This window comes from Osmerus mordax, chromosome 8, assembly GCF_038355195.1.
Source record: "Osmerus mordax isolate fOsmMor3 chromosome 8, fOsmMor3.pri, whole genome shotgun sequence".
Classification (NCBI taxonomy): domain Eukaryota; kingdom Metazoa; phylum Chordata; class Actinopteri; order Osmeriformes; family Osmeridae; genus Osmerus; species Osmerus mordax.
In genome coordinates this window covers 2,788,224-2,930,063 of record NC_090057.1, presented here as the reverse complement: position 1 = coordinate 2,930,063, position 141,840 = coordinate 2,788,224, and the positions used below count along the sequence as shown (strand labels likewise).

Sequence of the window (141,840 nt, the reverse complement as noted above, 5' to 3'; positions counted from 1 at the left end):
GCGAGAGAGAGAGAGAGAGAGAGAGAGAGAGAGAGAGCAAGAAGAGAGAGGGAGGGGGGGTAAAGAAGGAGTCCGATCTTCAGTGGACCATCAGTCATCAGGAGATTCTCTGTTGTAACTTTCTGGCAGTGTTCAGACATGGCTGCCCTCAGCTCTGAACGAGGATAAAATGTTTTAAATGATATCTTACATTGAGGAGACATTTCTCTACAATGGATGGTTAGGAATGTTTGAAAGGGAACATGATGCTTTAGTTTGGACATAACAGTATTGTCTACTTTTTGCCTGTTATGTAAAAGTTTCGCTCATGCCAAAGCTGTTAGGATGGATCTACTGATGAATTACAAATATACACTGAAGTTTTAAAGGTATGTTGATTGAGCAATATCAGTATAAATCACCACCTTCTCAATTACAATGGAGCTGAAAGTAGTGGTCATAATAAATACTGTCACACAAATCAATCCAGATAGGCTATTGAAGAAAAAGTCCAGGAGAAGAAATCTCCATTCACGATGTGAAGAATGAAGCTATTGTCCATGGAGGACTGCACGTCACAGTACAGTACAGTACGCAGTGTTAAAGAGAAAACTGGCCTTAGGCATGCAGGCAGGGAGCAAAGTGGGAGGCCACGATGGATACTGTACATTTCCCTTCTCTTTATCGCTCTCAGCTAAAACGCAGCAATTAAAAAGTCCCCACAGAAACACAGACAGAAACAGACCACGATCTGCCCTCAGCTGTAATTGAAACAGGGCTTAAAGTCTAACGGCAATATTCTCCGATTTATTTATCTTAAGTCCTTTAACATGTCTGAGATCGTTGTCTCGGAAACCTAATTGCTTCTTCCGACAGGAAGACTGTGAGTCAATGGGCAGTTTGTGTACAAAGAGATTTTAATCTTTATTTTTTCTGCCTCTGTTCCTCAATATAAAATATGGGGTGAATGAGAACCATCATCCCTGTTGTCCACGGTTACCATAAGACATTTTAGGATAATCTTCAACTTTTTCATGTGCTTGCTGAATACTTGTGTGTTTACTGGGCTAAGCTGTTGGTATTTGCTCAGAATGCAGGGCTCATTGTTTGTTTGTTTCCACACCATTACTGGGACAAAATTTGTTTAAAAGTTACTTAACGTTTCCAGTCTCAGAAAATCCTTGAAAATGAACAAAATCACAACATCTCTGTATTGTTTTATTTTTTTATTTTATTTTTTTGGGGGGGGGGGTCTGGCACACAGTGCATAATTGTGAAAACAGAAAAAGGAATGTGAAAGGAATTCAGAGTTGTTTTGAACATAATTACGTGGAGAATTATTTTTAAAATCCTATCTAGTTATCCTCACAGGCTCCTCCATTGAAAGAAAAACTGTGTAATGTTCCATGTTTTTTGTCATCGACCACACACTCTTTTAACTTAAGTGTCGAGGTCACTGATGGAGTAGAACTGACCTCACTCTGATTTCCCTAACCGTCTGCATTTCAAGACCTCCCCTGATCAGGCAAGTACCTCACTAGACCTCTGTCTGTGTCTGTTTGTGTGTGTGTGTGCGCGCGTGCGTGCGGTATAAATGTGTGTGTGTATAAAAGTGTGTGTGATAAACGCGTACGTGTGGTTTTTGCGAGTGTGTGTTTAAGCGGCCAGTTGCTCCTCACTACAACAAGTGCTGAACTAGCTGAAACCCAGGTGAGTGAAGAGGAAGCAACCAGAGACACGGTGACTTGCTCCCATCTGAGCACATCTGCAGTCCAGCTGTGTGTGTGTTTACACCTGACCCCAGCCAAGTCATTGTCTGGGTCGCTGCTTCTCTCTCTCCTTCTCTCTCTCCCTTACACACTCTCTCTCTCCTTCTCTCTCTCCCTAACACACTCTCTCTCTCTCCTTCTCTCTCTCCCTTACACACTCTCTCTCTCTCCCCCGAACATTCTCCATGTCCACCCCTCCCCCAACCCTTTCCTTCCTGCTGTCGAGGAAACCCTCCTATCCACCGTTAAAATTAGTTACTGCTGCACTGCACTGTGCTGGGGTGGGATCTTACCGCGGCCCTTACTGTGAAGGAATAACTGTGGAGAATCGTTTGGGGAAACTCTGAAGTTATTTGAAAAAAGGGAGAGCAATCAATACTTACATTGTATGTCATGTTTCACCTTAGGTTTGAGCATTTAGACATGTAGACAATTGGGTTTTAAGATGTATATTTATTTACAGAGGTATGTGGAAGCTTCTAGGCTGTGATCATGTTTCAGAGAGCTAGAAAGGACAAATCATGGTGGTCAGTGTGTTCAGTACGGTGGTCATGACTCCGCCTAAACTGATACAGCAATTATGTTCTTTCTTTTCCCCCATAAACCCACACTGCATTGCATCATAGGCTGTTGCCGTGGCAAACAACACTAAGACACTGTTGAACTGCCCCCTTACATCTCTGCATCCAATCGATGGCGTTCAGTAAGGAGGGGTGTTTACACTTTCAAGGATGAAGGGGAAGTCTAGCTCTGCCTGACTACTAAACAACACTAATCGCTACGATAAAAAAAGGAGCTTTAAAATCAGCATCCGATAAACAAGAATGAGAGCCACCAGAGGTAGTCTTTGATACAGTTTTTTCCGTTGTGTAGGTGGCCAACTTCTGGGACTGGTTTGCAGTTTAACGAGACTTGGGTTTAAAACAGACTCTGGGTACAAAGCTGTCATTTTGCTGAAACAAACAAATCTTAGTAATCAGAGTGCCTGTTTACAACGATCTGGATGTTCACTCCTCCTGTCCTCACTAAAGTTGAGGTGATGCTGGCAACTGCAGATCCACTGGGCCTTCACTTCGCCGCCCTCGTGTTCTGAAGCATGTCGAACGTGTTCTGAACACTCAGACCTAACGCAATAGGTCTGGTTTTCAAAGTGGCTTGATGAGAATCGGGATTACAGTTTATCTTTGTCAGGGGGTGGGTGGGGGGTGAGGGCCTGTGTGAGTCGACGTGGGCCACGGCGATGAGCGTGGCGGGGAGATCCAGACAGTCACGGATAGCTTGGTTTTAATTAGCGTCTTCTGCCTCACATGCGGTCTGTGTGGCGCTGAAGGCCCACCACAAGCGTATGGAAGATGTGACAGTTCCCCGTCGGGAGACGCAGCCCCGGGGACACGGCAGGCTCCGGTATAACTGCAGTGTCTCGACTCAACACAATGGCCAATGTGCACGCCAGACCGACGGCAATTAGCTTCTAAGGTTCCCCCCCGTACTCGCCTTCCTTGTTTCTTTTAATGTCGGAGCTTGGAAAGGCTCAATATAATCAAGTCAAGAAAAGTTTATTCTGTTTAGAATTCCATCTGGTTCCAGGGGGGCTCATTTGACTGGCGCGCATGCAGGAGCCGCTAGTGAGGCTGCATGTACCATCCTACTCAGAGCAGTGAGGTGAGGGGGGGGGGGAAGCACAGCGCAGACACCCAGGCTCCGAGGCAATAGACCGGCCGACTGGTGTTTCTAAACACCGCTGAGGCCGTTCCCCCATCACTCAGCAGAGCCTGTGTTCCAGGGAAATGTGTCCCTCTGGCACTTACCACAGAATCCCAGACGTTCGCTCCCCTCAACTCCCCCCCCCCCCACACTTAAACCCCCCTCCCCCTACCGTACCCCAGCCACTCCTCCCTTCCTCGTATCCCTTCCACGTGCGGTGTTGCAGGTCAATATCGATGACCGTGGTTGTATCGCGGCGGTTTGAGTGTCGTCTCAGTCAAGGACATCACGGTGAGCGTCTGTGGGTTAAAGCTGTGATGCTTCGTGATGACGGCTGATTGGATGTGGCACCTATAATCACCATGGCCTGACTCTGGAGTCATTAGGTATGCCTGCATCATGTACAGGCAAGACAGAACGGTGAAATTCAATTCACAGGAAAAATATCATTTTTGCTTCTCCACACGGTGATTACAGGATTGTGACAAAACATACAGTAACTTTACTCGTTTGAATCAAAGCTGGACTCTCTGGAAACTCTTTGTGTTTACTTTCTTTTAAGAAGTCTAGCTGTGCCGTCCAGGTATTTAACTGTATTATCACTGGAAGACTGCTTTTGTCCCCACCTGCACACACATGATCTGGCATACAGCTGCAACTGATTAAATAATCCTCATAATTTATTGGTTCTTGGATTGGTGGCAGAAACATGTGGCCCGTGCTTGTGCGAGTGGGCCTGGCTCGGTCCTGGAGCCCCGAGTCCAACCGTGCCCAAACCAGGAATAGGGACAGTGTTGTCCTCTGTTAAGGCTGTCTTGAGGTGGGAGGAAAACCTTTTCACGCCCTGCTGAGGAAACTTGAGAGAGCTTATATACGAGCTCTCTGGGACTTGGTGAGTCCAGTAGTGATTCAAAAGAGTGAAGAATAACACACACTCACCTACTAAGGACTGTTTGGGTTCATATTTGCTCTTTGGGAGAAAAAAAATACTGGTCAGAGCACTGGTTTGTTCTGGTCTCCCTTCTGCAGTTTGTCATTTTACATCGAGTGTCAACATTTTCCTTCTCATAACGATGCCAATCCCCGCTGACCATAAGTATATTGTTTATGGTTTCGCTAATTTTATTTAAAAAATATTTGACAGATTTTTTAAATATCACACGAATGAAATCATCAACCTCATTATCACAGCTTTACTGCTTTTACATGCTGGTAAATAACAGTTTCATAAGGCCAGTCCAGTCATGATTTAGAATTAGGAGTGATAATGATCCATGTTAACTTTATAAACTTTGTTTATATAGATTTTTAAATACACCCACATGGATAATCAGTAGACATTGTTTATCTATAGTAATTCACTTTCCAAGCCAAATAGCTGTAGATTTTCTAACCAAATGATTAAATCTGTAGTTAAACTGTCTTTGGAATGGTCAGTCCTTGCAAGTGACTTTCCTTTAATGAAAACTTTTGTCTGATAAAAAATAGTATTTTTTTCTACCATACAGTCCCCTCCTGTCCATTTTAATTAAACTGAAAGTAGGATTGGATTCTACTGAATTAAGCCTGTGAAGCATAGATCTTTCATCAGAAAACACTCGTATTAATCTCTGTCTGTGCTCTTAACAAATGATCACTACAATCATATGGAAACAATCTGCACTTTGCCCCGGCAAAGACAGAAAACAGAACCAAATGAAGAACATCCTTTCTCCTAAGACCTGTAATTTGTTTTTATTACCTATTAGGTGAAACACCTCATTTATCAATGTCAAGGTCCTCACAAAATGATAGCTGTCCACATGTAAATCAGCTAATGCGATGTATGGTTCAGAATTAAGTGGGTGCTTTCTTATGAAATGTTCAGTCTGTGGGCTCAGTGACCCAGTGAAGCCACCCACAGCCAGGCGTTTTTCTTTCACGGAGCTGTGCTGGAAAACCTAGCAGAGAACACTTAATAACAGCACTGATTAAGCACAGACCGAACTCTGTGTTTCTGTGCCACACACACGAGGCCGGCCCCGTGTGTGTGGATGTGTGCAGGACGGCCAACTGGGATTAACACTGAATAGCATTGAATACAAATGTACCTGGGAAAGGCTAAACAGCCTGCTTCTTCATTCAGTCGGCATCAGCCTATCTTCATCAGTTACTCCACACTTTTGTCTTTTTGTTTCAACAAGTTGATGAAAGAGACTTCTCTGCTGGCTCCTGGCCTGATGAAGAAGTCTCAATTCTGTGAGTGAAACAATCAACAATTCTCCCTGAAGATAACCTACAGACTCACAGATATGTCGTGCAGCTCCCAGTGATCAGACAATTCAACATTTCACACACAATCAATAAAAAATTATGATTCACTGTGCAGCTGCCCAATGTACTGTACATTATTTCACGTACAGAGATGAATAAATATTTTTTCTGTTCATGGTCATATCATATAATATACATGGCTGTCCATACCACGGCCCTGAGGTGAGCTGAGGTTTTTAAGCATACTTTCAGTGTATCTGGGAGTACTTTGAGATGAAATTTCCCCATAGTCCCCTGTCCGCCTTTATGAGTACTTATTCAGCTTATTGCACACCATGCCACCATAAGCAACTCGCACCACTACTTTCAGCTAGACAAAAGCAGGATGAATGACAGTTCTCGCCTTGTCACTGCCAAGTAATACAACCCAAACTACATGACACGGAACCCTCCGGTACTGTACTACTGCAGAGCATATCTGTCAGTCTGGCAGTCCTCTCCCAAACAGGGACCACACACTCTTTATTAGAGCCAGTAAAATGTCCCAAAAACGCATCAACTCTGTTTTCTGCCCAGCCACCAGGAACAATAGTAGGATTGTGTCGCCCCCCTCCTTCACTTTTAGGAGGCCTTTGGCTTTAATTTTTTTTCTTGCATTTGTTATTCTCTCTTAAACCATAGGCCGGCTCCACGAGTGGCCCACGACGAGTCAGAACCGGGCCTGCCCAGGCCAGGAAAAACCCGGCGGAGCCAGACGAATACAGAGCCAAAGCTTCGACGCCGCACGACTCCCAATCTGGTTCCTGTCAGGGGACATCAAGGGAACACCCGCAACGCAATCTCCCGACGTCTCCCCTCCCAACGCTTTTCCCTCCCTCCCTCCTTCCTACCCTCCCTATCCTCTTCTCTTCTCCACCCTTCAGCGATATGTCTCCCAGACAACTGAAACATCGCCAAAAACTCCCCAAAACGCTGCCTTTTCTGCCCTCACTATTTTCCACTCTCTCTCTCTCTCTTTTTGTCTCTCTCCCTCGCTCTCCACGTGTCTCTGTGCTTGGAGCCAGCCCACATGGATTGGGATCCATTTGGGATGAAAAGATAATTATTCTGTCAGTTTCAATCACCGTGTGATGAAGTGAGAAATCGGAAATTTAATAAACATAAAAAGAAACTCAAGCTTTTGATTGGAAGCGGAACTGTAGCAGAACCCGTCTCATTTGACAATTCCGTGCCATCTCCGCCCAGAGACAGTCATGCATTTATGCTTCCATTCAGACTGAAATACTGAATTACGCACATGGCACATTTAAGAAACTCAGCATTTAAAGCTGTGACTTTTAACGACTGATGTTTCAGGTATTGGTCACAAATATTGTGTTGGGAAATGAATAGGTTTGTAACCGTTTGTGCTACATGGAGAACTTGTGTGGCACAGTGGCACAATGCACTGCCATCTCACACCACGAAGGTCCTAGGTTCGATTCCCAGGGCACTGTTGGCACTGGGTACATGTTCTCCCCAGGCCTGTTGGTGCTGAGGTGGGCTACCTCCCCGTCCTTCCTGGATGGGAGTTTGCTTGTTCTCCCAATGTTAACTTAGGTTTCCTCTACAAAAAAAAACATGCCCTGTCCCTGATCAAGACACGGGCCTGAGCTTGTGGTTGGTCCCTGGGTGCTGCTGATAGGGCAGCCACCGCTCCTGGCTAGCCTTGGAGGAAGGACAGCAAGAATGGGAAAAATACAGATAACAACTTTGGACACTCCCGTGTATGTGTTCTCACACTCCTTGTAAGTGTCATACTGTAGTGTCATACAGTAGGCGAATAAAGATAAAAATTGTCTTTGTATCATCACAGCAGCACTTTCAACAGTCGTCCCCAATCGAAACAATAACATCTCACCAACTACAATCATCCCAGATCAAGGATAGTGTGGGCCAACGGTAGCAGGCTCGAACCCTGTCATGTAGCCTGTTCCAGGGCTGATGTATTGTCTGGGTCCTGGCGGGCCGAACCCCTGCGCAGCGCTGGCTGGGCTTGGTTAACCCAGCAGATCAACCTCCAGACAGGAGCATGTGTGCAGGTAATGGCTGCCAGATGAGGTGAGGCCGCTCTCAGAAACCCAGTAAAATCCAGGGTACAGAACCGAAGATGCTGGCAGACACACGGCGTACACAGAAATACATACGCAGATATCAAAGCCTGAATATTTTGGAAATTGAAAGCAGCTAATACATAATTTTGGGTTCACAGAAGTCGCTGGCACAGGTTCTTTTATTTTCAAGAAGGACCATGTATTTGAAACTGAGCTAGACTAATCCTAGGGTCTATTTGTAGTGATGATGCATGTCCACTATGGCCTCAGGCTGGATCTAGCTAGCGCCAGGCCTGCTGGGTAGCGGTTGCCAGATTCCTTTTGAACAGTAAAGCAGTCGGGTTGCCAGGTTTGCATCTGGACACTGGTTGGTTTGAGAGTCGCCAGTCAGTGTCTGGACACTGGTCTCCGGGGAGGGTCCCTGACCAACCACAGTCTAGCAGGATGAACGGCCTCCTGTAACGAGGCTACAAGAAAAGTGATCGGTCTTTCCCCTCTGTGTGTTCATCCTGAACGGCAAACGAACAAACATCAGAGATTAAACACTCTGGAAGCATCTTTGGCCCAGTCCGTGGCCACCCAGGAGGCCACAGCAACACAGTGACGAACTTACCCAGAACCGCTCAAATGAAAACAAACAAAACAACACTCATTTACCAAAGGTGCAAATAGTTAATTGGGCATCGGTTAGTTGGACTACACTACAACTAACATTCGCAATGAATGCAACTTTGCAAGGCACTGTCTGTGTATTTTGCCGTTTCTGAAATTGCAATTTCCGTGTTTGATTACACATTTTTCAGACAGTTTTACAGTGAGTCTTTCTGAGACTTACTGAAAGTAATTCTTTCCCTTAAACGTCATCAAGTTCTAAAATGGTCAATATGCCCATAAATTAATTTGTTCCCTCGCTGTAAAGAGAGCGCACTCCAGCAGTAAATTTCCAAGCATAAGCTCGGAAAGGATGAAGAGTTTTACCTTACTAGAAACCATTTCAGTGAGCAAGCGCCCATTGGGTCAAATAAAATAAATTTGTTTTAATGCAGGCGGCCTTTTCCATTCAGAGGGTGATTAAAGGTTGTTGTGAAACACAACCAAGGAAGGACAGAGAAAAGAGAGAGCAGCCAGGAGAGCCAGCGAGGGGAAAGAGTCACACCCCGGCTCATGAGCTCTGTTTTACAAGCTGGCTACTTGTAATTAAAAATGGACGGGTGTAGTTTATATTTCACTTGACCTTCTCAGAGCAGTCATTGAGCTAACAGGCAACAGGGAGCTTTCTACATCTCTTCCAGTCTAATTTACAGTGGTGACCCACCAGGCAGGATCTACAGGAGGACAAAGTAGACCCGGGGGTTTGATAAAGACTGTAGGCGATGAAAAGGCCTTCACTACGACCACCCGCCTGCCCGCCCGCTGAGGGGAGGGAGGGGGGGGGAGGGACTCCAGCCAACCTCTGCACCTGGCGCTGGATAGACCGCTAAGTCTGTTTCCTGTTCCTGCTTCCTGTTGTGACGTGTTTTCATTGCCGTGCGTTGCTGCGATTCATGTTGAAGCTGTTAAGTGGAGCAGACATGCAGGCCAGGGCCACCTGAGACAGCAGTCAGGAGCTGGGCTCAGCTTCAGGACGTGTTGCCCTGCTCTGGGACATGTCTGAGGATAATTACTCTGCCTCTCTTGATTAGTAATGGCTCTGTCTCCTGTTGAGAAGAAAATTATGGCAGACCTAGAAGTCACATTTTCACAGTCAAGAAACTTGCACTAATGATCGCAGAATAATAGTGCAAAATTAACAAGGGCTTGTTTGCTCTGTTTGTGTTAAGTCCATTTCCTTGACACAAATCTTATTTTTATTGGTAAAAATTATATCGCTCAGTAAAAATCTGACAAAAAGCAATGTTATTAAGATCAAATTACAGACATTAATAAACACAAATCAATAATATACTATTGCTATCAGTTAAATATTTAATATAAACTGAGTTGTTTTCACACATGAGCATCTTGAGATTACATACAGTGATTTGTATGCTTGCTTACTGTACTTTCCTGACAAGCATGTTCATGAACACTAGATGTCAGTGTGAGGAGCAGGACTAAAGGAGAACCAGACTGTGGACCAGAGACAGAGGCAGTATATACAATATCCTGTCTGACTGGTGGCCTACCGTACTGTAGGAGTCAAGCACATCCATCTGCATCAGCAGACCGGTGGGCAAGAGTGGGCGAAAGCTATAATATTTAGACGTGAAAAACTGAAGCCATGTTTCCCAACTGCAATGTGGCGCCGTACACAAAAAAATTCCCAAATGAAAACATAACAGGAGAAACACCCCAAAAGCGGAGTCACATTTCAGAAGCGAAGCACAACGTAATTACTCCGACCGCTCTCTTCCTTCTCTGTCTTCCTCCTTTCTGTCGCAAGAATAGATCCTGCGATTCCCAGGCCGGGTGTGGGGCCTCCTAGGCCCTCGCTCAGGATAATCCTTCACCACACTTTTCAGCAGACGTTCCTGCCCCTGCGTCATCCAGTGCTCCACATGCAGGTCTACAGCACATCAACACGCCGTTTATGACTGACGGACGCTACTATGGGAGTCAGGTGGCTGAGCGGTTAGGGAATCGGGCTAGTAATCTAAAGGTTGCCAGTTCGATTCCCGGCCGTGCCAAATGACGTTGTGTCCTTGGGCAAGGCACTTCACCCTACTTGCCTCGGGGGAATGCCCCTGTACTTACTGTAAGTCGCTCTGGATAAGAGCGTCTGCTAAATGACTAAATGTAAATGTACTAATTTCAACAGCCTTCTCTTGAGAACGATGTGTGACAGTCTATTAGGATTTGATTTTTAACACATTAACACAGACTTCCCCAAACCGAAGATTTCTGTACTTACAGTTGTCAAGGTTCTGTCCACAACCTGTCTCTACCTCTCCAACCCAATCACAACTGTCACTTTTGGAACCATACTGGTCTTTCCTCATGAATTTGGTACTGGAAGTGAAATTCTCTGTGCAGTAACAATTGTCACCTAAACAAAAAGCAACAAACAAGGATTAGTTGTGTTTACAAGGAATTATAGTCACCTAAGACCAATCAAGATGTTTCACTCTTTCAGTGTTATTAGCCGAACAAACAACAGCAAATTTCGTGTTCCTGTTATTTTCCATTAATCAAAATGTCAGAGTCCGAGAGTCACACTGTGGGTGTTATTGTGTGTAAGTGAGAGTGTGCATACGTGTGTGTATGCATGCGTGTGTGTTGAAAGTGGGGGTATTAGAAAGGCTGGTTGTTATTGAGAGGTTCTTTGTGGGCTTCCGAGGCAGAAGGACACCTATTAAGAAGTTAACAAAACACCATCAGCTAATACGACCTGTAATTAGGCCTGCAGCGAGGAAGCACGGCTAACCCGAGTATGGAAGCAATCTCAGAACGCAAACACAGCAACAGCCCCACTCACTGTGTGTGTGTGTGTGTCCAGCATGCGTGCGTGTATGGGAGCCCATGTGTGTGGATGTGTGTGACAGGAACTAGAAGTTATTTTGCCGATGTTGGGTGTGCACACTGTCAAATTGGAGTGTGTGTGTGTGGGGGGGGGGGTTCACATCTGGAGGGAATTTATTGTATAATTCAGTCTATTATTGCTGTGGTCTGTGCTTAAGGAGCACGCATACAATTACGGGCCACTCTGCAAGGCTACAAGTGGCCTCTGGCCTGAACTAATAAACTGTGGAGAAGGGTGTAGAGAGAAGAATTCATTTGAGGCGATCATCATCACACTTCTCACTGCTACCCATTACACAGCTACTTACAATTATTGTCAGGAAAACAATGACCATATCGAATCATTCTTATTAACAATCAACGAAAGATAGTTCACGACGTTCAAAAATTTTGAGCAAATTTGATGTAACGTCATGAAGAAGATGGCGTCCCTAACCGCTCAGATGGCTGAGCGGTTAGGGAATCGGGCTAGTAATCAGAAGTTTGCCGGTTCGATTCCCAGCCATTGAAAATGACGTTGTGTCCTTGGGCAAGGCATTTCACCCTACTTACCTCAGGGGAATTTCCCTGTACTTACTATAAGTTGCTCTGAATAAAAGCGTCTGCTAAATGACTAAATGTAATGTAAATGAAGGTCATGAAATATTTGAACAGTTATAATTGGCATTTAATATCACACCAGAGCTGTGTTAGTACATTATTTATTTTTATTGTTGACAGTGTAACACCATTGGCATGCAAAATATTATTTGAAATGGCTGTGATTGGACAGTTTGCTGACGACATTATGACTCCCAGACCAGAACAGAGATGACAATAAATCTTGCAAAATGTTAAACAATAAAACTGCAGATTACCTGGCTAAACTTTTTTTTCTTCGTGTTTATTATCCTAAAAGAACCCAGTATTTTCACCTCATGTTGAATGGGTGTGGTTAGGAAATACCAATTTAGCTTCTTGATGATCGTCTGTGGATGTTTCAGTTTTGTACGCAGTTAGCTAGCTTGCTAGCCCATTTTCCAAGTTGGAGTAATAATCTTGCATGCAGCAGAAGTATTGTAGGTGGTGGTTTATGAGGTGATGTTCCTTCATATAAGTTCATTTCAAAATGTTCTGTATAAATAAAATCCCTTACTTAGTTTCCATGCTAACAGCCTCTAGGAATAGACTGGTGAAGGCGTACTTTACCAGGGGAAAAATTTGGTCAGCACAGTATCTGGCCTGCCAGCCCTGAATGACCCAGTGTGTGTGTGTGTGTGTGTGTGTGATTTAGGACCTTCTAACAGCAATAGCGAGCAGCTCGTAACACAGAACAATAAAGTTTCTCCTCTGATCCTCCCAGCTGTGACCTCCACTACAAGTGAAAGGTTCAATAAGCTCCACGTGTCAGGAGGTGACCTCTGACCTCTCTCTCTCTCTCTCTTTCTCTCTCTGCAAGTCTCTGCATCTTTCTCACTTCTGTTCTCTCTCTGCATCTCTCTCTCTCTTTCCGCAATGGCAATCTAAGAACACTGTCTGTGTCCGCAAAGATAAGTGCAACAATTAAATACTATTTTCCTTTTTATCCTATCAACAGGCATGTCAACATGCCGATGTAAGCATATGCAGTCATATTTATCTCGTTTTCAAGGTGGTTAAAATTGAGTTCTGGATCCTGCACCACCCACACAGAAGCCCGTCTGACAGACAGCCTTCAAGCGTCAGACTGAGTCCTGCGGCCTGTGTTTGTTTTGACTGAAGTCCTCAGCAATGCTGTGGGAAAGCGGTGCGTATCGTTGCGTCTGTGTGTTTTACGTAACATCGGTCATGACTGTGGTGAGTTGTGTCGTGAGCTGAACTCCAGGGAGGTCTCTCCCAACATTGTTAGGACGTTTCTAATGAAACTGGGATGCGCTTAATCTCCTTCATAATTTACAAACCTCTTCTTTCTTGTTTTGCAAAATAGTCAATTATGTTCACATTGCTTTCACCCACAATGCAAATGCAAAGCACTTGTCTCAGTTGAGAAAATCGTGTCAAACTAAATTAAAACATTTTGTCACAGCTGATATAAATTACGTGTACGAATGTGGACCTCTAATGAATGCCTGCAAAACTTTGAAGTTTGCAAAATGATTTAATCAGAATTACTGTCCTGATTATGCATGATAGGTATATCTTGTAATGCGCCATGCAAGGAGATAATTTACTTTCTGCATTGCAGTCAAAAAAACATCCACTGTGATACTGATGAAAACGTGTGGATTGACGGACACAAAATTGCTTGTTTTTGCGGTTTAGCTTAGGGGTATTTTATCTGTATTGGTTCATATTTGGACAACTAGAAAGGGTACAATTGTGAAGTGTGCTTTAGTCGGTTGCAGGTGGGTCAGAAAAAAATATTAATATCACCTCCAAACTTATTGTTTAAACTAATATCAAACATCCAAACAACACCCAATGAACACAGTCTATGTTGTGATAAGTATATACTTGCTTTTTATTGTACATAATATAACTATAGTATCAACAAATGGTACACGTATTTTACTTTAGGGTGTAGATTTATTTTGACATTATGTAATGATTGATAAACCTTTCATTAGAGGTGTAATAGAGGTAAGTGGTTGATTTTCCATCTTGCAGTTTTTTCATTAGAGAGCCTGTGTTTCTGTTTGGGGTGGCGTGTTACTGTAATTGTTCGAGCAATCAAGAAGCACTTGCAAAGTGCCGCGGTTTTCAGCCCGCCAAGGGCTATCTTATGTTGTTCATTTTATCAGGGTGGAAAGTATAAACATAGGATCTTCTAGTTCTTCACCTGGCACATCCAGTACTACCAGAATTAATCTCTGGCTATTCATGTAAAGATTGATCTGTCTGCAGAGTTCTGCACAGGCTGCTGCCTGTAGACACTGCTGCCAGATAATGTACTCACTTTCAAAACGCTTCTGCTGAAGTGACTGTTGGATCAGGAATGTGGCAGATCTCCACCCTTGATAGTGAGTCAGTTTTGTTTTCCTTGAAGTGGTGATTCTTGACTTGTTTATGTCTCTTAATACTTTATCTCCAATTATCTGTGTGTGTGTGTGTGTGTGTGTGTGTGTGTGTGTGTGTGTGTGTGTGTAAGTATGTGTGCTTGTCATTAACCTTGTTTCAGCTGTCTGTGTTTGGGGTTGTGATCGTAACAAACACGGAGAAATGACATTTACGGTAAGACCACATGGTCCGAAGGAGTCTTGGAGCCACGTCCTGTGAGTAGTCTCAGGGCCATGTCACGTACCCTGTTCTTTAAAAGCAATTTGTGGTCGTTGACACCAACTGTGGTTCAAGACAGTTTCACGTTCTTGTTACTGTTTCACTTGGTCAGAATTGCCATTGACGTCTATGGCCTTTACACCACTCATTGGTCCCCCATGCCACTTAACCATACAGTGGCACACAGTGTTGGGTCATGTGTATCCTCCCTCTCCCCCGCCTGTGTAGCTGCACAGGTGAGGTCAGGAACTCAAGAGGACTGGTGGCATAGCGTAGCTGGAGACATATATTGGTGAATTTTTCATATGAAATCAATGTACGTATTATATCATCATTTCACTCTACAGCCCACAGCGTGAACAGGGCTCTGCTCTTTTGTCTGTCTCAAAGTATATATGACCCAGCCTGTGGCTCCGATGGAGACCACACGACGAAGGGGAGAGAGACCACACGACGAAGGGGAGAGAGACCACACGACGAGTGGCAAAAGGACAAGAAATATGTGCTGAAATCTGTGATGAAGGGGTGTTAGAGAGCCTCTGATGTCATCCGCACGCTGCCACTGAACATGAGATGAGCCTGGCAGCCTCTGCATTAAAGATAATCATTCCTCTTAACCCACAACATTTACTGCCACCGTCAGAAACATGTTTTCAAAAAACAAAATTGTGGGGGGGGCAGTTTTTTCCTCAATGTAAGCATCCTGTAAGCCTACTTTCATGTCACTGGACTGGAGGAATAAGCACGAGCCCACATGAGAGGAGGACACAAACAGAAGCACAATTAGGAGACGGTGGAAAAAAGAAAACGACAAGAAAACAAATGTCACACAACAACCGCGGTCCCTTCTAGTGCGACTTTTAACGGGCTTTCCAACCGGGCAGGGAAAAGACGCTTTACATATCTAGACTAACTGCAACAGGATGTGGAGAAGCCGCCACACATTCCTTCTTTATATGTGTTTCTGTTTTTATTTTCGTTCTTTTGTCACTTAAAAGGATCTGCTGGTCTTTGTTCTATGGGTTGCGTGGTTGGATGTAATTGACTTTTTTTGATGGGGGAGTGAATCAGTGGGCCAGCACAGAGGAGCAGTTTGCACCTGCTCCTACTCAGGCACTTACAAAGCCCTGCCAAGAGCCTTGTAAAATACTGACACTTCAGAGTGCACATTGGCAATAATGAAAATAAAAAAATCATTTGTGTGCGTTTCCATGTGTCTTTGTGTTTGTGTATGCTTGCTGTGAGTGTGCAGAGTGTGTGTGTGTGTGTCTGTGTTTGTGTGTGCGACAGTTTTTTGATGTGTGTGTGTGTGTGTGTGAGTTCGAGCAGGCTTTGTTAGCGTCGCCAGAATGAAGCAAACATGTATGATCAGGATGCTTCTGTCTACTACAACACAGCCTCGCCCCTGTTGTGCGAGTGGTCAGTTGGACGATGGGAGCGTCTGCAAACAGCAGCTGCTGTCACATTTCAAAGGCTGTGTGTGGCAGAACAGCCCTCCACACTCAATCACCCACAATCCAACACTGACAGAACCTGTAAACAGTGGCTCCACAATTATGACCAATTACAGAGTAAACGTCCATCTACTGTTACCAAATGATTTTCGGTGTGTTTCTGCACAACCTCGTACAGTGAATGAATGGCTGTAAACTGTATTTATTTTTTCATTGGATCCCCAATCTTCTAATCCTGGGGCACTTCAAAGTATTTACAGGAACAAGCCATCACAGGATCAGCCTCTGAACAACCAAGGAGATCAAAGCTGGGGCCGCCGACGTAAATAAGGAAATATTATGACTCATCAGGAGCGCTTTGGTGGGGCCACGACAGTATGGTACTGTTTAGGACGAGCTGATAGGCTGAAATAACATGGGCTCATTTCTAGATTTGCTACCTGCCTAATAAACACAGGGTGGTTCAGTGGCAAGGCTGGGGAAGGAGTGTGTTTCAAAGACATGAACACATGAACTGAACTTCCCAACCAGGTGCACACCAAGACTTTAGTATGTCAGGGGTGCGCATATCCTTCCATTGGGTTATATGTGTGTCTGCCTGTGTAGTTGTGTGTTTGTGTCTGTGTGTGGGTGTGGAGCTGTAGAATTAAAGAGGCCCAGGGGTAAATATGTAGAGCAGATGTAGCAACCAAACTGCAAGTCTGATGCCCGGGGCCTGTTTGACACTGTAGTCCATAACTGGACGGAAACGGTGTCAGCCAGACACTAAGATCTTCAAACCCATGTCAATCTATTCACAAGTATAAAGATTTGACCCTTGAAGAGCATGAGCTCCTATTTAACTGAATAATAGGGCTCATTGCCAGAAGTCTGAGAGAGAGAGAGAGAGAGAGAGAGAGAGAGAGAGAGAGAGAGAGAGAGAGAGAGAGAGAGAGAGAGAGAGAGAGAGAGAGAGAGCACTTTTATGACTTCCCCATTTAATTTCTGTTCCTAACATAAAGGCATTTGTAATATAATAAATGCCAGCAACTTCTAGAAGGAAAAACTATAATTCACTCCAGTTGTGTAATTTATTCCATTTGTTTAGTCACAAAGGGCTTTAGTCCGGATCATGAAACTTCAGAGACAACTGTCTTTCGAAAGCGTACAGACTGGACAGTGATCAATCACTTTTCCCGGAGCGAAAAGGAGGAAAGCGTTTCTCTGTAGTCTCAACAACGCCTTCAAACTCACGGGCCGTTTCTGCAGCCGAGGGAAACTGTGTGTCAGTGTCTCATCGCAGGACTTCCTCCTACCCCCCCTCCCTCTCTCACACACTCTTTCTCTCCCATTACACTCAGCCCCCCCCCCCCTCTCCCCATCACTCTTTCTCTCTCATTCTCATACCACCCCCCAGCCTCTCCGCCAATTAAACACACAAAATTATCTCTTTCTCTGAACACACACATACGAAAAGAGCCATTAGGATCCAGATGAACACTCCTTCAACACCACAACATACTGCTAACCATTGCAGAGAGGCATTGGTTGTGGAAACGGGAGTAGTCCCAAAACAGTCTAGCGAGAGACTTGCTGATTAAACTGTGAACTGATTAACAGCAGTTCAGATGCTGATTGACTAACGGGCTTGTGCTGGAACACAGACAATGACTAAGAAACAGCTCAGTAGACATAGTATGTGTTTAGCGAAAAATATCTAGTCATCAAATCTTGCCATAACGCACATACTTTATCGAAATCCTGTTGGGAGATTTGACCAAAAAAATTGTTTAAACTTTCTGGTTTGCATCTCTGCCGGCCTGCAGGACCAGACGCCATTTTTGATTCAGGTCCCAGTCTTGAGTGATTGTGTTTATTTTTCTGGCAGCGGAGGCTCCAAGTGTTAGTGCAAGACCCTGAACAAAGGCTGGGTAAGTAGATTTGGTGTGGGTCGTGGTATATTTGGACATCCTCTGTTGTATACAGTAGAGCTCTTGGGGCGGATAGCCGTGTGTGTTTGTTTGCACCTGTCTGTCTCTCTCAATATAACCAAAGGCAGACACTGAGTTCCACATGTGAAGGAGTTGATGAGAGACGAAAATACATTTCTTCTGAGATGTAGTCCCAGAACAAAAGAATATGATATTCGATTGCCACATGTGATACACAATATGCAAACATTTTGAATGATTATGTTTAGAGGCCTTAGATTTGGAAATCCAATACAAGCAGGCCGAGTTGATTCAATGTATGATGAATAAATGTTTTCTGAAAGTCCACTTGCTTTGATCCAGAGTGGAGCGTGTTCACAGAGCTCATCCTTCTCTGTCAGACGCATGACACGAGTAAGTCTCTCGCTGCCGCCGTTATCGTCATTTTTACATCTTTCTGCGATTCATTGCGTGGGACTTCAGCTATCTATTAAAAACATATGTCTCGTATTAAACACTTCCCTCCTCTTCAAATAAATCAGCCATGCTCGACGTTCTAACTTTATTGCAGCTGTGGTAGTCAGCATCATCTCTTGCCCAAACTACTGAAGCTTAATATTTTATTTGTTACAGAAAGCATAGTTGGAAATCTTCCTACTATACATTGTACAAGCACAATAGAAAGTAAAATATATATTTATTTATTTTCATATGATATAGGCAGATGTGAAGTATTGTATTTCTTTACCACTTTCACATATTCGAAAATGTTTGATGTTGCATTCAATTCCAGTCTTTTCCCTCCAACTGCTGCCTTTCATGACAGAAGTTGAAATGATCAAATACAAAAAACGACTATTTTAAGCATCAATGTTTAGAAAGAAACTACCACAACCCCAACTCACCCCACCACTGCCTCAACCCACAGTGGGCCAGCCCTGTTTCACCCCACCCCCTTTCACCCCAACCCACACTCATCCTCTGCAACCCCCACAGAACCCCCCCACCCCCCTCTGCTCCTCCTCTCTAAGCTCTGGGATGAAGTCTCTGGGATGAGATGATGTCTGAGGTGAGGGTCAGGAGCAAAGGATGACACGCCTCTGACTCTCCTCATCCATCCAAGCCTTTCATTATCATTCCCCAGCCCTGGGTTACCTCTCAAGGGGGTGGGAGGGTAAGCCCTACCCAGTCTGATGTCCCAGGCCCAGCGTCTGCCCCAGCCCCTGCCCCAGCCCAGCGCCTGCCCCAGCCCCACTGCCTGCCCCAGCCCCTGCCCCTGCCCCACTACCTGCCCCAGCCCAGCGCCTGCCCCAGCGCCTGCCCCAGCCCCTGCCCCAGCGCCTGCCCCAGCCCCAGCACCAGTGCCTGCCCCAGCCCCAACCCCAGCCCCTGCCCCAGCCCCACTGCCTGCCCCTGCCCCAGCCCCAGCATTAACCTTTGCCGCACTCCCCACACTCATCTCCAGATAAGGCGGGCGGGCGGGCAGGCGGATAGGCCCTCAGAGAGCTGCCTTTGTGTGGCTGCTGTCCCCCATCCTGCCTCCCATTATTCTTCCATTCAACTCCAAATGAAAGACAGTTCACATATGAAATGGTTTTGGGGTTTTCTGCTAAACTCTACGATTATTACTACTACTGCCGCCGCTATAATTCCAATACTCTATATCACCACTCAATGCCAGGACCAAATACAATATTAGTACAAGGTAAAATAGTACTAATAATCATTGATACAAAAGTATTTTAACTTAGGTTTTAAATGGTCCTTTTGGCTCCTTTAAAAAACGTGTATTTATTTTCTTTATTCATTTTTTTATTTTTTATTGTGGGAACTAATTAAAGTATTTAGTTTTTTTATTGTATACCTAGTTTGACAAGTGTTCATTCAAAAGCAGTGTGAAAAGTCAGAAGGTTCGTAACTACAGAGCCCTTTGCAGCTTGCTCTTTATTTCATTTAGAGCTTGTGGAAATGAAATGACAGCTGTTCTGCGGTCCAACTCTCCTGTAGCGATGACGGACGCTTTTTGATGTTCATTTTGTTTTTGTGCCATTTCAATAAATATTTTTAAGTCTGTCAGTTAATTCTGAAATTCCATCGATGAGCTCTGTCCAGAAAAATAAACATGGTGGCAGCAGCCACTGAGACTGGAGAAGGAGAGAGGGAGTTGTTATTTTGTTCTGGGCACTGGCAGAGACTCGCTACAGAAATATGGCTTATTTTGCTACGTTTCAAATTCAAGCTTCTGACAGTTTATGTGAAAAACTGCAAACTGTATTGCAGTTAAAACATAACCACTCTACTCTATAATTACTGCCCCTGCTTTTACAGATGAATGGGAGAAACAGGCCATATTGCAGTACACTGCTTGTTAATGAAATGTGGATCATTATATAAATCATAAAAATACACACCCAGACAGTAGATGTGTACATGTGTCTGCGTTGGTGTACGTAACTAAAGATAACGGTAAGCTCATTTGTTCTGCTCATTTGTTCTGTTTTCTGACATCGACGTCCACTAAAAAGTTGATTACTGCCTCATGGAAATCTCAAAAAGAACAATATGTTGAATTTATTTGTACAAACGCGGTGGTAAGTTAGCGGCAAGTCAGCTACATCTGTCATGTTTTTCAGCAAAAGGATGCTGCACCGTATAAATGTTGACAGAGTCACCTCAAAAATGTACTTAGTCAAAGTGGTGGCCTTTTTCCGCGTGGTTTGAACCCCTTTCGTTTGTCTTTGTTGTGAAGTCATGGATAGGCCAAGGGCCGGACTGGCCCACAACCCAACAGTGAGTGGGCTCGCTCCGAAATAGAATGGTACATTCCAAACCAATATAACAGCGGCAGCGCACCCTCACAAGACCGCAGTAAATGGCAAAATTATTGTGCATACTTTCTGAGGCACGCCTAAAAAACCCATTTCATCCACAAGCACTACAGCTAACATCAGGTAGCAGTTAAGTGTCCTTCGCCCTAATGTATGACTAAACACGCTGCCCCTTCACCCAGCGGAGCGAGGGTGGGGGCCCAGCGGAGCGAGGGTGGGGGCCCAGCGGAGCGAGGGTGACGGCCCAGCGGAGCGAGGGTGAGGGCCCAGCGGAGCGAGGGTGGGGGCCCAGCGGAGCGAGGGTGAGGGCCCAGCGGAGCGAGGGCGAGGGCCCAGCGGAGGGAGGGCGGGGGCCCAGCGGAGCGAGGGTGGGGGCCCAGCGGAGCGAGGGTGAGGGCCCAGCGGAGCGAGGGTGGGGGCCCAGCCGAGGGAGGGTGGGGGCCCAGCGGAGCGAGGGCCCAGCGGAGCGAGGGTAGGGGCCCAGCAGAGCGAGGGTGGGGGCCCAGCGTCAGGGCCTAGCATCCCTGCCTCCTCACTCACGTTGCAATAAAGATACCAGGCACTTCAATAACAGGATATGGTCTGCACGTCTAAGTTTGAAAATGTGCACAAACAGGACTTTTAAAATAACACCGCTCCTGTTTGGGGGGAAAAAATACAAAAAGAAACCTGTTGCAGCCACCCTGCTCATGGGAATATTTGTTGTTCTGTTTTTCATGTTTTTCAAAACTGCCGTGCACCCCCACCCTCATCTTCTGGTATGTTCACTTTCCCTAATCGGGTCTTGTAAAAGCAGGAATGTGCCTGCCTTGACGAATCTTCATTCTCAAACAGGGAACAGAAGAAAATTAAGTTAATGTTAATATGGCCGTTAGATTACCACCCAGCAACAGGAAGACGGCAGACCTCAGCCATTCACGCTTTAACACTGTTAATCACTTTGCTCCAGTCTCAGCCTCCATCTGCTTCGTTCTGGTGGTGAGCAAGGGAGTGAGCAACAAAAGCAGAACCAGAAATCTGTCTGCCAAGTCGTCTGTCTCCTAACCACCCCGCGAAAGCTGCACAAGAACACACACACGATCCTCCAGGGTAGGCTTGACTGAGATATCCACTTTCCCTGTGGCAACACACACAGGTGAGCGTATAAAACCCAGCGAACACAGAGTGGTTCACAGACTGCCCAGGTGGGCTGCGTCAAGAATCCATCTTGAAATCTCGATAGAGGCAGCTGACAGCTGACAACTTTCATGGCGAATAAATCCCTTTCTGATTCTGATTCTGATTCAGACTCAGCAGGTGAAGCCTGAAGGCTTTTTCACAAGCCCTTTAGAGAGAGTATAGTAATCAAAGCAACAGTGCCCTGGTTTGAAATTGTCTTAACATTTTAATTTCCCTCATGAAAAAACGACTGTATACTGTGGTTTAATTACATACTGAAGTCAATGATCAGCTTTAGTGGAATATTATAGAAAAACAGCCTGAATCACTTTGTTATGCTGAAAAATCGATTGATGCCTGAATGTCAAACCTGTAATATTAAACAGGTCAAGTTTATTGACTTAAGTAACTCTATTTATTTTAAACTGTCTCTATGTCAATAAATAGAAAACAAAGGAAAACCCTCTACTGATCTGACACTTTTAGCTCTCCTCCTCTGTACCTCAGAGCCATGCATGACTCATCTGTTCTATATCAAAGATATCCAGGGTTTGATCTGACAATGGGAGTAGCATCAACATCAATGTGTTCCAGATACAGCAACCTGATAGCCTGCCTTTCTTCTCTCTGTAAACAGATCATCCATTCAAAGCCTCTACATCTTACTTAAGACCCAGCCAGGCTCGATGTCCGCTGACTGGTTCCACGTGTGTGTGGGTGAGCGTGTGTGCATGTGTGTGTGTGTGTGTGTAGGCAGGGGGTCATGAGTCATAGGGAGGGAGGCATGAGTGAGACTCTGAATCTTACTCTAATTACATGTGAGGTGTGGGTGATTGCCCCAGTGACAATCCTGAGCCCAGGCTGTCTTTTCAGTGTTCCTGGGAGGATACTGTCACAGAACCAAGGTCCCATAAGCTATCATCACACAGGCAGTGACGCTGTCTTCATACACCAAAACACACCTTGACTTGAGTGTTTAGTGCAGGCCTGAGAAAGCCATGACGACACAAACACGTTAACAGTGAGAACAGGCTTAGTTGTATGCCATTTGGCTCAGGTGAAAAAAAACACTAACAAATCTGGAGGCCATTTCAGGACGTAGACCAGGAGACTGGGGTGGGGGGTGGAGGTGGGGGTGGGAGTTGGGGGTGGGGGGTTCTTGTGGGCAAAAAGTGTATCATTATAAGCCAAAGAAATTGTGAAACTCAAACCACCCAACTTTTACTGCATCAAATTAAAACGCTCATCAAAAGTATGCTGCCGTAGAAAGAGGCTGATAAGGTGCACGGGGGGGGGGGGGCAGCGTGGTTCTGTACGCGGGGGAAAGACCCACACCGCCAACTGCACAGAAGCACAGCCTCTAGTCATTTCAAATGCCTGCAAAGACAATGGGGATACACAGCGGCTTAAGTAATGATCCTAAAATGAGTTCCAGAGAGGCAGGGTCTCATTTGAGCATGCCAGCGATGCAGGGAGACCAGAGCCACTGGAGTCAGGCTCTTCACGACGATCAAAGCTTCTGATTAGGCTGCTCTGTCCGTCCACCATTAAGGACAGATCAGCTGCCGATGGCGACCATATGCTGCATGGATTAGTCTTTCCATGACAATCACAGCCGAGGAGAAGGAGGAGGCGGAAAACAAGGGATGAGGGGGAAGGAGAGAGAAAAAAGAGCGGGTGAATAAATGAGGGGATAAAGTAGAGGCATGGAGAAAAATGAGGGAGAAAGGAAGGAGTGGGGGCGGAGGGATGGAGGAACATCAAATGCCATCCAGTGATGTGTGGCATAACATATGTGCCCAACATGCAGGAAGAACTTGGCAGATTTCCCTGACCTATGTGGCCCGGAAGTCAGGGAAATGGAGGCTGGAAGAAGTGTTTAAAACGGAGGCCTGCCAGATGTACGTTTGAAATACACAGAAACTCACTGAGAATGTGAGGGAATTGAGTTAATGAAATCCAGAATAGGGTACATGTTGTAGGAACACATCCTTATCTTTGGGTAATGCAGAAATGTGTCTCAAATGTAAAAAATCAACAGGTAAAGACTATATAAAACGCAATAAACCGAAAAATAAAAAGTGGATATCAGAGATCTCTCTCCCTACCTCAATCTTGCCCTCTCTCCCTTCCACTTCTCCCTCCCTGCCTGGGCCAGATTAGTCAGATGAGCCGATGAGTCGCAGGGTTTAATAGAGCCTCCACCCACTCATCAGCCAAGAGCCCCGTCTACGGAGTGGAAACCAACCGTGTGGAAACCAACCGTGTGGAAACCAACCATGTAGAAACCAACCGTGTGCCTGGAGCAGGAGCTGGGGCAGGAGGGATGTACCGGAGCACAGGGATCTCCTTCATCCAGCCCTGAAACAGATACAGCAGCACTAGGTGGCCAGTCATCACTTAGGCCTGAGCCTCGTCTGTCACGGTAGATACGTGGCTCAGCAATCGAAACGGTTCCTCCTCCATCTGTTGTCTGACAACACAAAGCAGTTACAGTTACTAAGGATGAGTCGTTGGACTTCTTTGCAGGCGGTTCGATTCACAATCTTGTGACTCACCGTACGGCATCTGCCACCATCCACAACTTCCACTCTCCTCTTCGTATGATTTGGACAGAATACAGTGAACCAACCGTAGACAAATGTTTCTGTGCCATAGAGCTACAAGGCCGAATGGTACCACTTCATTTCACAGATTATTATTCGATTATCATTCAATTTTTTTTAAATGAAAATCAAGGGTTCTTACCTGAAACCCCAAAACTGTGGAGCTTTGACGTGGAGGAGTTAGGACATGATCCAAGGACTGTTGTACTTGCGAAGCAGACCCCTTCATCCAGCAGTCCACCCTGATCATCTTAAACAGATTAAATATGAACGTCACGGCCCTTCATTTAATCCTCCCCATTAAAATCGAAACCACCATTAGGGAACACTGATGTAATGACTGCTATGAGCACAAGCAATTTTAAATGTCGAATGTCATTTATCATGACCACCCACGTTTGTCTGTGTTATGAGACCGTAAGGAAGTTTCTGTGAGGATTATCAGAAAACCTACATGAGTTCTGTTCTTGACCACACACCCGAGCCGAGATCGTAAAAAGGGGAAATATTAAAGGGAATAAAATAACACGTTTCCTTGAAAGGGTAGTAATAACAGTAGCGTGTTTGAAATGCACACTGTATCCGGACTCCCCAACACACTCCCAAGGTTTGCCCTCCAACTTCCAAACCAAGCAGTCCCAGAATATCAGCTGCCGCTCGAAGCTCTTGCTCCGACGGAGCAGCAGGAACGGCTACATCAGTTGTAAACAAGGTGTGAGAAACCGTGTATTCATATTAGTCAGTAGAAAGATGGTCTCGTTCTCTGTTGAGTGTTTAGTGCAAAGTTTCAGATGTGTAACTTTAGTCACCTAAAAAAATAAATTTAAAAAACCTACTGGGAAAATGAATGAGAAAGGAAAAATTGCCCTCAACAGTAGCACAACAGAATATCACATTTCTTTACTCCTCAATTGTAACACTGCAATTACAGTTTTACTGCTGTATGTTCTAGAAGAAAAAGTCCAATGAAGGGCACTTTTACCAAGTTTGGAATAGGAAAAACCAGGACTGTATTACATTTATTTTTAATAAAGTTTCTCTATAATGTTGAAACTTGATAGTTGGATTCAAACTTTACTGAAAAGTATGGAGTTGTTTCATACTAGACATAATATTCATTGAATTTTAGATTGTGATCAGTTACCATTATATAGATTAAACATAAAAGTTTAATATTTCCTTGCACCTCATATTGAGCAGGACATATTCCAGTGAAAACAGATATGTTTAAGTTTAGAATTTTTCCCTCAAATTATTTTCTGCGAAAGTCAATTTATTAGACATGCCTGAACTTGACTCACATTTTCTGGGTTTGACTTAATATTGAGACAAAGAACTTGTTGAGCTCTGAATAAAAACAGAGGTTTCAAAAAAGCAACTCATAAGTTTAATGTCATGTGAGTTAAGTCTTGAGTTCCTTCAACAGGATCAAAACGTTCTAACTGGGTTGAAGAGCAGTCAATAAATAGTATAGCAAATATATGTGTTGGCTGGCTGGTGGCAGCTCTGTTTTCCAAGTGGATGTTTCAATTAACTTCATTATACCGCCTTCCAATGAGGAGTGTCCTGTGTAAAGCACAGGGAGAGATCTATCAGAGCCACACGCTGCTGAAACGGCACGGACGCGATTCTGAGACGCTGTAAATCTATCATTTGTAAAGACTCTTAACAATTTAGCTTTCCTTTGAATAATCCCTTGATGAGCGCTAATTGCCGTGTCTCTCGTCTCTATCTTCGGCGCACTTTCATGTGCGCTCCGTGGGTCGTGAATCACGGCCGCTCGTGGTCTCCTAAACGACCCTGTGGTGTCAGATCCTCAAGAGAAGACCACCAGAACTGCAGATCTTTGGCACCTAAGTTGGTCCTCCAGTGTGCACATTAAATCATCTTCCCCTTACTCCTTTTCTCAATATAGCTGCGTATTTCTGAACAGGGTAAATATTTGACTAATACATACTGTAGGTGTAGCATTGGGCTTAGGCCAAGAGCACCACTAGCAGCTACCAAGTGAAAGGGGGGCATTGAGCGCCTGCTGATTATTACAGATGCAGCGTTGGCACATCTTTGTTGGATAAACTGTAATCCGTTTTTTGTTATGAGACATGACTACAGCTTAGATTAAGATAAAATACTTTACTGTCATCTGTGCAGCATTTAAATGTTAATACACAAACATAAAGTGTGCTCTTATCTTCAGAAATATTTACTTACTTTCTAAGAATACTTTGTGATTAACTCTGTCAAAACAGCATCCGATGTCAGAAAAGGTAAAAACTGTTAAAAGTTGGGATACAGTTTTGACATGTTTGCGCTATCTCCGTGAGATAAAGTTTTTTTTGATTTAAACTCCACTCTGAGAGACACTGCTGGCTTTCATTAAACACCAGGCCTTTTTTCTGCATTATATTGACCCGTGCTGCCAGAAAAGCTGTGCTTCTGAAAACAGGGCAGCGTTCTGCAAACCCCCCAGGCTACACAGGGAAGAGGCGGACTGCTGAACGGCAGCGCAGGGAGCATGGCCGCTCTCCAAGCCCGGCCACTCTGAAAATCGCCACACGCAAACTGAAGCATGCCTGCTTGTCAGTGGCGTGAGGGGGTCACCTCTAGGGCCTGGGGTGAGTAAACACACATGACCCAAGACAAACTTTCACAATTCTGCCAGGTGTGCAAACAGGAGTCCGCAAAAATACCCGGAAATCTAAAACCATGCAAAAGCAATATACTGTAAGTGCCTCCTGATGAACTCCCCCATCTGCAGGCAGAAAGTCAGAGAGTCGGGTTTGGGGCAGCCATTGTCAAAGGAGAGTTCAAGTTCGCAACGCGCCACGAGATTTGTCACACCCTATTAGAGCATTATGAGAAGCTGACGATGTGATTGGATTGGACGGGAGCACTCACCTGTTCGGTTTGGTCGCTGGCGTAAACCAGGCCACCCAGTAGGTTGAGAACAGAATCTCTAGAAGGGAGAGGCAATTACTGCAGATTAAAAGAGGGTGAAAGCCAGACAAGAGACATAGAAATAGTAACGAGTAAGGAGTTTGAAGAATATTTTACAGTGGTGCTGGTCTCTTTGGAGAAACCTTGAGATCTCTGGTCTTGTCGTCCTTCAGCCCGCCAGGCCACCCAGTCTACCCAGCTGCAAGGCCTCTTCTCCTGGGCTCCACCACTGGAGGAGCTGGGCTGTGTGCGGGGGGGAAGTCCTCCAAGCACGACATGTTGCTTTTGGTGCCTATCTGAAGTCTTCTGGCTCGCATAGAGGGCCAGTGGTAGAGAGACTGAAGGACACAGCAGTACGAGGCCGTAACCAGCTCCAGATGGAGCCTGTCTTGCGCTCATCCTCTGAGTTTGGTGTTAGACACTCCTCACGCTGGCAGAGGGAAACTCGTGCTATGCTCCTGGCAATTGTTTATCTGTAATTGGTACATAAATATGTGCGCTGCAGATGTCTTAATAGACGAGAAAACAAATTAAATTCACCAGTTATACACGTCACATATTTTGCTGGAGGAAAATAACAGATTGCAGTGGGTATTGGTCTAAACATGTAAAAACCAAGTCCATTTCTAAGACATCGTTTTTAACACGTTACCTCTGTTCACCTCAACAGACGTTGAGTAAGCATATATCAGCCAGCTGGTTATAACATTAGTGACACAGATGAGAGATGTCTGCACGACTGTAAAGTAGACCTGTAATTACCATGGCTGAGAGGCCCCTAGCCAAAGCCTGCAGCAGATTTATAGATTTATACTGTCTTAAATTAGCATCATTCTTTACATTCTAGCATTTCATCATGGTGGCTGCAGGAATGTTTGTGAAAATAGTGTTGTTGTACTTGAAAATGCCCCCTGGTTGTCCTGACTCACTGCCCCGGTGCCAAGGGAGCACAGCATGGGAGAACTTCATCAGGCCTTTCAGGTTAGTCAGGGGAGTCAGGTGGCTAAGCGGTTAGGGAATCGGGCTAGTAATCTGAAGGTTGCCAGTTCGATTCCTGGCCGTGCCAAATAACGTTGTGTCCTTGGGCAAGGCACTTCACCCTACTTGCCTTGGGGGGAATTTCCCTGTACTTACTGTAAGTCGCTCTGGATAAGAGCGTCTGCTAAATGACAAAATGTAATGTAATGTAGTCTTCGCATACAAGTTTGGTCTGGGTTCTCAGAAAATGGGTGGACAGTCGACAAATTCTCTTCCGCCTCTGGCACAGCTGATAGTCACGATTAATCCCATTTGGCAGGAATTAACCCTCGTGCTGCCTTCGGGTCACATGACCCAAAGGTTCATAACGAACCATCGTTGTGTTTACCCAATTTTACCCAATACAAAAAAAATATATTTTAACCATTCCAATGTGGGGGGTCTGAGACAGCCTGACAGTTATAAGAAAATGCTTCACTTTGTTTTTGTATGAGGTAAATTTGTCGCAATACGACGGTGGGTCACAATGACTGATGGGTCAGAATGACCCGAAGATAACACAAGGGTTAAGCTTTGTTGAGGCCTGGCTTCACTTCATCAGGCCTCAGTAGAGGAGAATCACCTGGCCTTGCAGTGGTGTAGCCGTAGCCTAGCTAGACTGTGGCTCCATACTGCTTCTTCAGTAGCTTGGCTCAAGCCTTAGCCAGGCTCCAGCGTGTGTTGATTCCATGAGTCTGTTTCCAGACGGACCGACACCGCCCTTTTAACCAGCTAGCCACTCTGCAAACAGGACAGACGAGTAAATATTATAGCAGATTATAAATACATGGATTCTACACAACAAATATATGGAGGTGAAGAAGGATGGTCTTTGTTGTCCTGGAAAGATACACGAGCAAAAATCTTTTTCTGCCTTTTAACGTGAATGAGATCATACTAAGACACATATTATTGTTATTTTATGAGGAATTATTATTAAAGGGATTTATTATTATCTGAGATTCCTCGTTTACTACAAGCTACACCGTGTACATTTTATCACTACTTCTCTATCCTAAATCTCCAAGGTGTCAACATACACTTGGCCACAAGATCTAATTCCAACCCGGTCTTTAACGTCTTCGTAGTTCTCCGTTTGAAGCCAAGTGTTATTTCCGTCAAGAGCAAATACATTCCTTGGCTGGCTTGTCCTGGTTTGATCTTTGCTGACTCAGAGAAATGGCTGCATACCTGCAGTGTCTGACAGACAATGCCTTGAGGATCCTTCTGTTCAGACTCATGTGCAAACTGCTGTGTGTGGGACGGTTGTTCACAGTTCAACCCGGTCCATGTTTGCATTTTGTTGCCACACTACGTTAATCTATTTTCGCATGTAAAAAGGCACAGCTGAGGGAATATCAGGAGACGGTGCCCTGTTCTAAGCAGTTCACAAGAACTTCAGTAGATTTACTTTTGGAAATCCTAATAAGAAAAAATCTATAAATCATTGGTTCCATGTTCTCACTCGTGTGAGTTAAATGATTTGTTTGATAAAGTAATACTCAAAGCCATGAACTGGAGAGGAACTGAGCTAGCAGTTTTAAATGATTATCCTCAGACAGTCCAAAGACAAAGCTCCGGGCTGTGTTGTGACTGGTTCATGTCACAGCCTTGCACTCTACACATCTTTCTAAAATTATATACCACAACGAAGAAAAGCGCCCACTTCTAAACAATGTCAAAAATTCAGATTTAGATCCTTTCCTCTTCATCGTGTTATTGTGTTACACTGGGACCGAGAAACGAGGCACGGCGTTATGAAATCATGTGAGGAGGCCAATTATCCATCACAATAGGCTCACAGAAAAACCCTTGCAGCTCGGCCAGACAACAGCTCCCTTTGTTTGTCCCAGTGTCGGTGACACAGCGCCGAACTCCTCTTCATAATGGCTTGTTTCTCCAGTGAGTTGTCTCCGTTTATCAGACACACTTTGTTCTTCGCAGCAAGTAAACTGAGTTCCTGAGACGCATAATGGACAGATTATGTGTAAGGCTCATTCAGGTCGAGGTTGACCCTCACTGTCTGACTCACAGCCAGCCTACAGTTCACATAGTCCTCCTCATGCTCCCTGAAGTATGACACTGTATTATTTCTGTTATTGACATTTGGTCCGGTGACGGCATCATGTGACTAAGACTGATCAGGTGACAACTGTCAGCCCAGCAAGCTTTATCATCATCAGTTCTAATTATAATGCTGAGTTAACAATTCATCCACTTGAACTCCCACGACCTCATCATGGTGAGTGTAGTAAATCTCACAGCTGTTGACAACTGACCACACAATGACAGAGCTTTCTGTACCCTGAGCTCTGCTTGGCCACAACTACGCAGTTCAGCACCAACCTCACTGGACACAGGACTGAGTGGCTGGTTCCTTCTCTGGCATGGAGAGACCAGCGCTAGCTAGACTGAACCACCAACCACAGGGCAGGAAGTGTTGAGTATGGTGTTGCCCGTTCAACCGGACTCCCCTGAGAAGCCTAGGGAGTCAGGTGGCCGAGTGGTTAGAGAAGCGGGATAGTAATCTGAAGGTTGCCAGTTCGATTCCCGGCCGTGCATAATGACGTTGTGTCCTTGGGCGAGGCACTTCACCCTACTTGCCTGGGAATGTCAGGGGAATGTCCCTGTACTTACTGTAAGTCACAGAGGCTTGACCTGTCTTCACCTTCATCAGGGCATGGTTGGGTTTGCGCAGGGCAGGGTGCAGTACTTGAGAAGGGCCCATACCAGACGGGGACTAAAGGGTATCATTAACTAAAGAGGGGAAGGTGGAGAAACGGCGGTATGGCGGTTTGCACACCAAGTAAAAAGATATAAATAAGTCGCCCCCCACTACTTAACACACAAATTAAAGCAACTTGTCAGTGAAAGTTTAGAAATCATCGCTTAAGTCTCTCCGGGGTTCGGCTGTTTAAACTGCAGTGTAGGTAGGGACTGTTTACCCTGGATCAGAACCTTGATTAAAATGAATGGAAGAAAAAAGACACGTCTTGGTTTCTCAGTGGTCAGCCACAGCCTCCACCGACGATCTGACTTACCCCTTTTGCAATTTTATGTAATCACAACTTTAAGAGCTATTTTTAATGTGTGTTTAGGTTGTGTGCAAGCCATTCAATATTAAACATTTCCCCTTATTACTTAAAGGTCGACTTTATTTTCCATCAAAGCTGTGACTCCAAAAACAGCTGTCCAGACACCACAAGAAAGGACCTGAAGTCACTGGAAGATGTAGACCCACTGTCGGATTCCAAAAGAATAATATCTACTTTTCATTAAGATTATACCATACCGTACCATAGCAAACAATTCTCATAGAACATCAACATCCTTTTGGCGACATAACGCAGCAGATTAAGTTTCCTCTCCCCAATGAGTCTTGGCCTGTGTTGAAGTAACTGCTCCACGAGTCTAAGAGTTCAGACTACGACTGTAGTGGCGTCACCTCTTTGGCTGAGCAGAGTTGATACAGATATTTACCTTCACACCAAGAAGCACAGCAGCCAACAGCAGCTGATTACAAGTGGTGTTTGTTTCCAATGAAAGCATGTTAATTCGGGCTCCGCCGCAGTGTAAACTACCTTGGCGTTTTACAGATGTAGCCTGTTAAAGTGAATCACTGTACCTGCCTGTTTGCCTGTTCAGATATCGCGCCAGAGAGAGCACACAGCACAAGCCAAAACTACTATTAATATGCCATTCCATTTCTAATACCAAAATACCTACACATGTGTAATGTCTGCTCGGTGCTAATTATGTTATGTAGTTTTTAGCCTCCGTAGAAAACGAATACTGACAGTGTTAAGTACACGTCTCCTAAACCTCAGGTAATTTTAGCCCATCTCAGGTATCATCACCCCTTAATGTGTTTTCCAGAAATACGAAATAAATATCTCTGCTTGGAACTCTGTACTGTATCTTAGCAGGATGAGATCGACTACTTTAGAACCGCGGCTGTTCGACTTTACATGACTAAATATCTTTATAATTGATATGTGTCTGATTTCAAGCATGTTCCATCTCACGATCCATCTATTATGTTTTCATGGAGCTTGTGACAACATAGTGGATTCATGTGAAGGTGTGTGGTCCTGAGTGGTAGGGCTGGTGTGTGTAGGGGGTGTGTGTGTGTGTGTGTGTTTGTGTGTGTGTGTGTGTGTCAGGCAGGGTGGGCTTCCACCACAGTCCTCAGGGCAGACATTGGCCAGAGCTCTGAACAAGGCCAAACTCACACACTGCAACACTACACACACACACTCAGACACACACACACACACACATATGCTGTGTAGACATATACATACACACATACATATGCATAACGTACACAAACACAATGACATACCCATAAAGTACACACACACAAACACACAAACGCTTCTTCACAATAAACAACACACTCACTTCAGTTGTCAAGTTCTCTAAGTGATGTCACACCATAGTCTCCCATTTTAGTCAATTGTCCCAACAAAGAAACCCTTCAATTATCCCCCACCTGACGGTCTCTAGTATAAGCCCATCCAAGCCTGCATGGCTATATAGGGTATTTTGTCAAATATGTATTTATACATTTATTTGTCATTCAGTTTTTGTCAATCTTTGTTTGTTTGTTTGTTTTTTTGGGTGCTTTTAGACTGCCCATAACAGTAAGTACTGAAAATACCTTCTCCCCAAGGATGATGCTACAAGGACAGGCAGGTCCAGAGGCATGATCTTGTTTTAGACAGCAAATATTTACTGACATCCACGCCAAGGAAAATGTTGAACTGCACGTAAATGGCCCAACAAAAAAGACAAAATTATGGAATTGTCAAACTTCTGAATCTACAGTTTTTTACAAAATATTTATATGGTTGTCTTGAGCTGAAAACAACTAATAACCAATACAGATGTGGTTAGTCATGAAATCAAATGCCATAAACCATATTATAGATTGAGAGAGAATCTGAATGGTTCAGTTTGTGATGTGGTTTGATTGTTTGTTCAGTGCAATGTGTAAGGTTGAAATGAGTTCATGCCCCTGGGTGCACAAGATATGGCTTGATATTTCTTAACAATTAAAATCATTATGCAGTATAATTCTCACACCACCTGGGACATTTAGTTAGGAGTTCATGTCAGTTTATAACTCCGGGAAACAGCACACCCATACTGAACCGCTGCCCTAGCCGAGCACTAACACACAAACATTTAAAAAAAAAGTTCCACACTTCTAATACTACAGCTGTGTCTGCATTTCATGAGTAAAAACAAATATCTGTGACTTGCGATGAAAGAGAGTGGGTGTGTGTGTTTTGTACTGAGTAATGAGTCATGTCAGCTGATTGCAGTGGAGATCAGAGATCCTGGAGACTCAACCAGTATTAGAGAGAGAGACACCGGGAGAGAGAGAAAGAGAGAGAGAGTGTGTCATTCTTAGTGTGAGAAGGCACCTCTTTCAGAAGAATGACAGGTGGCCATGATTTACGACCTCTTACGGGATTCACTCAGTTTGTCACTGCTGTGAGAGCACAGAGCAGGCGACTAATTCAGCACAGTGGACATGCAAACACACACACACACGTACATACACGTACACGTGTTTAGTCAAAGATTTGAAAGAAAAAGAAAAGAATAGAGGAAAGAGAGAGAGAAAACGTCCATACTGCAAACACGGGGCAAACCCAACGACTCTAAACTAGTTCTGCAGACACACTCTTCTGTAAATAACCAGAGTTTCACACCACCTCCGTTCCTCTCACATACCCACCCAGCACTCTGCTCCTCTCTCTCTCTCTCTCTCTCTCTCTGTCTCTCTCTCTCTCTTCCTCACACACAGACACACTCATACACACTCTGCCAGCTATCCTCATACGCTCACAAACTCACGTCTTACCCAACTCAGCTCTCCAAGCTCAGAGGCAGACAGGAGCCCTGCGCCAGACAGTTTGAGAAGAAGAGAGAGAGAGAGAGAGAGAGAGAGGGAGAGAGAGGGAGGGAAAGAGGGAGGGGATGAAAGAGTGAAGGGAGGTAGAAGCAGAGTGCTGCTCCCCATATGCTGGTGAGGCCGAGGCTGTCGAGCAGTCTGCCCCCTCTGAAGCCTCCAGACTCCAGGGAGTCAGACCCCCATCCCCCAGAGAGACTGGAAGAGCTGCCGCACCACGCGTGGAGGGAAGGAGGGATTCAGAGAGGAGGGGGAAGAAAAAGAGACCGGCAAAGAAAGCCGCAACGGTAGGCTGTCCTACTCAACTTTTTTGCTGTGATGACGTCAGAGCCATGTGACCCAGGCTCTCCAGTGACAGCACATGGAAGACAGGAAAGAGACAAGTTTTAAAGCTGGTGCTTGTTGGGTTGTGTGAGGGCTCTGCTCGCCTCCCAAACAACCACAGAACCACAGACGTGCGGCTCGGGGTTGTGTGTTTGAGAGCGACCTGGAGCGTAAATGGTTAATCGTCGCGCCTCAGCATCAGTCACAGGGACCGCGCTAAGCGAGTAAGTAAGCTTCAACCACACTCGCAGAGCAAGCTAGCCCAACACCATCCGATCCATCCGCAAAAACGATATTTGCCTCAACTTTTTTTTTTCTTCGTAAAACCAGACCTGGTCATTACTTGTGGTCATCTGAATAGTTGATACAAAAAAGCAGTTCTTGTGGAGGTTTTTTTTCTCCTTTTTTGCCATCTTCATGACATGGTGCGTGCTCTTGGTTTAGGACGTGTCAAGGGTCACAGAAACCACAGAGGAACAAAAGTGGGTCTCGCTGCGACCAGAGGCAGTTATGGCATCTAACAGCCTTTTCAGTACGGTGACACCATGTCAACAAAACTTCTTCTGGGGTGAGTACTCTGTGATTGACTGATTGACTATCTCAGGAAGTTAGTGTCTTTGTTGGGTTTGGGTTATGGGAAAGGGTCAGGTCTAGGAGCTTGGCTTAGGTTTGGGTATTGGGTCATGTCTAGAGGTTTGGGGATGGGTTCAGGTCCAGTGGTCGGGTCGAAGTTTGGGAATTGGTTCAAGACCGGAGGTTTGGGTTGAGGTTTTGGGATGGGTCAGGTTTAAAGGTTTGAGTCAGGGTTACAGGTTTGAGTCAGGGTTACAGGTTTAGGTCAGGTCTAGAAGTTTGGTTCAGGTGTTGGGATTGGGATTGGGTCAAGTCTATGGGTTTGGGTTAGGTGTTGGGATTGGGTCAGGTCTAGAGGTTTGGCTAGAGGTTAGGGGAAAGGGGTCAGGGTTTGATGAGGGCTTCATGCAACCCAAACACTCTTTAGCCTTGTGTGGCACACAAAGATGAGAAACCAAAAGCAGCACAATGTGTAACAATATCGACTCCACCTTTTTGTTGTACGAAAACGTGAGATGAAGAGGTGATGTTTACACTACTTGAATCTATCTTTTTGGAGCTGTGTCATTATATAACAAAAACACGCAATTTCTTTCAAACGTAAACAGTCGGAAGACAGTCTACGGTCTACAGTTGTGGATTAAAACAAGATGTGACGGGGAAAGAAAGAGTTTGTCCGAAAGAGTTAGTGTTGGTGTGTCTGTGTTGGTTCTAGGGATTTATGGTAGAGGTCTTGCCCTCTTCATAATGCAAATTGTCCACTCACTGACCATCTGAGATGGTGTTGCTCACTTGGCGTGATGACCATCTACAACTTTAACCTCTCACTAGTCTCTCTATCACATTCTGGATATCAGCCCTCACTGGACTGCAGTCTCTTGTGAATTAAATACTCTTATTTAGACTGATTACACTGCAATACATCAGTAAGGGAACACCAATCTCACCAGTCATTAAGAAAAAGGATAGTTCGGGAAAAAGGATTAGTCAGTCTGTATACAAAGCCTGCTTACCAATATCACACTCCACAGCAAGAAAACAGGATAAATTAATTGCAATTATTCCCCTGAGATATCTTCCATGGTTTAATTAAATTAAAGGAGAAAACATTTGTTCAGTGCAACAAGATAAATAAATGTTTGGATTTTATATATTTTGGAAAATGTCTCAAATCCGAACTATTTCAGGGCCTTACCATACACAAATAGTGTGTAATTGATGCAATTGTGGTGAACTGAAAGTTAACAGCCCACTGTGAACTTTATGATAGTAAATTTAAATTTTTGACGGCTTGCTGTTATTTTTAATAACAGACCTGGTATATTATAACAAATAAGTTCGTCCTACAATATAATTAGCTAATTATTGTACTCAGAGAGAAAAACAAATAATACTTTCCTTTCACCAGATGAATTTAAATTTAAACAGAAATATTTTCATTACAGAGTCGTACTGAGTGAGGTTCAACTTAAACAGATTCCTCTTTCGCTACACTCCATATCCTCCACCTCTCCATCCAAATCAAATGTTTAAAAGATGTTTTTAAGAAGTCAGTTGACTCCGTGGTCAGACACAGCTGTGCTCCTCGCCTCTTTGCCGGCTCACAGAAGCACGGTGGGTTAATATGCTCCGAAAGCCCAGGGAGAGAGAGCTACTTCCACCAATCACCACCACCTATTACCATGTTAACCTCTGACCCCTAGCTACTTCCACCAATCACCACCACCTATTACCATGTTAACCTCTGACCCCTGGGTGTGTCTCTGGGGTCGGACCCTGGGAGGATGCAGAGAGGAGCCGCGCTGCAGGAAATTGAAAGCATGCTGCGAGAGACAGGAGGCAGGGTGGCAGATGTTCAAGAGCGAGAATCTATCTGGGAGGAGAGATGATCAACGATCTGTCTATTTAACAAGAGCGAGATTGACATTGTTCCCTGGTCTGTTATTAGCAGTTCAAACACAGTATGTGAACTGGCATATTTAGCTATAATTACATTACATGATAAACAGTATAGAAGAATTGAAAACACTAATAATATGATCAACATCGTGTTCAAAAGGATTTATGGTCATGCCAGAAATTTTGGTAACAGACAAATGGGAAGGATCCACAAGTTAAGTGAACATACTGCTTCATGAATTAGTTATCGTCGTTCATAGAATTTATAACAAATCAAAAAGATTCAGTGTATCTAAAAGGTATCATTTAGTAATCTATAAGGCTGCACACTCTCAGCAATAAATCCTACAGTCTCAGTGGGCAAGTACTCCCATTGAATAAGGACCTCGTTAAAATTTGTCTTGGCATTTGGATCAAGTCATTTAGATTTAATTGCCTCGAATACATTTTTTATAACTTCTCATACTGGCAGAAAAGGGAGGGTGGGATCATGTTCAACATGTGTGGCACCCACTGAACCGCCTTGCTTCTCTAGGGAACACTTTGGTTCCTATTTTCTCTATTACAAACTTAATTAGATATAGACAATTACGTTGTGGGAGCAGTTATGATGCAGTAAGCTTGGCGCTTGAGAAATAAAAGGACCAAAATCAGAGAGATCAAAAAGATCCGAGACGACGTTGCTAGGATAGGAAGACTCCCGAGTGGAAAACTTTCCCCTGAGAAAATCTCCAATAATTTGCAGGGAAACCCTATATGCATTGAGAAAGGCAGCTTCTGTTGCATAAGCGCTCCCCTCAGATCTAACCACAGCCCTGCGTCGTAGAGACGCGAGGAGACATCTTAAAGGCGAACCAGACATCCTCCCTCCGGCCCTGCCAGGGAGACGTGAAGCCCACTCATCAATAGGTAATTTGAAAAAGCCAAAGGGAAAATCTCATCTCTTCAGTGGCGGCTACTGTGCAGCTAGGCTCTTCCCACAGCTTGGGCCTCAAAGGCACTCTATTTAGCGCTGCTTAATTGTACCTCTGAGGCAAACATGTTATTTAATCCCAGCAGGGTCGTGTTGATGGAGTAAAAAGGTACGTGTGTTAGGAGACCGAATGAAGTAACCACCTATTAGAGAGTATTAGGGCTGGAGGTTTACATTAATCTGAGGCTAATCAGGGACTGAGGTTTTTAACATATCAGTGTTTAATCACGGGGATATGAATTGGTCCAGTTTTGTAGTCTATGCTAACCAGTGAATGTTGTGGTTATGGAGTCACTCTGGTGACAGTCAGGGTTTAGCTTTGCGTCGCCACGGGCTACACTGCTGTGGTACACTGAAACAATCATGCTCTCACCAGGAATTCTTAATGAACTTAAAATGTCCTTAATGTACTTTAAGATGAACTTTACCTTTCATGACCTTGTGTGTGGCCTTGCGTGCATGTGTTTATGTAATAAACCTCTAAACCAACACTTTAATAGTTCTCTACATGCTCATTCTGAGGCAGCAGAATAGCGATCAGTCTGGGCTCCAAAAACAACGAAAAACAAAAAAGAGAAAATCCATAATAAATGATCACATAATTTTTTGGGGGGGGGCTGTGATTAAAATCATGCTCTGTGGTTTTCATAAGCTTTCCAAAATATTAAATTATTACTTGTATAACAAGCTCTCATGCAGCACAAACAACAATAGAGGCGTTGGATTCCAAAATGTGTTGAGCAAGAAAAACGATGCGAGTTGCTTTTGCCTCATAACGATTAAGCTTTGTTTTTCTATCTAGATCAGACAACCACTGACTCTGACAATCATTTCATAGTTAACCTCAGAGTCTAACACTGCCAAAACAAGCATATAGGAGAGAGAGAGGTCTCGCAACTAGAATGCATAGAGAAAGCATCAACAAACGCAGGCGGGAGAGTTAACATTAACTCAGTGCGAGTGTGTGTTCTCTTTTGTATTTTCTTTATCTTCAGTAGCTCTTACAAACATGCCCCAGGGCCAATTGCACTATTATGATAAGGATATCTGCCAATTGCCTCCACTTGCTGTAAGACGTCTTGTTGCGAGTGCTGGTAAATAGGCAGGTTTTACCCACAGAGATTGTAAGAACAGGGATCAACAATCACTCACTTAAAAAAATATATAATTATTATTGATTTATTTTTGCGGTTGCAATTAAAATTGATCATTGTTAAATCTGGTTCTGTAGAGACCAACAGCTGGGTGTTCAGTTAAGACTTGTGATGAAGAGAAGTTTAAATGGAGATAAACTGAAAGCTTTGAGCTCCCAAAACCACAAACATGTCATTATACCACAGATGAGTGCAGGCTCACACATACTGTTTAATGGATTACAACCCTGATATTGAATTTAACATAATTATTGAATGTTTGAACACTGCCTGCCGTGTGCTATTTTCACACTTAACAAGATCTGACATTCCTCCATCAGTTTAAACTGCATCCCACTACGAAGTAAAGTGATCTGATACAGGCCTTCTGGGAGGAAGTAACTACCTAGTACCAGGCTTACCTTGGAAACAATAGCCCCTAATGAAACATAAAACCTGAATTATATCCCCATCATTACATACTCCATTTGCCGCTGCTGTTTTTAACCTCTCATTTTGCGCTTGTTCCCCTTATGAATTGTAAACTTTATTGTTTTTAATTTATTCTTTCAAGGTGTTTATGGAGAGATGGTGTTTACAATACAAGGGTTCAGAACTGTGAAAATAAACAGCGGGCTACAGTGAAATCTTTAGCTGTGTCTCTGCTGGTTTTCCCCGCTCTGCTTCTCAGCGAGTGGGCCAGGGCTCTCAAGCCCTGGCGTCTTCCATATTTCGATGAGGGGAAATCTGGAGTGTGGAGGCTGTTTGGGTTGTCGCCGTGACGACGTGAGGGAGAGCACCACCGCGCCACCTACACAAGGCTCTACCTGTTCTGCAGGACTCGGCAGAAAGGCCAGGTTTTTCTCCTTGTTAGTTTAACCCTGCAGGAATGTGGGATCCCCTCTGACTGAGGCACAGCTCCTACATATATATCCGATCACATAGGGAATGCTAGGTGGGTTAGTGTGAGGGTGGGTTAAGGGCTAGGTGGGTTAGGAGCTAGGTGGGTTAGGGGCTAAGTGGGTTAGGGGCTAAGTGGGTTAGGAGCTAGGTGGGTTAGGGGCTAAGTGGGTTAGGGGCTAGGTGGGTTAGGGGCTGGGTGGGTTAGGAGCTAGGTGGGTTAGGAGCTAGGTGGGTTAGGGGCTGGGTGGGTTAGGGGCTGGGTGGGTTAGGAGCTAGGTGGGTTAGGAGCTAGGTGGGTTAGGAGCTAGGTGGGTTAGGAGCTAGGTGGGTTAGGGGCTAAGTGGGTTAGGGGCTAGGTGGGTTAGGGGCTGGGTGGGTTAGGGGCTTGGTGGGTTAGGGGCTTGGTGGGTTAGGGGCTAGGTGGGTTAGGGTGGGTTAGGGGCTAGGTGGGTTAGGGGCTAGGTGGGTTAGGGTGGGTTAGGGGCTAGGTGGGTTAGGGGCTAGGTGGGTTAGGGGCTTGGTGGGTTAGGGGCTTGGTGGGTTAGGGGCTAGGTGGGTTAGGGTGGGTTAGGGGCTAGGTGGGTTAGGGGCTAGGTGGGTTAGGGTGGGGGAGGGGCTTGGTGGATTAGTGCAAGGGTGAGTTTGGGTGCTCGTGTAAAGGTGAGGATGAGGATCAAGTTAAATTCAACAGGGTGAATCTTCTGTGATGATAGCACGGCATCAGATCACTGGAACTGGCACATCACGAGAACTGAGAATCCAAAGTGAACGTTTACTCCAATCATTATCATTCAACAGGACATTGAGAAACACAGTGAGAACGCGAAAAATATATTTAACTTGTTTCTTAAAATCCAATTTAGACAATGCAAGCGTTAAACCTGCACATGATGCTGAACACACTGTAAATAGGTATAGTGTACCTGCACGGTGTCGGGCGGTGAGTACAGTATGATGGCTGGCCTACAGTGTGGCGCTGGGTCTTTGATGTCAGGGAGGTGGGTGGTGTCAGGAAGGTGGGTGGTGTCAGGGTGGTGGGTGGTGTCAGGGAGGTGGGTGGTGGAGGGGGCCCAGGTGTCAGTGACAGGAGAAGCTGTCTGTTTGATTAATGCTCTCACTCATACTGGCACCTGGAACCAATCCCCTCCACCCCCTCCTCCTCCCCCCCCCCCCCCTCGCCTCGGCAAATGTACACGTGTGTGTTCATGCCACGTCAAAGTGTGTGTGAGTGTATGTGTTTGTACCACACCAGAAGTGTGTGTGTGTGTGTGTGTATCTGGTGTTAATGTACAGCCGGAAGGAGACAGAGATGTATGGGGGTGAGGAACAGGAGCTGGATAGTGTGTGGTGTCATTAATAGCACACAGGCCCATCTCCTAAATTGCTCAAATGACCGTCCCACACACTCATGCCGGCAGCATTGAGGTGTTGATGCAGCAGATCAGATACACACCTGAAAATCTGAGTTGCTTTCCCTCCCTTCAGTGCCCACCCAGGCCTTTTATGGTAATCTGACAGCACTGGCAACTGAGGATGAGGGAGGCCAGTGTGTGTGTGTGCTGTATGTATTTGTGTGTGTGTGTGTGTGTGCTGTCTGTGTGTGTGTGTGTCTTTGTAAGAGGGAATAGAGCCTCATATCAGATACAAAGAGAGGGATCAGTTTGCACTTGTGAGCCATAGCGTAGGAGCAACACAAGAGACTGTCTCTTTCAAACCACCTCCCATCTGCCATGGCGGGGGTGGTCATTTATTATGACACCTACCAACCCTCCCTCCCCCACTACTCCCTCCCTCCCCAACCCTCACTCCCTCCCCCACTACTCCCTCCCTCCCCCACTACTCCCTCCCTCCCCCACTACTCCCTCCCTCCCCCACTACTCACTCTCTCCCCAACCCTCACTCCCTCCCCCACTACTCACTCCCTCCCCAACCCTCACTCCCTCCCCCACTACTCACTCCCTCCCCAACCCTCACTCCCTCCCCCACTACTCACTCCCTCCCCAACCCTCACTCCCTCCCCCACTACTCCCTCCCTCCCCCACTACTCCCTGCCTCCCCCACTACTCACTCCCTCCCCAACCCTCACTCCCTCCCCCACTACTCACTCCCTCCCCAACCCTCACTCCCTCCCCCACTACTCCCTCCCTCCCCCACTACTCCCTGCCTCCCCCACTACTCCCTCCCTCCCCCACTACTCCCTCCCTCCCCCACTACTCCCTCCCTCCCCCACTACTCCCTCCTTCCCCCACTACTCCCTCCCTCCCCCCTTCCCCTCCCCCCTTCCCCTCCCCCCTTCCCCTCCCACACTTTCAGGAAAGGGGCAGTGACAAATGTGATAGGTGGGCGTCTCTTTGGTCACTGCACTAATCAGACCAGTCACCTCCTCACCACCTGTGACGCACACACACACACACACACGCATACACACACACACAGGGAGTGAAACTGTATACACCCCAGAGACACAAAAGCTATAGAAGAAGAGTGTGTAGTACACAGGTCTGGCTTTGAAGTGTACAGTAGTTTCTGTAGCTGATACTGACAGGTCTCCAGGGAGTACAGTGAAGCAAGGGACAGCAGCACTCATTTGGAAAGTGGCCTCCTGAGAGAGAGAGAGACAAAGACAGAGAGAGAGAGAGAGAGAGAGAGAGAGAGAGAGAGAGAGAGAGAGAGAGAGAGAGAGAGAGAGAGAGAGAGAGAGGGAGAGGGAGAGGGAGAAAAAAACTGGAATATCAGAGAGAAAATGAGAGAATAGGGGATTTCTCCTCTGCACCATCAGGGACAAAAGCACAATAGGGACCGAGACCAAACACCGAGACTCACACATGCTGTAATGTGTGTTGTTGCTATAGCTGCTATGACCAGACAAAGCCATGACACAACCGTGACAAAGAAGTGCCTAGCCATGACATGACCGTGACAGAAGTGCTACACACAAACTCTGGGAAAGTATTATCCCTGACTCTCTGTAACTTGTGTTGCCATAACTTCAGAAAGATCGGGGCTTGTCAGCTCGTCTCTCACTGACAGACATTGAAGTTGTTTGAGGAACTTGATGTGAGTATCTTACATTGTTAGTGACTCTCCAGTTTACAGGCACTTTACCCCTGTTTTCTTTGGGTGGGCCTCTTTCCCTCCTCTGTCTCCTGATCCACAACAACCATCTAATACATTTGCATCTCATCAAACAGCAGCCAGAACCTGCCAGAGACAGTCTGTCTGCGTGCTGCGTGTTTCTGTCACTCACTCACTCCACTCACTCACAACTATAGACAGAAGCCTTGGAGAAGATAGGGGAGCTTAGCCGAACTCCAATGTTTTGTTGTTCCGTCAACGCCTTCCATCGCTCGCTGTCATCTGTTGTTCACTGACTGTCTATTCCACCCCTGAGGAAATAGAACTCTCTCTCTCTCTGTTTCTCTCTCTCTCTCTCTCTGCCTGGAAAGAGTCCAATCTAAGGATTCATATCATCATCTCATGATCTTGATTGATCGACAGACATCCCAAAGGAGCAGAAATATTTTATCAGATATTCTCAATCTCCACACGCTTCCCAACTTCCTCTCTTGTCAGGATTTTTCAGGAGGACTCAACAATACTGTTTATGTGTGACTTTCTATGTGTATTAGTGTGTGTGTGTGTGTGTGTGTGTGTGTGTGTGTGTGTATGTGTGTGTGTGTGTGCATACATGAGGGTAAAAGAGAGTGAAAGAAAGAAAAATAAAAAAATCTCAGACTAAAGTCTACTCGCAGTTACAGCTAAATGACAGGCTTGGGGCCGTGCTCTTTTGATTTGTATTGTTTTCATTTTATTCCTTGTTTGGGAGGGAAACGCAATTGGGACAGAGAGAATGAAAGAAAATACTGTGCCGTTCTGTCTCGGGAGAATTGCTTTCTGCACAAACAAAAATAACAGTCATGTTTTTTTGCTGACAAATGCATTTCACGTGTGCCTTTCTGAAGCTGTGTTCTATTGTTGTCTTATTCATAAGCATGGTCCAATTCCAGCACACAAAAGAGAAATATATTTTAAGTTAAATTACAACGCTACAACTTTAAGACGGATGAGAAAAACAGCACACAGTGGTGTCACAATTTGTAAGCTCAGTAAATGTGCAAAAGAAGAAATCTTGGAAATATAGTTCCATGAGAATCAGATCTAAGCTATCTTACATCTGCTGAAGATAGCTCTGTGCTATTGTTTACTGGTTATGTCTGGTGGAAAAAGCTTGATGAGGATCAGTTAGACTTGTGACCTTCACTTCATACAGTACATTTTAGCACACAAACACACACATATGTACACACAAATACACGGCAACCCCCCAGTCCCTGCGAACGCAGCAGAAACAGTAGAGTCAAGCTCTCTGGTAAACAAACACTAAGAGGCTGTTGGGAGTCTCCAGTGGGCCTCCAAATTACAGTCTGGTTAACCAGAGTCTCTGAGCCAGCCCTTTACTGCTACACGCACACACACGCACCTACGCACACATACACACACAAGCATGCACGTTTACACCCACATACACAGATATAGGCACTCAAGCATAGGCAGGAACAGACACGTATATATGCACATACACACCAACGCACCCGCACAAGAGTACAACTACACACACAAAGGACCGAGAGGCTGGGGGCTTTTATAGCGACCAGAAGAACGGTAGCTGGCTAACAGCTGACAATCAGATAATTGAGTACATTATAAATTAATGTAGCTAAAATTGTTAACTAGCTAGCCTAGCTAGACAATGTTATTGCTCAAATCCGTTCGATAGCTAGCTAGTCTACTTTACTGTGAGTTAGATAAACCTTACCTTCGTTGTTGTCGATGTAGCTCGAAATGTACAATTTGAACCCCTTTTCCCTCTTGCTTGAAGGGCAGAAACATAGAACCTTATGTACATCATTAATTGTCATTTTGGGAAGATCACCGACGACCTACTCATAAAAAAAGCATTTAGTGTGAGAGAACTTACGTAACTGCTAGACTAGCTACCGGAAGTTGGTGACCTGCATTATGGGTCAAGATTTGCAAGTGTAAAACTGTACATAGACGCGGAATATACATTTGTATCTTGTATCCATGATTTTCAAAAGCGCAGAAAAGATTTGTATCTTTGAAAAGTGATTTTTAAAAGCGCATAAAAGATTTGTATCTTCGAAATCCGATTTTCAAAAATGGAAATGTCAGCATCAGCCAGGTCAACAGCTTCTGGTGGCTACAGTAGCAGTTAAGTTAGATCTCAGTCTCACAAAATGCTGTTTTTTACAAGGAGTTTGGATGATCTTCCCTAAATGACAAGTAACGATGTGCATAGGATTCTATGTCGCTGCCTTTCAAGCAAGAGAGAAAAGATGTTCAAATTGTATGTGTCCAGCTACATGGAAAATTATGAAGGTAAGGTTTATCTATCTCACACACAGTAAAAGTAGCTAGTTCTATCACAAGGTAGCTTAGCTATCTAGGGATTGAGCAATAACATTAGCTAGGCCAGCTAATTAGCTAAATCAGCCACTTTTAGCTAAATTATAATGTAATCAATGATCTGATTGTCAGCTTGCTTGCTAGTCGTTAATGTTAACAGATAAATAATTGGTCAGTTATGTGTTCCCTACGGATAATCTAACATGGCTTTCTCGGTTTCTAAGAAAAATCTAGAAATGGGAGAGATCTCCGTGAGGGCGAACTGTTATCGGTCCATGAAAAAAGTGAGAAGTTGCACAATGGACTGCAAATGGACTGCTTATATAACGCTTTTCTACCTTAGCGGTACTCAAAGCGCTTTACAATGTTTGCCTCTCATTCACCCATACATACTCACACATACCGATGGCAGCGAGCTACCATGCAAGGCGCTGGCCTGCCCATCGGGAGCAACTTGGGGTTCAGAGTCTTGCTCAAGGATACTTCGGCACGTGACCTAGGAGGAGTCGAGGATCGAACCGCCAACCTTGCGATTAATAGACAACCCTCTCTACCCCCTGAGCCACAGCCGCCCCACAAGCTGAGTGTAGGTTTAAGAAAGCAATATCTAAGGGTTAGCGTAACCTGTTCTGGTTATTAAAAGCCACGTCTGATTGGCTGCATTGAAACATGTAGCCAGGAAATTGAAAAAAAGGCGACCAAATACAGATTAAAACTAAAGTAACAAGCCTGGTTTGAATGTATGAAGTAGAAAGTACAGATATTTGTGTACACATTTTAAGGAGTGAAAGTAAAAAGTTGTCAGAAAAATCAATAGTGAAGTAAAGTACTGATACCTGAAAAATCTACTTAAATACTTCCAATCTCTGCTGATAATGAGCCCCCATACATAATGAGGGCTGAGATATCTTGTGTTATCGTCTTGAGTTGAGGATTGTAGCAGCATGGTGATTGTGCTTGGTGAGTGACATTACTGAACCCACCACACTGAGAAGCTCACCTTCACTTACGATCAGGGAACTTCCTGGTTCTCACCCTGTGGTGGGCCAAGCCTGAGTCTAGATGTATTGTAAAGTTTATTGACAGTTAGAGACGATTATTGAAACAACCCTGTTCTTTTTGAGTGTGTTGTGGTCCTGTTGGAGGGCTAAGCAAGGTTCAGGCCTGGCATTAGACGTCTGAAACGATGGATCTACTGGAGACATTTCTGTCTCCCAGGGCTGCCAGACTCCATCAAAATGATATATGGCACCATGAAATGAGGTTTTAAACATTTAACGTTATCAATTCTGGAAAGATGATTTAAATCTTTTGCTTCCACAGTGAGAGAGTACTCCAAGTGGACAATTTAATTGTCAGGCTGAGACCACATCCCAACAGTCTCAATGCCAAGGAGGCATTTTATGTGTAAGGCATTTAGATACTCTCCTATGTCATAACGCACACCACAAAATGGATCATTTTTTGAAGAACAACGTTTCACAATGAAATTGATGTTCCCTGTGGGACTCTCCCAGACTGAGACTCACTGCTCAGGACTGCTCAGTACATTTTAATAACAGAAAGCAGGCGTCATCTGAATCTCAGCTTGGGGCAGAGCACACACACCATAAGACGCCCTTCTACCCTGGAAGAAACAACAGTTTGTCTTGCTCGGAAAAACACAAGGTCATGGGTCGCATTATCAGACAATACTCATTCATGTCCTGTGAAATCATGTTTCCCCAGAGTGAGTCTTTTATGCCTTTCGTTTTTTTTTTGGGGGGGGGGGGGGGGAGGGATGGTGGTGGTTTGTCTGAGGACATCCTCAGGACTAACAGCCCCTCTACTCCCATCCATCCCTCCCCCCACTCCCAACCTCCTAACCACCTTAGCCCCTCTTTCTGAGTCATAGCTGACCAGTAGCTTAATAGCGTTGGTGTAATTACAGGCTGGAGTTTTGGGCTCAGGTCCAGCTCTTGGCTCTGACACGGCTGAACTTGCTACCCCACTGTCAGCTTCACTCATTATACCATCCAGCATGCTTGACTGGTTGGCTGGGCCAGGAACTCCAGGACCAGTACATGTTACATGTGAGGCCCTGACTCCAAGGCCAGTCAAGAGGATCACACATGGATCTCTGCCTGCTTTTAAATGTCTAAATGCTGAGGAATCTGATCCGCTGGATGGCTCCGGGTTGTAGAGTTCATAGTCGGTAGTTTGGACTGTGTCCATGGTGAATGAGAGCGAGCTGGATGTGTGTCAGGAGAGAGGGAGGGATCCAAACCCCAAAACAGAGTGCTGTGGCTGGGTCTGCTTCCCCCGGTGCTGTGGCCCTTTCTGTGACCACCACTCTCTTAGTTTCTCACTTTCATTTTTTTTCTCTCTCTCTCTCTCTCTCTCTCTCTCTCTCTCTCTCTCTCTCTCTCTCTCTCTCTCTCTCTCTCTCTCTCTCTCTCTCTCTCTCTCTCTCTCTCTCTCTCTCTCTCTCTCTCTCTCTGTGCTATCTGATTGGCTGCTCTCAGAGAGCTGGACGTACAGTGGCTTTTAGTTTTGAATCGATGTTGATGTTTACATGTTACACACTGAGACTTGTGCAGAGTGCAGGGCAGTCAAGCTGGGCCCGGGAAAGCAAGCTACATCTCTGGCTTCCAGCAGAGTCTCAGTTACAGCGGGTGAAAGCTGTGTCTGCTAAAACCCCCAGTATCCCCACCATGCGAGGGGAGCCAAGCTAAACAGACACGTTCTATGCATTATGACCGTCCAAAATAAAACATTAGCATACAGTGCCCTGCCAGGCATATCATTGTCGTTCTAGAAGGCTATGTTTATGTCTGTGTTCAATTGAGCATCCACTGAACACTATTTTCTTGCTTGGCCTTCTCCTTTCGACTTCCTTACATCGAAGTTTGACTTGGTGCACCTGGACATTCCTCCTCTCCTCTTACATCCATACATCCTCACCTCTTTTCCTTCCTTCCCTCCCTCCTTTTCTCCAGCTCTCCTGTCAGAGCGGTGGGAGGAGGAAGCATTGGAGACCCTGGGTGATAGCGGATAGCCACCCTGCGAATGCTAGTCTGGAGCGCTGCCTGTGTGCCTCTCTCCCCAGTCACTCTATCCATCTCTTCTGAAGCGCACACCTCACATAAATCATCCTCAATCTACTACAGGACAAGGGGAACCTAGTGAAATCCCCCTCTATAAATCTGGTATTAGTTTTACCTCACATAATGAATACAGCTAAACGGTCCTGGATACATGAGAACAGCATGTCTTGCAGATGTACTATAAATATTTTGAAACTAGCCGGGTAGTTTGCAAAGGGGAAGTAGACCAGTGAAATACACAGAGGAAAGAAAAAACTGTAAAGTGGAATGTTGGCCTAGCCCAAGTGTCTGTATTGTCTTTAGCACCTACAGAGGTTCTCCGTCCAAAATCAACGCGCTTTACAGGGTTCCGATTCCCAGCCATGGCTCTGTACCACTCCTGGACGTGTCAGGTCTCCTTCCAACCAATCCTTCAAGCCTGTCTCCCAGGGCCCAGCTCATTGTTTGATTAATAGTTGGATCACACCAGATTGAGTGATAGATGGTTTGAAGGGAAGGCCAGCGGGTCTAAGGTGGTGCTCAGAGACCAGGCCTGCGGGAAGAGGCCAGGGGAGGAGGCCAGGGGAGGAGGCCAGGGGAGGAGGCCAGGGGAGGAGGCCAGGGGGAGGAGGCCAGGGGAGGAGGCCAGGGGAGGAGGCCAGGGGGAGGAGGCCAGGGGTAGGAGGCCAGGGGCAGAGGCCAGGGGGAGGAGGCCAGGGGAGGAGGCCAGGGGAGGAGGCCAGGGGCAGAGGCCAGGGGAGGAGGCCAGGGGAGGAGGCCAGGGGAGGAGGCCAGGGGAGGAGGCCTGCGGGAAGAGGCCAGGGGTAGGAGGCCAGGGGTAGGAGGCCAGGGTAGGAGGCCAGGGGAGGAGGCCAGGGGGAGGAGGCCAGGGGAGGAGGCCAGGGGCAGAGGCCAGGGGAGGAGGCCAGGGGTAGGAGGCCAGGGGAGGAGGCCAGGGGAGGAGGCCAGGGGGAGGAGGCCAGGGGCGGAGGCCAGGGGAGGAGGCCAGGGGTAGGAGGCCAGGGGAGGAGGCCAGGGGGAGGAGGCCAGGGGAGGACGGCAGGGGGAGGAGGCCAGGGGAGGAGGCCAGGGGAGGACGGCAGGGGGAGGAGGCCAGGGGAGGACGGCAGGGGGAGGAGGCCAGGGGAGGAGGCCAGGGGAGGACGGCAGGGGGAGGAGGCCAGGGGAGGACGGCAGGGGGAGGAGGCCAGGGGAGGACGGCAGGGGGAGGAGGCCAGGGGAGGAGGCCAGGGGAGGACGGCAGGGGGAGGAGGCCAGGGGAGGACGGCAGGGGGAGGAGGCCAGGGGGAGGAGGCCAGGGGAGGACGGCAGGGGGAGGAGGCCAGGGGAGGAGGCCAGGGGAGGACGGCAGGGGGAGGAGGCCAGGGGAGGACGGCAGGGGGAGGAGGCCAGGGGGAGGAGGCCAGGGGAGGAGGCCAGGGAGGAGGTGATTAGTCACAGTGTCTTGATGAAGTGTCAGGACTCTTGATAATGCTGCTAACGACATAAAGAGAGTGCAGAATTTATAAATCCGAACTTGTGTGATGAAGTCTGAGAATGGATTTATTATTGAATGTGAGACAAACTATACCAAACACACCACACACACACACACACCCAAGAGTGCTGTGTATGCAGCCACATTATAGCAACTGTGAGATCCACCCCTTTTTCTGGATGTTGCCCCAGGCACTGTTACCATATCCTATCACAGTGCTACCCGAACCCCAATTACACACACTCTCCCTCACACACACACACACAAGGTGCTGTGACAGCAGGTGGTGTGTGACACGTCAACATCAGAGGGATCCTTGGTAGACGGCGGAGTCTGAAGGCCGTGCCTGACGCTGACTTGGGTCGTTAGGACTCTTTAATGGCACCCTTCATCACACATTACTGCTCTATTTTCTCCTCTCCCCGGCCACAGCAGTTCCTTTTTGTTCCTATTTTTAAGCACAAGTGATCTCAATTAGGGACCTCCATGAAGGCAACGGGCGGCAGACAGTCAGAGCAATAAGAGCGGAGAGGAAATTGTCTTGATACTCCCCCTCTCTCCCCCCACCACAAGCACCCCCCCTCCTCCTCCATCCCTGGCCCCCCTCCCCCTCTCCCCCCACCACAAGCACCCCCCTCCTCCATCCCTGGCCCCCCTCCCCCTCTCCCCCCACCTCAACCCCCCCCCCCTCCTCCATCCCTGCCCCCCCTCCCCTTCTCCCCCCACCACAAGCACCCCCCTCTTCCTCCATCCCTGCCCCCCCCCCCTCCTCCACCCACCAACCCCCCACCTCGCTTTCCATGCTACACTCTGCCATGTTGGGAGCAGAAAGCATGACTGAAATATCACACACACGCTGACAGGACACAGAATTCTCTCTCATACGGTCTCTCGTCGCTCTCTCTCTTTCCCTCCCTCCCTCTCTTTCCCCTCTCTCTCCGTCCAACAGTTTTTGGCAGCTGTCATTCTTCCTCTGTTTCAAGTCTTCTGCCACTTCTCTGCCATTCACATCAGTTGCCTGGCTGGAATGGTTAGCAAAACATTTTGAGACGAGTCATCTATGTCAATGACTTATACACACGCCCCCCCACACACACACATACTGTACACACACCCACACACACACACATACTGTACACACACCCACACACAAAGAGAAGCTTTCCTGATGGGTCGTAGTGATGTCACATTCTCAGTGACAAACAGTCATTATGAGCTTACTCTGATCTAGGATCTGTGGGTGGAAGGCTGAGAGTGACTGAGGTCCTGGTGAGGTATAGGAGTAGGATTTCTGAGCATCATCGTTTTCTGCCCCAGCGCAGCGCTGGCTGGCCTGCCAAGCATGGAAACATCCCGTTAGAGCAGAGAGGGCTCTGGGCCTCATCACAGCCCTCCTCTAGAAGCTATAATTAAGTGTCTTGAAAAATGCACCACTGTGAAATGGAGCCTTAATCCCAAGTTTTAAGTGGCTGTACTTTTCCTCTCCAGTGCGATGAAAGTACGCCGAAGAAGAGATGGGAGAGGAGGGAGGCAGACGGAGGGAGGGAAGGAGAGAGGGAAGAAGAGAGTGAAGGAGAGAGAGAGGGAGGGATTGACGGAGGCAGAGAAAAGTAGTTAGCGTAATCTGGCTTTACATAGGGAGGTTAGACATGAAACATGTTGATGTGTGTGTGCATGTCTGAAGGCTTCTGGTGCAGCCCTGCTCTCCTGTTTATTTACATTTGCCCTCAACATTGAGTTCTGTGTGACACATCCTCTTTTTAATGAAGTGTGGTTAATAGAGAAGGGTTAGGTGTATGTGTGTGTGTGTGTGTGTGTGTGTGTGTGTGTGTGTGTGTGTGTGTGTGTGTGTGTGTGTGTGTGTGTGTGTGTGTGTGTGTGTGTGTGTGTGTGTGTGTGTGTGTGTGTGTGTGTGTGTGTGTGTGTGTGTGTGTGTGTGTGTGTGTGGTATGTGCTTGAGCAGGCAGACAGTTGGTGGCCTGAGTGTGTGTCAGCGTGTCACATTAAACCTGGATGTGGAATTGGACAGATAAGCTATAACTGAAAACGCTGTCATCTCTTCCTTGTTCGGATTTTAACGACACACATGCAGTGTCTTTCTCCTCCAGTGTACCAAGAGTACTTCTGACAGACATATCTGATCAATCTGTGTTCAATCTTATTTTATTGATCATGCAGGGAAATCTGATTTAGTGTTGGGATGGAGCTCCCAGTTGCATTACAGCTTAGTTTTCCAGTTCCACATGTGGAGTAATTCAGTAGATGAACTGAAACAGAACTGGGCCAGAGTACTTCCAGCTGTGCTGTTGAACAAAAGAGAGAACCAGTCTTAGAATCAGACTATATTTATTACACTGTAATAAGAAAGCGTGAGTTTCTGACACTAGTAGCTATGGCTCGTATTCAGTCAGAGAACGAACATTGACCACTTCTGACTATTATTCTGTTTCCAAATGTGAAACTTAACAACCAGGAAACACTGAATTTAAATATGACTGAACTGCACTTTGTATAGTCTCCCCTTAGGGATTACACAGTAGACCCAGACTCAGAGGTTAGCCTAGCTCTGACACACACACACACACACACACACACACACACTGTACTCAACTACACACAAACATTCAGACCACATTTTGATCAAGAGAACAGACGGACAGACATGAGGATATCCAGAGAATTCCACTGTACCTCATACCTGTACTTGTTACAAATGGTAATTAACTTTGAACTTGAACTTGAAATTTGACTGACACAAAGACAGACAGACAGACAGACAGACAGATGAATATGGAGAAAGCCGGTGAGACAGAGCAGGCCGTTCTGCAGAGATCCAAAGCAGAGTCAGATGAGACAAGCACCCTTTGATGAGTTCAGCTTGTCAGAGTTTAACTCCCTTCACAGGGACATGTGGCAAGGAAGGAGCTGGGACATGGGTAGATCGAACTCTTATGGAACTATGCCACAGAGCAATTGTGTCACTATAACATTAGTAATATAATACATAACATATACTGCACGTACAGTGACGACTTCACATTAAGTTAATCACGTGTCCAAAGCTCAGTGGCACTGCAATATCTAAAAGCAATACAAATAAACAGTTCTGAAATGAACTTGCAGTATCATGCTGTGGATTTTTTCCGCATCACTGAAAATAAATTCAGTGGTGAAAGACAGATATTATCAGAAGGGAAATTCAACTCCCTTTCTGTTAAAAATAATACCCCCTGCATTTACAGTAAGACCATGTTTACTGCCCTAACAGATTTAATTACAACTGGTCAAATGTATCCATCCATAAATTGGGAGCTGATCTTGGAGAATGTTGGGTAATATCAACAATATAGCTCTTTGGGCACCATCTAACGGAAGTGTAACTCAATCACTCGTTTTACCATGTGACGAAGAGCCAAATGCATGTCAGAGCTTTCTTTGACTTTATACTATATCCCTTTATATGTCCCTCCCACATCCTCTCATTCACACACGCACCACAACCAACTCATTCAGCCCCCTACCCTGTCAAAATAGCCTCCGTTTGCACTGCCATCATTTTAAAACGGCTAAAAACGTATGACGTTGTTGCTGTGAGGATGTTACTGTGTACTTACAAACAATAATCTTGCCTGTAACAATCAGTTATCTCGGTTATGAGACCCAAATCAACCAACTGTACGTGACAAAAAAGGGTTCCATAAATAAAGAGAATAATTAATCTGACATCTGTGCTTTTTGTAGTCTGTTTCATGTAGAAATAGAGGCCGATATCAAAGGTCCCTGTAGTTAAGTCCCTTCAGTAAAGCTTGTTAAAGAGCACAGGGAACCAAGTGGCTCTATGTTGTGGTGTTGTGGACTCTGGTTTTGTGGACTCTGGTGTTGTGGACTCTGGTTTTGTGGACTCTGGTGTTGTGGACTCTGGTGTTGTGGACTCTGGTTTTGTGGACTCTGGTGTTGTGGCCTCTGGTGTTGTGATGCTGGTGATGTGTGATGTGGCGTTGCCTTGTCTGACTAGATGAGTGATGGCTTTGTACCAAGCCAGAGCAGTGAAGGGAGTGGTGCAGGTGGAGCCCAGAGGGTTCAGAGGGAAGAGGATGCCCTCTACAGTAGGGACGTGAGGGGCTGAATAACCACAGCTCTTTGGAAGGCCTGGGACATGCAGGTGGTTCAATTCTGTTTTGTTTCAGGCTTTAGGCCAATGAGATTTTTTTATGAAATGGGAGACATTAATTCCAACTGCCAAATTTGTTGTATAAATTGACAGTTGTTTTCTCAGCCTTATTCCTGTGTTTAAAACTAAAATGTAGAATACCTTTGAAGGACATTTGTCATTCAGGCCACAACTGAATCAATAAGCCATAATGCATACATGCAGTATGAAAATGCAATGCCGCATGCGGACTCAAACTGTATAATGGATTTGCGTAACGTCAATATAGACAACTGGAATTACGCTTAACCAAAAGTCTGTGACCAATCTTAGACGACTTGTATTTATATTCGTGCCAGGATATATTTCATCTCAAATTAACTCTAGTTGACTCTATATTATTATATATATATATAAATAATTATACTTATAAACCAATTCAGATCATTTAAATAATGCCTCTTATTAAATAGATAACGTAAATTCGATATGATATCACAATCAATTCTCTTTAATTGTTTAAATGGTCTTTAAAACCGTCTTTATCCCTAAATAATATAAGTATACCAGAGCATACTGGGCAGCACTCCCCTGCGAGCGAGTGTAACTCAACGCTCGGCTTCCCGCGTCTCCACCTGAGTCACAGCTCTCTGGTGACTCATTGACTCGAGGCTCGGTTTGGTCATACCTAGTTTCTGTTGCCTGAGACGAAGGCAAGCGGCTCTCTGTCAAACAGTGTATAAATACTACTACTAAAGTAGTTCGTTATAAGATCTCTTAGTTTGTTGTTTAACGTGGCCATGTGTGTCCAAGGCTCGCGGCATTCACGGGGTCAGGGAAAGGGGAGATTAACGGTCAAGCCTATTCGGAATGGTCTAAAGCGAATTCAGTCTAGTAGAATATGTTGAACATTGTAGGTGTGTGGATTATCCCTGGAACTCATAACATGTCGGTATGTTTTTGTTTTTTTTAGATGACATTTTGCTACCGGAATTGTTTTAAAGAATGTTGAAGTAGGCTATTTCTGAAGGGAAAAAAATTAAGATACTAGCCCTATTTCTAAAAATATCAACCATGTTTAGAATATTTCACAAATTCTGAGTAGCCTACATTGGCTGATGAACGTCCACTACAGTATTGATCACGATAGCTCCAATAGATGTGAATCAAGACACCACGTGCTCTAGTAGCATCAGCACAATCATTCCTGGGCGCTGTAGCTATATAAACCACAAAACTCACAGCACGGGAAAACCCGGCCTCCAAACATTAACCACATTTACGGCTACAAACCCGGCTGCGTTTTTCCGCTTCTTTCATCTAGCCGGCTTTTTTTCTTACATTTCAACAATATTTTTAACCCTTTAAGTTGAATTCATTGTTGGACTATACTTTATTAGCCTGCACATTATATGGCAGATAGCCTACATTCAATTGTGTCGACCGCTGGCTATAAACTGCTTTTCAATGTGTGGTTCAAAGCAATATTCGTACCTTACTCCTCTTGTCTTTGAAAACTTTTTTGTGTACATAGCCTGCAGGCTTTGAGAGCTAGCTTTTCAGCTTGGCACAAAGACTTCAATGACGCACCTGGAGCTACGCTTTAAGTTTTCACTGAAAGGAAAAAGAGACAAAAACGTCTTGAGTAGAAAACATCTGGATGGATTGTTCCAGTTTAGTTTCATTTAGTAAATTACAGTGCTTGGATTTTTATTTTGGGTTATTCATAACCATATTCACACATCAATCTGTTTTTGTCTTGGACATTTACATTGAAAAGTTGAACATCAGTTGAAGAGTCGTCAGAAACATCCTTATCATGCGTTCAAACATGGTGTTCTAGTAGGACAGTATTTTATTTCACTCGAAGTCGTCCGCTGAAGTTTGTAGTGGATAGGGTTTTGCAACTCTGCGCTCTGCGTGTCCCATTTTCCATTGGCAGCAGTGCTGAAGTTTCGCACCAACGGAGCACTCGGAGTTTCGCCCTCAGAGGAGTGAAGAACAGTTGTATTTGTTTTTTCCCTAGTCTCGGTGCCTTTTCGCTAATCTAGGCTGGTGTGATGCGAATTCCCGTAGATCCCAGTGCCAGTCGGAGGTTCAGTCCACCGTCGAGTAGCCTGCAGCCGGTCCCGGGAAAGATGAACGATGTGAGCACACCGACGGGTCAGCCGGACGCTGCAGTGCCAAGACTGCGTCCGCACGAAAACCGCAGCATGGCCGAAATCATCGCTGACCACCCGGCGGAGTTGGTACGGACTGACAGTCCCAATTTCCTCTGCTCAGTCCTGCCCTCTCACTGGCGCTGCAACAAAACCCTTCCCGTCGCCTTCAAGGTAAGACCAAGTCAAACTTCGATTTTTCTGTAATGAATTTCCCAGTGAGTAAAACTTCACGGTAGCTGGATTGTATCGTTTCGGATTTGGAAAACGAATACATTGTATGAAAAGATGTCGGATGCCGATCTCAAAGTGTGACAGTGTACATGTCAGTGGCAAATTGTTATAATTACGCATGCATCAACAAAGTTTTGACTACTTGGAATTGGTGTCATTTTTAAGTTTCAATTATCAGACGATTAGCTACAAACTACAAAACTAGAAAAGGTATGAGTAGTTGTCTCTAAATGTTTCTGATATCTCCGCGCTTCAATTCCTTCTTGACATAACGTAAAGAGAAGGCACTACTTTTATTAAAAACAACAAAATAAACGTTTTGCTTTTTTTGATGAGGTTTTGATAAATCATCCATTATAGACTCCACAACCGACCATAACCGCATTATTCTAATGTATTTAAAATATCATTTTATTGTTTATCTAAAGCGTTAGGCTCCCTGCAAATCTGTGAATTAATGTAAACTCTATGAAATATTTAGGAGAAACGATTGCTTTGATAATACATTAGGCTAGGCTATGAATACATATAGAAAATGTATCAACTATTTGAAATGCAATGTAATTAAATTGCTCAATTTAAAATGTCAAAGGCTGATTTAATTTAATAGGCCTAAAGATTGTATTCATATTTTTGTTCAATATTTTATCGTTAACGTTTTTTCACCATCACCTATCATTGCAGTATATCAGCAGGCTGTTGGTTCTGTAAAAAGGCCTGTGAATTAGAAAGCACCCTGACAGACACATGATTATTCTGCAATTTCATATCAATTGCTTTTCGTAGAACAAAGAAACAGTCTTGCAGAAAGTCCTTAGGCCTTGGCTCCAGATTTAAACCTAACACTTACCTAAAATTACACAATTATTAAACTGTTGTCTTCTGTATTTGCCCTTAAATTATGATACCGCTGTAATTATTGTTAATTTATCTGTATCCAATAAGTTTTTGTAAAATATTCACCTTCATCTATGTGGTAGCAACATTATTAATACAGTCATGAATACAATTTCCTCCTGTTCAAAAATGCATGTGCATGAAGTAGAAATAATGTCTGGTTTAAAAGAATAGACCAGAATCAACATGATACATGATTTGAATAAGTGAATCACCATCTGTATTTACTCAAGGGCTACGCCTCAAGCAATCGATGCCTTTAAATTCTCTTTACACTATCTTCATTGTAAAATGATCACAAGCAAAAACAAATGCATTTGTCCATTATGATATAGATTTTACGTAAGTTACTGATAATTATGTACATGAACAAAGTAACTTAACATCTATTAATTACATTGATAATCAACCCAACATAATGCACAAACTGCTAAATATGTTTCCATCTCAGTCTCCGATGCCATGGCAACCAACATCACAAGTTCTTCTTCTGGTCAGGTGGTGGCGTTGGGAGAGGTGTCTGATGGGACCGTTGTCACGGTGATGGCTGGGAACGACGAGAACTATTCCGCGGAGCTGCGGAACGCCTCTGGAGTGATGAAGAACCAGGTCGCCCGCTTCAACGACCTCCGCTTTGTGGGGCGCAGTGGGAGAGGTGAGAGGCCCGCCACAGGACGGTCGACCTGGCCTTTGTAGCTCCGTGGAGAGCCTGTTGATGCTCCTGCTCACCTGGTGTAACCCTGCTCTGCTGAGCCACACACACAAACACACAGGCATGCACACGCACACAGGCATGCACACACCATGGGTGGTGCTGGACGTCAGCCTGTCTCTCACTAGAGGAAGCTGGGAGCCGTGGAGGGAGTTGAGCACCAGTCACATTGGAACCAGTGACATTCCCAGAATATTTGGCATCACTCTCGTTACTCTGTGTGTGTCAATTACAAGTTGTGAAACCAAATCATTATATTTACGGTAAGAGGTTTGGCACAAAGAAGCTTTTTTCTCAGGATAAGCATGTTATTGTGCAGGAATGCAGTGCTGGTGATTTTGTCCTCCTTGGCACACTGTTTTGTTCCATCTGAGCCAGAACTTCTTTTACTCACGTTGGTTTCTCCACTGGCAAGTAGCTTCCATCCAGCCAGCTTTTATATCTGCTCTGAAATGGTTTTCTAAGATGAAGTCAATCCAATAGGAAGGGAGGATGGAGGAATTTGGGCATATGTAAACAGGCCTTTACTCGGTTGTGGAGGAGAGAGGATAGGATGGAGGAGGGGAGGGAGTGAGGTAAGAAGGCATGGCAGAGGACCCCTTTGCCATGGAAACCTTGTGCGTCTTTTGCTCTGTGACATGGAATCTTGCCACAGGAAGTGACATAGGAGACTTAAGGGGATCAGGACACAGGTGCCTGAAATGGATACCCTCTACACAGAGAGATAAGACCAGAACACAACCAGCAGGCAGGGTGAAGAGAACAGAGGACATGCGCATAAAGGCAGAGTAGGGCGAGAGGCTAACAGTCACAGGTATGGGACAAGCAAAGACCTGACGGTGTCCATGACTTAAACTTGATGTTATTTACTAACAAGGTTCCAGATAAATGTAGTGATTAGGTATGGGTCACTGTGCATAACTAAATGCTGCCTTCTGGCACAGGCCTGGGATCAGCTATCCGTCCTGGATTCCCTGCTTCCGGGAACTACCGGGAAAACACCAATCTGATCTCAGAACAGGGTCAATAGCTAATGTTAACTCATCCACTCAGCTTAAGGAATGTGAGTCATCTGAAGAGGTATCTTGTTGCTGTGAAGGCTTATCAATGGGATCACAGTGTTATGTTAACAGTGGACAAAACCATGATATGGATTATAGTGAGGGAAAGGCTGTAAAATCAAGGAAAGAGTGTAGACTAAGAAACCTGCCTCCTACTTCCTGTTTCCTGTGCTTAGTCATGGTGATGTGAGTTCTATGCATACCTCAGATGTTAGTGTTTGTGCTGAATAGGCGTCTTCAGTCGGAGTCACAGAATTCCTGCAACTCAAATCCTAGGAACGACACACACACACACACACTATTTATTTCACTCTCACACACACACAGTCAGCCCCAGGCAAAGCAGCAACTGCCAGGGATTAGCATAGGAGGAAGTGACTGTTAAGATTCTTCTCACCCCCGCAAACACAGACAGGGTTCGACAAGGAGAAGCTTATGATCACAAGAACTGTTTGACTGTCTGAATGCCTCATCTTCAGGTGTATTAAAGGTCCTGTGGGACGTTTATTTTCTTTACTTGACTACAGTTTGCGCTCTTAAAGACATGCTTTTATGGGCTTAGCTAGAATTGGGTCTTGAGGGTTGTGGTGTATGAATGCAGGGCATTGCCCTTGAGAATGACTGATGTGTTCTAATGTCCCTACAGGAAAGAGCTTCACCCTGACAATCACGGTGTTCTCCAACCCTCCACAAGTGGCCACTTACCACCGGGCCATTAAGGTCACAGTGGATGGACCACGGGAGCCTAGGAGTGAGTACACCACACACACACGCAGACACACACATACACCCACACACACGCAGACACACACACACACAGACGCACGCTCACACATCCACACACACACGCAGAAACGCTCACACACTCACACACAGACACACACACACACCCACATACCCACACACACCTACACACCCACATACCCACACACACCCATATACCCACACAAACACACGCACACACTCGCCCAGAGTGTGATAATGACTGGCTGAGGCTGTTTTTGTTAGACTTGCTGATTTGTGGGCGTGTCCTACGAACAGATAGCCAATCACAACAGTCAAGGACTAGTACTAAATAGTGGCGCCTGTCTAAAATGGAGATAGTAAAACAACAAGTACACTAACAAAGGATAGAGACATACTTTTTTCAAACCCCTTAACTGGAAAAAGTTCCGATTATTTTAAGTGGCAATCAACAGGTTTTTAATTAACTTGACTTCTCAGAAATAGCCTTGCTTCCCATGCGATGGTATAAGAGAGAGTGCAGCGCGAAGGGTACACTGGGTAGCAAAGTGCTAGCATCAGCTCATTTTAATGGGCCATATAAAAACAACTGAAGAGGAAAAAAAACTTTACTATGGCCATCAGTGCCAACTGGTCTGGCAGGCAGCTGTTTCCCCAGCCCTGCCTATTCATAAAAACATATTCCCATCTCTGGCGTCTTAGTGAAGACTAGCACATCACAAACAACCCTCCTCCCGTCCTAGAAACACACATGGCACTGGGACACAGAGACAGACGGAGAGACAGCGACAAATCTGGAGACACGGGGATTAGTAGGTCATCATTCTGGATGAAACCTGCCCCCTGGCGCCATAGACGCCCCTCATACACACACACACACACACACACACACACATACACACACACTCACACACATACACACACACACACTCACACACGAGAATGCGTGCTCACACAGTAACACATACGGATATGCGAAGAGCACTCGCTCTTCACTTTGATCGCAAGCATTTCCTGTGCATCTGCCGTCTCTGTCAGATGACTCCCAAACACCCACAGTCTGAGCCCGTTACTTAGAGACCGGCGGATGGGAGGCAGGAAGGAATTTGTTTACAAAGAACCGTTTTCTCTCTCGACAACAACAGTCCTAAAGTCCATTCGGCCCACAGACATATTCTGAAGTCTTAAGGACGTGATAAACCAGGTGTGAAATACACTGTAAATACAGAATGCTGAACTCCTCGCATCAAAGCCATTTTTCTTTCCGCCGGTATTCCACCAATAGCAATCCACTTCACGTGAGTTGTGAAGGGGATTAAATCATGGCTGTGCTGTCACCAGTTCACCAGGACCTGTGTTTCGGAACACGCTTCTCCCTCAGGGTCACTGAGCCTGGGTCACAGGGTGACGAACCCCACATGTGTGTCCCTGTTAGGACCCACCACCAGGCCTCACTGCCCCAGGCCTCACTGTCCCAGGCCTCACTGCCCCAGGCCTCTCTGTCCCAGGCCTCACTGCCCCAGGCCTCACTGCCCCAAGCCTCACTGCCCCAGGCCTCACTGTCCCAGGCCTCACTGCCCCAGGCCTCACTGCCCCAGGCCTCACTGCCCCAAGCCTCACTGCCCCAGGCCTCACTGCCCCAGGCCTCACTGCCCCAGGCCTCACTGCCCCAGGCTTCACTGCCCCAGGCCTCACTGCCCCAGGCCTCACTGCCCCAAGCCTCACTGCCCCAGGCCTCACTGCCCCAGGCCTCACTGCCCCAGGCCTCACTGCCCCAGGCCTCACTGCCCCAAGCCTCACTGCCCCAGGCCTCACTGCCCCAGGCCTCACTGCCCCAGGCCTCACTGCCCCAAGCCTCACTGCCCCAGGCCTCACTGCCCCAAGCCTCACTGCCCCAAGCCTCACTGCCCCAGGCCCGGTACTGACAGTCTCCCAGCTCAGAGCCAGCCACTGCTATCTTTGAACGCTTCATTTACACATGGGGGCCTCGTCTGCCATTCCACCTCTATTTGGTGTTAAATGAGTGGGTAATTAGGAGGCCACTAGTACGCCTTGGAGGGGCCCGACAGAGAGGAGAACACTGGGCTGTCTTAGCTCATAGCACACACACACACACACATTCACACACACATTCACACACACATTCACACACACAAACAAGTCACGACTACATGTCATTTGTCTGAAACATTCAACTTCTGCATATTTTTCAAAGTGACGGAGAGGGATAGAACGTTTATTCACTCCAAAACAATCATCTTTGAAAGATTTGGGAACAGCTGCTTTGTCCACGAGAGACATCTGCTACACAGTGTTTTGTTATTTTGTTCTTGTTAACTTTTCATCCGTGTCCTCCATGCAGTTGATGAGAGTGTCAGTCAGTAAGTGTGTTAATAATTAGTTTATGTAATTGTCAAGGCCTTATGGTTACCAGAAGAGTCCCACACCACTAGAACCGCCATATCAAGTTCCTCCGGCTTAGTTTGGAATCAGTTACAGTTTTCTGGGTTTGGTTGATAAAGTAACGATTCTCTGTGGTAACGTGACTGCGATGTTAGGCCCGGTTGTGCTGACGGGCCTGCAGTGGGAGTGTGGCTGCACTCTTGGGGAGTGGTTTGTCAGGTCCTTCTGGTCACTGTGTTATTAGCAGGAGGTTAATGTGGTTTCTGTGGCTCTCATTGTGCTTAATAAGATGACAGGTCCTGGTTGCCCTGTGGTTTGCCACAACGCCCAGAAGTGTGTCTGTGGGTGTGTGTGTGAGCTTGTGTATGTTTGTGTGCACCCACACGCGTGTGTGTTTATGTATGTATGTATGTCTGTGTGTGTGTTATTGGTGTCAGTAGTCTGTTTTAGTAACAGTGCTGGTTTGGAGCACTGCTAATAGGTCTCATTAAACGTCATTTGAACTAATAGACTGGGAGGGGTTGGTTAAACCAACATGCTTTTATAGGTGGTTCTGTGTCTCCTCAGATCCTGGGCATGACCAGGAACAGTCTCCTGACTGGAGATAGTCAACACAGCACCAGGCTTTCTGTCCAAATGACTCTCTTTCCATTACTGGTTATTATTGACAGCCAACCATAGGAGGTGACTGAAGCACTTGGGGCATATATGTCGTGTGTTGCTGTGTGTGTGCATGCCTTTGTGTCTTTCATGGTTTTTGTCCGAGGTTAGTGGTCAGGCCCCTCTGTGCTGTTGGCCCCTGTCTTGGTATGTGCCGGGTCTGGGCCTGGGTCTGGGTCTGGTCTAGTTTTGGTCAGAGTGTTAACAAGTTTGGTATTGGTGTTGTATGAGTCTGGTAGCTCAGAGGCCTGGAGACAATATTAGTGGTTCAGTGGTCTCCTTTGCCAAACCAAGCTTCGTATCGCTCCACACATTCACACACACTTGATGTTAGGCACAGCCCTCCCACAAAACCTCACCGCACGTGTATGTTGTGAAAGATACTAATAAACTGTTTGCATGCTCCGTTACCTCAAGTATACAATGGGAATATCAGCATTATCGCGGCCCGTTGTCCTCTAAGGGCAGTTTCGCTTACCTTTGGACACACACACGGCTTCTCGGAGCGTGAGCAGTTCTATGTGTGCGTCATCATGCCTGTCGTGATGTTACTGAGCCTGACGGGCAAGACCTGAGCAATCCAATACCGACTTTAAACATAGGTCACATGTCAGCACACGTTGGGCTTGTTTATCTCTGAAAGGGATGGCCCCGCCCTTATTTACACATCCTCACACCAGAGTGCGCATGCACTCATGGACACACACACACACACTGTACACACATATGCTGTACTGTATATAAAACTCACACACATCCACATCCACTTTGATGCTCTCTCTCAAACACACACACACACACACACACACACACACACACACACACACACTCACTACAGACAGACAGTGTGGTATCTGCTGAAGCTGCAGACTCATTCAGAACATGCCTTAACAATGGGAGCAAGACCAATAAACCCCCCTGAACTCCAGGAGGGAGAAGAGAGAAAGAGAGAGGGAAAAAAACAGAGAAAGAGAGACTGAAAGAAGTGAACGAGAGAGAGAGATACTCTAGTCTAATCCTGAGGCAGTGAGACGGATGTCTCATGAGGTTCCATGAACAGATGCCAAGGCTTTATAAGACAGAACACAAAGCTGAGAGGCAGAGGGCCTGAGATGCTGAGACTGAGCCAGTACACAGGTCTAGAGAGTCAGGGACTGACCCAGTACACTCAGGTCTAGAGAGTCAGGGACTGACCCTGTACACTCAGGTCTAGAGAGTCAGGGATTGGAGCAGCACAACATCAAAACATCTCAAAGAGATTTACTCTCTTTGTTCCGAATAAAAACACTTTCATGTGAGCGGAGAGGTGATGAGGGAGGCTGTCTGAGACTCTGTGTGTGTGTGTGTGTGTGTGTGTGTGTGTGTGTGTGTGTGTGTGTGTGTGTGTGTGTGTGTGTGTGTGTGTGTGTGTGTGTGTGTGTGTGTGTGTGTGTGTGAGTGAGAGAGAGAGAGAGAGAGAGAGAGAGCATCAAAGTGGATGATCAGTGTGAGTGTGGATGTGTGTGGGTTTTATGTACAGTACAGCATATGTGTGTACAGTGTGAGTGTGTGTGTGCCCTTCCCTGGCCTGGCTTGCTTCCTCAGGGCTGGAACGCATGGACCACACAGATGGCTGGCAGCTCTCCACGACAGCCTGGCTCTCTCTCTCTTTCTCTCTCTATCCCTCTCTCCCCCTCTCCCTCTTTCCCCTCCTCTGCTCTCTCTCTCTTTCTCTCCACTTCTACAGACCCCCATGGTAGACGGGCGTCTGGCTGTCACCCACTCAGCACTTTTCCTCTCTCTTCACGCTCTGCCAGATTCAGACTGCCACCTGAAATAATTCATTGTTTCTGACTCCTCACAAAAACAACACAGCCACTGGGAAAGCTCCAAATAAAAAAGTGAAATGGAGACGAATGCATTCAGTCATGCTCTTTACTGGCTGTTCTAGCAGGAGCTGACTGACAGACACCCAGACTGATATTCCAGGAGTGTGTTGCTCCTAAATCAGGGTAGATATATTAATCACAGGTCACACCATAATCATAAACCCTAAGCCGACTGGGCTTTGAGGATGACGTGACAGTGAATTTATAAGATGTCCATTTATTCGGCTTGTGTTCACATGTGTTTCTTACATGTGTAACCCTAGTCAACCGGAGTGAATTTCTAAATAGTTCATCTGTAGAGGATGCCTGCTTGGCTGGTAAGGAGCGCTATTGTGTTTCAGACTGGTAGTCTCAGCCCGTGCCTCAGAGGGAAACAGCTCACCTCATCATCCATCAGAGATCACGGCACTCAGACCCAGATCACATCTCCATCTGGCATCAATTACTTAGGCCTTACACACTGTTTACCCTTCTTGCTCTTACTTACGGTGTTTTCAGACCAGTGTGGTGGATAGGTCCCTAGTTCATTATCTCTCTGCTTCAAACAACACAGTTTTGGGATCGCTGGGTGTCCGATTTGATCTGCAGAGATGGCAGATAATGGATGGAGCTGGCACATGCGTAAGTTTGTGTGTCCGTGCCAGCCTACGTGTGTGTGTGTGTGTGTAGGTGCGTGTCCATGAGCTTGTGTATTACCGTAACATCTGGTCTGAATCTTGTGTTTCCGGCTGCTGGTTGGGCAGGGAAGTGGCACACACTATCGAAAATCTGGGCTATTTTCACAGGGATGATGGGAATCTGAGGGACTTTCCCTCCGGCGCTGAAATCATCCGCCTTCCCGCTCCTTTAAATACCCCGGCTCATTCCAACGCCCTGCTAGGGTTCCGATAAAACAGCTGAGAAATCTTGTGTTTGGCAACAGATGTCTTCTAAAAGGTGTAATTAAGGCCTGAAGAACGGTATTTACTGTCAGAGCCACCAAACTAATGGACTGTGAGGGCAGGGTGTATTCACTGTGCACTGGACTTTAATGCATAGTAGTGGTTACCATGTCGCATTTCTTCATGGTTGAAAACCATGCTTCGCTGCCCCTTATGACCACAACCAGGTTGCCCACCTTATCTGTTGGTACCCACTGTCCAGCCAGTTGGGGAAAACTAGCGGTCCACTGGTTTGAGCTTGACCTGGGAGTGTAAACAGAGAAAGTGCACAGCCTGTATCAGACTGTCTGAAAAGTTCAGTGTATTTACAGACACTCCGCCCTTGTGAGTGAAAACATCCCCCGTTAGATGCAGCCCAGACTGGGTACGGCGTGTCTCGGAGAGCTCCTGGATCTTCTGTGCTGTGCGGAGGAACCCTCCTGGATCTTCTGTGCTGTGTGGAGGAACCCTCCTGGATCTTCTGTGCTGTGCGGAGGAACCCTCCTGGATCTTCTGTGCTGTGCGGAGGAACCCTCCTGGATCTTCTGTGCTGTGCGGAGGAACCCTCCTGGATCTTCTGTGCTGTGCGGAGGAAACCCCCTGGTCCTCTAACTGTTCCACCATTCACGGCGCTTCAGGGAGGATCCAGCGGGCCCCAGTCAGCCCCCAGACTGCAGACTGGGGACCCATCCAGAGCTCTTAATTTACTGTTCATCAGGGTCTCCTCCTCTCCCTCCTGCCCCCACCCCCCTCTGCCTCCCCCATGTCTCGCCCCACCCCCCCCCCCCCCCTCATCTCTAGGAGACGGCCATGCACAAAGCCTCACTGTGTCCCATCGCTGTTTTAAAGAGAAACTCAGTCTGTTAGGAGTGGAAAGCCTATGATTGACTGGGCACAGCCCGCTAAGAGAAATAAGGAATGCCAGTGAAAGGCACAAATTATCCGCCGGCCTGATGGCAAATGTTGAAATTAATGAATTATCCATGTGAGTTATGTCATGAAAGTGAGCTCTGCAATTTGAGGTCATCAAGATGGGGTGCTCCGAGTCGGGGGTTGACGTTGTAGCACATCATCATCTATCAGGATGTATGTGTCCATGTGACATCCCTGGAACACTGAACAGGAAACTGATGGAAACCTCAAATATTCTGCCACTTCTGTCTCCTCCTGTAGCTTCTGCTCCTCCTCAACCTCCGGCTCTTTTTTCTCTCTTTCCTCCTCATCTTCATCCAACTCATCTTCTTTCCTTTTCCTCTTCATCTCTGCTGTTCCTCTCTAGGATGCCTCTAACCCCTGACCCCTGTCTCTCCACCCCCTTCCTGGGCTAGTGTCAGAGGTGTGTCTGAGGGAGTCAGGTGGCTGAGCGGTGAGGGAATCGGGCTAGTAATCCAAAGATTGCCAGTTCGATTCCCGGTCATGCCAACTGACGTTGTGTCCTTGGGCAAGGCACTTCACCCTACTTGCCTCGGGGGAATGTCCCTGTACCTACTGTAAGTCGCTCTGGATAAGATGACTAAATGTAAATGTGTCTGTGTGTTGCTCAGGCAGGTTGGACAGGATTCTGAGGCAGCTGCCTGTCTGTGCCTGTGCCAGATGGCACTCTGCCAACTCCGGCATGAGTTTCTTTACCTTCATGTTTACCTCACCTACTTTACAAAGGATCTGATGGAGGAGGGAGCAAGCATTCAAATACACAGACGTGTAAAATGACAGACAGACAGGAGAGAGAGAGAGAGAGAGAGAGAGAGAGAGAGAGAGAGAGACAAAGAGACAGAGAGTGAGAGTGAGAGAGAGAGAGAGAGAGAGAGAGAGAGAGAGAGAGAGAGAGAGAGAGGGGACCCATCCAGAGCTCTTAATTTACTTAATGGGAGAGAGAGAGAGAGAGAGAGAGACAGAGAGAGAGAGACAGAGAGAGAGAGAGAGAGGGTGTGTGTGTGTGTAGACAGAGGCAGTACAGTAAGTGCATAACGAAATTGTGGGATGTTTTGGAAGGGACAGAACGCAACTAGATGGGAGAGGCCATCATGGCATCAGAATCAGGTTTTTGAGCAGAGCTGTAGTGTTTACCTGAGGATGAGTCCTGGCTGAGTAAACTGCTGGTTCCTAGCTTGTCGCTAACAGGATGCAGCATCCCAGTTCTGGCCTCTCACAGCATACATCCTCTGGCTGATATAAACACAGGTCCTGTTGACAGAAGATCAGCTCTCATAGCACATAGCACAACTGTCATATCACAGCATGACAGGAATGACAAGAACCACGATCGCCACTATGCCAACACTACACTGTAAAGCAAACACAGTGTAGTGGGCGGGTGAAACATAGACGTAGAAATAGTTCTGCGGTCGTCAAGTTCTTATACTAAATGACCTCTTGTGGAAGGGGTCATAGTGTGAGGTGGATGTAGATGTAGCTGACAGTGTGAGGTAAGGACAGTGGTGGGTCAAGTTGAGGGTGAGGGGTAGCCTGGCTGACGGGGTGTGTGTGTCTGCAGGGCACCGTCAGAAGCTGGAGGATGCTCCTAAGACCGGCCTGTTCTCTGACCGCCTCAGCGAGCTGGAGAGAATCCGACAGAGGGTTGCCGTGCCGACACAACCACCCCGGCCATCCCTCAACCCTGGACCCAACTCCTTCAACCCCCAGGGCCAAACACAGATACCAGGTGAGCCTCTAGAACATTCAGCAGCCAGGGTAGATACAGTACCAGATGTGCTTCTAGAACATTCAGCAGCCAGGGTAGATACAGTACCAGATGTGCTTCTAGAACATTCAGCAGCCAGGGTAGATACAGTACCAGATGTGCTTCTAGAACATTCAGCAGCCAGGGTAGATACAGCACCAGATGTGCTTCTAGAACATTCAGCAGCCAGGGTAGATACAGCACCTAATGTTCACCACACATCACAGTCACCGTGAGGTCCCATCATCACTGAGCCGCCACCATGCACACGTGCCTCCCTCCAGGTAAAAATAGTCTGAGTGCGGTATGGGCTCTTAGTGAAATAGAGCAGGTTTGTTCAGGCAAGGTGAAATGTCACACCTAGAGGTTATACCTATTTCATGTACATTCTCTACGTACGAGGTGGTAACGCCATCTCCCACAACTACACACCTGTCACCTGAGCCAGCCCTGCTACTGCCAGCTCCTCCCTACTAGCCTCCCTGCCTCAGTCCAGCTGGCCTCTTCCTGTCACATGTGCTGGTTACACTTAAGATTTCACATTCAGGGTTTCCCGGTACTTGAGGGGTACAGTGGGTCGTTTGTAGACCTGAACGGACATGTGCTGACTGTTTCCACAGCTTCTCTGTAAATATTTTGAGGTTGATCTTGAAGTCAACATCCGACGGCTGGATTCTGTAAATACACGAAAACGTTTACATCCTAGAATATTGATAAATGTACACATTTTGATATTCAATCTGTAGATCGTTTTCAGCCTCAAGACTCTTACTGTTCGTGGTCAATGTGCAAATAGGTGTTTAGGCTTTATGTGAGTGCAGAGACTGTTGTAAAGTGTGTTTTGCCATGAGTGAGATGTGGCTGTGTGTTTATATGCTGGGCGTGTGCCATGGAACCTCTCAGTCCTGAAGCTAGTGCAAGATGTTTTTAAAAGCAAACAGGAAGATCTTCTCTGCTTAGGCAAACATTAGATGTGTCATTGCAAGAGGTTGCGTAACAATTTTAACTGAGAATAACTGCAAAAAAAACATCCAGGAATGCACTGTAAATGGAATAAGACACCGATAACGTCTTAACTTGTTGCCTCTGCTCTCTCATGCAATGTATTTCAAATGCAAGGCAGGAATTAAACTACTGAAATGCAGTGATTCTCACCTCTTTTTATTCCTCTCCCCCCCTCAGACCCACGCCAGTCCCAGGCCTCTCCACCCTGGTCCTATGAGCAGACTTACCCCTCCTACCTGAGTCCCATGGCCTCCCCCTCTGTTCACTCCACCACCCCCCTCTCCGCCAGCCGGGCCACAGGCCTTCCTGCCATCAGCGACGTGCCCCGACGCCTGCCAGGTACTCACCTCCACCCACCCTGCACTGTGCCCACCCTACCTCACACAGGTACTCACCTCCACCCACCCTGCACTGTGCCCCCCCTACCTCACACAGGTACACACCTACACCCACCCTGCACTGTGCCCCCCCTACCTCACACAGGTACTCACCTCCACCCACCCTGCACTGTGCCCCCCCTACCTCACACAGGTACACACCTACACCCACCCTGCACTGTGCCCCCCCTACCTCACACAGGTACTCACCTCCACCCACCCTGCACTGTGCCCCCCCTACCTCACACAGGTACTCACCTCCACCCACCCTGCACTGTGCCCCTCCTACCTCACACAGGTACTCACCTCCACCCACCCTGCACTGTGCCCCCCCTACCTCACACAGGTACACACCTACACCCACCCTGCACTGTGCCCCCCCTACCTCACACAGGTACTCACCTCCACCCACCCTGCACTGTGCCCCCCCTACCTCACACAGGTACACACCTACACCCACCCTGCACTGTGCCCCCCCTACCTCACACAGGTACACACCTACACCCACCCTGCACTGTGCCCCCCCTACCTCACACAGGTACACACCTACACCTCACCTAAAAGACCTGTACCTGATACATCGTAACCAATGAGAGCGCTTTCACAGCTGTAATTGCCTATTTACAATTTGTCAGAAAAGGCAGGCTAACTCTGACCAATTGACTTGCACAAGTCACCATTAGCTAATTCTGGATGAATGTGAGAAGAAGGAGACTTCCACTGTTCTCCTTCAGAGTGGTTCTGGAAGGCTTTTTATAAACAGTGGAAAAGAGGATTGTTTCCTCTTTTCCTCTGTCCAAGCCTTTGATCTCAGAGGAGGATGGGTAATAACAGGCCCATGATAATAACAGGCTCGTGACGAACCAATAAAGTAGCTTTATAGTGATCCACGGCTCTCCCAAGGCATGCTGGGTACTCATGGAGTCCAGTCTTCACCATAACGGCGACATCTGTGTGCTAATTTGTCTGCCTTTCCCCGACCCAAACACTCGTTTAAAAGCCCTAAATGCGGCCAGACAAGTTCTCTCCTTCATACACCTGTTTGACCCAGTGCCAGGTGATTCTTTTCCCTACGCACTCCCTTTGACATTCTCTCTCTCTCTCTCGCTCTCTTTCTTTCTCTCTTGCTCTCTCTACTCTCTCTCTCTACACTCTCTCTTTTCAGACAACATCTCTCTCTTTTTTGTGTTGATGTGCTACACCTTAATTCCTCCTCGTAGCGCCTGAAGCGAGGGTGAGTGCTTAAGAGTTGCCGCGGTGTGACTGTGCATCGGAGGGGGATTGAAATCCTGCCAGCTGCCTTGTCAGCTCTGATTAGTTTGGTCCCCCCCTTCCCTTCTTTCATCTCAGGAGCGTCGAGCTTTGTACTCTAAGCCCTTCCACACACTCACACTCACACCCTTCCACACACTCACACCCTTCCACACACTCATACACACACACACCCTTCCACACACACACACACACACTCACACCCTTCCACACACTCACACTCACACCCTTCCACACACACATTCACACCCTTCCACACACACACACACACTTCCACACTCACACTCACACCCTTCCACACACACACACACACACCCTTCCACACACACTCACACTCACACCCTTCCACACACTCTCACGCATGCATGCTCACACTGAAGCTTGCTTCCACATGCTGATGCACTCACACACTGACACGCCTGGATATTAACGGCTCCTAAGTGTAACGACGAGGGGTCTCAGGTGACGGGAGATAAGAGACAAGTCTGACTCATGGTGAGCTCAGAGCAGCTACATCACCCCTGACTGGAGCTCCACTACAGAGAGGAGGAGGAGGAGCGACTGGCAGGGCCTCTCCTGTCTACCCGGCTCTTCATGTAGAGAAATGCTTCAGTAGGCAATCAGTGATTCAGCTCCGGGAGTTCATCACTCAAGTCAAACACCAAATTCGGAAGTGAAGTTCAAAAGTTTGGGTTTGTAAAATACTTCCAAATATTTAGACAACGTAGACTGGTTTCATTTAAACTAATGAAGCTTGATCTGGCTCATCATCACAGAGGGCTTTGTACAGTAAACAAGTCCAAATGTGAACAGCAGAAGTCGGGAGTTTATTGAACACTGCCGTTCACTTCTGAGGTCACACTGGTCCCTCTATTCCGAAGACAATCACCTACTATTTCAATGAAAAATCAAATGGATCTTGCTGGAGAGAAGGAAGTTTAAAGGCCTTAATTGACAGCACATGTTATCTGACGCTAGCGACAAACCCGGCCTTGCAATTTCACCCACACATAAACACTAAGCCCTCCCCCCCCACCACCCCCCACCCAGCCATCCCCGCCCTCTCACACCAGACATGGTGACACGGAAGACGCCTAGTGATTTATGATAAGACTGCCATGGCTGGACTCCACCACGGTGGGGGTGGGGGGGGGGGGGGGTGAGGGGGTTAGTGTGAGTGGGGAGTACCTCCTATTCTCCTTAAACTTTCTGGGCCGAGCGCGATGTTAGCCACAGCCAGTTAGTGGTTTCAGGGTATTTTTTAGGATGGAGCGTGGAGAGGAACGAAGGGATGGAATGGATGGAGAGAGAGAGAGAGATCAGCTCTTTCTCTCTCTCTCTTTCTCTCTCTCTCTCTCTGTCTCTCTATCTATGTATCTTTATATCTCTCACCCTCTTTCATACACACATAACTTCCACACACACACACACACACACTCTCTGTCTCTGGAGCCGTTGGGAGGAGAGGAGAAGAGCCACATCAGAGCTCAACCCTGCCTCATTATGGATCTCATGGAAACTGCTTCTCCTCAAAGTGTTTCCATGTGTGCTGCTCCTGATTCATCCCAACTGCTTTTTTTTATGTGCATGCAGTATTCACACACATATTACCCCTCCTCACACACGCACCCACACACACACTGACACAAACACAGATACACACAAACACAGATATAGACACACACACACACAGAGATACACACAAACACAAAGATAAACATACACAGATATGAACCGTAGGCACACACAGTCATACACACATACTATGTAAGCATAAACATGTGAGCATAAGGACACATAAATAAGCATATTTGTAAACACAGATTAAGAATCATATATGCAAGCATGAATACACAATCTATCACAGTTACTGTAATCTTAAATCCAACAAATAAGACCATAATTGAAAATATTTTGGAACACAGCTTTCTAGGTCTATTGGCATTTCAACATGGTGTCTGAAGAGATTATTTTTATTGGATCACAATGCTTGGATATTTAGCTTTTCTGACACAACAAAATAATTGTATATTCTCCCCAAGAGGCACTTTGTACACACCAATTACTGACAACCCCCTTCCCATAGCACATCAACAAGACTGACAACTACATTTACATTGTAGTCATTTAGCAGAAGCTCTTATCCAGAGTGACTTACAGTAAGTACAGGGACATTCCCCCCGAGGCAAGTAGGGTGAAGTGCCTTGCCCAAGGACACAAAGTCATTTTTGCGCAGCCGGAATCGAACCGGCAACCTTCTGACTACTAGCCCAATTCTCTAACCGCTCAGCCATCTGACTCCCTGACAACTAGGGAAGCACAGACAGTAATCGAAAGAGAGTGACACAGTCAACACCCATTATAATAACTAGTAATTTAATATGACATAGATTCAAGCAGACATATCCTTTAGGAACGGCTGCACGTTGCTTGAGTCATCTTGATAATTGAGCACGAGTAGAGAAATATACATTTATATCTGTGTGAAATATACATCTTTCTCTCTCTCTCTCTCTCTCTCTCTCTCTCTCTCTCTCTCTCTCTCTCTCTCTCTCTCTCTCTCTCTCTCTCTCTCTCTCTCTCTCATATATTCATGTGTATGTGTGTGTGTGTCTGCAGGTACGTCTGACCTGAGCCCGTTCCCAGGTCAGTTTGAGCGCCAGTTTCCCAGCCTCTCTCTGACAGAGAGTCGTTTCTCCAGTCCCAGGATGCACTACCCCACCACCTTCACCTACACCCCCCCGGTCACCTCCGCCATGTCGCTGGGCAGCGCCCACTACCACACCTACCTGCCCCCACCCTACCCCGGCTCCACCCAGAGCCAGAGTGGACCCTTCCAGACCAGCAGCACCCCCTATCTCTATTACGGAGCCTCCTCCGGCTCGTACCAATTCTCCATGGTTCCGGGGGGTGATCGTTCACCGTCCAGGATGATACCACCCTGCACTAGTGCTTCCACAGGCAGCTCCCTGGTTAATCCTAACCTGCCCAGCCAGACGGAGGGGGGAGTGGAGGGGGACGGGAGCCACAGTAACTCCCCCACCGTGCTCAACCCTGGAGGTAGGATGGATGAGGCCGTCTGGAGGCCCTACTGAGACCAGGGACAACAAGAAGGGAAAACATCAACTGATGTTCTGGTTTTAAAGCACAAAACCTTTTGGGAGAGTTTTGAGTTATGCAACAAATTAGTAGAAAGAAAAAGAAAAACTATCTCTTCCGTTTCTCGGAAATTAACGTCGAGATAAAAGAAAACAGACTTGTGTGAACTTGTCTTCCTGGAATGTGTTTTGACCAAGGCACTACAAAGGGAGTTATTCTCACAGCAATAATGAGAAAGACACAAGACTATTATGGTTTACTAGACCAGAGTGGATAAAACATTATTCCAGTTTTATGATAATCCACGAGCAAATGGATTGTTCAGATACTTTGTAAAAGACAGCTTCTTTTGTAGTGTTTGTATTTCTATAAGGCTTTTTGCAGAGCATGTTTTTGTACTACGACAATATAAAGATGCAGGTTAAGCACTGAGTAGCAAGCGATGAGAGTGACACTTATGTTACCTTTGGTGGTATGAACAGCAAATTTGCTTTAAAATGTCTATACGCTCATTTTAAATCATTTATTTAAATTGTATATTGTGGGTGAGAGGATGGTGTGAATTAAGGAGTTTTTTTTAAGGAGTTTTAACTTATAAAGCCATAAATTATGTATTGTATTTGAAACTTGAGTCGTAGAATTGTAATCTGAATATTTTTGATGCATGAGTAAGTTAACATTGATTTTGAAAGGTAATTTAAAGAGTGAAAAGTTTAATTTCTTTACAACCCAAAGACCCTCTTACAATGTACGTTTTGACGTGATTTACAAAGACTATGACAGCATATTTCCTCTGCAATTACTTTCAAGCTAGATTTCACCACACCTAAAGCAACTTATTTGGCCTTGAATTGACCCATACAATACACCGCAATTACATTTATTGTGTCTGTTGGCAGTTGTCAATGCCAGTCAAATTTAATGTTATTAAGGATTTATTCCAAATCACGAAAACAATTATTTGGTCAGGTTTAATCTATTTTAATTGCTTTTTCTGTAGAGTGAAAATATAGTTTTTTGGCAGTCACAGGGAGAAACTAAATGGATAGGTTGGTGGGACCAGTTAGAATGGATTCCTTCACAGTCTCAGATTATAACTTGAGATCCTCAACGGTGTGCCATGTTAGGAGAATCACTGCCTGGAACGCTGCAGTGGAGAAGGTCAGAGGGGGACTGTGTTATGCATACAGTACAGTGATGCCTTCTTATGCCTGGAGTTCCACTTCAGTGAGCTGGAGTCCTATGTCTTCCTGGAGTCACTTCCTCATGAATTTCACACTTTCAGGTTTAACAGCTAAATACTTTAGTCAGATATTAAGTTTATACATGATCCCTGAGACTTTTGCTGTTTCAGCATTACGTGCGAGAGATGACTTTCTAAAAGTTTGTCAAAGTGTGTAACACTTATGAGCACAAAATCAAGACCCTTTAAAAAAAAAAATTGTATTTCTTAATTTCATCCTTTCACAGTTGTGCTGTCGAATTGATCTCTGTTGAAAACAGTTTGGACCAAATATCTTCTGCCCATTTCACTTTTTATTTTATTTGTCTGCTTCGGTGTCATGTTTTACAAAATGGGGTTAAATCATATTACTGCCCAGTATTACAGACTGTTGGATCGACTCTAGAGAAACAGAAGAGAAATGGACATGTTTACAGTTTGCAATTACAAGTGTTTTGAGATTTGAGAATGCAAAAAATGTAGAACTGAAAAATGCTTCCTACGTGGTGATTGGATGCAGCTGCTGACAGCAAACTGGAAACAAACAGGATGGGAGAGTTCGTTTGCATGTTTCTATCATATAGCACTTACTTCTGGACTTATTTTTACCAGCACTTGCGGGAGTCTGCCAGAAGGTTCGTGGGTTTGGTCCTCTCTACCAGTGTAACACCACTGGAGTCACACACAATGGATAACACTTGGCTAAACATGCCATTTATATTGGAGTTGAATTTGATCTCAAAAGGCAGTCAGTATTTATTTTTAAAATACTATTTTTCCTCTTGCAAGATGTATTTTTCAGTGGATGTTGGCAATACAAGAATGTTGAGAAAAACACTGCGATTTCCAAAGTTCCAAGTCCATCCTTCTCCAGTAGAGGTTTGCACACAGTGTCTTGGTCCCAGTCTGTGTTGTGGATCTCCTGAACTCTTTTGATGTCACCAGATATTGAGGCTCTGGTTTTGGCTCTGGGCCAAGTGAGCGTAAACAGTGTTGAGTCTTTAAAACACACAAATACTATGTCATGTGTATGTCATACTATGTCATGTCTATGTCATACTATGTCATGTCTATGTCATACTATGTCATGTCTATGTCATACTATGTCATGTCACACCATGTCAGATGCACCCGATAAAAACAGCTGTCAGTCGCAACAGAAAATGTCAGTTCCATTTGTTCCCCGTTTTTTGTTGACAACCAAGAGCACCAAGTAGAAAAGGCAGTCTCTCTAAAGGTCCAACAAAACAACCGTCCTTTACTGACAGACATCAGGTTACATCTACATGTATATCATCACATCATCACCCTTAATCATGGTACTGAAACCTTGCTTTGTTTCCAAAAGGTGTTTGTTCTGTTGTCACCCATAAAAAGTGGATTCTTGCATAGTTTCATAATGAGATTGTCATTGAAAATGCTGAAAGAAATGTGTAATTCAATCATCTAAACATGGAAGCCCCCAGTTTTAAGAACTTTTCTTTCCTTCTTTGTCTTTGTTACACTTGGTCAAACCTTCAGTCAGGAAATGTAACTGTCTTCATTATTATGCTGGTTGTTCATATCTGGGCGAAGAGTTTGTTTTTTTATTCCAAAAGGGACTGGCAACCTGACAACAGTGAGTGAAATTGGCATTGTGATTGTATATTTGTTTATGTTTAAGAATAAAAGAGGATTTTTGTTAATAAGACCTTCATATCTCTCATCGTGGCCTCAAGCATCTTTCCTATGATCTTACATCTTGTGTCTGTGTGTGTGCCTGTGTGTGTGTCTGTGTGTGTGTGAGTGTGTGTGTGAGGGGTTGAGGAAGGTGAGGGTGGCCCGTTGACAACATGTCATGTTCATTCTTATCCTCCTCCATGTCTCTGGCCTCGGCACATCTGTGCTCCTGAACTGGAACAGGCAGGGAGGAACAGTGAAGACCACTGAGCACAGAGCAGCTACATTTACATTTAGCAGACGCTCTTATCCAGAGCGACTTACAGTAAGTACAGGGACATTCCCCGAGGCAAGTATGGTGAAGTGCCTTGCCCAAGAACACCAAGCCATTTTGCACGGCCGGGAATCGAACCAGCAACCTTCTGATTACTAGCCTGATTCCCTAACCGCTCAGCCACCTGACTCCCATGAGACCCCCCATATACATCGGGGTTTCATGTAAGGGTCCCTAGAGGGGCCATCCCAGGCCCTGCCACTCAGTCTGGATCAACATTGTCTTTGGAGCGCTCTGTCCTGGATCTTGCTAGACACGGCCGGCTGCTGCCACCAGGACTACGGCCGGCCTTCGCTGACGGAGAGGGAGGGAGAGAGAGAGAGAGAGAGAGAGAGAGAGAGAGAGAGAGAGAGAGAGAGAGAGAGAGAGAGAGAGAGAGAGAGAGACAGAGAAAACGAGGTAGCCTGTTTTACATTATTCCAAGACATAACATACCCAATTTCGAGTGCACACACACACGCCATGTGTTTTTTAGGTTCGGAACATTCTCGGGATTTCCCTGAATATAGATTGAGTGAAGAAAAGAAAAGGTTTCGGGTTCGCATTCCCTTCGTTCTCAGCCATGTCTAGCAATTATAATAATGAACTCAGGAGGAGGAACAAGACCCAGACACTCAGATGAATTAGCATACTCTCCTGCATGCAGGCGAGACCTGTGGGACCATATCTCTCTCTTTTGGGAGAAACCACATTAAAGCTCTCACAACGCCTTAACTGACAGATTATGTGGATTATATTACCTGCAGAATCATCTGGGATCTCCAGACTAAACTGTGTCATAAACAACAAACAACCTGAGAATGATGCTACTGTCACACCCGCGGCTGGCCGTGCCCCGGGACAAGTTTGTGTTTTTCAACTGCCCTGGTGTTTACTTGTGTCTGATTCCCTGCACCTGTGTCTTGTTAGTGTCTGTCAGGTCTTCAGTTTGCTCGTTTGGTGTCGTTTGTTTCACCTGAGTGTAGTTTGGTCATTGTTGTGTTATGTGTGTGTTTTCTCCATGGACCTGCTTTTGGGACTTAAATATGTTTAGTCTCTCTGAGGTGCTGCTTTGCCTTCCTCCCTCTCTCTGATCTTGGGACCTCCTCCTGTACTCACCCTGACAACTTCAACAAAAAGAGCCAATCGGATGCCATTTCTCCAATCTGCAGGTCTGTGGCACACATTCATATGCATTCACACTCATACACACAAACACACACACAGAACTTCACAACAATAACTGTTTACTTGACCCAAAATGCTTCAGAGCAGCAGTTGAGGCAGGAAGTGGTCCTCTTGGAGCCATCCTACTCTGAGCCCTGTATATATATCTCTCAGGGAGTCAGGTGGCTGAGCGGTGAGGGAGTCGGGCTAGTAATCTGAAGGTTACAGGTTCGATTCCTGGCTGCGCAAAATGAAGTTGTGTCCTTGGGCAAGGCACTTCACCCTACTTGCCTCGGGGGGGAATGTCCCTGTAATTACTATAAGTCACTCTGGATAAGAGCGTCTGCTAAATGACTAAATGTAAATCTGTCTCTCTCTGTCTCTCTCTGTGTCTCTCTGTGTCTCTCTCACAAACTCTATATACACACACATTATCTGTTTCGCTCTCTCTCTCTCTGTGTGTATCTCTCTGTCTCCCTGTCTCTCTCACAAACTCTCTTTACACACACACACATTATGTTTGTGTTTCTCTCTCTCTCTCACACTCCCTCTATATATCTCTCACTGACTGGTCAGTGTGTCATTGCCCTGCCGTGTGCACACTTCTAAAAATCAATACAATCTAGATTAGATGTGTACTTTGGCGCCCTCTAGTGGCTGTTATGTGCATCACAGTCTGTGATGAGGAAGCCCACCCAGACAACAGGCCAGCAGCAGGCCAACTTCAGAGAAGTCTGAATGAGGTGTAGGTACCTGAGGGAGTATGGAAACCCAATACACTCATTACACTGTAGGTGGGACCGAGGCTTTTAAAGCTACGTCTAAGGTTTAAGTTAGTCATATTATGTTCCAGCTAGCTAATGGTTTGTTACTGTGCCAACCACACTCTCTGAAACACGTGCCAAGTACTCCTGCTGAATATTCTCCCTCTAAAGGCTAGGTCTAAAGAAGGAAATTGACCTCTGCCTAGGATATGATGGACCAACATCTCAAATGGTTTCGTTAAAGTTTTCACTGAAGAGCTTTCATGTAATTTCAGTCATTTATAATCAAGGTTTTAATTGAATATGGGTGTACTGCTGACTGAAAGAAGTCTATTTTAAGTCAGAATAAATGAACTCTAAGTAATGAGAGGCTCATTTCTACAACATCAAAGTTCAACTTTACTGAGTCCTGCCAACACAAAATATGTATTACAATACTGACCTCTTTTCCCCAAAAGTGAAATTATATTGAAAATGCTGGTGTCAGGACCATGGAGAGCAACCAAACACACAAACAAAAGGCTTCTTTGTCAAAGACCTTAGCGCCATGCCAATGTTTGAAATTATTCGCCATCTCAACTGTCAAAAATGGCAAACTGATGCAAAATGACTGAGAGCACAAAACACAAGACTGGATCAGGCCTCGAGCGGTGCCAAACATTCATGCAAAACAGGCCTTTTCCATAAGTTTCAGCCAGGCAATAAAATTTCAAATATTTGGGCAGGGGCCCCATCTCTGCCTGAAGCCAAGCGTGAAGGAGTCATGTGTATTCTTCATGTCAGATGAAGGCCTCTTGAAACTTTATCGGCAGAGTGTTAATTGAGAACTAATGGAGTCGTAATGCCGAGCGGTCACATAATAGTGTCGGAGATGTGGTCCTTCGCAGAGTGACATGTCATCCTGGTGAAGTGCGCATAATTTCTGACTTCGTTTGGAAAATGGCAGTGCGACCTTGCCTGATGATGCCAGGCGATGCGAGGGATGCTCGCTGTATCTGGTTCTGCTTTTGGCGTCGCCGCCGTCTCCAGGCATCATAACTCGCTTTAAAGACAGGTTTTATGGTTTACGACTGGAAAGTAAAACGCAATGTGTTTCCTGTAGGCAGAACGATGATTTAGTACAGTGAATGATAAAGTGAGAGCTCTCAGGATGGCGCGGATGTGTGAGGGCTACAGAGAATCCAAACACGTCCGGCTGGATGTGAGTGTGGTCTTCTAGCCCCTGCGGTCGCACCAGTGTGGTTATATAGCCTACATTGGAGCACATCAGAAGGAGCTGAGCTTGCTCATGGGTAGGTATCGTATACCTAACATCAGGCAGACCTCACATCATCATTAGCTGAACGTCCAGTCCACATCCTGATACAGTCACCCAAAGGTAGACCACGTGATGTGGGTCCACAGCCCCGATTCAAGCCGTCTTTGACACGCTTAACCAAGAGTTTTACAATATTGGGCACAGCTCTCAAGGAGTTTCTTCACTTGAAGTTCACTTTACGTCTCCTTTCCAAAAAGCTGAGAAAACAGTCTGGCGTTATGTATTCTAGTCAGTCTTGATCATTAGAGATGCATGGAAGGATTCTATAACCATCTGGTAATCAAGGCTAATGTGGGATCATCAGCGAGTTCAAACGTCAAACCTTGACAGTTGTCCCTGACATTCATCATCCGTCTGCTAACTCCTTCCAGCGATCGGAGCGCCGCCCTGCCAGGAGCTCTTTGGTGAGGTCGTCAGTCTCACACCGAAACCACAGGCGTGCGCCAGGCAGATCGATAATCCCCATCAAACGGCACCACAGGTCACTCAAACCTCCGCGAGCAGGCGGAGGGGAAAACCATCCACGAATCCGATACCACCTCAGATCCTCTCTCTCTATGAGGAAGAGCAGTCGACCCGTCTGCCTCGGGCCTGTCCTTTTAAACCTGATCTGCTGTTATGACACGGGGACGCTGGTTCCTGTCTCTCTGTTGGCTTCTGAATACAGGCGGATTTTTTTCTGGCAGCATCTGATCTGAGACTTCCTCTACTGAGTGTACAGCCTCAACTGTCGCTCTCCTTCCCTTTACTGTCGTCACGACAGTGTCGTGTCAGGAGTAATTACAGGGCATCGCTGATTTCAGAGGCTGGAAATCATTCCGTGACAAACGATAGCGCTAATAAAACTTCAGAAAAGTGAAGTGAATGAATAAAACCTCAAGTGAATTAGTTATTTTAAAAAGGTCAGGTAACACTGTGAAGATAATCCGTCTGCTTTGTAATGTTCGTATCTGTGTACAGTAGGCTACTGTGCCATCTGTTGTGTATGAGTGAAGTACCGGCAGTTTACATAAGGATTTTCTTCTATAGCCTACATTGTAGGCCCAGCCTCACTGTCAACTTCCATGCCCTCCACAGAGCTGAGTTGGGCAAGACCAGAGGATCAGCTATGGCTGCAATAACAGATTAGGCTAACATGCCAGGCCCCGTGGCCAGACGTGTTTGACGTTAATGCTTGGCTGTATATTACCCAGCTCAGGGAAACGTTGGACGTGAGCGCTGGGATCCAAGGACAGCGATGTTTAGGTACTAATTACGAAACAGCAAGGCACAAGTCTCGCTCCATATTTCCTTACTCCTGTGGAAACACTAGGCAGGCTCCATTTATTTTGCTTGACTGTTGACTCTGGCAGGGCCGGGCCTCGGTAAACACCACTCGCCCACCATTGTAAATCCGACAGGCGCAGATCTTTTAAGTTAGACTCCTTTGAGGAAAAATGGAGACGGATCGGATGGCGGCGCTCGGGTTTTCCGTCTTAATGAGAGAGTGGAGAAGAAGGATGGCTTTTGATCCCTGGCATGGAAGCCTCTATTTAAGCTTGTCAGCGGCCATCACTCTCTCTTCTCTCGCTCTTGTATGGATGGAAGATCCGACTTGGGCCACTGGGTTTGATCAACTCAGCAAGGCCCCGTTTCTTCTTCAGAGACAGACAGGACCCAGCGTACTCTTCATTTCCCCGTGGTATCTCTGAGAGAACCGTTCTGGCGTTGATGGATTGCCTAACTACAGTTTGGAGAGTGAAAGAAAACGACAACAGGCTGATCTGTGAAAATATTGTTTTATTCGTAGAGCTTCACACTGAACATGCCTCCCAGTCGTCATGCTCAGTTTCATATCAAATGTTTGTCCAAACCACACAAGCACATTATGGTTCTTCAAGGAAGTCCACGGTTAGAAACATTGCCAAAGACAACTAGCCCAAGACAAATTTCCACCACACTCTAATGAACAATAAAGCTTTTAAACTTTGAATCTAGAGATAGTCCTGCATGGGGAGCTGAGCAGAGGGGAGGAAATGGCTGTTTGATGAAGGGCTTGAGGGCAGGGTCTCTGAACCAGAAAATGGGTGGACCTCAGCTTGAAGCTGGTTTTCATCGCCACTAATGGCCTAACCTAATCAAGCCTGATTGGACTTGTAATCAAATACGCTCTAGATTTAGTATATACCGGTGTCATTTTAGACGAAACCAATATCTGGAACTGGACACACAGCTGGGGGGGGGGGGGGGGGGGGGGGGTGTTCAAAACAACTTTGAGTTCAGGTTCAAATAGAATCGATCAATGTGTTTGGATTGGCATACTGAGATTTCTAAATAAAGGCACATAGTTTAGGCAATGGATTACTCCGTGATTTTAAAAGAAGACTGTCAGAACAGATTTATTCATGCAAACAAACCAGAAATCAGCTCTGTTCTATTCTTCTGTACGGACCTGAACAGTCCATCCTGTTCGCCTCGCATGTTCTTTATAAGCAATCATATTCTAAAACATATTTCATCATTCTACCACTAAACCTCTCAGAAGGATACAGGATAAGATAAGATACTTCTAGAATCAGGTAAATACTCAGAGACTACACCAACACTATTTTAAGAGAGTAAATCAAAGCTTCCCATTGTGATATCTAAGTCTAGTGTATTACTAGTGATTATCATCATCATCGATCATGGATGAATCTGAGCCGCAAAGCCATCAGGAATGCTAACTAGGGTCAGTCTACAGTTAAACAGGGTAGCGCACATAGAAGAATAAATAAAACAAACAGCCCATCATCACAGCAACTCCTCCTTAAATGTAAGAACACGTGATGTGATGATTTACCCGACACTTTAATCCACAGCAACATACAGGGGGGATCTGAACCTTCAATCTCTTATTCAGAAGTTAACTCTACCACTGAGCTATACCTATTCCCTTTTTAAAAGAACATTTGTGGCCAGTTCACCTATAGATTGCTCCTCATATTAAAAAGACACTACTAAAAGGATGAGATGCATATATATGTGTTTGTGTGAGACTAGGTGTGTAATATTTGAGATGTGTGTTACGTGTGTTGTGTTATTTAGCCAGTCTCTTAGCCACGTCCTGGTAGGCCATCTCCATCTCCCCATCGGCAGCACAGGTGTTGGTGAACTCGTCACGCGTGTAGGCGCTCTTCAGGTACCGCCACACACCTGTCAAGTCCGAGGGTATGTCGTAGTTACGGTACTTCTTAGCAACAACCTGCGGATGAAGAGAAGTATATGTGTGCGTCAGAGAGGTTGAGAGAGAGAGAGGTAGAGAGAGGTAGAGAGAGGTAGAGAGAGAGAGAGAGACAGAGAGAGTGAATCAGAGATAGACGGAGGGACAGATAGGAGAGGTGGAGAAACCAGGCCATCCTCACCTTGAATGTGTCTAGAAAAAGTGTGTAAGAGACAGGACGCACAGAGGGACAGCTGGAGAACCGCCCCCCCCCTCTCACCTTGACGATGTGCAGTTTGGGCAGCAGGTTGCAGTCGGCCAGAGTGAGGTCCTCTCCATCTAGGAAGCGCCTGGTGGAGGCCTTCTCCTCCTCCATGCTGTCTGCATCGATCTCCTCAGGCAGGGGGGTGTTCAGGTATTCATCCAGCTTCTTCAGGGCCTTGGTAAGACCTTTCTCCAGACCTACACACACACACCCACATAGCTCATTTACATTTTAGATTTACAACATAGCAGGGACATTTACAGCATAGTAGTAACAAGATCATAAAAGGATTTAGACGGACGTTTGTGCCGTGCTTTTGAGTTGATAAATGAATTTCCATCAGAACGTGGAACCTCACACCCACTAGATGGCAGCATTAGTCGAACACCAGAAACCCTCACGGTTCATGTCCCCAGCGTGACTCTGCTACCATCTAGTGGTGGCATGCAGTATCTGTCATGACACTTATTGCTAGAGTGGTTGTGAACTCGTAAGCGGAACCAGCTGTGTGTGTGTGTGTGTGTGTGCGTGTGCGTGCGTGAACGAGCTGGAACACAGCACCTTCGTTGGCGTTCATCCGGGTGTTCTTGATGTACGCCGAGAACTTGGCGAAGATGTTGTTCCCAGCTGTGTTGGACTCCCTGTGCTTGGCGACCAGCTTGGGATACCTGAGGGTGGAACGTGAGGAACACGGTCACACACATCTGGAGCACATTGTCACCTGCGTCAGGAACGGGGAGCACGTTGAACACGTTAGAGAGGCTCACTGAGATCCTACTCTACAAGCATCCTTGTTCCCTTGAACAGTCTCTGATCATTCACCAAAAGCGCTACATTAAAGTCCGCCAGCGTTGACGAATATGTGGTGGATTGATGTTGGGTAAGAATAAGAGTTATCAGGAACTGACTTACATTTTACACATTTACATTTAGTCATTTAGCAGACGCTCTTATCCAGAGCGACTTACAGTAAGTACAGGAACATTCCCCCCGAGGCAAGTAGGGTGAAGTGCCTTGCCCAAGGACACAACGTCATTTGACACAGCCGGGAATCGAACTGGCAACCTTCACATTACTAGCCCGACTCCCTCACCGCTCAGCCACCTGACTCCCTCACCGCTCAGCCACCTGACTCCCTCACCGCTCAGCCACCTGACTTACGTTGGTGGAGCCAACACATCCTCCAGGAACTCTTCGATCTTGTTGATGTCAGTCTTGACCTCTCCGTTGAAGGTCAAGAAGGGAGGGTGAGTCCCTGGAGCCAGGTTATTCAGGTCAGCAGGCTTCCTAACAAGTTAAAATGACCTTATTAGTGTGTGCGTATATATATATATCTATATATGTGTGTGTGTGTGTTACCTACCTCTTTAGGTCCACAGTGGTGACGTTAAAAACCACTCCTTTGAGCCAGAGTATCATGAAGAGGCGCTGAGAGAAGGGACAGTTTCCGATGCTCTCCCCATCAATGCCTGCCTGCACAGCAGAACAAGGAGAACCGTCAACACCCTGGGAGAACTGATATTTTAGAAGTACTTTCATACTCGTGCACGGTTAGGGAAGTACTTTATATCGGATTATGTTTTTTTCTTTCTGACGTGTGTATTGATAGATGTGGTGGACAGTTTTTCTTCAACCTATCTGACCTTTGGGACCTGATAGACTAGAAGAAGCTAGGTTTGAGTGCATTTGGTCAGGAGAACTAACAGGATATATTGGCCGTTTGTGAACTTTACACTATTTAAACACGGAGGCCGGTCCATTGAAGGCTTGTGCTCTCTAAACCAAAAGTAAACATGCATGCTTAAAGGAAAACAAAGTTCAAATTGCTGTGAGGGAGAGAGGTACGGAATCTCAACCTAGCCTGGCGTGTCGTACCTGATCAGGTGTCCGTGTGCGCGGACATGGAAAGATAACCCAGACACCTGACTCTCTGGCCAGTCTGAATAATGCAAACTGATTCCATTTCCTGGTTCATTGGTCACTGGGACTTCCAGACCACAGTCAATAATCCACAGGCTGCCTGAGAGCCCCCCACCCCCACCCCGACCTCTCACCCAGGGCTTTCACAGTCACGTGTCATGGTAGGGAAAGCATTTCTTATTATGCTGCTACAAGAAGAAGGTTCCACAGCCTTCCTGTTTGTTCACGTACCGTCTGCCGCTATGAACAAAATGGCGAGAGTTTATCTTCTAGCAAAGACCAGAGAGAGGAGCTTCCCCTTGTGAAAGTCGCTGAGCTGACTGTATGTATGCCAGAGTCCTCCCATTGAGGCCCAAGCCCACGTGTGTGGCTATGAAGCTTCTGTCTGTGCATTGTTTTGACTCGGCTCTATGGGACTGAGGTAACACAATGCCCTGCGGCGGATAATAGCCAATCAGGATCTAGAACGTGGAGGACAATGGCGGTCACACACCAGTGGGCCACTGGGCCGATGAGCTGGGTGGCCCAGCTTAGTCAGATGATGCTGGATTTTAGCGGGACGTCGACATGCGACTGTGTTGTGATCCTCTATAAAAACACAATTTGAGTGACATTTCGGTCAACATGAGATTATTGACGAAAAAATACTTGATGATGAAGAATCAGAATCTTATTTTGAATGGGCATTTAAAGCATCACGCTGTCTTGACTCTCTGTTTTGATCGATGTAGTCATGTCCAAACCCAAGCATATCCTGCTGCTCTTATGTAGGACACTGACCCCCTTCAAAAACACTGTTGATTCGATGTGTGTCAAAACCTCAAAATAGAAAGTCGAGTGGAACCTCTTCCCCCCCCTGTGTGCAGGGGGGTCAGTCCTGGCAGCCTGGTCCATATAGGACACAGCCCAGTGGGCAGGGTGGAAAGGTGCCTGAGTCGCTACATGTGAGTTTAAGATTCAGACGCTCCTGGTTCCATTGGTTGAGTTGATGGGAGATAAGTCACCTATCATGGCAGAACACCTGTATGTGAGGGACACTGAAGCTGACAGTGATATAAGCAATAGTGCAGCAGGGAATCTCTCTGAATGGCTAGCTGGCTACCTGGTAGGCTGGCTAGCTGGCTGGCTGACTGGCCAACTGGTTGACTGGTGGGTTGGCTGGCTGGTAGGCTGTCTGGCTGGCTAGTAGGCTGTCTGGATAGTAGGCTGGCTGACTGGTAAACTGGCTGGCTGGCTGAAGGGTCAACTGGTTGACTGGTAGGTTGGCTGGTTGGCCGGTAGGCTGTATGTCTGGCTAGTAGGCTGTCTGGATAGTAGACTGGCTGACTGGTAGATTGACTGGCTGGCTGGCTAGGCATAGTCTCCGAGATGGATAATTGGGTCAGTGCATCTCTGCAGTTCATCAGCACTGAGATTTTCCACCTTCCTCCACCTTAGCTACCCCAGGTGCAGAGCTGTCCTCTTCCCCTGCCTCAGGGGGACTCCTGGGAACTCTACAGCACAACACCATATGGCTCTCTCTCTTCATAACACATTCTGAACTGTAACCAGGTCCAGCCCATAGCAACTTGCCAGTTTGAGTAAATTAATAATATAATCTATATAGCATAACCATGTAATCTATATTTGATTTGATGGGATGCAAAGACAATGTAATATGAGGAAGAGTTCCTAACCATAACAGTAACCCTAACACACTATGGTATATTTAGTATTAGTTTATAAACCTGAGTCATGTAATCTGACGTATTGTCACATGGTGGAAGTGAGTGGGCTGTGTTTCCTGCCATCAACAAGTATCTACGGTATCACTGTCACAACTGGGCCATCCGGCATTAGAACGTGCTGCAGTAACTCTAGCACCACTCTAGGGTTACACACACTTTCCACAACACACACCTGGCACAGCACTAAAACCCTGACCAGGTATAGGAACAAGGTGGTGTGTGTGTGACTTAGCGACTTCAACAGTTTAGTGAATTCTGTCTTTGTAGCAAACACGATGAGGTAAAGTCACATCATATCTGTCTTACCTTGACAAAAAGCTCTATGTCTGGGTCCCTGTCCTGTCCGTTAGAGGACATCCCGCCTGTCCTTCTGGGCACCGTGCTCTGGCGTAAAAGTCAAATGACTGCTACAATAAGTCCAGTCCACAGTCGTTTGAGTCTACATCCTCCTGACCGAACTTGTACCGGGAAGACTTCTATGAATCTCCACTGTCAATCTGAAGAGATCTCTTCTGGCTTCTTCTGTCCCTGCTTGTCTCCTAACTTGTCTCCTTGCTGGCCTCCCCAGGGGAAGATGCTGGGAGTGGGCGGGACTGCTGGTGGGACAGGTGGGCTAGGGTTTGCCCTGGGCTCTGATTTTGACCTGCAGGACCACAGACAGAGTGCAGCTCCCGCTGATAGACTGGGAACAGGTGTCAGGCTATAGCAGGGGGTGGAGCCCTATCTCTCTCTGTGTGTGTGTCTCTCTCTCTCTCTCTCCCTCTCTCTCTCTCTCTCTCTCTCTCTCTCTCTGTGTCTCCTTCCAGCTCTCATCCTCACTGCACTTTTCCACCTCTCTCTCTCTCTCTCCCTCTCTCTCTCTCTCTCTCTCCCTCTCCCTCCTTCCAGCTCTCATTCTCACCTCTTGCTCTCTCCCTGCCATCCTTATCTACCTTCTTTTCCTATTCCAAGCCTCTCGTTCTCTCATCCCATCTTGTTCACTTATCAGCAGTCTTTGATATCGAAACTTTGCGGTGACTGATTTGATGGTGTCTATTGGATCATGTCAGGATCCTTTGATGTTCTCTCCAGTAGGACAGCTTACTATTATCTATTCTACATGTGAACTCTTTCTTGTGTGTGATAGCACAACTTAACCGTTTCCCCAAGGGAGGTGGAAGTGGCATGCATATTTAATTGAGAATGTCTGGTAAGGTATAACATAGGTTATATCAGATAACCAACAGTAGAAGATTCCTGTTTGAATTATTGATGTTTGACTTTGGTTTTTGGAAATCACCAATATAGTTTAAGCTGTTGAACGACTCACTGACTTACTAACCAACCAACCAACTAACGGTCTAACTGACTCACTGACTACATTTTTCTAGGATTAAGGATAGATTATATTCAAGAGTCATCTGGTGTTTAAATGCAACATGTAATATGCATTACTTTACAAATTAAGCTTTACATTAAATTAATATTAATCAGTCTCTATCTGCATGTGGATGGAGGAGCTGTTATTCTCTAGAAAAGGGACAGCGCCCCCTTGTGGCACAAACATAGATGTACACTCCAGAGGAGCAACACAGGCACAGTCAGATATGTTCTGTTTAAAACTCAATTTCACCTGACCATTATCATTTTACTGAAATGGAGGTAGTAGTGGACGTACATACAGTTTATAACTATTCCCTGAGTGTTTCAGCATACAACCCTTTGGAGAATCATGCAAGCATACTAACCCTTTCAATAAGCATACTCACACACCAACCCTTCAGAGTTGCTTAAGAAGGAACAGAGGACTGTTGCTCCCCTGAGAGATTGTGTTAATCATTCTACAAGATTTACTCTGATTCAAGGAAAAGGCTTTCACTCTGACCTAAAGTCAGTACCATACAATTTCACTGTCAATCTTGTGTGTCGTCTTTATGGTTCACATTAAGTAGGATGATTACAAACAACAGGAATCTAGTTGACCATAAAAAGCAAGTGAATATATGATCAAATAATATATAAAATATTATTGAAGGAATGGGAAGGGTCAAATCACTATCCTGCATTAATCATTTACTGTGGCGCCAAATCATTAACAGACCCTGCCTGTCTTTCGTAAGACGAACCAGATATGAGAGTCTTACGACTATCTAATGTGTGACAGCCAAAACTACCTATGTTACAGAATGTATGTATAGCTCTTTTATGGCAATGTTTTATGGGTCTATAACTGGTGTAGCGGTTTGAATCCATAACCATGATACAAACAACCTGCTGTAAATAATCATAATAATAAAAATGTCATATTAAACGTAGCAGTGGACTATATAGGCTACAATAGAGACAAGCCCAAACACATTCTCTGTTTTCAAGCTAAAGCCCACCATGACTTTACCATAATAGTCAGATGGCTGAGCGGTTATGGACTCAGGCTACTAATTAGAAGGTTGGTGGTTCGATTCCCGGCTGTTTTAAAATGACGTTGTGTCAACTGTGTGCCGTTGCAAGACACTTCACCCTACTTGCCTCGGGGGGTAATGTCCCTGTACTTACTGTAAGTCGCTCTGGATAAGAGCGTCTGCTAAATGACTAAATGTAAATAATACTGTCTGATCTTAGATACAGATTTGGTTCTTTTGAGACCGTTCCTGAAAGGGAACCCACATTCCTATCATGCTGTGGTTTGAAGGATGTTTCAGCCAGACGCCCTATCTCTGAGAGTAGGGCTTGTTTAAACTGATAGGATGAATGGGTCCGCTAGTTTCTGATTGCTAAAGCTTCAACATCTTTATTGTCTCTTGCTTTATGACGCAATGTGAACATAAACAGTTGTGAAATCCACTGGGGAGGGGAGGGGAGGGGACTGAGGAATGAGACACACGTCACACCCTTGAACCACAAGGTGTTCAAATGGCTCAACCCTATCAGTTGTCATGTTACAGTAACCAACTAATCTCTGCGTGAACATATACAAAGAGTACATGCACAGTCTGGGCAGATAAAGGCTTTTTTTCTGAAGGAGTACAGCAACTTGAGTATCTCACAATCACTGTTCAGCAAAGTGACCTCTGTATGTTCAAAAAGGCAGATAATAGTTCTGCTGTGTTCAGGAAAACATTTGCTCAGCTATGGAGTTCACCCCTGGTTTATATGGTGGTACTGTAAATGGGTTAATCATTACATTAGACTCCATGAGTTTGTCTCAAAGTCAAAGACTCAGGCCCACCTATCTGGAAGATTTCCGCTTTATTCGAGAGACTGGAAAATGAACCCTGGCTGATTCTTGTGAGGGTTTTGTCTGTCTCGCAAGGCACATAAATAAGAGAATATTTCCGTACAGATTAATTTACATGTATTAATTTAGTAAATGTTTTTATCCAAAGCTTCGTACAAATAGTGTCTAAAGTAAATGCAGCAGATCACATCAGTCAAGCACCAGTTCTCACAATACTTCAGTGGTTAGTGCCAAGGCATGGTCTGTACTGTTGTTAGACACAGTGCAACAACCATTTCACAATTGAATCTTACTTAAAACTATTCTTGCTTCAGACTACAGCAAGAACTCAAAGAGAATCCTTGAGCTGAAGATGGGTCTAATCCACAAGACTCTGTAACATCGATCTTAGATTGTTTAGTTCTTAGGAATAGTTAAACTTCTGTACCTTTACTTAAGATTCGTATATGTTTAGTGTTTGCACCTCCCTGCCACAGTAAATTCCGTGTTTGTATAACATACATGGCGAATAAACCGAATTCTGATTCTGATTATCTTCCCCAACAGCCAAGATCCCCAACATGCAGCCAAAGTGAATGAAACTTGAACAAAGGTCAACGTGAACTGCAACTGTCTGTCTCCTTCATACTCTGGTCATCAAGGTTTATATACAGAGTATTTGGGGCAGTCCATTACATAAGATAGTATTTCCTATTGGATATTGGCCCAATAACAAAGTACAGAAGTGAGAAGTTTATTGACAATGACCTTCACACCAAGGACCTTACCCTAACTTGAATTTGAGATAGTAGACATGTATTAACCAAAGAATATATTGTCAACAACAATACACACCATTTTAAGATACTTTTTTGATTCACAACGAATTAGAGTATACTTCATATGTCATTCTTACCTTGACAAATAGTGAGATTTCAGGTTGACTGGGATTTGCTGGTGCAACACTATTCTCGTCCAAAGTGACATTCTCGAGAGTTTTGAGGCTGTAGTCGACAATCTCCTCCGGTTCTGAGGGCAGTTCGGTGTGACTGTAGGCCATTAGCATCCCATCCTCCGCGTTGTCGTCCTCGAGCTGTATCGGGGGGTCATCGCACGGGTCTCTGAGAGACTCGGAGGATGCAGATGATGCCGCTGACAGGCGTCTCGAGAAGCTCGAGACGGCGGCTGCCTCGCCGTTAACCTCCGCTGTTGCATCCACGACCACTGCAGCTGTCTCAACCGCTGCCCCTGTCTCAACCGCTGCCCCCTCTGGTATTGTCTCAACTCTTTCAACTTTCTCATCTTCGGTTTTCTCATCTTCATTGTCGCTAGAGGATGAAGATGAGTGCTCTTTGGATGGTTGCTCTTTTTCACCCATGGTCTCCCTGGTGTCTATATAGTCCGGTGATGATCGCTTTTCTTGCACCACGATCTCACTGTAAATCGCCTCCGTCATCTCGCTCGGGGTCTCATAGACAGCTCCTTGGTTCTCATACTTGAGCTCGACTGGGCGTTCATACGGTTTTTCATACAAATTCCCTTCGTCTACTTTTTCGTAAATGTTTTCCATATTTGTTGCCTATGTCTGAGTTCGGTTGCAGAGTAAGGTGAAGTTGGAGTTGAAACGTTCACACTGACGGTTGCGCTGTTGGGTGAGCGCATGAGCAAATGACTGATGACTTATGATAGAACTTTGATCCTGGCAGGCAACAGGTGGCCTATGCAAATGAGCACCTTGATCGGGGAATGCAATTCCCAAGTCCGCTCCGTAACATACCAAGTTGGCTAGATGACACCTTTTCAGCAAAAGCCTCCCCTGTCGACAAAAAATTACTTTTATAAGAGATATTTTGCAATATGGATACAAAACCAAACAGGAGCAAGCTTTCGAAAAGGTGTCTTTTGACAAAAGTAATGTAACACCCCGTCTTATCATTTGTCCCTTTATTTCAGCAGAATATTTCAATTAAATTGCATCAACACGACAATGTTATTTTCTAAAATAGGTACTGTCCCTTTATTAAATACCTCTTCATTTCATATTCGTATTTTTCCAAATGCTAAATAACTGAACCAAATACAGAATTTAGATTTTCAATTTGTTAGTTTTTTTCATATTACATAAACACGTATGGATTCCTCTTATTCAGGGAGTAGAAGCATATGACCAGACAACCCTTTTTCCTTCAAGAAACAAGACAATTGATTAATCAAAAGTTATCGTTGTTTTATACAAATGTTTTGATTTGTCAATTTAAATTCTGTAAAAAGTATATCACAGTGATGTTGTCTGTTATTTTTGGGCACAGATGTTTAATGTGTTTAAATCTAAAAAAGACAAATTCAATCTATCATATTCTTAAATAATCAATATCAAGATACCACAATGACGTCAGAGTAAGAAGCTAAATTACTCTCAGAATCAAATGAAAAGCGTTTTGGCTAGAGGCACCTATCATCGTTAAATTCAAATAACGTCTACAAATAAAGAGTGCAAACAAAACATTTCCCATAATGCCCCTTGTTTTAGTTTAATCGTTTAGTGCAAATCAGGGGAACCACTCATTCCTCTATTCTCAGTAGTCTCAACAAAAAGAGGGCAAGGAAATGCTTACAAACCCTAAGACAAAATACTGACCAATAGCAATTGCACTTCACGTTTCACTAACAAATGTTCATGGATTATCAAACTTGTTCATGGGGCTACAACACACAAGTATTTTATACAGAAATATGCCCCCATCATGACAAAATGCATGAAACAAAATAAATAATTCACGCAAAAACAATTGCACGTTACAGAGAGATGATCTCTATGAAGTTGAAAGGCAAATGGTATTGGCTACTGAAGGGCAAGGTAGCAATGGATGGATCAATGACTGTACACATGAGCAGCTTTTGAGAGGCTACTATCTAGATTCTATGTACCTTATCCAAACCTAGCCTTCGGCTGAAACATACTCCTCAAACCAAACACTAAAAACTCACTGACCCATTCAGTTCTTCAAACTGAATCTAGCTTATTGGAAAAATTAGACATGGTAGATCCATGCAATGTATAATGCTGATGTATTATAGATTAAAAGAGAACAAGCCTGTTCTCCGGTAACAATGTATAAATGCATTTCAACTGGAAATGGTGCCTGTGAATTTATGTTACAAATGATGCAAGCCAGTATCTAAACAACACAAGTAGAGCTTGCAGCTTTAAACTGTGACAAATGATGAGATTATGAGATGTTCAATGGCAAGAAAAGCAAAGCCAAACAGCAGCCTGCATAAAAGGTGTAAACCCTACTTTCTTTAACTGCAGTACGGACTGACTAGAAACAACCCCATTGCCTTTTCCCTGTTTCCATTTAGACTCATCCAAACACAGGAGATAAGTGGACGTTTCTCGACAGGCCTACATTACTGACTACTGTGTAGATCTAGTCACACTTGGGAAGAGGCAACTGGGGTTCGGTTTCGAGACACAAGCCATGTTTTATTTGGGGAATGAACTTCTTTTAATTTATTTTTTTTTCCTTCTTTTCTCCTTTTTGTACTCGCCTGCCCTACAGGTGAAGCTCTTCCTGCAACAAGGGCTGGGACATCTCCCTGCTACCTTTGATGGGCAGCGAAGGCAGCTGCCTCAGAGTCAGATGTCTGACAAACACCTTCAGGAAGCCCAGCACCATCAACACTCCCAGCAGAGAGCCCACAACGGGAGCGTAGGAGGAATCTTTGGCCCTAGCCGGGATGGTAGGTGTGGGGGGAACAGGCTCAGAGAGGAGGTCCTGGACCCTGGAGAGGGACCCGTTGTTGGGCAGCGCATGGAGGGACAGGATGTGACACATTAAAGGGTAGAGGTCAACGGAACGCATGGAGGTCTTCACATAGTTCTGCCGGAAAGCAGGGCCTCGGGCCACAAAGACAGGTTGCATGCTGGGTAAAGAGTTGTTGTACCCGTGGTTTCCCCCTATGAATTAACAAGAAAGAAATGATTAATACTACTCCTAACAAAACTATTTCCTTAGATGCTGGTTTAAAAATAAAGGGAGTATTTATTCAGAAATCTAGAAGTCATTACTGGTTTGAACTTACACATGAATGGTCCACTCTTGTTCTGCATGATGGTCCATCCCTCTTTGGCCTCGATGATAATAGGCATGATTCTAACGTTGTGTCGGTAATGGAAGTGGTCGGGGATGTTCTCTTTTTTGTAGACCATCATGTTGGGGTTTGCATCCACCAGCTTGTCATACACCTCATCAAACATTCCTACAGGAGCGGTTTAAGTAATCAAGCTCAGACATCAGATTGCAATCACTCAAACACAACACAAAGGCAATTAATCTACCTGAATATTTGATGAGCACACTTTCTTACCGTCTTTGGGGAGTATCCCCACCACGGGACTTTTATCCACCCAGGTGTACAGCTCTCTGGGGACATACTGATCCAGTTCAACGATCTTGTCAGTGGACAGCTGCGTCATGCCGTGGTCACTGGTCACAACCAGGTTGATCCTCTCATACAGGCCAGCCTTCCTCAGCTCGTTCCTCAGGAATCCCAGCTTATCGTCAATGTCGGCGATAACCACGTCCATGAGAGAGCTTTCCGGGCCCAAGTTGTGTCCGCTCTCGTCCGGTTCCTCCCAGTAAAGGACCCCGAAATCCACCGCTTCCTCTTCGGGGCCCGAAAACCATTCGATGATCTGCTCGACGCGAGTTTCGAACTGAACAGAGGCGTTGTAGGGAAGGTAGCGGCTCGGATACATCCCGTGGATCTCCACATCGGAACCAGGCCACATGACCGCCCCACTGCGTCCTCCTGCTCTCTGATAGGTCTCCCAAATAGGCACCGCCTCCTCCCACCACCGAGGGTCATACATGCTTGCCGTCTCCATGGAGAACGACTGGTTGAGTACCGGGTCGAACATCTCGTTGGCAACGATGCCGTGTGTTTCAGCGTACAGCCCCGTCACCAAGCTGTAGTGGTTGGGGAAGGTTTTGGTGATGTACGCATTCTCCACCTTTTCCACCTTCACCCCTTCCTCCATCAGAGCGTTGAAGTTAGGGGTGGGAACTCGGTTGATGTAATCCCAGCGGAAGCCATCGAAAGACAGAAGAAGCAGCTTGGCCCGGCCCCTGGAGTCCTGGCCCCTGGCAGGGTGGCTCCTGGTAGCGTGGCCCCTTCCATGGGGACCCTGGAGAGAGACCAGTGGCAGCAGCAAGCCCCACATGAGGACCAGGGGCCAGCCTGAGAATCCTTTCACTAGGCAGCCCAGCATCTTAACCTCCTGTGGGAGAGGGAAGGCAGTCAGGTAAGCAATGAACAAACACACATTTATTAACAGGATACATGTATTTTAAAGTCTATATTCAATTCAATAGCATGCTATGTCTGTTGAACCCATGAAGTGAACATTTAAAACAGTCCGATTGCTGATGCGTGCTTCACGGTATAGCTGGGATGTTTGTGTGTTGATGTGTGGCTAGGTGCGTTGTGAAATGATTGGTTTGAGTTGGCGTTGCAGAAATTGTAGGATATGGCATCGCTGAAATGCATGCACAACTGGAAGAGTTACGCCCTAAATTCAAGTCAAAGTATACCATGCTATTACGAGCAACACGTAGCTGGCATGATAGCTTGATATCTGCAAGACAATAATGATGTAATCCCAAATATGACAGGTTATTACAGTGTAGCATGCAGACTATATAAATACAAAGTGATACGGCTACCTTGATTGCCCTTGACAACCTGAGAAAAAGAAAAACGTTCAGACGATGAAAAACATTTCGTAAACATTTGTGCGACGTTTTATCATGCTAGCTAGCTAGCTAACTGAGTGCTTCTTGCAACATAGCAGTAACGTCGGCATTTGGTTTCAAAGGAATACATTATGATCATAAAAAATAATCGTATAATCTCAATGTGTTTGAATGCTTGTTTACGAATATATGCCATTGCTTTGCTGTCCACCTTACCTTGTTGTCTGATTCAGCACTTGCTTGCAGCCTACGCTAAGATAAACAGACGTCTCGTTTCAGTCAAAGGAAGTCCCGCCCCTAGAAAATGCATAATCTAAAAATACATTCAAGAAGACTGCTACTACAGAGACGCGCCAAATAGGAACATATCCTCACATTAATTTGAAGTATATCAGTGTGGTATCGTTTACCGGTGTTGTATCACCCGATGCATGACTCTCTGGATTGGCACCCACTCGCGGGAGCGCGCGCAAATCAAAGAGTGGGAAGTATTTGAGTACAGTAAGTTTCAGGCATGTGACACTTTCCTAGTCAGAGTTAGCAGGGGGTGCATTAACCTGTCATGAAATGCACCCCCCTCTATTGCCTGTTCTGTATATCCCAGCATCAAATGATTCTTACTGTACACTGAGGGCACTAGTATGAGTAACCACAGTAAGTTTCAGGCATGTGACACTTTCCTACTCAGAGTTAGCAGGGGGTGCATTTCATGGCAAGAAGGAATACAACAAGCCTGTCGTGAAATGTAACCCCCCTCTATTGTCTGTTCTGTATATCCCAGCATCAAATGATTCTTACTGTACACTGAGGGCACTAGTATGAGTAACCACAGTAAGTTTCGGGCATGTGACACTTTCCTAGTCAGGGTTAGCAGGGGGTGCATTAAGCCTGTCGTGAAATGCACCCCCCTCTATTGTCTGTTTTGTATATCCCAGCATCAAATGATTTTTACTGTACACTGAGGGCACTAGAATAAGTATGCACAGTAAGTTTCAGGCATGTGACACTTTCCTAGTCAGAGTTAGCAGGGGGTGCGTTTCATGGCAAGAAGGAATACAACAAGCCTGTCGTGAAAAGCACCCCCCTCTATTGCCTGTTCTGTATACCCCAGCATCAAATGATTCTTACTGTACACTGAGGGCAATAGTATGAGTAACCTTGTTTCTTCCCTTCTACTCCAGCATTATGTACATGTAATAGCATAAATGTATTACCAATACATGTGTATGTATGGGGTGGACAGGTCTGAAATCAGAATAGTCAAAAATTGTAAAGCGCTTTGAGTGCCGCTAAGGTAGAAAAGCGCTATATAAATGCAGTCCATTTACCATTTATATCATTGACTTTAACAATAAGAGTTATATTTCCTATCTTAAAAAAGGATTTGATGGTGAGAACATTTCTTTTGATGTTGATACATAGTTGATACATCGTTTTTAGTACTTGTCTTTTGTAGGCTATAGGCATGTGAACCTTTGGTCCCTTTTCAGGACAGCTGATAGCCTATTCTTGATCAGAAGGCTGTTGTTTTCGACCTGTCTGAGTAACCCACCCTACGCGCAGGCTAACTGCTTTAAAATCGCATGCCTTTGAACCTATACATTAGTATGAGGAGCCATGTGAAATACTTTGAACCTGCTGCACAAAAAACATTTCCTTTGGTAATCATACTGGGGTATAATTTCTCAGAATGTGATGTCGTGGAGCAAGAATGTTGGTTGGCGTTCGTTACTATACGGTTTGAACCGTATAGTAACGAACTTCAATCGTAGGATTGATCCTACAAAAAGCGTCAGACAATGACGCCTTCTATCCACAAGATGTCAGTCAAGTGTTACTAATGCTATACCATTCCAAACCCACTAGTGGCCTGTAGACATCCAGCAAACCACAACTAGTTCAACCCTGGGAGTGTCTGGTGGTATTAAAAACTAAGTTTTATGCTTTTTGTGTGTCAAAAAGTGCGTCAGGCAGATGTCATCAAGCAATTTGCCCATTCTGTTACATCACAACATTACAATCCCGAGCCAGAGAACATTGATGTTTTTACATGTTGTCAAAGTTAACAATCAATTTTTTTTTTATGAAAAACATCCATAGTACAATGTATAAATAATGTGAAAACATAGTCCACCGGATAACGCCAGCATCACCGCTGACCCAGAAAATCCAAAGTATTTCTGGGTATTTCTATGGAATAGAAGGACGTTCCCGCAGCGGGAACGTCCTCAACCTCCAGGAGACCCTGGAGCCTCCACCTCGGCCCTCCACCACTTTAATTGGATTACTCCCAGTCCTCCCACATGGTTGTTGTCTAAACCTGCAAAAGACCAGCTTCGTGGCAACCGATCTGTTACATTTTTAATCCGACATTTTTACTTAATGCCCGAGTGTCTTTTGTTTGCCATCAAAAAATGTAAATGAATAAATGTAAAAAAAAATACGGAGAAATTTGAATTCTCTGTATCTCACTGAGCAATCTGTAATTGAATTAATGCTGGCTATGTAACCCTTCATCATTCACTCAGCCCATTCATGACACAATCAGCTCTGGAATTGAAGACCTATTGTTACACCACTACAAATTACCCATTCTCTTGCTCTCTGTATCTATGTAGCCAATCTCTCGCTCTCTCTTTCTCTTTCTCCCTGTTATTGTTTCCTTTCCATTTAGCTGACAAGGTAAATCTAGTTAGAAGTTGTGGGGAAAACCATGTGTGTTCTAGGTTGGTTTCTAAAACATTGATGTATTCAGGGCCAAACAGTTGTGTAAAAGGTTTTGTGATGCGAGAGGATACGCTGTTTATTGTTACAACTGCATTTACTCCATTGTGATGTCACTGAATATTGAGATGGCCATTGTTGTTTTGTTTTGTAGAATGTTGTAATGCCTATTGTGATGGAGTCTATAGCATGCTGTGACTAATGTGATGTCCATGTAGAATGTTGACATTGTCATTGCAAATTAAGTATTTACTATTGTGATGCTTTTCAGGAATATTATGGTGTTTATGCCATGGAGTTGAGAGGTTTTGTAGGACAACCCTTTATTTGGTCTGGATAAAACATGATTGATCACACCATGATTCCAATGATAATGCTGCCAATGAAAACGATCTCTCAGTAAGAAATATGTCACTACTGCAGTTGCTTGAAGTTTAACGACATGAACATAATATAATCCATCTGGAAAACACGTGTCTGGAGTGTGTTACAGTTGTTTTATTTTATTGTCACTTCCCCTCCCATTAATTAAGTGTCTGAATGTAACTCCCACCGTTCTGGCCTGTTCCTAGCCTACACTACCCAGATACACCGAGAGCGGTGTCAAGTTTCCATTGGTCTCTATTCTCTCTGTTTCAGCATACACATCCATCAGCGATTGAGCCGTGATTTGCGTACCAAAAGCAATAAGCCAATCACAAAAATACAATGGAAATTCTTTTCGAAACCTCGACCAATGAGCTCGTCTATATGATTTACATAGTGGAGATTGCACCAATCGCACCCCTCTATAGTAGACGATTCTCCCCATGTTGTCCTATGGTCGAGCGCGGTTTAGAGTTTTAGGTCTGCATGTAATTAACATGTTATTATCGAAGGTGCTTAGATATTGATCCTGTCATTCGTGCAGTTACAAATTCGCGCCTTGGACCTTCAGATTCACCAGATCTATTTGCTTGGTTGGAAAGTTGATCTCAAGAAAAATGCCTAAGAGAAAGGTGAGGCTATTTATTCCGTCGCCAAAGCAAAATCCGTCAACTTGAAAATGTAGTTTCATTTCGATGCTTTTTTCCGATTTTATTTAGGCGACGTCGATCAGGTGAGGGGATGCCAAAGTTTTCTAACCAAAATTGTCCCTTACAACCTACGAGTCGACTGATCTGTCTTGACGGAAGCAAAGAGATATGCATTATGGGTATTAGTCACCTTGCGCGTATATTTTTTATTTTAATCGTGTAACCTTGTTTAGTACTACGCTTAATGGCTGTTCAATCGATGGTGGTTTTATCGCTCTACACCCACCTTGTCACCAATGTGCGCACTCGAAAGTCACCCGGTGGTGGATGCGTGCCCAAACCCACCGTCAACGGTTGGTATTTTAAAGTGACCGTGCATGAACATTATTTATGGGTATTATGAAAACGTATACTCCAATTTCGTCGATAAAGACTATGAGGGTTTAAAGGTGCATTTTCAAGAGACATCTTTATCCTCCCCTGTCTCGTACGTTATTTGTCAGCGGTGCCGGAGACTGCCCACAGCCACCGATCGAGTCGGAGAGAGAGAGCGAGAGCACGGACAATTAGGCAATTGCAGTGCCACGGTCCAATGCAAACAACTGGAGCCGTGGCGCATTGTATTAGTGCATATACAGGGCTTCTCTATAACCTACAATTGCCATTGTCTGTATAGTCGTTTGTAGATTTGCCTCTGATGACCAAGTGGGGGGAGTTTAGGGGCGGAGGTCGTTGCCATGCAAACGATGCCAATTATCCGACGGCAAAACGAGCAGTTTGTGCAAGCCGGTTTTCTACAAACGATTACCAGATTATTTTGTAAATAAATTGTATGCAAATCGACCACTTTAAACTAATATAAAATGTTATCTTCTCAGGCGGTTAACCTCACACACAGCACATCATGCTGTCAGATGTTTTTGTGAGGAAATACTCTGTAGTTAATATATATATATACATTTTTTATGTCATTTAATAATTTTATTTCCAACACATTTTCTATAGTCTTGAGAGGAGCAGTGCTGCCAAACTACCACATCCTCACTTGAGACGCCTGATAGAAAAAAAGTGGCCAATAGCTGCAAAAGAAACAACTGCTTGTTTGTGTAAAAGTGAAACAGTAGCCTCTGCTACTAGTCACTTTACAGGAAACAATCAAACCAGAGCGGAATATCCGAGTCATTTTACAGTACATTTACATTTAGCAGACGCTCTTATCCAGAGCGACTTACAGTAAGTACAGGGACATTCCCCCGAGGCAAGTAGGGTGAAGTGCCTTGCCCAAGGACACAACGTCAGTTGGCATGACCGGGAATCGAACTGGCAACCTTCGGATTACTACATTTACATTTAGTCATTTAGCAGACGCTCTTATCCAGAGCGACTTACAGTAAGTACAGGGACATTCCCCCGAGGCAAGTAGGGTGAAGTGCCTTGCCCAAGGACACAACGTCAGTTGGCATGACCGGGAATCGAACTGGCAACCTTCGGATTACTAGCCTGATTCCCTCACCGCTCAGCCACCTGACCCCCATAGTCAGAAGGAAATTACTTATTTTTTGGTGTGCTGAGGTCATTTGCAGTGGGTTAGGGGTTACTTTGGACCACAACTAAACACACACATAGGAAGTCAAGTCAAATGTATTGGCAGTTAAACCAGCATCTCACTTTGTCCACACACACCAGTCTGACGACAGCCAACACGGAAGGAATGCAGGATGTGTTGGTTATTTGATGTGGTGATTGTTTTTTGATCCCTGTCTTCCTTCCATAGTCTCCAGAGGTTGCTGAAGGCAAAGAGGCCTCCAAAGTCACAAAGCAGGAGGTATGCTTTTAGCGGGGGTGTTATACTGTGTGTGTGTGTTTGCTGTTTGTGTGCAGTGTGTGTGTGTGTGTGTGCGTGTACACTGTAACAAACACAAATAGGCTTGTTAAGGAACACAACACAATCACTACAAAACACATATGACACCGACATGCCCCTAAAGGTACAACTGATATCTGTCTCTCTCTCTCTTGCTCTCTGTCTCTTCCTCTCTCGCCCGTCCCATGTTCCTGTAGCCCATCAGACGGTCAGAGAGGTTGTCATCGGTGAGTTTTATCCTCCTCCTATCTGCACCTCTCTCTCTCTCCTCTCATGTCTCTACCCACATCAGCTCACTTTAAGGCCAGACCGAATCTATTTGGAAATTGTATTTGCATCCTAGAAAGGTTTCGAACACGTTTAACCGATTTATGGAACGGATTTATAAATCGAAAATCCTTGAAACAAACCCCAGTTTGCATATCTGGATGAAGAAACACATCCACAGTATCTCCATGCAGTACTGATGTCATTCTACACACAGTAGTGATGTAATCTACACGCAGTACCGATTTAATACCACGTACACTAATGTACAACAACATATTATTATATTCTAAAGTAGTAACTGACTTTCAAAGTTCCCTGTAGATTCTGTCTGGCTCTGTCTATGTGTTATCTCTGTTGTCCTTGTTCATCCTTAGTCCTGAGAACTGTTGGTTGTCTGGGTGGTGTACTGTTGTCCCAGTAGGACTTGGTGGTAGGACTTAACTGAGAGTCTGCTTATAGATGTTGTTTGTAAACTACTGTAAACGTACTATTTGGGTTCCTTTCTAATATATTCAAGGATTGGTTCTTGTGATGTATACATGTACATGTAATAACATGTGTATATATACATGTTATTATCACATTATTCCCAAATTAGCATATTACTTAACCCTTGTGCTGCCTTCGGGTCACATGACCCAAAGGTTCATAACGAACCATCGTTGTGTTAACCCAATTTTACCCAATACAAAAACAAATACAAATAATTTTCTTTTAACCTTTGCAATGTGGGGGGTCTGAGACAGCCCAACGGTTAAAAGAAAATGCTTCACTTTGTTTTTGTATGCGGTAAAGTTGTTTCAATGCGACGGTGGGTCAGAATGACCCGAAGATAACACAAGGGTAAAAATGCAAATAAGGAGAACTGGGTATCTATTAGCACTTAATAATCTGTCATTAGAAATCATTAGCAAAGAGATAATTTTCATTGCGACAAATGAAAGCTTTACAGAAAACAATTCTTTCCTTTTCATACTTCAAAATCCATCTCCTTCTGTAATAACGTCCTACTTTCACCCAAAAGACCCAGAGTTCTCTATTTGCTGGAGCAAACTTGGTCACATCAAAGCAACATACCACTTCACTGAATAGATGCAAAATCCCCCCAAAAAACTGTGATAATAGCATGCCTTTTCAGCTATGTGTACATTACAAAACTGAAAATGTAAGTACCTTTCTAACATAACAACAAACATGTTTGCAGAAGATTTGCCTTACACCTCCAAAGTACCAATTCTGTCTCCAGCAAGCTTGGGCAGAGAAATTTCAACAAACATCCAGCCTTCTTCTTAAACTCTCGACACAGTGGCTGGGGTCGTACCTTACACCAGTGGTTCCCAACCCTGGTTCTCAAGGCCCCCTGCCCTGCATGTTTTAGATGTTTCCCTGCTCCAACACACCTCATTCAAATGAATGGGTCATTATCCAGCTTTGCAGAAGCCTGCTTATGACCATTAATTTGAATCAGGTGTGTTGGAGCATGGAAACACCTAAAACATACAGGACAGGGGGTCCCTGAGGGCCAGGGTTGGGAACCACTGCCTTACACGACCAGCTAAGACTTGTGTTAACAGAGCTTTCTCTGACCTGCAGAAAACGGCACCATCCAAGCCAGAGGTGAAGCCCAAGAAGGCCGTCTCTAAGGTAAGGTATTCCCTCACCAGTCCAAGTGCAATAGTGCCATGTTGTTGTTTGGATGGTGGATGCTTCTGTTCCTCCGTCTTGATTGGCTGCCTCTGCACAGAAGCCTGTGGAAGACAAAGGATTGAAGAGCAAGAAGGGCGGAGCCAAGGGGAAGAAAGATGAGGGTCCCACCCAGAATGGAAGGACTAAGACAGATGAGGTATTTATTGTGCACTGTTCCTTTAAGAGAAGATGGAGCTATATAATGCCAGTTGAATGCTCAGGGTCATACAATCATCTAACAGCGACTTCTCCCATATTGTGTTGTTGACGTCTCTTCACTCGTGTTAACACATGCAAACACACACACACACACGCTCTACGAAACCTCTCCACCCGCACTATACATACAAACACATGTTCTCACTCCTACACATACACACACAGATCTGTGTGTCTCGCTCGTCTGTGTGCGTGTCGTCCAGGAGAAGCGCAGGCCCTTCCTCGATGTCAGTCAGAGGGCAGAGTGAGACGGTCCGAGTCAAGGGTACGCTCGTGTGGTGTGGCTTTTACATCGGCAGCTTGACCCACATTTCTGTGCCCTAAAACTATATTTATACCCGCATTGTATTAATCTCTGGTGTGATATTATTTTTGAGGATGTGTGCACGTGTGTGTGTGTGTGTGTCAGTGTACTGAGGTGTAGGCTCTGTCTAACCAAGGGCTGTCAGAAAGGCTAGCCATCTGCCTAGTGATTGGTTGGCTCATCTGAAGTTTGGAGGACTGCCTCCAGGATAAGGAAGGGACTGTTATGACGTCAGCCAAACCGTGCTACGACACGACAGTAGCTTGTCATATGGATGACTCCATCTGAGTCCTTTCAGATCTGCCCAGGGTCCTTATTTAGGAATGAGAAGAGTGAATGAGAAGGAAACGTCTAAAGACTATTGAGACCCACCCGGAGTCACATCTAACCTGTTTTTTTATCTTTTCTCCGGCCGTCGCTAGGAAACTGAAACCGTGGAGACGGCCCCCGAGGAGAAGGCATGAGGAAAGGGGCGTGTCCTGCTGACCCCTCCCCTGCACTCCTTGGCAGCATAAGCATCTTTTTTACTGAGGATTTTGTAACATGCTGATTTTTAGACCGGTGATAGACAGAATGATAACCAGCACCCCATGTCCACTCACCTCCTTCAGTTCCCTGTTCTCCTTCCTTCCTCTCCGTTCTGTTGTACCACACGCCTCACCCCCCCCCCCCCCCCCCCCGCCCCCCAAAGACAGACAGAATGAAGTGACATGTTTTTATAGAACGACTTCATCTTAAAGTGAGGGTGCTGTTACAGTGTATCTTAGTCATGGCTTTACTTTTAATGAAATGAACCAGCCTTGGACAAACGGTGGGCGTAGAATGAGGTCTAGGTCTAGCTCTTCAACTCTGGCCCTGTGCTGAAGGTTTGGATCTGGGGCAGGATGCTAACCCTACATCTATGCCTTTAGGCCTTTCCTTCCCTCAACTATTAGACACAGAAGGGCACATCACAATTATAAATCACCTTCTCAAATGTTTTTCAGAATTGCCACTCTTTGTTTTGCATACCTACCTTTTCTGTCACAGTGTTCATTCATGTGCGTGTGTGTTGCCCTAATTTAACTTTGTTTACAGTTTGTTGTATCATTCCTCTTAATAAAACCCCTTGTCTCCTTGCAGAGCAGCATAGCAATAACAAGTGGTGCTTTTAAAATGCTCAAAGGGCACCATGTTTCTCTTGAGATTCAATCTGTGGAAAGTATTTTGAAATAAAATGTAAAAAAAAGTAGATGAGCTCTGTTTGCTATGTTTCTGTATGTTTACTGTTTATTCAACGGTAATCAACAGTATTGATGATTCTAGTAGATTACCAGTTGACTATTGTACTTTTAACGAGACACTACAGAATCCATTATCTTTGTCAAGGACTTTGTAAAACGAAGTCCTGCCAAACAGCCATGTGAGTCAGGTGAGTTCGAGCAACGAAATTCTTATCAGAGGCCCTCAGGGGAAAATGCTTGGTTGGCCTGATTGCGTACCCGCTTTGTTGGTTTGCAAAGCCCAGGTATCGGAGAGAATGTTTCTGGTGTGTGAAAGTGACAGTTTGCATGTATGAATGTGTGCATGAGGCCTGTGTTGGATTGAGCGTTCACACCCTTTTTGAAAACTCCCTACAAAGCCTGTGTGTGCGTGTGTGTGTGTGTGTGTGTGTGTGAGGTCAGCAGGGGCACGTGGCTGTGTTAAATACAAATGCTGTGTCAGGAAGTGAAAGGTCAGCATTTGACATGGGGGCAGGACAATTGTGGGAAGATAGGCCCTTTATGGTGCAGACAGATGTCACTCAGGAACCTGGGCCAATCATTTCTAATTCTCACTTTCCTACCATCTGTGGGCATACTAGTTCTGAATCTATTTAAAATATGAGGATGCAAATTTGTGAAATTCCAATTGTGTTACAGGTCTACATTACACTGTATGTCTGTTGTAATGATTCATTCACATAAAATAAAACATTTGTTTTTTGACATTCTATAGGATTTTCAGATTTTCTCTAGGCTGAGCAGTAGTTCTAACCGATGGTAAGGGAAACACTGATCGCATCTCCCCCCTCTACACCATTTAGAGGCGAAACAAAATAAGCATTTTAAATCAAGGTTACATTAAAAACGTTTCTAAATCAATCAAGTCATTCGTCTTGCACGGATGTTAACCAGGAAAAACTCTGGGTTTAGAATTTTTATGATGTTGATTGCTTTAGTAAAGTAGTTAATGTTTTATGAATGCAATGTCAGCTTGACAAGTGTAAGTCTAATCATCCAACAGACAAAAAACAAACAGCAGGCTTCCAACACTTTCACAAACACTCACCTGCCTTCCTAACATAAGCTCAGAGATTAATATATTTACTTTAAATTAAGAAGCACGTCTCACATGAAAGCTTGGTATAGCTGATCCCAACAGGCCATCAATGTATGAACCATGAAACCTATTGCATCCTGAGGTCCTATGTTTATATAATAATACATATATATAATGTCCACATAATAAATTATTGTGCAGTTGTTGTTAAACAGGCATTTTAGTAACTCATTCAGCTGTCGGACATTCCATTGGTCTACTGAGTCACCTTTGACCCCTCTATGGCCTGGCAGTTAGTGGAGCAACTGGCAAAAACACAGAGGGAGGGTGCCCCCTAGTGGCTGAGTCAACCAGCACAGTTAAAGGTCAGGGGTCAGAATGTTGGGTACAAGCAATTCAATGTGCCAGTATCTACCTATGAGTCCACTGACACACACACACACAGACACACACACACACACACACACACACAGAGAGAACAACCAAACCAAGCAAACACAAATTGTAGTTGACAAATGAGGTGAGTAAAAACAAGATGTGTCTCAATCAAAAATGGGGCCTCTTTATTTGAAACGTAACTGCTAACGTAACAAGCCACCAGTAGAAACCCTGTTCTGGAGACAGAAGCCCATGTGGCCTGTCTTTTTCATGCAGCCTCCTCTCCCTGTCTCTCTCTCTCCCTCCCTGTCTCTCTCTCTCCCTCCCTGTCTCTCTCTCTACCTCCCTGTCTCTCTCTCTCCCTCCCTGTCTCTCTCTCTCCCTCCCTGTCTCTCTCCCTGTCTCTCTCTCCCTCCCTGTCTCTCTCTCCCTCCCTGTCTCTCTCTCTCCTCTCCCTGTCTCTCTCTCTCTCCCTCCCTGTCTCTCTCCCTCCCTGTCTCTCTCACTCTTCCTATCCGTCGTTTTGAGATCCATGTCATTCTGGGAATGAGACAAGGTTCTTTTGAAGTACGCAATCATTTGAAATACGGCATGATTGGTATCTCACTGTTCCCTTGATTACTTGGTAAGCAAATCTGTGTCTACGTGTGTCACCGAGAGAAAGTAAACATTTGAGTGTGTGCATCTTTTCTATTCGACATTAGAAAGTTTTAAGTCTTTATTTAGAAATTAAGGCAGATAACTTTGTATAGCAGTCCTTAAGATTGGGTTCATAATGGTTTGCTTGCATAAACATGGTTTTAAATGGTTGGGATGGCTATGAGGTTGGTTAGGGTGTGTGTGGAAATATTTCCATGATGAACGTATTGGATTATTACACAAAACTGTGTAAAAAAAGTGATGGGCTTAACCAAGTCTCTAATTTGATTTTACATCCCATGGTACATTTTGAACTCACCTTAGAAGAGGTGCTGTCTATTTGTCTAAGGTGTTGAACACCATCCCACTAGTGTGTTTGTTTACAGTCACCGCTAACCCATCAGCGTGAAAACAGGCCTAATACAGGAACACGTGTTACAGTACTAAGGCTAAATTATGAACTGTATCAACACTACTGATTTGTTAGTGCACATTATTCAAATAACGTCCAACATTGTTATTTCACATTGATTATTTAGGAACAGCATTATTCCCAACAACACAAAACGCACTCACGAGATGGAGGCTGTATCTCGAACTTTAAGAGATAAGTTAGACGGTAAGCATTAGCATATAATATATAGTGTCCATCTCTATGAGTCTCTTCGATGATTATCGTTGGCGTTAAACGTTGATTCCAGTCACTCACGAGGTTTCATTCATTAGGCTGCATTCCCCTTTTATCCGGCCCTTCCCCCATTTTACTGCCAGGCAGCATTTGGAAGAGAAATGGACGACTTCCCTACCAAACGGCTCACGGAGTGGGTGGGTTAACGACATGTTGTTACACAATAATGTCAAAATGACCAAGTCAGCCACTAGATTAGTAAAAGGAATGGTGAAGATGGATAGATCAAAAATAGCGTTCTACATTTAGGCAACGCTTAAAAGGACAGACCTAAGCCGACAACATCGGAAGAGTTTATAAATAAATAGATCGTGGTCATACATTGAAAATGTAGCGCCGCGCACCAATAATTTTGACGATGTGACAAGACAGTCATGTCAGTAGCCGTCTTGATTAGACTGAAACAACCATTTTCTGCTACATGCCTCCCTTTCCTCTAATGTTGCCATTTCTACCTCCCCTTCTCGTTCCGTGCGTGCGTAAAATACACTACAGTGTTCGGTATTCCTGCGCAGAGGGCTTGCGCTTTTTCAGTGAAGCAGGGGGAGGGGGGAGGGAAAGCCAAAACGCAGCGCTATGACTGTTTACAAGCAGCGATATAAACGGAAGACTCTTGTACCAATCGCATATGGTTTTAAATCTGGTTATTTCAAGTATATCACATTATGTTTAAGACTGAGCACATGTGAAGTACTAATTGTCCACAACGCGTAAGGATACAGACGCAGCCGGATCTGCTTGTGAGCAGTGGCTGTGTGTAGCTGAATGGTGGAGCTCTCTTCCTGGTGGATAAACAGTGACAGCTCAGGGCAGCCACCTAAACCTAGTACTGAGTCTGGCGCTGCCCTGCCAGCCATCCTAAACAACATCAAAATGGCTACAGAGAGTAAACACGTCGTGCAGTTGAAATCTGGTAAGTAGAGAGATCTGGATATATGACATTGGTAGGTTTAGATTTACCTAAATTTCTTCTTCGCCCTCCTCTAACACTGCTCCCGTCCTCTCCCCCCGAACAGAACTGTACTTCTTAATAGCCCGGTTTCTAGAAGCAGGACCGTGTCAAAACGCAGCAGAGGTTTGTATTTTAGTATTTTAAGATAATTGGTAATGTTTTTAAGATTGGATAGTTCCATGTTTTTTTTTATTTGTGTTCTAATTCCAGACCCTGATAAGAGAGGTGGAAGAGAAGGAGGTAAGCAACTGTGTCTGCTCTGGTTGAATCTGTCTGCACTCGCTGTAGTTTGTGATGTTGCTTTCACACAGATTTCTCATTTAATCTTTAAAAACCATAACTGGGTACATTTATACACGGACTGATCGTGCTCAACATTGTTTCCCTGTTGCAGCTTCTGCCCAAAAGACTGGACTGGACGGGGAAGGAACACCCAGGGACATACGAAAATTTGGTAAGGGAGCACTATAACTGAGAAAAAGTTTTTAGAGAGCAAAATATAAATTGAATTTCCCGCAATTTTTATTCTAGAGGAAAAAAACTCAAATCCACTTTACCTAGAAAACTGAAACAAATCGGGGTCACATGGCACTAAAAGGTCGAGTCCGGGGATCCAGTGAATCACGATGTGTGAGTTTTGTGAGATGCATGTCCAAAAGATGTAAATAGTTGAGAGAAATGTATGTGAAATGTTGGTACGTCATGAGTGTTGTGGTGTAGGAGCGCGAGGATCCGGAGGAGGGACTCCTGCGCCATAGCACGAGATGGAGGCTCTCGTGTCCTGCGATAGCCATAGTATGTGTGGGTAAAACACACACGGGGACGAGTTGAAACACTACTTTTAGGAGAATATAAACAGTGTTTTAAAAATTCGCTTGGACTGAAATCCAGCTTTATTTGGTCAGAGTAACACTTGAAGAGGTGTGGACATGGGAGAGCTGGGGAGTGTGTTACACCAGGGCAAAAGAAGAGCGAGATCTAGACATAATGTGCAGATGAGAGGTAACGTAGGCTGGTGTTATTTTATAGCGTTTTAATTTGCGTGTTAATTGACAGGTAAATAACCAGTGCTCTTTTATGAATGTTTTTACGCAAGAGGGCGTGGAGAGTATTAATGCACTTTCAGTATGACACTTGTTTAGGGCTAAGAGAAGGATTGCGTGTGTTCATATTCTTTTGGCGTTTTGAAAGTTTTAGATTGTTTTCAATTTGTGAAAGGATTGACCTATACCCTATATACGAAATAATACAATTTTTGTTCTTATTTTGGGAAGACAAATATATTTCGCTTACACACATCAGTGCTGCACCCAACAGGCGTCAACGGGGGCTGCAGACTCGAGTACATCTAAATATATAGGTTTAGAACATTATTGACGTTGTCTGCCTGTGTTTTTTTTAATGCTCGGCTCTTTCCACTCCCCGTTCCCCCTCCGCCTCCGAGCGGAGCAGTGACGCGGCCTGCCTCCTGTCTCCTGCATGTCTATTGTGGATAATTCCTCCGCGTCTCGTCTTGAAATGCGACATGCTCTCAATTATCAGACAAAAAGAAATAAGACGTTAGAGAATTTGATAGATTAACATCGTTATATCTCATTATGTGAAATTACGTACGAGTATACGTAGCCTACATAAAATAATCCAGTCTATTCGTTTGATCGTTACTTATGAAGACATCAGTATTTGATCAATCTAGTGGCAATTAACAATGTTAATAATAATTATTGATATTGGCCTACTTTAAATGAACACAAAAGTGTAGAAGAAACAACTGAAGGTATAATCATAGTCATTTATTGTATTGACATTTATGAATGTGTCTTTAGTTTTAATGGCAAATCATAAGTAGCCTATTAGTAATTTATTAATAGGTCATTAGCAATTATCATTATTATTTGTATACATATTTTTTGGCGAGTTCGTTTGTCAACTCATTGATTTTATGTTTGTTGATGAGTAGGGCAACATTGACAGTAATTTAATGTAATGATTAGGTGTAAAATACACTTATTTGTTTAAATGAGTTTATCCTAACAAGCTCGGTCAGTTATTAGAGTAGTGGTTGTTGGTGTTGGTGTGTGAGATTTACTGTCCTGTACAGGATTATGAACCAGTGCGTCCTGCACACACAGCCTGCTGCCTGCCTGTGTCTGGTCTGGGCCACACGCTGTGTGGAGGTGTGTGTGTGGAGGTGTGTGTGTGTGTGTGTGTGTGTGGAGGTGTGTGTGTGGAGGTGTGTGTGTGGAGGTGGGCGTGTTCCTGTGTGACTGCGAGTGCATATAAAAACAGATCACGTCTGTGAACCAGCGATGATGTTCAAGGCAATTAAGAGGTCATTAATTGTGTGTTGCTGTGGAAGGAATCAGCAGGGCTAAATGCAAAGGGAAGGGTAAACATGTTTCATTCAACAAGAAGTGTAGAGTAGGTCTGTGTTTATATTTGTGTGTGTGCTTGTGTGTGAGGAAACAAATATTTTTTCCATCCAAAATGGACAGATCAGATGTCCTTTTGTAAAGAGCTATCCTGTATAAATGTCTTTTTTTTTGTACAGGGAGACATGTTTGTCATTGAACAGAACTAGGTCATGCATTTCAAGATGGAATCATAGCTCTTGAGATGTGCATACAGTGATACACTGTGGAACAGTAAACTCTTAAACGGTTCAGTCCACACAGATGCTTGCAGTTAATAGGCTTTTTACAGAATTGTGTCTTTAATGTGTGTGTGACTGCGTGTGTGTGACTGCATGTGTGTTTGTATGAATTGTGTGTTTATGACGGTGTGTGTGTATGTGCTTGCGTGGGTGTGTGTGTGTCTGTGCATGTGGGGGGTCAGATGGCTGAGCGGTTAGGGAGTCGGGCTATTAATCAGAAGGTTGTTGGTTCGATTCCCTGCCGTGCAAAATGACGTTGCGTCTTTGGTCAAGGCACTTCACCCTACTTGCCTCGGGGGGAATGTCCCTATACTTCCTGTAAGTCGCTCTGGATAAGAGCGTCTGCTAAATGACTAAATGTAAATGCATGTGTGTGTGAACAGGTGCAGCTGTATGGCCACGTGCGTCCAGACCACCTCCTGCAGGTGTGTTCCAGGGTGTGTCCACTGCTGGAACAGGAAGTGCCGGCCAGCGTGCCCGGAGTCCACAGCCTGCTGGGGGCCGGGCGGCAGGATCTGCTGAGGACCAGCAAGAGTAGGTCCACACACTTACACACGCACACACACTTACATGCACACACACACACACTTACATGCACACACACATGCACACACACTTATACACACATTAACCCATATACATGCAGACAGACAGACACACCCACACACACACTTACACACATTAACCCATATTCATGCGGACAGACAGACACACCCACACACACACTTACACACATTAACCCATATTCATGCGGACAGACAGACACACACACTACTGCCTATACACATGCACACACATTTTGTACACACACACACACACAATTTAAATAAGGGTGTGGGATCTAATTGTATCATGTTTGTGCTGAAGGCTGTAAGCATGTGGTGTGGAAGGGCTCTGCCCTGGCAGCCCTGCACTGTGGCCGACCCCCAGAGCCCCCCATCATCTACGGGAGTCCCCCCAACATCGGTAGGTGGTGCTGGGCTGGGTGGGCTTGGAATACCTGGGTCAGAGCACAGGGAGGAAGAACACAATACTAACAAATGAGGGATATGGATTCATTTTGACAACCACTAAACACACACTGTTTCTGATTAAGAGACTGAGATTACTGTTTGTTATTTATTTGTCTGACTGTGTGTATTTGGGACTCTTATTAATGGTGTGTGTGTGTGACCTTTCTCTCTCTCTGTCTCTCGCTCTGTGTGTGTGACCTCTCTCTCTGTGTGTGACCTCTCTCTGTGTGTGTGTGGCTCTGTTCTGTACAGTGGAGACGAGTCACGGGCGTCGGCTGAACGGCTCGTACCGTCTGGGCCAGCTGCTGCCCACAGCGCTCTACCAGCACATGAAGATGCACAAGAGGATTCTGGGACACCTGTCCTCTGTGTACTGTGTGACCTTTGACAGGACAGGACGACGAATCTTCACCGTAAGAACTGTGTGTGTGTGTGCGCGCATATATGCTGGGTGCGTTTGGAGAGCTTCTGGTCTTCACAAGGTGTGTGTGTGTACTTTGCTGTGTGCGTTTGGAGAGCTTCTGGTCTGCACAAGGTGTGTGTGTGTACTTTGCTGTGTGCGTTTGGAGAGCTTCTGGTCTGTAGAAGGTTTGTGTGTCCGTCTGTGTGTGTGATGTTTGCGTGTAACCAAATCTTATGGAGATTCTCTGCTGTGCAGGACGTGAATATGGGTGTGTGTGTGTGACCAGAGCATCTGGAATGCTGGGACATATTCACGCATGGTTCTCATTGCCATTATTAAAGAGGTCTTTGTCCAGCTATTCCAGATTGAGTCTGGGTCTCTGTAGGACCCAGGGGGCGGGGCGCTCGGTCGGGCGCTCGGTCAGGGCGCCTGGCAGGCAGGCCTGGCTGGCTGGCCCGGGGCTGTTGAGTATGGGACTGTCTGGAGGTAGAGGAGCTGTCTATGAAGGATCCTTATGACCTATGACCTCTAGGCGGGGTTGAGATGTCAGTTCTGGCAGTGTTGTCGGATCTTGTTCTGATGCTGTGCTAACTCAGGTCCGATGCTAACTCAGGTCCGATGCTGACACTGATGCCTGCTGCTACTCCATTTTCAGCTCTCAGTTTTTAAATGTCCAGAAATGGCTGCGGGGAGAGGTGCTGTTGAAGGCGGATTAGATTGACTCCCTTTTTCTGTCTCTCTCTCTTTCTCTGTCTCTCTCTCTCTCTTTCTGTCTCTCTCTCTCTCCTTTTACCACTCTCTCTTCGCATGCTCTGCCATATTTTCTGTTTCTCTCTCTCTCTCTATCACACTCTTTCTCTATCATCATACTGACGAAAAAAGGTTTCCTCTTAGGCGCTGGCTAACTGCCAGAATTCAAATTCACTCCCTTTCTAATTCTCTCCATCCCTCGCTTACATCTTTTTTTCCTTGCTGCCTTTATCATAAGCTTCTTTTTTTAAATTGATATATTTTTCTTATATTTGTATCTATTGATCTATCCCCCTGAGTTGTGGAGCTTAGTGTTGCTTGCATTATTGAGCATCTGATAAAGTAAATAAGATTATTGATCAAACGCGTCATGTATTGACAGCATAGTTAGTGCTGTATCTTCAGCCAGGCTGGTCTGAACGGGACAGGTGAGGGCGGGGGGCTCATTCCATCTCGATCCCTCAGTCCTCAATCGACCGCCTGACTGATTGTCCACGCCAACAGCGATTATTCCTGATCGACGATCGAGCGCAGAGTTCGAACTATCGATAGGTAGATGGACGTATTGATCGGCGTCTCCCGGGTTTGACCGTGGCGCTCGAGGCGATGGACTACCGCGTCGATCTCTCGCCTCCTGGATCTGTAATCCTATTGGTGCGTTTGCTTCAGGGCTCTGACGACTGCCTGGTGAAGATCTGGGGGACGGATAGCGGGCGGCTGCTGGCCACGCTGCGCGGTCACGCGGCTGAGATCTCCGACATGGCTGTGAGCTACGAGAACACCATGCTGGCCGCGGGCAGCTGTGACAAGACCATCAGGGTGTGGTGTCTGCAGACCTGCGCCCCCCTCGCTGTGCTGGAGGGCCACGCCGCCTCCATCACTTCGCTACAGGTGAGTGTGTGTGTGTGTGTCAACTCTCCCATCTCTAATTGGTTATTTTACGGTGCCTGTCCTGTGATTGGTGGTTTTGCAGTTCTCTGACCTCTCATTGGTTGTTTGCAGTTCTCTCCTCTGTGTAGCGGGTCCAAGCGCTACCTGTCCTCCACGGGAGGAGACGCCACCATCTGCTTCTGGCAGTGGGACGCATGCACACTGAAGTTCAGGTGAGACCCACACCTCACACACACACACACACACACACACACACACAGTGGTGCTGACGGCTGGTGTGTGTGTCTCCAGTCAGAGGCCCAGTAAGTTCACGGAGCGCTCCAGACCAGGGGTCCAGATGATCTGCTCTTCCTTCAGCGCAGGTACGCAACCATGACAACACGATCACTCAGTCAGGATGTCTTGAAAATAATACAGAACGTCCATCTAATTCGGGTGTGTCTGTACTTGTGTGTGTGTGTGTGTGTGTGTGTGGGCGTGCGTATGTGCATGTGCTCTCCCCAGGTGGAATGTTCCTGGCCACAGGAAGCACCGATCACATGATCCGAGTGTACTACTTTGGCTCGGGCCAACCAGAGAAGATCTCTGAGCTGGAGTCCCACACGGTAAGACAGAACTTTCTAGAAACATGCTTAAGTTCACGTGTGTCGTGAGGATCTCCCAAGCCCACGTGGGAACGGGCCCCTCTATACACACTGTGACGGTATTCAACCTCCCTAGTACTCATCCCATCCACTCACACTCAACATTCTATCCCCCTGCAGGATAAAGTTGATAGTATCCAGTTCTCCAACTGCAGTGACAGGTAAAGTTATTTTTTAAGCGTGTGTGTGTTTTGTGGGGGTGTTTTGTGTGGTGTTCTGGGTCTTGTATGAATCTGAGGGGTGTTATAAGGGGACTTTGTGCTGTCAGCAGAAACACTACCATCATTCTCTACACCTGCACTGATAAACACATGTACACACACACATGCTCACAAAACACACACACACACACACAGGCACGAAAAACACATTAGCAGCGTATTTAGTGTATGTGTGTGTGGCTTTTGCAGAATGACACATTCAGCTGAAATTCCTAAATTCTTAATCTGCAGTGAGGGGAAGAGGGAGAGAAAGAATTACAGAGGGGAGGGGGAGGGGGAGGAGGAGAGAGAGAGAGAGAGAGAGGGAGTGAGAGAGAGAGAGAAGGAGAGGAAGAGAGAAAGGGAGTGAGAGAGAGAAGGAAAGGGTGAGAGAGAGGGAGTGAGAGAGAGAAGGAGAGAGGTCATGGTTGAAGAGGAGGAGTAGAAAGACGGTGCTTATCAGTAGCAGTGCCCGTAATGTTTATGTAACTATTGCGTATGTGTGTGTATCTGTGTGTGTGTGTGGCAGGTTTGTGAGTGGCAGCAGGGATGGTACTGCACGGATCTGGCAGCTACAACAACAGGGCTGGAGGAGCATTCTACTGGACATGCAGACCAAACTGCCTGGGTATGTACACACACACACACACACACACACACACACACTATGCAGACACACACACACTATGCATACACACACTCAAACACTTAATTCACAGACGGCCTCTCTCTGATGATTCATGTGAAACCCCCTTGACTCATGACTACATGATGATAGCTGTTACAATGTTTTCCTTTGTTGCAACAAAGCTTCTGATATTTACCCCTCCTCCCCCTGCAGGAAGTACAACCCCCCTCCACTGGAAGACAAGGTGACCAAGCTGAAGGTTACCATGGTAGCATGGGATCGCCACGACAGCACGGTAATCACTGCTGCCAACAACCTGACACTGAAGGTCTGGAACTCCACCACAGGAAACCTCATCCATGTCCTCATGGTACGTACCGACACACACACACACACACACACACGCGCACACACACGCACGCACACGCACGCACGCACACACACACACACACACACACGCACGCACACCTTCTCCCACACCACCATCACACACACACGCACGCACACCTTCTCCCACACCACCATCACCGGCTAGTGTTGATGGATGATGTTTCTTGGTGGCACAGGGCCACGAGGATGAAGTGTTTGTCCTGGAGCCCCACCCCTTCGATCCCAGAATCCTCTTCTCTGCGGGGCATGATGGGAATTGTATTGTGTGGGACCTGGCCAGGGGAGTGAAGATCCGCTCTTATTTCAACATGGTGAGAGATCTCTCCTCTCCTTTCTCTCTCCCTTTCTCCTCTCTCTTTCTCTCTCTGTCTCAGCCGTGCCACAACAGTTGTGTGTGTGTGTGTGAGTGGGAAGTACGGGGATAGCTGATCTGCGTGTGTGAGAGTGTCCTTCACTCAGGTCATTGTTTTACTTGCTGACTTTGTCTCTATGGTAACCGAGGTGTGGCAGGCAGGATGTCTGAGGGAGTGTGAGTAAGGCAGCTCAGACGGGTGATTAATACCAGGATCACCAGGATCCTCTGCTGCTCACTGGGCCCAGCGGCGTGGACCGCCTCGGACACCGCGCTCTGGGCCCAGGGGCGTGGACCGCCTCGGACACCGCGCTCTGGGCCCAGGGGCGTGGACCGCCTCGGACACCGCGCTCTGGGCCCAGGGGCGTGGACCGCCTCGGACACCGCGCTCTGGGCCCAGGGGCGTGGACCGCCTCGGACACCATGGCTGTGGGCTATTTCAGTCCCGACGCTAGTGTTGTTGAGCATAAATAATAACGATGAAAACAATGTTATTGATTTAGCAGAGGCTTCGATCCAAAGTGGTGTACGGGTGGGGGGTGGGGGTGGATTTGAACCTGCAGTCGAATGCTCCACTGCTGAGCCATCCTCTATCCCCTATACCTGTACTGAGTGCAGACGGGAGGTGTGTGAGCGTGTGAGAGGCCTCATGTCTGCTGTGTTTGCTGTGTGCAGATCGAGGGCCAGGGCCACGGGGCGGTGTTCGACTGCAAGTGCAGCCCAGACGGACAACACTTTGCTGCCACCGACTCTCACGGACACCTGCTCATCTTCGGCTTTGGCTCCAGCAGCAAATACGACAAGGTAGCGCCTCCGAACCGCCACGCACCCTGGTGCCTCCACCCCACATGGTGGTGCCTCCACCTCACATCGTGGTGCCTCCACCTCACATCGTGGTGCCTCCACCTCACATCGTGGTGCCTCCACCCCACACCCTGGTGCCTCCACCCCACATGGTGGGGCCTCCACCCCACATCATGGTGCCTCCACCTCACACCCTGGTGCCTCCACCTCACATCGTGGTGCCTCCACCCCACACCCTGGTGCCTCCACCCCACACCCTGGTGCCTCCACCCCACACCGTGGTGCCTCCACCCCACACCCTGGTGCCTCCACCCCACACCCTGGTGCCTCCACCCCACATCCTGGTGCCTCCACCCCACATCCTGGTGCCTCCACCCCACATCCTGGTGCCTCCACCCCACATCCTGGTGCCTCCACCCCACACCCTGGTGCCTCCACCCCACATCCTGGTGCCTCCACCCCACATGGTGGTGCCTCCACCCCACACCCTGGTGCCTCCACCCCACATCCTGGTGCCTCCACCCCACACCCTGGTGCCTCCACCCCACATCCTGGTGCCTCCACCCCACATCCTGGTGCCTCCACCCCACACCCTGGTGCCTCCACCCCACATCCTGGTGCCTCCACCCCACATGGTGGTGCCTCCACCCCACATGGTGGGGCCTCCACCTCACATGGTGGTGCCTCCACCCCACATCCTGGTGCCTCCACCTCACATGGTGGTGCCTCCACCCCACACCCTGGTGCCTCCACCCCACATCGTGGTGCCTCCACCCCACATGGTGGGGCCTCCACCTCACATGGTGGTGCCTCCACGCTCTCTGCTGTTACCTAACCTCACGGGCGCTCGGCACTCACTCTCAGCCCTCAGAGTGGTGTGTGTGTGTGATTGCTGGATCCTTCACTTCTGAACAGCTTCAGGAGCTAAGACAGGAACACTGTCTACCTCTGATAACACTGTCTGTGGCAGCCTACCTCTCTCAGTGAACTGTTCTGACCCACATGGAGGAAGACTGCACCGATATTTCTTTCTCATCTCTGTGTCTCTCTCTCTCTTCTGCCTCCTTTGTTGTCTCTCTTAACTCTGCTCTTTTCTACCCCTCCTCTCCTCCCCTGTCCTCGCTCCTCCTCTCTCTCCTCTCTCATCTCATCTCCTCCCTCCTCTCTCCTCTCATTTCCTCTCTCATCTCTTCTCTCATCTCCTCCCTCCTCTCTCTTCTCCTTTTTTCTCTCTCTCTCCTCCCCTCCTTCCTCTTCTCTCTCTCTATCTCTCTCTATCTCTCTGTCTCTCTCTCTCTCTCAGATTGCAGATCAGATGTTCTTCCACACAGACTACCGCCCCCTGATCCGTGACGCCAACAACTATGTCCTGGACGAGCAGACCCAGCAGGCACCCCACCTCATGCCCCCGCCCTTCCTGGTGGACGTGGACGGGAACCCCCACCCCACCCGCTACCAGCGGCTGGTCCCTGGGAGGGAGAGCTGCAGGGAGGAGCAGCTCATCCCCCAGATGGGGGTCACCTCGTCGGGTAGGAGCCCACACAGACACCCCCCCCCTCCTGGCCTGGGGGTCAGGGCTCCACACAGACACCCCCCCCCTCCTGGCCTGGGGGTCAGGGCTCCACACAGACACCCCCCCCTCCTGGCCTGGGGGTCAGGGCTGCCACATGTTTGAGTCAGCTTCTGACTTTCTGGATTTTTCCATGTGTCTGCAGGGAGCTCTCTGTCTGTTTGTCTCTCTCTTTCTCTCCCACACACTCAGACATACACCTTCTCCCTATTTTGTTTGGCATGTTTTCTCTCTCTCTCCTTCTCTCTATTGTGTGTTTGGTGTTGACTGCCTCCCCCCCCCCCTCCCCCCCCAGGTCTGAACCAGGTGGTGAGTGAGCAGGCGGAGGAGGGGGGCAGTGCCCTGGACAGTATGATCCAGAGACTGCAACAGGAACAGGATCAGAGACGCTCCACTGACCCCTCACACAGCAGGGCCAGCAGAGGTACACACACACACACATATATATATACACACACACACATATATACACACACATACACATATATGCACCCTCTCCCAGAAACCCACACAGACACATATACACACCCACACAGACACATATACACACCCACACACATACACACCCACACAGACACATATACACACCCACACACATACACACCCACACAGACACATATACACACAGACACATATACACACCCACACATATACCCACGCACCCTCACCCAGAAACCCACACACCTTTAAACTGATTGGTCCATCTCCTGTCAGTCATGTGGTGATGCCCCTCCCCCCAGGCTCTGTGGGCTCCCCCTCGGAGGTGCACTCGCCCCCCAACGTGGGCCTGCGGCGGAGCGGGCAGATTGAGGGCGTGCGGCAGATGCACAGCAACGCCCCCCGCAGCCAGATGGCCACGGAGAGAGACCTGGTAGCCTGGAGCCGCAGGGTCCTAGTGCCTGAGCTGGAGGACGCCACTGTCAGGTGACACACACACCTGATACACTCATACACACACACTCATACACACACACCTCTACATGCACTTACACGGATCCTAGTGCCTGAGCAGGAGGATGCCACTATCAGGTGACACACACACCTGATACACACCTACACACACACTCATACACACACACACACTCACACAGTTAAAAGTGTGAAGGCGGGCAGTCTGACCAGGTGTCTGTGTGTGTGTGTGTGTGGCAGGAGACAGGTGGAGTGGAGAGAGGCGAAGGGAGAGGAGGAAATCAACATCTACAGGTCAGAGAGAAGAAGACGCACCATCCACTCCCACCGAGAAACCAAGGTACACACACACACACACACACTCTCACACACACACATCCCCAGCCCTCCAGAAGCGCTGCTCAGGTATCTTCAGTGGTCTGTTGTGCTCAGCAGATTCTGCCCCTTAATCTACCTCAGGTTCACAACCCGGAGTGTGTGGGCGAGGAGGGGAGGCGGAGCCAAAGTAACCATGGCTACCACACGCGGGCCGCTGTGGAGGAGACGAGCCGTGAGAGCGCTGATGTCGCTGACGATGACGACAGCACTTCTGAGGTACTTCCTGTCACCAGGACATTCGTTTTTACTTAGTTTTTTCCTCACAACAAATCATTTTAGTTGATTAATAATGTCTGATATGCAGATGAGATTCCAACATGTTAATGGTGTGTGTGTGTGTGCAGGGCGAGGTGGAGGTCCTACCTGTAAATGGAAACTCCTCTGAGGAAGAGAAGGAGAAGGAGGAAGAGGAGAAAGAGCCTTGGCCGGACGACCACAGCAGCTCCAGGTCTGAACAACACACACTCACACTCCCCACACACACACACACTCACCATACACACACGCAGTAACAATCCAAACCCCCTGTCCAACCTGGTCTCTTGTGCCTGCAGTGACTACTCCAGCGACTACTCGGACTGGACGGCGGACGCAGGGATCAACCTGGAACCACCGAAGAAGAGCGTGAGGGTGAAAAAGAAGAGCAGCGGCTCGGAGGAGGACGGAGAGAAGAAGAGAGACAGGAAGAGAGACAGGAAGAAGGACAAGCCAGACAAAGACGAAGCGCTACCAAAGAAGAAGAAGCCAAAGGAGAAGAGGAAGGTGTGTGTGTGTGTGTGGGCTCGCTTGTTCTGTGTCCGGGGCGGCCCAGAGGGGTGGAGCTCTGACTGTGTTGTGTGTTTCAGAGGGCGGAGTTTCGAGAGGAGGAGCTCATTCTGGAGGAGTGGCTCCCGTCTCCCTGGATCACAGACACTGTGCCCCGGAGGTGTCCCTACATACCACAGATGGGCGACGAGGTACAACACACACACACACATAATGCTGTCTGTAGATACACATGAACTCACAGGGACACGTTCACTTGTGTAAATCTACATATGTATCTGTTGTTTTGGGTTTTCTAGCAATTTTGTAATGTGTGTGTGTGTGTGTAGGTGTATTACTTCAGACAGGGCCATGAGGCCTACGTGGAGATGGCCAAGCAGAAGAAGATCTTTAGCATTAACCCCAAGAAGCAGCCCTGGCACAAGATAGAGCTGAGGGTAAACACTAGTTATAGCCGTGTGTGTGTGTTTGTGAGCACAAGTGAAAGGATGAAGTAGAAGTCACACGTCCATGTAAATCTGGGAGATGGTGTATTGATGTGTGTGTGTGTGTGTGTAGGAGCAGGAACTGATGAAGATTGTGGGTATCAAGTATGAGGTGGGTCTTCCTACACTCTGCTGTCTGAAGCTGTCCTTCCTGGACCCTGACACGGGCAAACTGACAGGAGGCTCCTTCTCCATGAAGTAAGACCTCACTCTACCTCTTATTCTCACATTCATTTTCTACTCATGAGATTAGTTCAAGATCATTAAACCTGAAATAAATGTGCCACTATTAACTTACCCTCATAGTCCAAGCCCAGCCAATAGCAATGATTCACTGTGGATCTTGGGGGAGGTTAACTACCGCTGGTGTTGGTCTCTGTTGCCATAGGTACCACGACATGCCTGATGTGATTGACTTCCTGGTTCTGCGGCAGCAGTTTGATGATGGCAGAGACAGGGAGTGGACGATAGGTCAGTCTCTTCTCTCTCTTTCTCCTCTTCTCCTTCTTTCTCTATTTCCCTCTTTCTCTCCCTCTCTTTCTTCCTCTCTTTTTCTCGGCAGTACGGATGGTCAGGTTGTTAAACTGTGTGTGTGTGTGTGTGCAGGGGACCGGTTCCGCTCCGTCATAGATGATGCGTGGTGGTTTGGGACCATCGAAAGCCAGGAGCCGCTGCACCCTGAGTACCCTGACAGCCTGTTCCAGTGCTTCAATGTCTGGTAGGTTTGGTGTCCTCTGAGGGCCCCAGAGACCTCCTGCTTACCTCACAGATCACCACATGCATGGATGTATATTAGTGGTAGTGATGATGCGTTTCCTGTTCAGCTGGGATAACGGCGACACAGAGAAGCTGAGTCCCTGGGACATGGAGCCAATCCCCAACGAGGGTGAGACTTGGTCACGCCCAAAGGCGCTTGCACACACACAAGCACACGCAATGAATTGTTGTCTGATATCTTGCATGCGTATTTTCATACTTTCTGTTCCCTCCCTCCCCCCCTCCCTCTCCCTCCCTCCCTCCCCGCCTCCCTCCTCCCCTCCCCCCCTCCCTCCCCCCCCCCCTCCCTCCCCCCTCCCTCCCTCCCTCCCTCTCTCTCTATAGCAGTGTTTCCAGACGAGTTAGGCCAGAGCGTCCCTCTGACGGAGGAGGAGCAGAAGGAGCTGCTCTACGTCCCTCTGGAGGGAGAGTGGGGCTCACGCACACGCTCCCAGGAGTGCGAGCGCATCATCGAAGCCATCGACCAGCTGATCACCCTCGGTATGATGTCATCCACCGGGGACACACCACTAACTCTGACCTCATTGCCCTGGGACTGTTTCCCAGAAACGGGCAGTTCTCAATGGCTTCCCATCCACAGATAAGCTGGTGTTAGTCATTGTGCTTAACGGGAAACTTCCCAGACAGTGTGATGTGGTGTTACTGGCTCCCCCTGGTGGTGGTTGGCAGTCTTGCTGGACAGAAACCCAGTTCATCCTCTGATCTTCTGAGTTTCCTGTTTCCTGCAAGCTGCTTGACTCACAGGGTTGTTCTTGTGTTCACACAGTTGACGGTGAAGGATCTAGAGAAGAGATCTTGCCTTGTCTTGTCTGAACAAACTAACCCCCTCCCCCTCCCTGTGGTCTGGTTTCAGATGTGGCCGCCCCGTTCTCCTTCCCAGTGGACCTGCAGGCGTACCCCACCTACTGCACCGCCGTGGCCTACGTGACAGACCTCAGCACCATACGCCTCAGGCTGGAGAACCACTTCTACAGGTACGCAGTGTTTGTGAGCTTGTGTGTTTATCAGGAATATGTGAATCAGGACTGTATGTGTGTGTGTGAATCAGGACTGTGTGTGTGTGTGTGTGTATATCTGAGTGTGTGTGTGTATGTATCTGAGTGTGTGTGTGTATGTATCTGAGTGTGTGTGTGTGTATGTATCTGAGTGTGTGTGTGTGTGTGTGTATCTGAGTGTGTGTGTGTGTATGTATCTGAGTGTGTGTGTGTGTGTATGTATCTGAGTGTGTGTGTATGTATCTGAGTGTGTGTGTATGTATCAGAGTGTGTGTGTGTGTATGTATCTGAGTGTGTGTGTGTATGTATCTGAGTGTGTGTGTGTGTGTATATCTGAGTGTGTGTGTGTATGTATCTGAGTGTGTGTGTGTGTGTATGTATCTGAGTGTGTGTGTGTGTGTATGTATCTGAGTGTGTGTGTGTATCAGGACTGTGACTACCTGCGTTTTGTCCCCAGACGCATGTCCTCTCTGATGTGGGAGGTGCGTTACATTGAACACAACGCCCAGACCTTCAACGAGCCGGGAGCCTTTATTGTCACGACGGCCAAGTTTGTCTCCGACGTCATGCTGCACTTCATCAAGTACGTGTGTGTGTGTGTGTGTGTGTGTGTACAGCCATTCCCATCACGGCCATCAGTGTGACTCATTAATTAACCTGAGCACTGTGTCTGATCTCTTTGTCTCTTTCTCTTCATCTGCCTTCCCCCCCCCCCCCGCCTCTCTCTCTCTTTATATCTCTCTCAGGGACCAAAGCTTGACTGACATCATTCCCCTGTACAACAGCATGAAGAAGACAGCTTTCTCCGACTCTGAGGACGAGGTGTGTGTGTGTGTGTGACTTGTTTGTGTGCGTAATATTACTGAGTAGAGACCGATGTAGGACTGTACACAGTCTTTGAACACGGTGAATCTTTGTCAATCTGTGTTTCCGTGGCGATGCAGGATGATGAAGATGATGACGATGATGACACCGACGCTCCTGGAACCTCCACCAGGAAACAGAAAGTAAACAAACAAACGCACGTCCAATCACAAACACCGCTCCCCCCATACTGTGGTGCGTCTTGCTGATGTCACATCCTGTCTACAGACGCGGCGTCCGATGAAGCGGCAGCTGTGCACCAGGCCGCCGTCGTACGACCCCCAGGCCTGGAGAGGGCGCTGCAAGGAGCTGCTGGACCTCATCTTCCAGTGTGAGGACTCTGAGCCCTTCAGAGAGCCTGTCGACCTGCAGGAGTACCCGGTAAGACCTGACACCCCTACTGTGTCATCTCTGTCTCTTTCTCTGTCTCTCCTCCTATGCCCTGCCGTGCCCTGACCCGTGTGTGTGTGACAGGACTACCTCCATATAGTGGACACTCCCATGGACTTTGGCACGGTGCGGAGCATTCTGGCGGCGGGGAAATACAAATCTCCCACGGAGCTTTGCAACGACGTGCGTCTCATCTTTAGCAACTCCAAAGCCTACACGCCCAGCAAGAAGTCCCGGGTGAGGCAGGAACTCAGCACTCGCTGAGCATTGCCGTCCCGTCTAATGGCTCACAAGCACGGTCGATACATCTGACACACAGGATAATCCCGTTTCCTCCCAATTAATATTAATGATTGTTCTTATCGATATTGATGATTATTCTTCGACATACTGCTGCTGGCAGGGTGCATTAGTGACGGAGGTGTCTCATGCATGTGTGTGTGTGTGTGTGTGCAGATCTACAGTATGAGTCTGCGTCTCTCGGCGCTGTTCGAGGAGCACGTCAGCTCCATCCTGGACGACTACAAGGCCATCCACGGCCTGACTGACCGTCTCACCAGGCAGACGGACAGACAGACGAGACACGCCCCAGACAGACAGACGAGACACGCCCCAGACAGACAGACGAGACACGCCCCAGACAGACAGACGCGGCACGCCATGAAGAGGCGGAGGAGGAGGAGTGACTCTCCCGCCAGCAGCACTGCATCCAGGTAGTGTGTGTGTAAGAGCGTGTGTGTGTGTGTGTGTGAGAGCGTGTGTGTATAACCCGTGTCCCTCCCCCCACCAGCCCAGAGAGAAAGAAGCGCGTGTCGTTGCGGGGGGCTACGAGGGCCGAGTTGTCCGCCCCGCCCCCCCCGGTGGCCCCCCCGCGGCCCCCCTCCCTCAGGCAGAACCTGCCCCTCAGACAGCCCCCCCAGCTGCTCAACGGCAAGGCCGACACACACACCCCTGGACGCACCCGCAGCACGGCCCGCCACGGCACACACACCCCGGGGTCCTCACACACATCTGGGAGCAACACACACAGCCCTCCAGGTGAGAACACATCCTGTCTGCCTGGAGACACAAAGGCTACGAGATCTTCTAGCTCCGGTGATCCTCTCCGACAGGGGATGTCTTGTGGTTGCAGAGCTGTACAAGCGCCTGTAGATGTGTTAAAGTGTGTTTTGTGTCGTCCCCCTCAGACCCCCCACCTCCGCCTCGTTCGCTGCGAGGCCACAGCTCGGGGGCCCCCCCGTCTCCGGCCCCCGCCGAGCGCTCCAGACACGCCCCCGTTACCGACGGCAGTGGAGGGAGCAGCATGCGGAGGAAACTCCGGACTCCCGTACGACACACTCCTGGTAAGAGGGCGACGCAATGTTAAAACAAAATATATATAGTTTAATAAACTGTGTTGTATAGATCCTCAATATCTGTCTCTTCAGCCTCTCCCTCTAGCCCCTCCCCCCAGCCTACGCCTCACCTGAATGGCCACGGGAGTCATGTGACCTTGGGCGTGGGCAGGAGAGGACGGAAACCCCGAGCGGAGCCGCCAGCGAGCCCTCCAGAGGTCGCGACCCCTGTGAGCCCTGCCCGTAATCCCCGGGGTCGACCGCCCAAGAAACGAGGCAGAAAGAGCAAGCAGGAGCTGGAGGCCATGAGGAGAAACTCCGCCCCCGACGATGACCTGGACCAATCCACAGGGGACGAGGGCGGGACTTCCTCCTCAGCACAGGAAACGGCTGTGCTTTCAGACTCTGGTCTTTCAACCCCCAAGCCACGACGCGGTAGGCCGAGAGTGGTCAGGACTGAGGAAGCCCCGGGCTCGTCTGACCTATCCCCTTCTCCGCTGAGAAGGAGCTGCCGGCGACTCAACGACGAGACCACTCCCCCTTTGCAGGCTGCGCACCAATCACATCAGCGGGATTCCCCAGAGGAGGAGGAGGACGAGGACGAGGTGGGGGGGTCGATGCGAACCCGTAACCAGGGGCGACGGACGGCCTGGTACGTGGAGGAAGACTCGGAGGAGGAGCAGAGACAACTGTTGTTTGAGGACTCGTCAATCAACTTTGGAACCTCCTCTAAGGGGAGGGTCCGGAAGCTCACTGAGAAAGCCAAGGCCAATCTCATTGGCTGGTAACCACAACAACCAAACAGTCAGACACACAGGACAGACAGGGGAGGTGTCTAGGGGCTGACTAGAACCCCACAGGGAGCAAAGTGATTGGATCCGCTGTGTGTGTGTGTAGAGGGGGGGGCCGCTGCCAGTCTATCTGCTGCTAAACAAAGCTGTGCCCAGAGCCTCCCCTCTCATCCTCCCATCTCCTCCTCATCCTCCCCTCTGCTCCTCTCCATCCTCCCATCTCCTCCTCATCCTCCTCATCCTCCTCTCCATCCTCCCATCTCCTCCTCATCCTCCTCTCCATCCTCCCATCTCCTCCTCATCCTCCTCTCCATCCTCCCATCTCCTCCTCATCCTCCTCTCCATCCTCCCATCTCCTCCTCATCCTCCTCTCCATCCTCCCATCTCCTCCTCATCCTCCCCTCTGCTCCTCTCCATCCTCCCATCTCCTCCTCATCCTCCTCATCCTCCTCTCCATCCTCCCATCTCCTCCTCATCCTCCTCTCCATCCTCCCATCTCCTCCTCATCCTCCTCTCCATCCTCCCATCTCCTCCTCATCCTCCCCTCTGCTCCTCTCCATCCTCCCATCTCCTCCTCATCCTCCCCTCCATCCTCCCCTCTGCTCCTCTCCATCCTCCCATCTCCTCCTCATCCTCCCCTCTGCTCCTCTCCATCCTCCCTCTGCTCCTCTCCATCCTCCCATCTCCTCCTCATCCTCCCCTCTGCTCCTCTCCATCTCTCCATCCTCCCCTCTGCTCCTCTCCATCCTCCCCTCTGCTCCTCTCCATCCTCCCATCTCCTCCTCATCCTCCCCTCTGCTCCTCTCAATCCTCCCATCTCCTCTCCATCCCCCCTCTGCTCCTCCTCATCCTCCCCTCTGCTCCTCCCCATCCTCCCCTCTGCTCCTCTCCATCCTCCCCTCTGCTCCTCTCCATCCTCCCCTCTGCTCCTCTCCATACTCTCCTGGCCCCAGGCCGCCTGCGTACACCCACCTGACAGCCTGCATCTGTCTGTCTGTTCCTCCAGCTGTCCAGGATCCAGACCCCACACATGTTCTTCTGGGCTGCAGGACTATACTGGCAGGCCCCTCATCCTGACATTTTTGGGGGAGCCTTGGGTGTGTGTGTGTGTGTGTGTGCATGGGCTGAAATACCAAATGGAAAGACTGAATGTGCACCTTGGTGTTAGTGGGTATCATTGTTTTCCATTCTCCGTTTCCGCATCCCCACGGCAAACTCTGCTCTCCTGCGCTCTGAAGACCAGAGCTCTGAAGACCAGAGCTCTGCGCTCTGAAGACCAGAGCTCTGCTCTCCTGCGCTCTGAAGACCAGAGGTCTGCTCTCCTGCGCTCTGAAGACCAGAGCTCTGAAGACCAGAGCTCTGCTCTCCTGCGCTCTGAAGACTAGAGCTCTGCTCTCCTGCGCTCTGAAGACCAGAGGTCTGCTCTCCTGTGCTCTGAAGACCAGAGGTCTGCTCTCCTGTGCTCTGAAGACCAGAGCTCTGCTCTCTTGCACTCTGAAGACCAGAGGTCTGCTCTCCTGCGCTCTGAAGACCAGAGGTCTGCTCTCATGCGCTCTGAAGAACGCGTTGTTGTTTCTGCTGCGAGGAAGGAGAGGCAGCAGCAAGGTTGGATGGATCATATTTTATATGTCTCAATGAATTCTGATCATTAGCAATACCTTGTGCCTTTCTGTGGTGTGTTTGTGTGTGTGTGGGGGGGGGGGAACACTCACCCCATTTTTCCCTTCAGAAATGTTCAGTTGATGAAGGGTTTGTCATTCTGGTGACATGATCATGCATGGTTTCATTGAGGTATATACCAATAACTACCCAGAAAGTGTGTGTGTGTGTTACGTGTGTTTGGCTGTTTAAATACGACTGAGAATAGGGTCCACATGAGCGTACAAACAGTGGCATACAGTATGATTATGGTTTAACCTCTCAAAGAAATTTAGTGATAACATTGTTAATTGAAAAAAGAAAAAAAAAATGTTTTTTGATGTTACAATACCAATATCCATGTCAATATTATCCTATTATAGCCAAGGTGTAATTGTGAGTTAAACCTTAGGTACAGAGGATTGAGCTTGGTGTCTAGCTTTGAGATGCTCTCTCACCAGTGTTTTATGCAGTTGTAGGGAGCATCCATGTTTATTTTTCAAATGAGTTTAAACTCTTAAAAAAAAAAAAAAAAAAAAAAAAGGAAAATAATTTCAAATGTTTCTGCTATGTTTTGATGGTGACCACACACATTTCCGCCATGCATGCTCTAGCACTTTCTCACGCCTAACCCGACCCAACCGGATCGACCCAGATCAAACTGGATTGAACAGGCTGGAGCGGGCCTCTAACGACCTGGAGGCAGATCCCAGACTCTATGTTCTGATTGTGCCTTGGCTCCTCCGGTTCTTTTGGATCCTCTTGATTCTCCATGTCCCACTTTGGATCTTCTTGTTCAGCCGGGGCCTGGGGACTCCCCAGAGTGTGCTGGTTCTGGTCACTGGATGCATGGCGCTGGACTGGACTGGCATCCAGACTGCTTTGAGGGCTGAAACCAGACTAGCTGTGTCCAGTGTGGACAGGCACTACAACACACACACACACGTTTATTGTTTTCTCTGTCTCTGACACATGGGGACGAACTGCGATACTGTTTGTTTTTATCTTTGTAAATTTTATATTATGATTCTTTTATGCCAAAATCTGTCTGTGGCTACCAGAGGGCAGACCGTGGCTGTTGAATGTTGATTTGTTCAGTCAGTACCGGATCATACCTAAAACACACACACGCTCTCTGGGGAGGGGGGGGGGGGGAGGGAGGGGGGGGGGGAGGGAGGGGGGGGGGGGGCCTCAGCTGATGAAACATCTCTCACTTCAGCCGACTCAACACACGCCCACGTTCCTGTAGTCCTAGCAGGCGCAGCCACACTGAGCTGTGTCACAATGTGCTGAAAAAGTCTTTTATACTCTCCTCTGTGCTAATATATATATATATGATATACATACCTGATATCTGATGACTTATACGTTTCTATGGGCCTGTTGTACGTGCTGTGCCGGTCTCTGATCAGAGGGGGTGGGGGGGTGGGAGGGTCTACTGGTGTGTGTGAAGTGGCTGCATGCTAGCCACCGGGGAAGGGATGGGGAGGAGGGATTTTGGGGGTGGAAGGGTGGGTTGTCTTTGTTAGTTTGGATACTTTTATATAAAAAAAGAGTTCGTGCAAGAAAGCATAAAGCTAGAATGTATGTGTAGGGGAGTACTGATGTCCTGTTAGTTCATACTGATATTTTAAGGAAATAAACAGTTGTGTTTCTACATCTGGCTTGATTGTTTATGTCAGCTATACATTTGTGTAATTTTGATTGATAGGCTACATGATGTACTGTGCTCTGAACACAATGCTTGGTTGGGCCTCACGCGACAACACCGCCTCCTGTGTCGGTGTCGCGCCACTGACACAGCGTGTCCGCGAACTGGATCCGGTTCTGACGTGGCGAGATTCAAGAGGCTCGCTGGCTGCCAATAGTCGCACGTGGGCTGCCACTATTGGGCGCATAACCAGTTTGGCAATTTTGGAAATAGAAATACGCAGGTGGCAGCCAGGCCGAAACTGAAATGTATGTAAATACAAACTGGCGAACCACACAGACACAACTCCACACAGAGCTCTACTCCCTCCCCTATGTCCTTTACACGGACAAGTGCAACAACACTTGTCTCTTCATTAGACAGAATATTTTCTCTTCCTCAATGTATAACAGCAGTTTAACGTTTATTTGATCCTGGAGTTCCTGTAAGGTAAGGGCTTTCGTAACTTGTCAACATACTGCTAAAGGAAGTAGACTACAAACAGGGACAATGTGCCATATTACATTTGTATTATGTTAATGTATCTGGCTGAACTGTTCATATAAATTAGTCAACATTAAGTGGAAAACTTAAGGTATTATCTCCCTAAATGTTTTACACATTCTCACTTAAGGTGACGCCATGCCCCACCTCACACCAGCGACTATACTGCAGCTCTCACTGCTCCTTTCCGCTTTACCGGCGCAGTACCTAATCTCCCGGTGGACCGGAGCCTCGGTGGCGCAGCGCTATCATGCAACCAGACGGTACACACGGGACACATGACGCAGATCAGAGCCACTCGCACTCGGCAAGATAAGTTGACGTCATCATCAGTGTCCCGTTTATTTCAGAATTTTGGCAGTTTGGAACGAATGGAGCGATACTTACCTGAGCGCGGACGCCTGGACAGAGTGGCTCTCTAAGATACTTTTCAAGTTTCAGTGAGTGGGGATGTGCTGGACTATACTTCGCTTTTGTATCCATAGTTGTGACTTCATGACAGTCACTTGAGTCAAAGGCAGTACAGTCAGACCAGCTTTTTGCGCCTTTGCATTTCTTGCAGGGAGCTCGTGACAGGAGAGGAGGAGCCTGGCGAGTCTCCCGCCCTGGAGGTTCTTCTCCATGACAACGACCAGGGATACTTCGGAGGTGTGTGTGTGTGTGTGTGTGTGTGTGTGTGTGTGAGCCAGTGCACTTAGCAGAGCGAGAACACTGTTGCATGTAGCCAGTTGACTTCAATGAACCTATGTAGCCAGTGTACTTGACCCAGACAGAACACTTCCATTAATCTGACAGGTATCTCCCATTCCCCCTCCGTGCAGCCTCCAGAACTGTGCGTAGCCCAAGGCCCCCGTTCGTGTTCATGCGGGTGGGGCAGGTGGTGATGGAGAACCGGGGTAAAATGGTGGGGTGGTGGTGGCCTGGGACTCTGAACTACGAGCTCCACAAGAGTGGATCAACAGGGTGTACTCCAACTCTGAGGTCAGACCCCACTGTGACCTTTCACATTTGACCTCTAACCTCTATCAAGCCACACACTGCCTGGTGACGAGTCAGGTAGCATGTTTGCATCTGTGTGTTTTCCAGGAGGTTGCAGCAAAGCACACTCCCCACTATAAGGTGGTGTTCAGTGGGCCGGGCCAGTCATCGATAATGGTGGGCTACCTGCCCCAGACAAAACTGAAGAGGATAACCGGGATGAAGGTAGGTACACACACACACACACATTTCACCCCTGACCCGGAAATGAAAACGAGCGTGTGTTTGATTGTTCCAGCCGGACATCCCCACCCTGGAGCAGTACTTCACACACTTTGACGGGGAGCAGTTTGTGATGCAGCCTTGGCTCAAGGAGATCTTTCCTGAGGACTGAGGTGGTGAGAGGGGAGGTGAGAAGAGATCCAACACGATGGAAAGGGACTTACCGCTGCAGTGTGTGTGTGTGTGTGAGTGTGAGAGAGACAGGGAAACAAAGAAACAGAGAGAGAGAGACTCACCCAAGCGAAATACTTTGTGTGCTGATGAGAAATGTGTGTTGCTGGAACCAAACTTGTGCTTTTTAAAATGGCTGTTGTTCCTGATCAAAGTGGACCGTTCAAGGAAATACAATGAACATTCTGTTAGGTCCTGGTCTTGGTCGAACTGGTGAATCCCCTTTGAGCCAGTCTGATTGACTGAAGCAACTGTGTTCCTCGACCTCACAAACATGTGAAGGAAAACAGAATAACCAAACAAAACCCCCAGTACCCAGTGTCAGATCAAAATACTTTAGTACCTTGTGCAATAAACGACAGAAGTACATCCATGTTCTTTGGCGTCATATTTTGGATGAACGTGTGTGTGGGTGTGTGTGTGTGTGTGTGCGCATGTTGCTGACCGCACTGGATTATGGGTAGTGAGTTTTTATAGCTTCTTCCTGGGTCTGAGGTTGAAAGACACAAACACACGAGAGGAGACGGTGAGGGTAGGCCTGTGTGGTGGTCTCCCACCTCGTTCCTCTCTCCCTTCCTCATCTGTCCACTCCCTGGCGTCCTCCTCCCTGACCACCAGGGGGAGCCCCAACACCTGTTCCAGACGGCTGCTCATCTCACAAGCCTTCAAACGGGCGTTTTCCACGGCTGCAACACACGCGCCTCTCCTGGGAGAGCAGAAATAGACGACCCCAACGGTTACTGACACACCAGAGACGTGATCGTATGTAAAACAATGTGTGTGTGTTGTGTGTGAGTTTGAGCACGCTACCTCAGTTGGCTAATAGCCTCGGCGCTGTGGTAAAACTTGGGCATCCCAACGCAAACGCTCTTGTCCAGTTTCAGCAACAGAACGGCACACACGCTTTCCATCTTCACAAAATCGGAGAACTTGACCACAACCTACAGATAAACTACACATGTAACAAGTCAATGTTCAAATGGAAGTATGATCACCTAAGATTTTAAACGTTGATTGAAAACTTACCTCTGCCTCCATGTGATACTGGTCTTGCTCTCTGTGGATGTGTTTCCTCATCGATATGTCCTCCTCCTTTGAAAGAAAACGTGTGAAAAATTCCCTCCTGGAATTGATCTAGCTTTTTCTATAATCAAAGTTTTCTTGTTTTTCTTTTTTTCTTGTAAATGCTAATTTAACTCTTTGCTGAGTTTAGGACCCCTCATGGCCCACCAATATAGATTTATAGGCTACATGTCTAGGTCTACCTTAACATCATGCTGCCGTAAAGCTTGTAGGATGTACTCCACTCGCCGTGATATACTGTTGGAGACATCGTTCACAGACTCCTTGTTGTTGCTTAAGCTGATTCGCATCGATGCCTTGTCGGCTTGGCACGACATTTCCGCATGTCCAGCGACTTGGATCTCCCTTGAATAGCACGGGATTTGTTGCTCAACTGATATCTGTGCACCTCGACCCACTGGCTCATCTTCGTCTTTGTACATTATCAAATTACCGGCAAGGACGCTGCTAACACGCGGGTCAGACCGCTTTCCAATGTCCATGGTTGACTCACACCAACCTTTTGCTGCTATGGTAACATTGAAAGCAGGGATATGTAGTTCTTTGAGAGAACTACAAAAGCGTCTTCAAAGTCGATAGGTGGCAGCCAAGGCCTTCGATGTTATCCACAGGTTGTCCTAAAAGCGTGTTCCTACAGGTTTGTGGTAATTTTGTCAGGAAAATGATTACATTCCATTTGGTCGAAACTATAGACTATTTTAATGGGAAAACAAAAATATTTGGTGGGTCTATCTGTAAAAGTAGTAGTCTAACATTGTTGTAAGTAATATGACTGTACAACAGAAAGATAATGATGATTATTGATTATAATCTACAGGCCTAATTTATAGTACATATGTACTAAGGTGTAACTAAGGTCTGTACTAAGTTAAGGTCTATCAAACGGCGTTTTGTAGGCACATGCATTACTTTTAGCTTCATTATGTTGTAATTATCTATTATGTTAACAATATTCCTAATAGATAATAATACTAGCCTAATAATTTGTATTATTATGATTACCTGTTTTCATAATATATAATTAATAATTATGATTGCTAGTAGGCTATTATAATATTATCATAAGGATATAATACCCAAAAAGCTATAATTTTCTTGACTTTTATTCAACTGTATTTTGTAGGCCTAAACAAAACAATTGTAATCACTATCATTATTTCAAATAGGCCAATATTATACTACTGCCTTCCAAAGAGTAATGAACGTAATAACATAGTTAGCCATTATTATCATTATGATAGCCTTTAGGTCTGAACTATTAGAATAGTCTACAATACATGCTTAGGTTTATGAATTTACCTTTTTGTTTCTAATAATTTCATGATAATTATTCTGTTATTTTTTCATATTCCTATTTACAGAATTTGAAGATGCTGTTTCAATGCAGAGATGTGAGAATACAATACCTTTATAGAGACAATATGAGTAATGTACTGTATAAATCTAGGATATTTGGGTGATTGAGATTATTCATCATTTAGACAACTTGGCACCAAATTCTCGTTTTTAGAGTTTTCTTTTTGAGATTGGCTACAGTGTGAAGCAAAGTGGTGAAAAGTATTGACCAGGATAGGCTTACTGTACAGTAGCCTATCTTGATTTAATGTATAGTCTAGGACCACTTAGTAGCCTATAGGCAATTGTAGCCTATGACTTTTCATGATGATTTGGGAACTCCATAAACGTCTGTTTATCTGAATCAAACGATATATTTAAAGAACACCGTTTGTTTGGCTTGCCTCGAATATTAAACTGTGAAACGAGCTTTATAATCAAAACCTAAAAATACAAGGACATATTTGTTGTTATTGTCTCGGGTTTCGCCGGTCCCCCGGTTTGCTCTGTGAAACTCGAGCTCTGATGCGGAGCTCCCGCCAAGAGAGATGCCGCGCTCTGCAGTATTTTCATAACCGCGTGGGTTATGTGCCTGGAAGGGAGCCATCTTATTGAAGACTGAGAGTCGAGAAAAGACCGAGATTGAGAGAAGGAGATCTCGGCGTTTCAAACGAAAGATAAGAGTACCAGAGAGGAACCGGGAGAAGAAGGGCCCCGAAGGTTCCAATATGGAAACGGGGCGAGCGGAAAGTTCCTGGCCGTTAGAATCTCTCTCTCTCTCTCTCTCTCTCGCTCCCTCTCTCTCTCTCTCTCTCTCTCTCTCTCTCTCTCTCTCTCTCTCTCTCTCTCTCTCTCTCTCTCTCTCTCTCTCTCTGTCTCTCTCTCGCTCTCTCTTTCTGATGAGGTAATAAAGTTCGCAGTCTCTTGGAGGCCCTCCATGTCTCTCCATAGGCTATACAGACCGCAATCAGAGCCCAGTTTTAATGGAGCTTTATTTTCATATTGTCCAAGAAATATCCAGCCTCCCCCTGTGCCCCACGCAGTAAATCATGTGTGTTTTTATTGTTTTTATTCCATTCTGCGTTTCAAACGCATATTTCTATTTATGGATGAAGGCGTTAAAACACGCTGCGCGCACCCTTCTCAGCCAGAGCTGTCATCTGTCACGCGCTTCTTAGAGAAGGATTTGCGCAAGGCCTGCATCAAAGAAGCATTGTGTTTTATTTCCTTGCCGAATTCCCCCCGTTAAAAACAGATGCGGATGATATAATGAGAAAACACAGTTAATTGACGTGTTTGGTTGTTTCCCATTCGCTTATAATCTCAACTCTTCTTCCGGTATGTTTTTTTATAGGTTGATAAATTGTTTTTACTGAATATTCAGCTTCACTAACGGTCAAAGCCAATGGCTTGCATTTTGGGAGACCTACAGGCCTACCGTGGCCCACCTTGACTGGGGGGTTCGTTTGTAAAGAGCAGTATTTGGTTATAAGGTTATTTGTGTGTGTAAGTGTTCGCGAGTGTGTCCATTAACCTTCTTGGTTTTAATACCAGTATCAGTAAGACACTGATGAAAAAGTCTGTGCCGTCCAACAGGCCTACTTTTTGTACAGCCTTAGCTGTTTCAGAGGTATTTTCTCATGCTTCCAGTCATTCTCTCTGTAAACAGCTAAAAGTCAAACAAACAGGCCCTTGTCCCTCTTTCCTCTCGTCCCCTCAGGCACACTGCCCACATCCACCGCCGTCCTTGCGCTGTATGAGATGACTTCTACAGTAGAAGATCGCCATCTCAGGAGGAAAAAATGAACACTAAACATCCCACACACTTCTTTAAACAGGCTCACACGCACGCATGCGCTCGCACACACACACACACACACACGCACAGAAGCTGAGCACCTGTAAAGCTGCCATATCATGCACATGCGCATGCACACACCCACACACACACACACACACACACACACCTCTCGACCGGCAATAAAGTGCCCATAAAGAACGAAACATCTGTTTACTGCAGGGCTGGAAATTACTCTCTCACTCGCTCGTACTCACAAACACTGCATTTTGGGCGTGGGCATGTATCACAACCAAGTAGAGATCTAATAGGTGACTGGATGTGACCTTCTGATGACTGTTAAAACTTTTATTTTATTTTTTTCTGCCGGAGTGATTGTGATTGGTCAGGGCGGCTGTTCATCAAGCAGATCAGTGGGTCTGTGTTTATGATGTCATGCTTCATTAGTGTTGATGGGTGAAGGACACCCGTACTGTAGTGTGTGTTTGAGTGTGTACCTCCTTATGTGTGAGTTGCAGTCTGCTCCTGGACCATTACAATGTCTCGCTTAATCCGAGATTTAGACTAAATCTTTTTAATCACTCTCATTTTATTGATTACTCTACTTTCCAGTCTTCCTCCCCTGCAAGACTCCGTCCTTCGTGTCTTCTGTCTCACTGGCTGATCTGTGTGTTTTAAGGCCTGGTTGGGTTTCAGGGCTCTATTAAAAGTTCAAAGGAAACGTTTACTACTGTAACTGGAGCTAGTCTGCACCATAGGTCTGCACTAATGAGTGTACAGAACAGCACAGCCAGACACACACACACACACACACACAAACACATGTTTCCCTCATGGGCTTGTCACTGACTGCAACGACACTCCCCACAATCTGTCGTTACCACGGTAATAGTGTCTTGGTCTGCGCCAAAGTTCTGTCACAGACTTAACAACCCTTTCATCACTCTCTCTTTCTTTCTTTTTCAATTTCTTTCTTTTATTCTCTCGCTCTTGCTCTTTCTTTCTCTCTCTCTCTCTCTCTCTCTCTCTCTCTCTCTCTCTCTCTCTCTCTCTCTCTCTCTCTCTCTCTCTCTCTTCTCTCTCTCGGTAAACAGTCAGTTATCCTGACATCTGAATTAGGACATCGTCGCTAGGTCTCCCATCAGGAAACTTCATCCCTTATAAGAGTTGGATATGCATGAAGCCCTAATGCCCTGTTTTCTCAGTATTATATTGGGCAGCAAATGGACAAGAAAATAACCAAAGAAATTGTTAATAGTTTCACAGTGTATCATTCTACTAACCTTTATAAACGGTTCAAATGTAATTATCGTTGTTGGGTCTGTAGAGGTCTGTGGTAGGGAATATTCCCCCTCCCAGCTCCTTGCATGCTCAACATTCCAAAGTAAACATGTAAACAAACAGAACGAATATCAGGTTCGGGGGGGGCGGGGGGGGGCGGGTGGATATGGGGAATTGATGTATTGTCTGTGTGTAATCAACTGGACCTGAGGCTGAGTTGCATGGATCCATCCAAAATGTTTGGAGGAGTGTGGAGAGGGCCTGGTTGGTTAACCCTTGCCTCCAAACATTTATAATTATCCCCTTAAATGTAGACTTGGCTTCAGAGGGACTGTCTAACATTAACCTTTGACCCTTAACCCTCCACCCCCACATTTCTGGTTCATAAACGAGTGAAACAATGTCTGATGTCATCTGCACTGAAGTGGTTCTGAGGCAATATTCTTTTATTCTTCTGTAGCGGCAGAACAAGAGAAGAGTGAAAAACTCATTTTTCAGCTTTTTATCCAGGATGTGATCCAAGGTGATAAAAATGGATGCTCAATCTTTCCAACCAAGGTTTTTACAACCATGCTCTTTCTGTGCTCTCCCTCTCCTCCCCCCATCCACACACACCCCCTGCGACGAGGGAGGCACCTGGTGCCCGGTGGCATTGTGGCCCATAAACATCCCCCCTGCACCTTGGGGCAGGAAACCCCACATACACACCTGCGCAGGCTGCCATGACGACCAGTTCCATCTGTCAGTCAGAGCACTTCTGAGAGAACCTGCTCCCAGAGACGCACACACTGCTCCCTCAGAGCTCCCAGAGGACACCGGGGCAGGGTCAGAGGTTAAGGCGCCTGATTTCCTGTCCAGACAGAGGAGGGCTAAACACCCCTCCTCCCCCCATCCTCCCTTCCTCCCCCCCTCCCTCCCCCCCCCCCCCCCCCCCAGGTCCTCAACTGGTTCATGTCTCCCTCTATGTCCAGATCTGAGCACAGCTGGTTCTCCGGTCGTTTCAACATGGGTTCGAGACGTGTTTAGACATGTTTGCTTCCAGTCAGAGCCTGGCACTGCACATGCAGGTCAGACCTCAGGCTTGGAAACGGAACACTCTGACCAGTAATGATGCTTCATGTTTCTGACCAACGCCCCAAAGAGACGCCAGAATAAAAAATAAGACACACAGGAAACAAGTGTTATTTATGCACTTCCATAGATTCACTATTGAAAACTTTGTTTGCCTGTGATATCTTGTGGGGGTCTGGGGGGGGGGAATAGTTAATCTATAGCCTTCTACAGGAAAGCAATGGAGATGGGGTGGTTGTGAGCTGGCCTCAGTAACAGTGTGTTGTGAGTTTGCCTGGGAGGCCTACGCTGGGCCTAGAGAGGCCTGTAGGGTTCTGAGATTAATGTGAGGAGTTATTGATGTAATGATGGAGTCATGAAAGAGTGCTCTGGGCCGAGTTGGGCCCCAACACATGAGACTAATAGAGGAACGGGAGAGAATGTGTTTGGGTGTGTGCACGCCTGTGTGTGTACGTACTTGTGTGTGTGTGTTAACATTTTGTGTGTGTGGTTTCAGCTGAACCGGAGGAGATTGACGATGCTGTGAGACGTTTTACATTCAGCAAAAGGGAAAAGGACTTTAGGAAGTGTGTGTGTGTGTGTGTGTGGATTTACTCCTCACAGGAAATGCCTGAAACTGTGTGTGTTGGGTTCCTTTCTCAGCTGCTCAGTGGCTGGTTATTAGTGTGTAGCGATGTAGGGGAGCGTGATGGCTGCGCGGTTGGAGGGTGAAGCCTTGGAGGGTGGGGGCGGGGGGGCGGGGGAGGGAGGGGTTGAATAAATACGTCTGATATTAGGTGGGTGCCCACACAGTCACCACCCTGGGGTCTGTGTGTTTGTTGGGAGGCCTGTGTTCCGCCAGATACTCATGTGAACCCCCAGCAGGTGATGACAGGGCCTCCTCCTCTCTCCCTGCACACCCGTCTCTAACTCCACCTCTCTCCCGGTCTCTCTCTCTCTCTCTCTCTCTCTCTCTCTCTCTCTCTCCCGGTCTCTCTCTCTCTCTCTCTCTCTCTCTCTCTCTCTCTCTCTGTCTCTCTCTGTCTCTCTCTCTCTCTCTCTGTGTGCGTGTGTGTGCCACTCTGGTTCGAGGCTAATGTTAGAGTGATTGACAGAGCAGCGGTCGAGAGGTGATTGAGAGCAGTTGTGGGAAGAGGGAGACCTTGCAGCCCCAGCCTGGGGGCTCTGCCTGTGCAGACAGAGAATGAAGACTGTATTCACCATACACACTAACACTCCATGTGTGTGGGATACAGAATTGTGAGCTGATTGGCTGCTCCTCCTGTAAAATAAAAAGTAGATGAGTATTCAATTCATACCTCCCCTCATCTCATTGGTGGGCTACCCCAGGAAGTAGAGAGCGGGGAGCTCTCTACTTCCCCCTCCCATGCTCTGCGGATGATGTCATAAAGAGGAGACAGACCCTGGCCGCCCCTGACTGATATGGTGATGTGTGTGTGTGTGCATGTGGTGTGTGTTTTTTTATTGTGGATGGCTGATTTGGTATGCATGGCTCTTCCTCTCCTATCACTGTTCAGTCTGGCTGCCTCATGAGGGCTGGTGTTCAGTCTGGCTGCCTCATGAGGGCTGGTGTTCAGTCTGGCTGCTTCCTGAGGGCTGGTGTTCAGTCTGGCTGCCTCATGAGGGCTGGTGTTCAGTCTGGCTGCCTCATGAGGGCTGGTGTTCAGTCTGGCTGTCTCATGAGGGCTGGTGTTGTCTGGCTGTCTCATGAGGGCTGGTGTTCAGTCTGGCTGCCTCATGAGGGCTGGTGTTCAGTCTGGCTGCCTCATGAGGGCTGGTGTTCAGTCTGGCTGTCTCATGAGGGCTGGTGTTGTCTGGCTGTCTCATGAGGGCTGGTGTTCAGTCTGGCTGCCTCATGAGGGCTGGTGTTCAGTCTGGCTGTCTCATGAGGGCTGGTGTTGTCTGGCTGCCTCATGAGGGCTGGTGTTCAGTCTGGCTGCCTCATGAGGGCTGGTGTTCAGTCTGGCTGCCTCATGAGGGCTGGTGTTCAGTCCTGGCTGCTTCCTGAGGGCTGGTGTTCAGTGAAGAGCCTGAGGTCGATAGGCTGGACGTTACTCAGGTTTAGCTGAGGGCTTTTTCTTGTCAGCCTTCCTCT

At 46.5% G+C, this 141,840-nt stretch overlaps 7 protein-coding genes across 15 annotated transcripts; 4 read left to right on the top strand and 3 right to left on the bottom strand.

Moving 5' to 3' along the window:
• The first annotated feature begins 35,174 nt into the window (after positions 1–35,174).
• Positions 35,175–75,821, top strand: runx2b (RUNX family transcription factor 2b). Its single transcript, XM_067241844.1, has 7 exons — positions 35,175–35,255; positions 56,385–56,641; positions 58,097–58,253; positions 60,018–60,122; positions 68,461–68,628; positions 69,829–69,990; positions 73,920–75,821. The coding sequence occupies exons 1-7, from the start codon at positions 35,198–35,200 to the stop codon at positions 74,393–74,395; spliced, it is 1,383 nt and encodes a 460-aa protein (XP_067097945.1). The 5' UTR covers positions 35,175–35,197; the 3' UTR covers positions 74,396–75,821.
• Positions 75,822–83,658: 7,837 nt separating this feature from the next.
• clic5b (chloride intracellular channel 5b) lies at positions 83,659–92,721 on the bottom strand. 2 transcript variants are annotated; one of them, XM_067241368.1, is made up of 6 exons: positions 92,045–92,721; positions 85,652–85,761; positions 85,450–85,575; positions 84,850–84,956; positions 84,304–84,485; positions 83,659–84,065 (listed from the first exon to the last, which is right to left on the bottom strand). In XM_067241368.1, the coding sequence occupies exons 1-6, from the start codon at positions 92,696–92,698 to the stop codon at positions 83,901–83,903; spliced, it is 1,344 nt and encodes a 447-aa protein (XP_067097469.1). In that variant the 5' UTR covers positions 92,699–92,721; the 3' UTR covers positions 83,659–83,900. The 2 variants fall into 2 exon arrangements, with proteins under 2 accessions (XP_067097469.1, XP_067097470.1); XM_067241369.1 differs by lacking the exon at positions 92,045–92,721 and adding an exon at positions 88,242–88,608.
• Positions 92,722–93,055: 334 nt separating this feature from the next.
• On the bottom strand, positions 93,056–97,185 carry enpp5 (ectonucleotide pyrophosphatase/phosphodiesterase 5). Of its 2 annotated transcripts, XM_067242323.1 has the most exons (5): positions 97,104–97,185; positions 96,858–96,876; positions 95,500–96,412; positions 95,215–95,391; positions 93,056–95,089 (listed from the first exon to the last, which is right to left on the bottom strand). In XM_067242323.1, exons 3-5 carry the CDS (start codon positions 96,401–96,403, stop codon positions 94,686–94,688), a joined length of 1,485 nt encoding a protein of 494 aa, XP_067098424.1. In that variant the 5' UTR covers positions 96,404–96,412; positions 96,858–96,876; positions 97,104–97,185; the 3' UTR covers positions 93,056–94,685. The 2 variants fall into 2 exon arrangements, with proteins under 2 accessions (XP_067098424.1, XP_067098425.1); XM_067242324.1 differs by lacking the exon at positions 96,858–96,876 and having other exon boundaries at positions 97,104–97,126.
• Positions 97,186–100,485: 3,300 nt separating this feature from the next.
• Positions 100,486–106,201, top strand: hmgn3 (high mobility group nucleosomal binding domain 3). 3 transcript variants are annotated; one of them, XM_067242038.1, is made up of 7 exons: positions 100,486–100,609; positions 102,402–102,452; positions 102,689–102,718; positions 104,355–104,405; positions 104,506–104,604; positions 104,832–104,931; positions 105,393–106,201. In XM_067242038.1, the coding sequence occupies exons 1-7, from the start codon at positions 100,595–100,597 to the stop codon at positions 105,398–105,400; spliced, it is 354 nt and encodes a 117-aa protein (XP_067098139.1). In that variant the 5' UTR covers positions 100,486–100,594; the 3' UTR covers positions 105,401–106,201. The 3 variants fall into 3 exon arrangements, with proteins under 3 accessions (XP_067098139.1, XP_067098138.1, XP_067098137.1); XM_067242037.1 differs by lacking the exon at positions 104,832–104,931 and having other exon boundaries at positions 104,509–104,604; XM_067242036.1 differs by lacking the exon at positions 104,832–104,931.
• A 3,552-nt stretch (positions 106,202–109,753) lies between these two features.
• On the top strand, positions 109,754–128,002 carry phip (pleckstrin homology domain interacting protein). 5 transcript variants are annotated; one of them, XM_067241286.1, is made up of 40 exons: positions 109,754–109,889; positions 109,993–110,051; positions 110,139–110,168; positions 110,323–110,382; positions 112,965–113,115; positions 113,449–113,547; positions 113,847–114,007; positions 115,417–115,638; positions 115,750–115,850; positions 115,930–116,000; positions 116,143–116,243; positions 116,403–116,443; positions 117,012–117,110; positions 117,324–117,480; positions 117,677–117,811; positions 118,528–118,656; positions 119,960–120,185; positions 120,522–120,650; positions 120,967–121,150; positions 121,376–121,475; positions 121,595–121,729; positions 121,858–121,961; positions 122,068–122,275; positions 122,359–122,469; positions 122,608–122,715; positions 122,837–122,961; positions 123,152–123,234; positions 123,370–123,481; positions 123,588–123,649; positions 123,865–124,020; positions 124,394–124,514; positions 124,993–125,118; positions 125,282–125,357; positions 125,480–125,542; positions 125,628–125,780; positions 125,874–126,026; positions 126,246–126,502; positions 126,580–126,827; positions 126,977–127,132; positions 127,217–128,002. In XM_067241286.1, the coding sequence occupies exons 1-40, from the start codon at positions 109,850–109,852 to the stop codon at positions 127,909–127,911; spliced, it is 5,547 nt and encodes a 1,848-aa protein (XP_067097387.1). In that variant the 5' UTR covers positions 109,754–109,849; the 3' UTR covers positions 127,912–128,002. The 5 variants fall into 5 exon arrangements, with proteins under 5 accessions (XP_067097387.1, XP_067097388.1, XP_067097389.1 ...); XM_067241287.1 differs by having other exon boundaries at positions 109,778–109,889; positions 123,868–124,020; XM_067241288.1 differs by lacking the exon at positions 117,677–117,811 and having other exon boundaries at positions 109,778–109,889.
• A 3,533-nt stretch (positions 128,003–131,535) lies between these two features.
• Positions 131,536–133,269, top strand: si:dkey-261l7.2 (uncharacterized protein LOC569751 homolog). Its single transcript, XM_067241921.1, is given in 8 exon segments — positions 131,536–131,692; positions 131,877–132,009; positions 132,097–132,186; positions 132,309–132,394; positions 132,568–132,648; positions 132,651–132,727; positions 132,833–132,949; positions 133,023–133,269. Coding segments are annotated over 7 exon segments (672 nt in total). The 5' UTR covers positions 131,536–131,692; positions 131,877–131,884; the 3' UTR covers positions 133,119–133,269.
• Positions 133,270–133,382: 113 nt separating this feature from the next.
• irak1bp1 (interleukin-1 receptor-associated kinase 1 binding protein 1) lies at positions 133,383–134,682 on the bottom strand. The gene is made up of 4 exons (XM_067241922.1): positions 134,443–134,682; positions 134,204–134,269; positions 133,988–134,118; positions 133,383–133,883 (listed from the first exon to the last, which is right to left on the bottom strand). Exons 1-4 carry the CDS (start codon positions 134,680–134,682, stop codon positions 133,649–133,651), a joined length of 672 nt encoding a protein of 223 aa, XP_067098023.1. The 3' UTR covers positions 133,383–133,648.
• Between the last annotated feature and the right edge of the window lie 7,158 nt (positions 134,683–141,840).

Excerpts from the sequence above, each read along its gene's own strand:
- runx2b (XM_067241844.1), top strand. The coding sequence starts at position 35,198 with ATGGCATCTAACAGCCTTTTCAGTACGGTGACACCATGTCAACAAAAC. Across the intron at positions 56,642-58,096 it reads CCCTTCCCGTCGCCTTCAAG|GTGGTGGCGTTGGGAGAGGT; the intron begins GTAAGACCAAGT and ends TCTTCTGGTCAG. Across the intron at positions 69,991-73,919 it reads CGTGCCCCGACGCCTGCCAG|GTACGTCTGACCTGAGCCCG; the intron begins GTACTCACCTCC and ends GTGTGTCTGCAG.
- clic5b (XM_067241368.1), bottom strand. The coding sequence starts at position 92,698 with ATGGAAAACATTTACGAAAAAGTAGACGAAGGGAATTTGTATGAAAAA. Across the intron at positions 84,486-84,849 it reads CCGGATGAACGCCAACGAAG|GTCTGGAGAAAGGTCTTACC; the intron begins GTGCTGTGTTCC and ends GTGTGTGTGTAG. Across the intron at positions 84,066-84,303 it reads CCAAACTGCACATCGTCAAG|GTTGTTGCTAAGAAGTACCG; the intron begins GTGAGAGGGGGG and ends CTTCATCCGCAG.
- enpp5 (XM_067242323.1), bottom strand. The coding sequence starts at position 96,403 with ATGCTGGGCTGCCTAGTGAAAGGATTCTCAGGCTGGCCCCTGGTCCTC. Across the intron at positions 95,392-95,499 it reads GGGGATACTCCCCAAAGACG|GAATGTTTGATGAGGTGTAT; the intron begins GTAAGAAAGTGT and ends CCGCTCCTGTAG. Across the intron at positions 95,090-95,214 it reads CAAGAGTGGACCATTCATGT|GGGGAAACCACGGGTACAAC; the intron begins GTAAGTTCAAAC and ends GTTAATTCATAG.
- hmgn3 (XM_067242038.1), top strand. Across the intron at positions 102,453-102,688 it reads CCAAAGTCACAAAGCAGGAG|CCCATCAGACGGTCAGAGAG; the intron begins GTATGCTTTTAG and ends ATGTTCCTGTAG. Across the intron at positions 104,406-104,505 it reads CCAAGAAGGCCGTCTCTAAG|AAGCCTGTGGAAGACAAAGG; the intron begins GTAAGGTATTCC and ends GCCTCTGCACAG.
- phip (XM_067241286.1), top strand. The coding sequence starts at position 109,850 with ATGGCTACAGAGAGTAAACACGTCGTGCAGTTGAAATCTG. Across the intron at positions 110,383-112,964 it reads CAGGGACATACGAAAATTTG|GTGCAGCTGTATGGCCACGT; the intron begins GTAAGGGAGCAC and ends GTGTGTGAACAG. Across the intron at positions 124,515-124,992 it reads CTGGAGAACCACTTCTACAG|ACGCATGTCCTCTCTGATGT; the intron begins GTACGCAGTGTT and ends TTTTGTCCCCAG.
- irak1bp1 (XM_067241922.1), bottom strand. The coding sequence starts at position 134,682 with ATGTACAAAGACGAAGATGAGCCAGTGGGTCGAGGTGCACAGATATCA. Across the intron at positions 134,119-134,203 it reads AGTATCACATGGAGGCAGAG|GTTGTGGTCAAGTTCTCCGA; the intron begins GTAAGTTTTCAA and ends GTTTATCTGTAG. Across the intron at positions 133,884-133,987 it reads GAGGCTATTAGCCAACTGAG|GAGAGGCGCGTGTGTTGCAG; the intron begins GTAGCGTGCTCA and ends CTGCTCTCCCAG.